Below are 144179 nucleotides of genomic sequence, written 5' to 3' on the forward strand. Positions count from 1 at the left end.
TGCTGAGGCCATTCAACAAGGATCGTGGACCATGAGCCAGGCCTTGAGTGAGAATCCTCCGTGAGGGTACAAAGAGGAGCAAAGCAGCTTCTACTTTCAAGGAATTCCCGGCCAAGCAATGAGCCAGGGTAATAGGGAAAGCCATTGTCAACACGTAGGAAATTTTTTGGAATATAAAGAGGATGCTCTCTGTCCTCCAGGTGCATACACTCTAGTACCAGGAAGCACAGCTTGGTAAGTGGGTCTGGGAGAATTTCAGCTCATCCAGGAATCTTCGTTAGTGAGTCTTCATGAGCAGACCTAGCCCCCTGAGCACAGAAGGGGAAGGGAAGAGTGGGGAAGGTGAGCAAAGCATCGCTTGCTCCAGGGAGCAGGGAGGCCGCATTAAGGAAGCTCAAAGAGACTGCTTCTCTTCTTGGGTGGTCAGAGAAGTCAGAGAGGCCCCTAGGCTGCCCGAATGGATAAATACACACAGGCCAAGTATCTGCTGTCTTCAGGAAACACATCTAACCCACAAGTAAGTTTTAAGTAAGTGGAGAGACATATATTGTTTATAAATTGGGAGATCAATATCATTAAGATGCCATCTCTCCCCAAATTGATCTTTAGATTCAATGTAATTCCAATAAAAATCCCAGCAAGTTTTTTGATAGAAATTGAAAATCCAAGTCTAAAATTCATATGGAGATGCAAAGTATCTAGAATAGCAAAAATGACTTTGGAAAAGTTGAAAGACTAACACTATCTGACTTCAAGATTTATTATAAAGCTGCAGTAATCTAAACAATGTGGTATTGTTGTAAAGCTAGACAAATAGTTCAATTGGACAAAATAGAGAGTCTAGGAATAGACCTGTACATATATGAACTGACGATTTTTAAAATAAAGTTACAAAGTCAATTCTGTAGCAAAAGAATAATCTTGTCAATACATAGTGCTGGAACATTTGAATGTTCATGTGCAGGAAAACAAACTTGGATCCATACCTCTTTTCATATTAACAAATTAAGTCAAAATGGATCATAAATCTAAATATAGACCCTAAAAATGTTGAACTTCTGGGAGAAAACCTTGGGAAAGTCTTTGTGACTTAGGGTTAAGCAAATGATATCTTAGGTATGACACCAGAAGCTTTATCTATAAAATAACAAATTAATAAATTGGACTTCATCAAAATTAAAAACTTATGTTATTTGCAAGACTCAATTAAGAGAATACAAAGGCAAGCCAGCAACTGGGAGAAAATATTTACAAAGTATATATCTGATAAAGGACTTGTATTCCAAATATATAAAGTACTCCTCAGACTTAATAATAAGAAAACAAATAGACAAATTTTTAAAAATTGTTAAGAGATTTGAATAGACACTTTACCAAAGAGATATACAGATAGGAAGAAAAAGCAACTGCCAAGTTGCTGAATGATTTTAATCATTAGGAAAATGCAAATTAAAAACACAATGAAAATCCATTATACTTCTACCAACACTACATATTAACTACAAGTTAAAACCAAAATAAAATATCACGACACATCCATTACAATAGCTTAAACAGACAACTCTCGCCAAATGTTGAGGAGCAGGTGGGGAAACTGGAGCTCTCACACGTTGCTGTTGGAAATATATAAAATGGCAAAATCTCTTTGGAAAACAGTGGGCAGTTTAACAAAAAAAAAGCAGACACATGTCGTATGATCTGGCCATTGTGCTCTTAGATATTTACTCATAAGAAAGGAAAATATATGTCCATACAAAGACTTATGCACAAATGTTCATAGCAACTCTATTTGTAATAGTCCTGAAAATGACAACTGTCTACGCGTCCATCAGCAGGTGCAGGAATAATCCAATTGCAGCATATCACATAGTGGAATATTGCTCAGCCACATGCTAATGAAAACACCAGACCAAAAAACAGCATGTAATGTGTGATCCCATCTATATAAAATATAGATTGAGATGTAGAATCTAATCTATGACAGTAGAAAGCAGATCATGTGTTCCTTGGGGATGGTGGGAGGGGTGGAGTGAGGAGGAGCTAGGAGGAGAAAAAGTGGCACGAGAAAAATCTGGGGGTGTGATGTTTATGTTCATTATCTCCATGGCAGTGACTGTTTCACGGGTGTACCCCATACCAATCTCAACAGACACTTAAGGATGTTGTGCAGTTTATTGTGTGTCAATTACATCTCAATAAATGTGTTGAAGAAATTAAATATAAAATAATAGCTGGGTTTTGATTAATTGATAGCAAAGGCAGGAGGCTAATTATAATGGGCGTCTAGAGAGAGACTCTCTTTAGGGAAATCTGTGCCTGATTCGCTCCACATGATATTTATATAAGACACTGATGCTAGAAAACTGTTCATTGATTGGTACTATTAGAGTGGCTGCATTTATTGGACATAAATTAAACCTCTTATGGGGGGGAAAAAGCCCAACCAGTTGTGAGATGCCAGAGTAACAGGAGCTACCGATGATCATTATCAAGACTGAGTCAGATTTCCAGGCAAATTGGGAAGTGTTGAAAAGGGTAATTAATATTAGTGTTTGCAAAGACATCAAAGACCTGTCCCAAATAGCTCTCTGCATTGGGCATGGGCTGAGCCTTGCCTTGCTCTCGCGACTGGCCTGTCACACACAAGATAGATGCAGGACGCTACGCCTACTGAAAGGGCTACGCAGCCCCCCTGGAAGACCATCCTCGTACTTAACACTTTTCTGCAGGCTGGGGAAACCACGTGGAGCTCTAGCTCTCTCCTCCGCATGCCCACTTCATCTTCCTTCTCTGCCCACGGCAACCGAGTCCCTTCTCGGGGTCAAACCCTGGTCTCCCCTTGCTCCAGCGTGACCCCTTTTCTCTCCGCTCTCAGCCCCCACCCAGTCTGGAGTCTGAGCTGCTCTTTAAATCTCCCCTAAGGAAACTTCCCTTCCTCCTGGCATCTGTGATTGACTCTCCCGGGAAAGGCGGCAGTGCTGATGTGTATGAAGGGCGCTCTGGAGAAATAAATTGTGCGGAGGATGAGTGAGAGCTTGGGGAAGAAATGCTGGCTCTGGCAAGAGACATACGGACCCTGGAGGCTGGGCCCACCCCCTGTGAGTGATGGACCTGCTCTGTCTGAGTTACTGCCGCTTGCCGGGGGAGGATCATTTTGAATGGTTCAATATGGCTACAGGGGGAGCGGGCAGGCGCTGGCCACAGCCATGGTCATGATCACCCCGCACTGATTTAGGCATGGGGTGCTTGCTGGCATAGAGATACCAGAGGAGAATTTTTTCTTTTTTAACCTGGATGCCAGATGTCCACAAGGATTAGTAAAAGTAATCATATCTTGAGCATGTTTGAGATCTTGGCAATTGAGAGGCCAGCGAGTGGACCAGGAAGTGGGTCCCCAGGTCCTTAAGTCCCCAGGGATCTCCTGTAGGTCCTCCTACTTGGGGATCATTGTAAAACTCCAGTTGTGTGCTACATTTGAGGATAAATTTCCTGGGAGGCAGCTTGTCACTGAAAGGACACTTCAGACACACAGAGGAGAGGTACTAAGACCATTCAACCAGAGGTCAGAAGACTGGGTTGAAGCCCTAGATTAGCCTCTGACTAACTCTCTGACTCCAAGTGAGTCTCCAGACCTCACCAAGCCTCAGTTTCTCCATCTGTGAAATGAAGACACATTATATCTCCTCTCTCTAACCCATAGCGCTGTTGTGGGGATCAAAAGATTGATAATACATTAAAAATCAGTTTACAAGCTGTGGAAGGTTTTTACAGACATGGGGCCCCATCAGCGTCTGTACAGATCTCCTCCCATTCTTTTCTCCTTTCCTCTCTGCCCCACCCTTCCTCGGGCATGCTTGCCACCCCCAGCTTGCTCCCAGGGTGCCCACGGAGGAGTCCTCTGCACTCTGTCACAGGCCCCATGTCCAAGCTCAAACACTTTGTCTTCTATGCATTTCCCTAGGGGTGGTGGAGTCCTCCTGCAACTGGGGTAAAGAGTTCTTTCCAAGGAAGGCAGTCATGACAATGACATAATTGTCACTTGGGGTATGTGCTACTTCATAGCATGTGCTCTGATGAAGCATGGAGCTTTAAGTGTGGGGATTTGGGGCTGGGGCCTAAGGTTTGATTCCCTCGAGACCTCTAAGCCTGCAGGCCAGGTTAGGTAGGAGAGAACAGGTAGCCCAGGGATTCATGAAGCTCACTCTGTGCTGGAACATCTCCCTGCACCTGCCCACTACGGATAGCCAAGGGAGTTGCCAGGTGCATTAAGCATTTTGGTCCAGGAGTCGCCTTCTAAATATTGCATTCAGGCTTGGTCTGCCTTTGAACTTGCTAGTGTTGCCTGGTACCTGGAATGTCAAGCTGAGGCCTCAGAGCACAGCGCTGAAGCCCAACCTAGAGTTGATCTTACATGCCCTGAGCCAAAGTGCCTGCAACAAAAACTAGTCCAATCCTAAATTTAACTGGCGCATCATTCATACTTTAGTAGATGTTGTGGATCGATCAGAACAGGCAGGCTCTGGGGAAGCTCAGCCCGGGTGAGAAGAGATGGTTTGGAATGCAAGAGGATACCTCAAAGACAGGCCAGCAACCCATCTTTTATTAATCTCTTTATTCATTGATTGGTTGAATCATTCATTCCCTCGCCAAAATGCATCGTGGTTTACTGTGTTTTAGGTATATTCCGGCTGGGGTGATCCAGTGTGGTTTCAAAGAGGAGGATGCGATGTTTGAACTGAACTTGGAAGGAAAAGAACTATCTTGGTGGGAACAGTGATGGAAGAGTTACAGGTCACACAGCGTGGCTGATGGAACACCATCAGCAAAGGCAAAGGAAACAGATGAAGTGGTGCGTTTGTCCTTAAACAGGAAAATGACGGGGAGGAGTGAGGGGTGAGGACAAAACTGTGGACAGAGGCAGAATTCAGAGGACGCGATGGAGCAGACTAAGAAATCGGGACATGTGGCCGCAGGCCGTGGGGATCCACGTAGGGTTTTAAAGCTGAGATGAGACATGATCAGGCTGTGGCATCAGAAGGGCAACCCCAGCCACAGCACCAAGGAAGGGGTGAGGGGCTTAGGGGAGAGGGTGACGGCAGAGAGAACCGTTAGAAGGCGGCTGCCAGGGAGGTGACACGGGGCAGAAATGGGCAATGACAATGGGAGTGAACAGGAGGGAATAGCATCGAGAGAGGCTCTGGAGGTGGATTTGCCATAACCGCCAGCCGCTTGGATGTGGGGTGTGGGGGAGAAGCAGTGGACCACGATGGACGACCGGGGACGGTGGTGGGAAGACATACACAAGAGCAGGAGCAGGTGACGAGGAGGAGGATGGGCTCCACTTTGGCCACGTGAGCTTGACACTGAATCCTGTGAGACATTCAGGGAAGCTGAGTGCAGGCAGTTTGACAGGCAAGCTAGAGCCCGGGAGAGCCACCGGGCTTCAGGACGGATGGCTGTGTCCCCACCCGGCACTGTCTGGTGATGCCACAGTCTTCTGTCAACTGGAGGCTCCCAGCTACAGGGAAAAGGTTGGAGAAAAGAGAAGAGCTTATTTCTTCTTTTCTTTCCGCTCTGCGGGGCTTCCTTTCTGGGACCAGACATGTCCATGCTGTCGCTGTCCACTCCAGCACCCCCCTTCTTTGTGGGGTAACATTGGGAGGCCAGGAACTGGCACAGTGGCCACGAGACGGAAAGAGGCCCTCGGGCAGGAGAAGAAGGGGAGAGGATGACCCCTTCCAGAAAACGACCTGTGGCCCAGTGCAGGTACGTTTTTCTGCATTCTTACTAAAATCATAGTCCCACGCAGGACTACGTGCACGAGTTCACGATTTTCTCTTGCTTTGCCTGTTGAACACACCTTTTCTGTTCTCCCCGCAGTCATGTGGTTTCCATTCCCGGATCCTGAACCTGACAAGTTCAAGCCCATCTTTACGCCTTGTTAATGGCATTTCTCACTGGGGAAGCCCTTCCTCCTTTCTCCCTTCATCCAAGTAAGTCTTACCATCTTTTGGGGCTGAGTATATGCCCCAGCCTCTCTAGGCTGCTTTCCCCAACTAATTCAGCCCACTCGAGAAACCACCCTCTTCGCCGAGCAAACAGCATACTCCTTTGAACACTTCGTTAGAGACTTCGTGTATTATTTCTTAGTGATTTTCATGAATTGCCATCTCCTTCAGAGAAATCATAGTCATAGCTAAAATTTAGAGCTGGAAGAACACTTGGAGACTCTCGGCTCTTATTTCTGAGAGTTCACAATTCTCCTCTTTCCTCTGCACTAACAGAGGATCCAGGTAATTGGTAAACAGAAGAATTGCAAGTTCTAGAAAGCCCAAGACGTGTTCATTAGAACAGGTAAAGTGCTTGCTTAGGACAGAGTGAGAAGAAGTTAGCAGCTCCAGAAAAGTTGGAGAAAGGGATGGGAGAAACCAGAGCTGCCAGGGCTAAGTCTGATCGGAGGTTCTGAGAATTTAAGGGACCAGGTTGGGCATAGCCGCTTTCTGTGCCGAGGAGGACCGAGATGAAAAAGTGGATTGAGATGATTTAGATATTGCAGTTTGTCATCACATGCAAAGCTTTGGGGCCCCTGCACACTATCTAAACTGCTTTTTCTTTTGTTATTACAAAGAGATTCCATTGTATTTCTACTGCAATTAATAAAGTATAAAATAAATTACAAACAACTTTGTGTCAAGAATATTTTAAACTTTCATTGTCATTGAGAACAGTGAACAATCCCTGGGACATTTTAGGAAAAAAAAATCAATAAAATTTTTAATGAACATGGATTATGTGCCATGTTTATGCTAGGTATTGTGGACAATTTCAAAGAAAACAAATCAATAAAAACATTATTTAAAGTATTCTTTAAGAGACATTTTAAAATATACAAAGGAGGAAGGTGACCACCATTCAAAAAAATAACATCTTAGCATATTTGCCTTGAGTCTTCTTTTTGAAGAAAAATTACCCTTTATTTGTTAAAAAAATGAATGATTTCAGTTTTAAACAATATAGGGAAATACAGAGATGACAGTAAAAATCACCCAGTAATAATCATGATTATAACTAGGTGAAAATCACTCCAGACAACTTTCTATACAATATTCAGATAAAGAGGTAGTCTAGGCTGTATTGTTAGGGAAACAGAGTTATATAACAGATACTATTTTAAAATAAATTTAATTTGATTTTATTAGAATTTAACGGAAGAAAAAGAATCTCTGATGTTAAACAGGAAGAATCTCTGAACTTCAAATAGTTTTGTTGTCACCACAGGCGAGAGCTTGTCCTAAAAGATTCTGCTAAGTTGAAAAAAGGAGATTAAAACCCATTAAGGGGTGAGAGTTGTTAGTTTAAGTGACATCTGCCCATTCAATCTCTGTCTCTCTTTTAAAAATTTAATTTAATTTTTTGGTCATCTGCATTCACAATGATTATCTAAACTACTTTTCTACGGCAGTAATTTGGTTTCCAGACAGGGCTGTTGTGTTCCTAGCTTTTCAAATGTATTTATTGGTTACAAATAATGTTTTTGTTCCAAGTTTTTTTTTCTTCCTTTAGGGCTTCAATCTCACTTTCTATGTCATTTTGTTGTTTTATTATATTATCTGGGAGTTCTTGTTTTACTGGCAATTTCTTCTCAGTTTAATCTATAACAAGGGTTGATAAACTCTTTATGTAAATGGCCAAATATTACAATATTTTAGGCTTTGTGGGCCATAGTTGCAGCTCCTCAACTCAGCCAGTATAGCATGAAAGCAGCAGCAGAGGATACATCAACAAATGGGTGTGTCTGTGTTCCAATAAAATTTATTTACAAAAACAGATGGTGGATGTCTTTTCTGTCTGAGCCTTGTTTGGTGTGTACTAGTGATTTTGTGTGTTGGGGGTGGGAAAGGAGGATATTTTTCTTTTAAACAGTCATTTTGTTGGATTGTAGGAGATAGAATTTCTCAGATGCAGCTTCTAGTGATTGTTTTAACTTAGAAATATTATGTTAATACTAACGTGTTGATCAGTTCTCGTGGGCTGTCAGGCTGGTGGTGTTTGCAGATATGACATGGTGCTAAGACTGGCCACAGGGCACGTCAGCTTTACCTGGGTTACATACACGTAAGTGGAAAAACGTAGGCCCAGAGAGGTAAAGCAACTTGCTCGAAGACACATGGAAGATTAATCTTAGAGCTGGGACTTGAATATAGATCTTTTTTAAAAACGTTTTAAAATGGAGGTGACGTTTACAAAATATAAAATTAAGCATTATCAAGTGAACAATTTAGGGACATGTTGTACATTCACCATGTACAACCACAACCTCTACTTAGCTCAAAAACATTTTTATCACCCAGCTCAAAAACATTTTTATCACCCACAAAGGAAGCCACATCCCCATTACGCATTTGCACCTCATTCTCCCCTCACCCTGGCAACCACCAATCTGCTTTCTGATTCTATGGATTTGCCTATTCTGGATATCTTATAGAAATGGAATTATATAATATACAACATTTTATGTCTGGCTTCTTTCACTTAGCATAATGTTTCTGACGTCTATCCACGTTGTAGCATATATTAGTCCTTCATTCTTTTTATGGCTGAAAACGTCTCACTATATATTTCTACCACTGTTTGTTTATCCGTTCATCTGTTGATGAACATTTGGGCTATTTCCACCGTTTATTGCTATTTTGAATAGAGCTGCTATGAAGGTGTGTGTAGATGCATTTGTCTGAGTACCTGTTTTCAATTCTTTTGGTTATACACAACGGGTGGAATTGTTGAACCATATGGTAATTCTATGTTTAACTTCTTGAGGAAACGCCAAACTTTTCCCCAGAGGCTGAACCATTTTACATTTAATGTATGTGGTTTCCAATGTCTCCACATCCTTGCCAACACTTATTATTATCTGGTGTGTGTTTGTGTGTGTGTGTGTGTGAACACAGATTTTGAAATTTCAGTGCTCTTATCTCAGGGGTTTACGGAATTTGTCTTACATTTTTCACTTGCTTGATTTTTTTTTTTGTAATTACAATACTTGGCATATTTCAAGACACACACTTCATGTCATTGAATGCTTTATTGATATATTTTCTCCTAAAAGTATGAAGTCTCACAGAGTGTTCACAGATCTTAATAAAATTTCAAAATATAGTTTAAACAAACATAGTAGAAATTTATTTCAAAGTTGAAGCATCACAGTTGAAATAACATCTGAATCTCTGTACGATTCTCACGCTGAGAGAGAGAGGAAGGTCCCGGTGCCCATCTGCGAGGGTTGATGTGGAGGTGTTTGCTTCCTTGGGTAGGATATTGGGCAAGATGGTTGCTAACGTCTTTTCCAACTACATTTTTAGAATTTGAATATTTATGGAGGACATTATGAGAAAGTACAAAACCCTAGGAATATTGTAATGCATATGGATTTTGCTATCTTGCTACATCAGGGGAGAATGGGAGCTGGTGTCCCAAAATCCAACCAAGATGTGTAGTTGCAAGTCGGAATGCTGAGGGTCACTGCCCCGTGCAGACCCCTGTGATGGGACAGGTAAGTGACTCTCCCAGCTTAACTCCTCTAATTGGTAGCAGCGTTCCAGAGTACCCCCGAGGCTCTGGCTGTGGGTAGCTGGCCCACCTCCTTGGAATCTGCAGCCTCATACATCTGCCAGCAAAAGGGGCCAGGCACATGGTGCCCATACTCGACATGGGCCCCAGCAAGGAGAGGCATAAATGCCTTTGCATCTGGGCCTCCAGCTGTGTGCCACTTGGCCCTATCCTGAAAGCCGCTCCTGGCTCTTTAAGAGGAAACATCATTTCTCCACCATCTTCTCTACCTTTGGCAGACAGACTTACCCAACCCTTCCAGTGGGCACATTTCAGAAAGGAACCTTCTTCTTTGAGGTTGACACTGCCCCAGTGCTCTCCCTGAAGGGGTGACCACAGGAAAGTCCACTTACAATATGGGGCTGCACCTCCCTTTTCCGATGAACAGTGATGCAAATCAAGTGGACCTTTTGGGGTATATACATATGGAATGAGGTTTATTTATGAGTGGGAAGAAACTATAAAGAAGAGTTATTAAGTCCAGGAGGAACTGATTTATGTCATAGTAAAATTCAGACTATAGTTCAGCCACGGGAATGACAGTCTCTGACAGGTGTCTGTGAATAAATCCCCCATCTTCTAAAGCATTCTGTTCTCCTTGCTAGCCACTGGCCAAATTCCTCAGCTGGCTTAACAGTTTGTTCTTCCTGCCTTTCTCCCCCTTTCCCTCCCCTTCATGGGAGGGATGAGAGCCATACTCCCAGCCGGTTTTAAGAAAGCCTTGGGTTTTCATTACCCCGTGCGGCTTTTCAGAGCTTAGAAACTGAGCTGTTTCCCTTCCGGCTGGTGGACACTGGCTAGGAGATCTGAGGAAGCCAGAGTAGGTGTGAGCAGAGATACCTGGCTTCTGTCAATAAACACTCAGAATCACAGCATCCCCCGAGGCGGGAGGCCACAGAGTCCTGCCTTTTAAGATGTTGGCAGGGCCTGTTTAATGAGATCCTGGCCTCCAGCAGCTGTGGCCTCTAAGAAGCTCAGCATGCTCAGATCTTTGGCCAAGAACTCTGCACCCAAGGATGCAACAGTAGCTGTCTGTCCTCTGTGTACACAGACCACTGGGGCTTCTGTAGACTACAGACCTTATCTGCATTCAGGTGGGACACGATGTCTCTTCGGCATCCACTGCAGTGGTTTGTGTCTGCATGTATAATTGCTCAGAAAGCACAGACCAGCTTCTGTTAAACAGAGTTGAGATGCTGAATGCATAACTATGGCTACGAGCCATCTATCTTCCATCTATCTATCTGTCTATTATCTGTATACCAATACCTATTGTCTAACTCTGTATTTGTCTATTAACATACAGAGAAATACAGAGTCCATGACCAAAATCTGATTAAATGAAAACTACGATTAACTAGATTCACTCCTTCCTTATAACCACCTGACACAGCAGTGTTCATTCATAAAAGCAGGGATGAATATCGTATACACAGGCATCCCTTGAGACACCCCTGCAAGCTCACCGTGGTATCAGCTTCTAAAGCTTCCCATCAGCATTCCCAAAGTAAAGGATTAAAAACATTTTCCCCTAGTATCCACTTGTGGAGCTAAGGCTTTTGTGGGTAAGATCAAGAGGTGGCCTTGATGGCCCTGAGTGTCTGATCAAACAATCATGACCCATCCGGGAAGGATGGAAGATCCTGCTTTCTGGAATGGATGGGCAGAGGAGAGCTGACCCCAGGACCTTGTCTTGGCCACAGTAGCTCATCTCTTAGGGTCATTCATACTGCTGTCTCTTCTTCTCTAGCCCAGAAAGCTAACAAACCAACTGCAAATTCTCTTACCCAGAGCTAGAGAAAGATGAGGCTTATCCTGTCCTCTGCTATGTGAAAATGTGTGTGGCTTCAGTGTGAGAGGTTCCTCCCCAGGGAATAAGCGAGACAGAGGACCAGACACCCTGCAGGAAACAAGATGGATAAATCCTCAGATTTCCAGGTCATGATACAGCTTCAGGTCTGCCTTTCTGCTTGGTGCCCTCTCTCCCATCTGTGAAATGGAGCAAATCAAGCAAAATATACCTGATTTCATAAGAACATTCTAGATATTTCTTTACCTCTTGAAATCTCACCCATATTTAATGGATCATCTTCAGTTATTAATCTTCCCTGAATCCCTTCCTGACTTCCCAGGGAAAACTAAACTCTTCTCTTCTTAAGCACTTATATCTCTCATGATCTGTTCTAGAACATGTCACATGCATCTATTTTTCTCTTAAAGCTTCATATGCTTAAGTCTTAATATTCCAGTAAAGCTGAGAGCAGATCCCCTGTCACGAGTACACATCTCAGAGTCCCCCAGGGCTCCTACGTCACAGCTGGAGATAGATGGAATGAATGAAGGTTCCAGAAACACATGCTGGTGGGCATGGATCCTGATACCTTTCCCAGATTGTCAAATGTCTAAAATTCATCAAACAGTCCCCAGTCTTCTCAAGACAGCCCTGGTTCTTCCTGGTGTGAATTCTTCCTGGCCAGAAGCCGTCATGGAAGACGGGGATTAGCACTGTTGTGTTTGCTCTGGTGCATCTCTGCTGTGGTTCCTGAGACAGGCTCTTGCGTGGAGGGTTCTAGTCACATTGAAAAGGCTCACGAGGCTGAAATGCAGTGAATGAGGAGGGGAGAATGGAGGAAGAGGAGGGCAGGGAGTTGCCAGGATCCAAACCATGGTGGGCTTGGGATTGGAGTCTAAGTATTTGAAAGCCACTGGAAGATTTTGAGCAGGTGAGTGATACAATCACACTTAGATTTTGAAAACAACTCTCAGGTCCTGTCTCTTTTGCTCCTTCCCAGTCCTTTTGGCTCTGGCTGGCTCAGGGGGACTGGGGGGCAGGAGGGCAGCAGCCCCTTCTGCCCACCACGCCCCCTCTCACATCCTTCTCCCCACAATGCATGGTCCACCAGGCACAAGAACGACGCTCTGTGGATACGGTCAGTCCCAGCAAAACCATGATGCTAACTCAGTGTGTTTTCTATCTCATTTTTTGTTTGTTTGCATTTTTTTTTTTTTTTTTGGATAGCATTCACTCATCCTCTCCACATATACAAGGTCATTGAACAGTTTTGAATTATTTCCTTTAGAAAGGGAAGCTCTTGATAAATTCATGCGCACTATGTTATCAGAGACAACATGGATAACCAACTAGGTAGATAGAGGGTAGAACGGACTGAGTGTTTGGATTTTAATGCAGGTTGCCTAGAAAGGGCAGCAAGGAAACAGAGAAATGTGTCTTACAAGGAGAAAGTCCCAGCACCACAGGGGGGCTGCAGGGCTACCTTTTGCGTGGTCAGGGTGCCTGTGCCCTCTGCTGGCGAGCGTGCGCCGCTCCGGCAAGGTGGAGTTGGAACAGACCTCCCCACCGGGGCCAACGGAGGCTCCTGCATCCTGAAGACGCGGCTCTCTCGTCACTCAATAACCCAGTGGCCTGGCAATCTCTCCCCTTCAGCACCGGCAGGGACAACATTCTTTAGAGGTGAAAGTACAGTTTAATTTCTAGGCTCACCCAGGCGTGGACCGGGCTGCATACGACCCGATAATGAAATATGGGTGGTGCATATTTGATAACGTGCGGAGCGTGCCTGGCACGTGGCTGGGAGGGGGTGAGTGCATCCCCACGGAGGTCTGCATCCCCGTCTGCGGGGAGCGGGGGTGAGGGCTGGTGGCCGTGTTCAGATAAGCCAGGACTGCGCTTCCCGCGTTCCTCATGTCCTCTTGGCAGCGAGAGACCTTCACTCCTGAACAAATGTGGAGGGAGGGGGAAGAGAGAACAGAAAAGCAGAAAAGAACCACGTCTCCCCCCCACCCCCCACATGCTCTGCTCTAAACTGAGATCCTACAGAGAATGGTATTTCTCCCACTGCGGTTTCCCAGTGACAATGGGGTCAAAGAAAGCATTTTTCAAAAAGAGCTTCTTTTCTCAATTTATGGCAGCGCATCCAGTAGCAAGCAGCAAAATGAAATAGGTCTCTGTTATCTCTCCCCCAAAAAGAGACAGCCCGTACAAGGGAAGGAGATAATTCCCGTCTGGCTTTTATATGTCTCATAAAACGCATTGTGCAGGCATGTAAAATATACGGGCCGGGCAGACATACGAGGTGGAGGAAGGTACAGCCCCTGGCTCCTCGTGCTTTGGGGGCTGACAGACGGCAAAGCAGAGAGCTTTCTTTTTTTTTCCTCTTTCTTTTTGAGAACAAGTATGATAACAACTGAGAATGTAGCCCTTGTGTTGACTTTCCACTGCAGATGAAAGCTGGGAGGTGAAGAGAAATAATGATGATGATGATGATGATGATGTAGGGAAATAATCATTATAAAAATGCTTCTTTTTTCACTTTGTTGATCCACGTTTGGGCTTTTCAACTTGCTGGCATCCAGCTTACAACTTGTTGAGTGCTTGGGAGGTGGAGCCACCTCTTCCTTAGAGCAGTGGTCCCCAACCTTTTTGGCACCAGGGACCGGTTTCACGGAAGACAATTTTTCCACGAACTGGCGGGGTGGTGGTGGGGGGATGGTTTCGGGATGATTCAAAGGCCTTACATTTATCGTGCAATTTATTTCTATGATTAAATTACATTGTAATACATAATGAAATAATTATACAATTCACCACGATGCAGAATCAGTGGGAGCCCTGAGCTTGTTTACCTGCAACTGTTGCCCCCACTGATCTGACAGGAGGTGGCGCTCACGAGTGCTACAATTTCCCTGTGGGGCCTTCCCCAAACTCAAGCTCTTCCCTCTAACATGGAGACAATGGCAGCCCCCAATGTACAGGGTGTGGTGGGAGCAGCTGTGATCCTGTGTGCAAACACGCCTTCCACACGCCAAAGGCCTGTCCCTGCGCCCTCCTTCCTCTGCATCTCAGCGTCTTTCTTCGGGTCTACCGACTTCCGCTCCCCCTGGAGCTCCGAGGAGGAGCTGTCCCTCCATCTGTCGTGCTCCTACCACTGAGCTGTGTCCCGCTTCCCTTTAACACACAGGATCTCCCTGGCTTCTGTCTCTGCCTACGCACACACTCAGATCGCTCCATCCTTAAAGTCTCTTTCCTCAGAACCGCTGTTCTCTTAAGCTATCATTTAAGGTCTCTCCTTTCCTTCACTGACAGACTTGTGAAAATGTAGGATTCTTTTTCTGCATCATTTTCTCTCCAGCCCTCACCCCACCTCCTTAATCATTGCAATGCAATGTCTATACTCTACACTAAGGTGCCGATGGCCACCAACCACTGGCCAAGCAACAGGTCTCCTTCACCCCCTCCGCAGGGTTCAACACCATTGTGCTGTCCTCTCGATGGCAGTCAGTGCAGCATGTTGGCTGTGTCACCTTTCACCACCTGGGGTCTCCAATGACACCTCTACACAGATGTCAGGTCTCTATGTGGCACTAAAAACTGCTCACTGTATATATGCATTTATTTACCATGAGGCACTCTCACACTCAACACACCTGGCTGGAGCCATCACCCCTTTTCCTCCCTTTGTGTAACAGTCAGGATGCTTTTGGCTGCAGGTAATGGAAGGCTGAACTAAAAATAGCTTTCATAGTCATGACATTTTATTACTTTACTCACCAATACATGTGGGAACAAGGTAGTTCTGGGTTTAGTGTATTTAGTGGCGTCAAGGAACCAGGTTCTTCCCATCTGTTTATTTTTCCATCCTGAGGGTATTGACTTGATTTTTTTGACTGGTTCCCCTTTGGGATCTGAGACAACCACAGCCTTTCCAGATGATGTGTGAAGATGCAATATCAAAAGGCAGGAAAAGGGACTGTTCCTCTTTGAACAGCTCTTTTAAAGAGCTGGGGAAATCTATTCCGGTTGACCTCCAGGATAACGCATGTCTCATTGGATAGAATCATATTATATGCCCTGTCGGAACCGCTCATTGGCGAGAGGAATGGAAAAACCGTGATTGCCGAATCTCACCGCAAGCACTATGATGTTGGTGCTCTGTGATGTTGGTGAGAAAGAAGTGGAGGAGTGAGATGACCATTGGGTCACCCAAGAGGGCTCCCCGTCCTTGCCGTCTCCTTAAACCACAACCCCTCTCAGGTTGCCATTCCTGCTGGTGGTGCCCACACCCACCTCCTCTCTTTCTCCTTCTCTGTTCCAGCCACTCAAGGTTACGCCCATTTCCTGATCTCAACACACAGAACTGTGCTGCTGTTCTTACACTGCCCTCCAGACCTGGAAACTGGTACTTGCTTTTATTGTCTGCCAATATTTCATCAGAGATGTAGCCCCGGGGGGAGTAGGGAGAGGCAGGCATCGTGGCTCAGGCCACCTCCTTGGAATCGCCCCTCTATGCCGGGCATCCTTCTTTCATGGCTCCATTGCATTCTTTCTGTTCAATTCTTCCGTGGACTGTGTTTTCTCTGAGGGCAGGAAAACTGCTGATTAACCTCTATACTCCCAGTGCTTAACACAGCGTCAGCACATAACGGTTTCCAATAAGTGTCTGGGGGATGGAGGAATGAGTACACGGGTTGAATATAGACAGCTGTGCCTGATTAGTTACGGCCCCACTGTGCCAGGTCAGCCCACTCCCCACGCCCAACACAGAGACGCAGCCTTCATGGAGGGTTCACAGGCTATTCGGATCGCTGGGCCCAGGAAGACACCCAGCTCCTCCAAACCTGTCTCAGGAAGAACAAAGTAGTATTGGAGAACAAGATCTGTTTGGGATGAAGCTTATAAGTGAAAGACAGGCCGGAAGGTGGCCTAGTAAGGTTATTTTTATCCCCCGTGAAGTTCATTCTCACCAATATTGTCTGAGGTCAGAATCCTTAGGAAAACCCTTCCAACTGCTGTGGTCAATTGGTGTAAGCCATGGAGTATCTTAGCCGTAAGGAAACCTATGAGAGTAAGTGGGTTTTAATCTAAGCAGCATTAACAATACTATGTCGGGTGCTTCAGAAGAGGCAGTGCCTTGATGGAGGGCTGGCCCCTGCCCAAGTTTCTGAGAAAGGTGTGCAATGTCTCTGTGCGTCCTTATGCCCCGAGCTGTCCCCCTGCTGGAACACGGGCCCTGTGCTCCTGGCAGGGGTGGGATGGACTGTGAAGCAGGGGTGGAAGTCATCTGGCAGCTCAGCAGCCACCCTGGGGAGTGGCCCGCCTGTGTTTATTCAGCCACATTGATGAGAGTTTCTGCAGGTTAGGCTGAAGGCACCTGTGAGGCCCCCCCGCCCCCCGCTCCGCCCTTGGTGGCTATCTGCAGTTTGCACGCTGTCCGCTGGCCAGCCAGCCAGCCATGCCTGCTGTGACAGAGCCCAGGGCCGTCAGTACTAACGGCACAGGCACACCGCAGCAGCCTATATGGGAAAGAACTGTGGGGACCACATTGCCTTTAAAGTTTGCTGCCCCCATGGTGGGCACTTAAGGGCTAACGCCACACACTCCAGCTTCCCGGTACACTGTGTTTGGCTAAAGCAGTGCAGAAAATCTAAGAATCACTCAGGTGGCACCGAACAAGTCTACAGGCAGGGAATTTTGCCTTCAGTCCCCTTCCCACACCTACCAGGTCAGTAGTACACTTTATCTCTCCTGAAACTCCATCTCTCCTCCCCATCCCGCAGGCACTCAGCCGTCTCACCTGGCACACTGCTCTCAGCAGAGGACCTGATTTCATCACTACACCTGAGCAGGGTTGAAGCCTCTCTACATATCACACCTCCCAGGAACATGTGCCAATTAAATCTGGTACAACTTGGAGGATGAAAGACATAGCTCCTTATTCCGGTTTCAAACTTCAGTGATAGACGTACTCTACAAGCACACACACACACATGCACACACGTATGTACACACACACACACACAGGAGCAACATTTAAAGTCTGGTGTTTTATAGCCTTTGATCCTCGCAACACCCACACGAGACAGAAGCGATATTCTTAGCACCTTCATTTTTCAGGAAAAGAAACCGAGGTTCAAAGGGGCTCCGTGATTCATCTAAGTCGCAGCGGGAACCCAGACAGGGTTCCTACAATCCCAACCTCGGCATTTCATAGTTTTGTGACTTTGAGTGGGATGACCGCATTGGGAAGAGAGTCCAGTGGCCAATAGTTGGTAAATGTCCCCACTTCTCCATACTATCCTCAAAGTGACAAGTATGGGTGTGGCCTTACCTTCCTCTGATATCTCAATAAGAATACTGCTAGGTGCAGTCAGTGGTCAGCCAATTCCAAAGGATTTTTTCTCCCTAAACCAGCCAAGCTCTTATCAACCTTTTAGGGCAAAGGGATTTTCCTTCCCCCTCTGCATCTACATTTGGTTTCTCAGCATCAGAGCCCAGTGCTCCCACTTGCTCCCAGTTTGCAAGACCCTCTTGCTATCTTTGTCCTCTCTGTGCAGCCTGTCCAAAGACCAGGTGAGAAAGGGCATGGCCACGGCTGGGCATCTCTCATTTTCACTGGGCTTGAGTAATGGTGCTTGCAAATTGCTGGAGGCAAACAGGGAAAAGCAAAGAAAAAGTTCTTTTGGAGGCAGAAACAACCGGAGAAATATTGTGATATTGTGCTCCGTGAGACAGATAAGAAGGGGAGCTGTTTATTCCCCTGGTGGCGAGAGGCCCGGCTTCCAGGCAGATAAATCTTTGCTGGTAATACAGTACTTAAACCAGAACCGACACCTTTTTATATCAACTGCAGAGAATTGCTTTTGCGAGGCTCTGATACAAAGGCTGCAGCAGCTCGTTCTTGCATATCAATTGCTTGGCAGCCTGTTGCTTATCTTAGTCCTGCCCTGGAGGCAGCAGCCCCTGGTCTCCATGTGGCATCGGAGTCTGAAAAGCGCAGGGAAGGAGGGACGACCCCACACCTAAAGGACGAAGCGTGGGTGGAGTTGGGCACAAGCACGGCCATCTTGCCCACAGCCTCTGCCGGGCGCTGGGGCCACTGAGGCAAAAGGGCTAAAATGATTTTCACCTTTGTTTGTTAATCAACCACTGACACATACTCACTGCAGATGAGTTAGATTATACCGAGGAGCAAAAAGAAGAAAAGAAAAACTGCCCATGTTTTGTTGTCTATCCCTCCAAGGGCAAATAGATATAATGTATATAGACATATCCACTTTTAATAAAAATAAAATCATACTGCTACGGCCGGGACGTGTGTGCTCCCCTCCAGCCAAATTTCTATGTTGAAGCCCCAGCCCTCATGTGACTATATTTGGAGAGAGGCACCTTATGGAGGTAATTAAGGTTAAATGAGGTCATAAGGGTGGGGCCCAGATCTGATAGGATTAGTGTCCTTATAGGAAGAGACACCAGAGCTCTCTCTCTCTCTCTCTCTCTCTCTCTCTCTGTCACTCCTTCTCCCCATCCCCATGTGGGGACACAACAAGGAGGTAGCCTCTACAAGCCAGGAAGGGAGCCCTCACCAGCAGCTGAATAGGCTGGCACCATGATCTGGGACTTCCCAGCCTCTAGAACAGTGAGAAATAAATCTGTCCTTTGAGCCACCCAGTTTCTGGTGTTTCATGGCAGCTCAAGCTGACCAACAAATAGACATGACCTGGACTTGGCTGGACCTGGATTCCCCCCCCAACCCTATTTTCTGATGGTCCCTAGGAAAGATCTCCTTGCCCATTGTTCTGGGAATCAATGGCGTCTTTCCCAGCCCAGGTCATGGTCCCCTTATGCCACCCCTGACCTCTCTGCCCTCTTCTGAAGCACCAGCTCTTTCCTGGGATAACACACCACTTGTAGCACAGACCCTGTGGCTGTGGGTACTTGGCTAAGCTGGAAACCTACATTCCCTGCCAATCTATAGCTTCCTTCCCAAGCAGCTGCCACCGCACAATGGAATTAACATAAAACACAACTCGGCAGAGGCACATTTAATTTACAGTGATTATACTATCTATTATACAACAAAGTTTTAAGTACTGTGAGCTCCCCGGAGAACAGGGGGAAAAACACATGTGTAAAAAAGAGCCCAACCCTCTCCAAAAATCACATGACAGAAGAATCTCAGCAACGAAATACAATTCATGGCATAATAAATAGTATATTTCAAAGTAGTTAACATCTCTCAATTTTCTATTTCATTCCCATCAGGAACTCGGTTTATTTCTGGTGGAGGGAAAAAATATATATATACCTCAACAAATTTAGATTCGGAGAGACAATTAGAGCTGAAGGGGGTTCTTACAGGAGAATGTTCCGGGGGGATGTTGGGTGATTTCCAACCAGATGGAGCAGCAGTGCTTTGCTGGTGCACTCTGGCCAGTGCTGGGCACCTCATCCTTGCCCTGAGGGGGACTCTAAGCCTCAACAAGACAGAGATGCACACACTTCCTGCATCCTAACTTTAATTCCCAGGCCAGGGGGCAGCAGCTAATGCTCTCCGGTTTCCCCTCACCCTCTAAGGCGTCCTCCGTGTGAGATGGTCAACGGGGATGGCACAAAGAACAGGAGCTCTGATGCTGCCCAGTCCTGATTCCACTAACCCTAGGACCACTGTGGGGCTCAGTTATCTCATCTGTAGAATGGGCACGACACCAGCCTCCTCAGACTTGCTGTGAGAATTTGATGAGATTTCATATAGTAGCTAGCCGAGTGTCTGGTATATAATAGGAGCTCAGGAACTGCTTATTTCTTTCCTGTTACCTCTCTGCTATCAAACGCTCACCTTCTGGAATAAATGGAGAGGCAATGCCTTTCCCAAAGGAATTGTCATGGAAAACGGGCTGCTAGGGCGTTCTGGGAGATCTTGGAGACAAGAGCATCTCTTGGGCAACCTTCAGTAGCCCCTGAACCTTGAAGGTACACCCCAGCCTGGAGGCATGTGGCGGTCTGAACCCATCTGGAAGCAGGGACCAGACTCCGTGGCTTCTGGGATGGAAAAGTCCCATCCCAAGCCCCACAGGGCCATGGTCTAGTAGGAGGGCTAGGTCTGCAAGCAGAACAGCGTGATGGCTTTAAACTGGAAGGGAGAACAAACTATAGTGATGGCGCCGAAGAAGGAGTCGCCAGCCCTTTGGCTCCCAGAGGAGGTAACGTGTGCGATGTGCTCCATCACACCTGGCACACGTTTTGGGGACAGCACATCGCTCTAGGTTTCAAGGGAAGGAGGACAGGTTTCCATCCTCTTCATAGCTTGTTTAACAAAAATTTCATTGCCAAGATGACGTTTATGGAATTCCGTGCAACACTTGGGCAGACCCCAGACCAGACAAGGAGTCCGTGCCAAGCTGCACAAGCCCCTGTCCCTGTCTTGCAGAGTGTGCATTTCAGACAACGTGCAGAGTGAGGCATGTGCCGGCATGCGGGGGTGCAAAAGCACAAACTCTAGTGCCTCTCTCGGAGCGGAGGGGCGTGTTTCAGCTGAATGAGACAGGTCAATGTGGGAGGGCTGCAGGCAGAGGTGTGCCTGGTCCCAATCCTCATGCTGTCCTCTGCACTGACTCTCCTGGGGTCCCACTTCCTGGGGGATGGAGACCTCTTCATCATTCTCTATGGGCTGTGACTTCCATGAGACTAGAGACAGTTACTTAATCCATAATCATTCTCTTCTACATTACATGAGAGAAGCCGGTATCAGCCAGTCCACATGGAATTGCTGTGCACTTTGTATGTGCCCAGCCCCTGCAGAGCTGACGCTGTAAGGAATGCAACACGATAACCATGTACAGTAATGAACAGTTTACGGAGCATTTTGTTCTATATTTTAATATACAATCTTCACAACAGACCTGTAAGGCAAAATCTAGGTATTAGCAGGAATATAATCTTATGTGTTACTTTCATCTTCATTATTGCAATCCTCCTTATACAGAAGGAATCCACAAGCCGCATTCACTGGTAATGCCATAAAGCCAAGTCTTCCGATTCTAAATCCCGTGCTCTTTTCCCAATTCCATTCTGCCTCTTACAAACAGAAGCCGGCGGAGGTATGGTGTTTGAAGATTATTGCTGAAATATCTAGAAAGGTATGTTATATGAATTCCAAAAATCTTGCTGACCCCTGGGTTGCATATATAAATGAAAGGGGAAATAAATCATCCTTCCTGCTACGAAAGCTCCAAACTCCAAACGTTTACTCATCCTAATGAAGTGCCAACACAGCTGTGTGGGTCAACCTTTATGTTGGCCTGACCTTACTCCTCTTTCTCTCTGTTCCTTCCTTTCCTCCATCCTCTACAAAGTTGTTAGCTTTACATAAAAGTGAAGCCTGGCCCCTTCTCTCTAATTTTTTTTTTCTATTTCTATTTGACCCCTTTCTGCTCCACCAATTGTTACCCTCATGTGCCTAATGAGACTCTCAGGTCCTCAGGGGATGTCGGGGTGTGGGTCCAAAGATGGGTGTAGAGTCTAATCCACACGATCTCTGTTGTCATGGTCAATCAGAATAGATTGTATTTCGAAGTATGCCATTTGGCTTTGTACAATTACAATGATATTTTTCCTGATTCTTCTCCAGAGTGAGGGGAAAAAAATCAACAATTATCATTCAGCTCACCTGCATTGGGCACCGAGAAGTCTCACCCTAGGAGATTCTCAGAACTTGGCCCTTGTCTCTGGCTGGGATTTGGTCCTGGTCTCCAGGAAGCTGTTGGGAGACCATAGGTCTGAAGCGAATGAGACAGGCTTGGATAGCGGAAGTGGGGCTGGAGGTGATGGGAATATTGGGGATTTTAAATGTAGAAAATATATATTGTAGTCCAGCTTGTTGACAAGTTTTATCTAAGAAATAAGGAAGAAGAAAAAGAAGACCTCAACATGTAAAGCCCACTAGGGTGTCAGAACCACTTATCTGAATGATGTGTCTGGGGGGGAAAAAGCCAGTTTGGCAAAAAGATAGTAAGTCCAGAGGTGGAGCAGACCTGCATTGGCCCCGTGGTCTACTGTTTCCATACTTATATGTGCCTGGTACACTTTGGGGATTCAGTAAATGTTGAAAGTAAATAAAAAGGAAGTAAGGAAGAAGGAGGGAAGGAAGGAAAGAAGGAAGGAAAGATTATCTCATGAAGACTTGGACATGTCATGTTAGAATAAGAATGGTAAAGCATTTGCTAAAATGCTGCCCCCTCAAAAAGGAAGCCCCACAGACATGCACATTTTTCTCCGGCACAAATGCTAAAAGGCAGCCAGACACTGCACATTCTCATCTCTGTGCATTTGTTCTGCAGAAAAGAGATTGGTGCAGAAGACCTGTTCAGGTATCTTTCGTTTTCCGAAGCCTGTTCTTCATGTCAAATGTTGCAAAAGACAGAGAGGAGCATGGGGAGGCAGGAGAGAGAAGCTAAAAGAAATGGAGAGAGAAAGAGGGGGTGAGACGAAAGGGGAGATGAGAAAAGCATGGTGCAGAAAAAGAGGTGGGGGGAAAGGGCAAGAGACATGGGGGAAATCAAGAACGGTCAAGGGAGGGGGAAAGAAAGGAAAGCGATTTGGGGGGAGGGAAAATATGGTTACATTCTAAGCATGTTGCCACTGCTGGTCTGTGGGTGTTGCCAGAGGAGAGGAGGGGTCCAGGCCGTTGTGTGACTATTATTATATAATTAAGTCTAATAACAGTAATTCTCTGGGAGAGGTCGCTGCCTGCTTTGCGGATGGAATCTGATTTGATGAGACTGTCCCTCCTCCTATCTGTGCTGCCTGACGGGGGTTGGGGGGTGGGGGAGCCCCGTGAGGAGGAATGAAAGGAACAGAGGATGAGTGGACTTGTCCCCTCCAGCTTTCTTGAATAGAGGCTGCTCCAGACCCAATCACATTCGATTATTCCCGTTTGCGATTCTCCCAGCCACAGCCTTGTCTCTCCATTAATTATGGCGATTAGCTCGAACTATTGTTGACGCTGATGAGACTTTGGGCAACGTGTCTGTGCTGCTCATGGGTCGGTGTTCGGAAGGGGAGGCAGGCTGGGGGAGGTGAGGGGGTGCCAGGGCTTTGTCCAGATTGGGCAAGTGCAGAGGTGAGAGCTGCACTTGCTTGGGCTGGGGAGGAAGGAAGGTCACTGGCCGTGGGCTGCTCTTACGCACCTGTCCAACCTTTGCCCACTGTTGACTCTTCTCCCCTCATTTTTCCCTGTGGACACTGCACATTCCTGTCTCTGTGCATTTGTTTATGGTGTCCCCTCCCTCTGGAATACTCTCCCCCTGTCCTTCCCCCAGTTCAAAGCCAAGAGATCTTTAGGGCCCTGCTGGTGATCCCCCTTCCCCCAAGAAGCCTTCCCTGACTACTCCGATTATCTCTCTCTACTTTGAATTTTGTTATTACTGTTGACTACCTTGGTTAAGGACTTAGGGTTAGTAAAACCTACCTTCAAGCCCCAGTTCTGCGATTTCTAGTTGTTTGACCTTAGACAAGTTACTCTGCAAGCCTGTTTTCTCATCTTTATATCATTGAAATTATAGGATCTCCAAGGGAAATTGTGAGCAAAACTCATGTCTGATGTCTCTTCTATCCAATTTTGCTCAATGCTGAGAACTAGATTACACTTAATAAATCCTCAGAGATTGATCAAAGAACAGAGATTTCAGTAACTAATGGTGAGAAATTTTTGGAGATAATAACTTTGGAGGTGAGAAGAGTTGGGATAGAAAAAAAAAATGTAAGCGATTCAAATGGGAACTGCTATCTCATTGCTGTTAGGAAATCCTGGAATTGTGTTTTCCTCCACTCTGCTTATTTTGAACACCCACCGAGGAGAAAAGGGTGGTGCAGTAGTTAGAATAAGTTGTGTTGGGACAAGAAAGTCTTACTCAGAGTTGGCCTTTGGCTACCACTAAGCTTTGGATTCTTGCTGTTTTTTTGGACTCTGGGTTCATACTTGGAAAGTCAGAAAAGGATAATAAGAGAAATAGAATCTTCCTTAGAGGTATGGTGCAAGAGGAAGATAATAACTAAAAAGATGACATTTAGGAACTATAATTTATTGAACATCTATGTACCTAGCACTGAGAGTGGCTTTCAGAAGCCATTAGAGAGGGAAGTTGGTGTCCAGAAGGATGTGGTCAGTTTTGTCAAATGCTTCATGAATAATTTAACACGGGGACTGAGGAAGTTGTCCCTTGGCCTGGTCTGGTCCCAGGCCAATGAGAGAGTCACAGACAATTCAACTCAGCTGTAGAGTCAGGTTGTTATGGCACAATAACAGAGGGTACCCTCCTGCTTGACAATAAACTTGGGAGCAGAGAAGTCAGGATGCTTCCCGATCCAGGAGCACCTACTGCTCTCGGCCTCCGTGATTTCCCTCTGCTTTCTCTGGCCAGTGCTAGAAGAGATATAGCAAAATCTTGTTTTGAGTTGGGCAGAACACTGGAGCGCTTCACGCACTAAGAAGACTTAGGGTGTGAGAGCAGCATGACTATCAAGTCGTAGCTGTGGGTTCTAGACGACAACAGAAGTTTGAGAAAGGAAAGCCTGACCTTGAATGTATGTGAAAAAGATTTTTGCAAATGGAAAGGCACTCCACTAGTGTTGTCATTCCTGTCAATAGTGTTGACGTTGACGGAGCCGAGACAGCCTGCGCCAAAATAGGAATGCAAGGAACCAATGGAAGTCCAGACCTCTTGCTTCTCGGGACCTCTTCCAACAATCACACTTCTTCCCCATTTTGAGGTCTGGCTGTACCAAACCAAGGTGTTCACTGATATGTCAGTGCCGGAGCCCACACTCCCAGGAGGGGTGAGGAGTGCACGTGAACTGGACAGACGGAGTGGGACCCAAGCAGGGCGTCTTGCCTGTCTGAAATGCTCCCAGCTGCCGAGCAAATCCAAGACACCAGTCCGTCTTCATACAACATCTTTCTTATTAGTAATGTACAGGCTGCTATTGATCTCCGATACCTAAATCTTACCTCTCTATGAATAAAAAATGTAATAAGATCTCAGAAATAAGCTAAAGACCACTGCCTGGATCTAAATGACAAGGATAAATTACAGTACACTGCAAAAGACTGAGAAATGTTAATGGCTGGCGGTCCCAGTCACTCACTAGCTGGCTTGGGGCAACTCAGAACTAGAGTGGCCGGGGAGCCGGCAGAGAAGATCGCTGATCCCGGGCCCTCTGTGGCCTGCAGGACAGCACCAGATCCATCACTGTCAAAGGCCCTGTGATGACAGTAGTCAGACTCCTTTGGCTTGACGTTGTTTCTTATTTCCACTTTTATTGGTGTGAGTGTGTTAGGGGCGGGGGGGGGAGGGATTATAGCTTTTCCACTTTCAGTGGGATTTAAGATGTCATATAAAATTAAGTGTGATATAAAATGGGAAAATTAAACAGTAAAATATCAAAGAGAATGGTGAAATAGACATTGGCAAGCACCTAAGATAAGTTACCTGCTCTATCTGGAAGTGAGTTGAGCTCTGTGTTTCATTGCATCTAAAACATATATATATAGTGGGCCGAAGGTTGTGTCTCTATGTTCTGGTCTTATTTTCAGTAGTACTTTACTCTCTTTTCTTCATATGTCCCACTGTGGTCCAACCCAGAATTTAGGTGCATGGCTTGGCTTTGATGGTGGGAGTGGGGCTTTCAGGATGTTTGCCACGTGCAAGTGACCATGCAATGAATGTCACCAAGACACTCTCGGTCAGCTCAGCACATGCTGAAATTCAGTGTTACCACTGCTTCCAGAGGAGAGGGTACACATTTAAAGGATTAAGTGACCTTTTCCAGGTACAGCCTGTTTTCACGTTCCCTTCCTGATTTCCACTCCCAGGAAAGCAATTCTTAGCCGCCATTTTGACCCTGGAATTTTGAGGGCATTTCCATTTTGGTAGACATGCTCAGTGGCCCAGATTCCATCTGTCTCTCTCCTCTCTCTCACCCTCCACCCCTCTCTGTCTCACTCATTTTTGGGTCCCCCATCCCCTTCAAAGACCCACATATTCCAGCTGTTCTTTTTCACTGCCCCCTTCCCTGCACCAGACCACTGTGCCTCCCTTCTGAATTTCTGGTGTTGTCACAGGTAAAGGGAGCACTGAACCAGGAGTGTCTATTACTCTGTACCCACAGCATCTGTTGCTGGTATCGTTAACTCGCTTTATGACCTTGGACAGCTCTCTCCTCTTACGTTCTGGACAGGAAGGTGAAGACTTCGGACTGGATAATCGCTAAGGCCCTTCCCAGCTCTAAGACACAGGCTCTCACCTTCTCCATTTCCTTGAAATTGCTCTTTCAAAGGTTACAATTATTTTCTAATTGCAAATCCAATAACTTTTCTCAGTGATCAACCTACTTGACCTTTGGGGCAACATTTAATTATTGATTTAGTTTTCCTTCTTGAATCTCTGTGCTTCCTTTCATTTCTTGGCACCCGGTTCTCTTGCTTACTTAAGAATTCTCATCTGACGCTCTTCCCAAATCCTCCGTTTTCTCTTCCACATCACCAAATATCAGAAAATCATAGACTGTCTACAGAATATTAAAACCAAGAACAAAGCAAAAGAAAAAAATAGAGAACTAAGAATTCCGTATCTCCAAGAGTTAGCATTCATATGTGAGGGTCACAAAAAGTTATTTTTAGATGTGGTGCAGAAATTTTACCACCAATTTATCTCTTATGAATTAAAATTACCCAGCGAATTGAGGAAATAATGAATAATGATAAATGGAAATGAATGAAATGATTAAAATCATAGTTGTTTTAAAATAGAATTACCAATGAGCAATAAAACTAAGTAAATATAGAATTATATAATTAATTGCTATAGCTATGAGATGTAATACAAATGTCAAAAAGTCTGTTCTTATAAGAGAAGATACACTATATGAATAATAATTTAGTGGAGAGTGAAAAAAATAAGAGCAGGCTAAGTTTTACATAGAACAAAGTTAATAGATTTAGTTTTATTATTAATATTGATAATAAAGACAATTCATTTAATTATTTTAAACATTAAAATTATATAGCCCAAATGTATTATGCATATCAGCAAAATCATAAGAATGGGGAAAAGAGGAAAAATAATCAAAAGGAACCTTAAGGAAGTAAATTCAATGATGCATAAAACAAGATAATGGAAGATAGATAAAATATATTAGTCTGCAAAATCATTGTTAGGAAGTATGAATTTATATGTAAAACATACAGACGTAAAACTATTATAATTAAACATAAGAGAAAACCATCAAGACCTGGGAGTTCTTGGATATGAAGAGTTCTTAGATATGATGCCAAAAGAATGATCCATAAAACATTGATAAATTCGACCTCTTCACATTAGAAACATTTGCTCTGTGAAATGCCCTATGAAGGGGATAACAAAAGAAGCTGCAGACGGACAGAAAATATTACCAGGCCACTCATCTTGCAACGGCCTTATATTTGGAATACACATAAGAGGCTCCAAATGCAACAGTAAAAGACACAAACACTGAAGAGGAGATCTGGATGGAAAATAAGCACATGAAAAGATGTTCAATGTCATTCATCAGTAGGGAAACACAAATTAAAACCAAAAGATATCACTACATACCTATCAGAATGGCTAAAGTTAAAAAAGAAAAAAAGATAAGATCAAATACTAGAAAGGATGCAGAGAAGGTGGATCTGGTGGGAATTGCTGGTGGGAACGTAAAATGGTCTAGCCACTCTGGAATACAGTTTGGCAGTTGTTTATAAAACTAAGCATGCACTTATAATACAACCCAGCAATTGCACTCTCAGGCATTTTTCCCAGAGACATTAAAACTTATGCTCACACAAAAGAACTGTGCATGAACATGAATAGCCACTTTATTTGTATCAGCTAAAAACTGGAAACATACTAATGTCCTTCAATGAGTGAATGGTTGAACAAACTCTGGTATATCTACACCATGGAAAACTACTCAGCATTAAAAAGGAACAAACTGGGCCAGGTGTGGTGGTTCACGCCTGTAATCCCAGTACTTTGGGACGCTGAGGTAGAAGGACAACTTGAGGCCAAGAGCTCGAGACCAGCCTAAGCAACATAGCAAGACACCAGTTCTGCAAAAAATTAAAAAAATAAAATTAGCTGGGTGCAGTGGTGTGCACCTGTAGTCCTAGCTACTTGGGAGGCTGAGGCGGGGGATAGGTTGAGCCCAGGAGTTTGAGCTTGCAGTCAGCTATGATCATGCCACTGCACTCCAGCCTGGGTGAGAGAGCAAAACCTTGACTCTTAAAAAAATAAAATGAAAAGGAACAAACTAGAATGGATCTTAAAGGTATTATGCTCAGTGGGAAAAAAAAGCCAATTTTAAAAGGTTACATAGTATATTATTCTAATTCTTTAACATTCTTAAGATGACAAAACTATAAAAATGGAGAGCAGATTAGTGGTTGCCAGAGACAAGGGTGGGGTTGGGGAATGAGTCTGACTATGAAGGGTAGCACGAGGAAGTTCCTTTGTGTTGATGGGACAGCTCTGCATCCTGACTGTGGTGGTGGCTCACAAATCTATCCATGGGTCAAATTGCATAGGACTGTGTAACACATGCACACACACACCACACACACACACACACACACACACACACACACAAATGAATGCATGTAAAATCTCATAAAATTTTAAAAAGGTTTGGAATCTAGTATTGTACCAACACCAATTTCCTAGATTTGGTTGTCCTACCATTGTAGAAGTTGTCACCGTTGGAGCAAGCTGGGTGAAAAATTTAAGGGACTTCCTGTAAGTCCATAATTATTTCAGAATTTTTAAAAAGTTAGAAATAAAAATGTACGTGCATTTCCTTGCTCTTTCAGCTGAGAGTGCACAGAAGCAATGATACCTCAGAGCAGCAAGCACACCCAGTATCCATATCTTGGTTTCCAATATCATTCTTCAGAAAAAAGAACCAGAGCTTCTGGAGAAATGGTTGATTTTAGGATCGAGGCATAAAATATACACAAGATGAGTCTGTAGCACCTTATAATGCCAGAAAAGAAATGCTAAAGTAACCATCAAATAAAACAATGAAAAGTTTATGTCAAAGGGACGTGGGAGCCAACTGAAAGAGCTCTAAATGGACAAAACTGTAAAACTCGGAGCAACAAAATAAATAAAATAATATTGGATTCAACCCAAAGTATAAAATAAATAACCCATGAATAAATAAATAAATGGAGGAGAATAGACAAATGGCACGCGTAGAAGAATTCCAATTAATTTATGTAGATACTCCACCCTCAGGGTGGTGAACCATACCTCCCCGATCCTTGCGTATGGGCTGCACATGGAGACTTAATTCCAAAGAATATGGGGTGGAAAAAGGGACAAAAGAGTGACTTCGTGGTGGAGAAGCCTGACAAACACTACTTCAGCCAGGTGACCCAGGTTAGTATCAATAGTGACAAGTCATGCTGATAGTATGCATCCTTGATGTGATGTGACGACAGTGGCACTTTGCCTCTGAGGTCTTCCTCCCTTAAACCCATAGTCTAAGTTTAAGAAACACATCACACAACGCCAATCGAGGAACACTCTACAAACTACCCGACCAGTACTCTTCAGACTGTTGATGTCATCAAAAACAAGGAAAGTTGGAGACACATTACAGCCAAGAAGACCCTAAGGAGACTAGACAGCTTAATGTGATGTGGTATCCTGGATGGGATGTGGAACACAAAAAGGATATTCGGTAAAATCTAAGGAAATCTGAAAAAATGTTCAACTTTAGTTAACAGTAATATAGCCACATTGGCTCATTAGTTGTGACAGATGTACTGTACTAAAGTAAGATGTTATTAATAGAGGAAACTGAGCATGGGGGAAGTGGAATCTGAACTAGTTTTGCAACTTTTCTGAAAATCTAGAACTATGTTAAAAAGTTTATGTAAAAGTATGACAAGATAAATATCCATATTAAAATAAAAAGGATTCTTAGGTGTGTTAAAATACCACACAACACAAAACCATAGAGCCCATACATAAGATATAACTGCAACAAAATTACATGTAAAATTTAAAAACAAAAGTATGTGTAATGATACATCGAGTAGATACAGATGCTATTAGTAGATAGAGATGAAGATACATCGAGTAGATACAGATGCTGTTAGTAACAGGCAAAGGAGAATTCAAGACAAGAATCAGTTAACAGGTTAATGAGGTCATTCTTCACGATACAGATATAATGGTCATTAATGTTTCTGCTGCAAATATCATAGTACTGAAAATTTAAAAACGACTTGGGAATACATGAACAATTCCATCACACACAAAGGGAAGCTTTAACACAGCACTCTCACTTTTTGCTGGATCCAATTGAATCAGATACATGAAGACAGTGATGATCAAATGATATAAGAAGCAAGGTTAATTTTGCGTACGTATATCAAAATGTGTAACCTAAGGAGGTACATCTTTTTCAAATATTCAGGATATGTTTATAAAAAATAGGTCATACCCAGGTCACAAAGAAAACTACAATAAATTCCTAAAAGTAGATTTTTACGATCATATTTTCAAATTGCCAAATAGTAAAGATAAATTCAGATCTCAGTTGTTTTTATAAAATAAGAAAGAATAGGCCAGGCATAGTGGCTCACACCTGTAAATCTTTGCACTTTGGGATGCCGAGGTGGGAGAATTGCTTGAGGCCAGGAGTTCGAGACTAGCCTGAGCAACATAGTGAGACTCTGTCTCTACAAAAAATAGAAAAATTAGCTAGGTGTGGTATTGCACACCTGCAGTCCCAGCTACTAGAGAGGCTGAGGCAGGAAGATCGCTTGAGCCCAGGAGCTAGATGTTGCAATGACCTATGATGATGCCACTGCATTCTTGCATTCTAGTTAGGGCAGCAGAACGAGATCCCATCCAAAAAAAAAAAAAGAAAGAAAGAAAGAAAGAAAGAAAGAAAGAAAGAAAGAAAGAAAGGAAAAAAAAGAGGAAGAATAAAAATTTAAATATTAAGAATCCGAGAACTAAGAAAGTAGACAAAATAAGAAAATCAATGGAAAAACAAGGAGTTCGAAACAATGATGATAGAACAGGAATTAATGAATTAGAAAATGAAAATGGAATGGAAATTGGAAACAAAAATCCAAGAGCCAATTGAAAAATACCTGATAAATATCCTTCAAGTATAGTAAACAACAAGAAAAAAATGGGATTAAATGCAAACACACTCAAGATGTGTCATAAAATTCTAAGAATAATTTTGCAAACTCAAAAAGATATAATTTTCAATCTATATTATTTAATTGGAAAATCTCAATGAATTGGATGACTATCTAGTAAAAAGCACTAATCAAAGTGAACTCAGAAAGAAAAGACACCCTTCATAGTCTGATTACAGGAATGAATGAAACTTAAATTACTTTCCAAAATGATTTTAATGTCTCATTATCCGTGAACCCGATTCTCTCACTGCTTTTGTTTCTTCTTATTTATCTCAATGTGAGTCAGTTGGGTTGAGTCCATTCTTCAGCAGCTGGGGCCAAGGCAATCTGCTGGAACTAACCTAGCTCTTTCTGCACTTCCAAATCTAGATTATTCTAAGACCAAGTCTTAAATGTGCTCCATCTGCCCAAGTTTTAGGGTCATTGTAACACTATGTTATAACTTGAGAGTATTTAAAAGACACAAGTGGAGATGGATCTCCAATTTTCTCAGGAGCCAAAACCATATTTTTATTCAATGGGCAAATCTGATGATCCCCAATCTGAAATTTATTCAAGTTTATAAGACTTTTTCTATTCTTGATGTATGAGGTAGGTAGAGTATGTGTGTTAGGTGTATATTACTAAGTTCCTAATCATGTATGCATGATTAGGAACCAGAAGAAACAGGCAGAGGGTACCCAAACATGGAAAGGCAGAAAACGATATGAGCAGATGAAGTCACCATCAGGTAATAAGCAAAGCAAAACAAAACGAGACAGATGGAAAGCATCTTGGTAGTACCAAATAATATAATTTCACTTGATTATTTAATACTCAAACATTGAGCAATCAAGAACAGAAACTGAGATATATCTGAAATTAGCAAAAAGGTATCTGATAAAAACCATTAAATTTAGGGGCTCAGACCAATCAATGAAGACAACAGGGAGGTCACAGAAACATCTGAAGAAATAGGAAGGATAAAAAAATCTTATAGTGTAGAGGTTTTTCTCTTAGGTACATATTGATAAAAATTTTGGATGATACCTTCGTAGATAAATGATTTAAAATATATCAGAACATCTGTAACATCAGAATATTCAGAAATCTCCTACAGAATATATGCAGTTTGTTTTATGTAATTTTATTAAATAAATGGTAGGGTAATGTATTCATAGATCTTATCACAAAGTATGGGTTTAATCATCTTCTAATCATCACCTTATTAACTTTTTAGGATCCAGGGCATAAAACAAAGCCCTCCAGATATTGTTATCAATTAGGATCTTGACCAAGTTTGCCTCCCTGAGAACTGCAATCATAATATAGGCTTATTTCAGAATGGGACCTAAATCAAGGTTCACCTGTCTGGCAGTGCCACAGACTCAGATACAGTCTGACTTCTTGTCTTCTGTACCAAAGTCAATGCTATGTGTACTAGGTCCCTTTGCTTATCTTTTTCCTTCATACACAAAAAGACTGCATTTCTCAGCACCCCTTATGGTTAGGTTACAACATGTGACTAGTTCTGGCCAATGAGCTTTAACATAAGTGATATGAATCACTTTGGGCCAAAACATGAAAACAATGTGAGTTTTCCATGGACTCTCTCCTCCTCATCTTGCTAATCAAGATAGCAGAGCCACAAGATGGAAATGGCTGGGTTCTCTCACCTGTTTTTTAAAAGGAGCTGTCCTGGAGAGATAGACACATATGCCCTGCATGAAGAAGAAATATATTTTTGTATGTGAAGCCACTGAGATGTCTGGGTTTGTTTGTTACTGAAGCCTTACTTAACCTACTCTGACCTTTTCCCTCTCAGCTGGGCATCATAGGCAATATTATTCTTCATTGAACATGCACAGTTCTACATTTTAAACAGCTCATTGTTATTCTTGAGAGTATAGAAATTTTTATTATTTCACATTTGCTTTTTAGTATGCCTTGTACTTTTGTGCACACTATCATTTCTAACACTAGTCCCAATAAATCGTAATTATTTGGGGGTTAAGGAAGTTTTAATATGTCTCTATATATATATGTATATATTGTCTTGGAGCCTTAATTGTTTCCTCTGGCTAAAATATTCTTTCCCCAGATATCTGCTTGGCTAACTTCTTTATCTTCTTTAACTCCTTACTTAAGTGTCACATTCTCAATACTACCACTTACACCACACACACACACACACTACAAATCCCTCTTATCTTACTGTATTTTTATAGTAAATGTTGCCTTCTCATATACTATATATTTTACTTATTTATTACAGTTATCTGTATCATATCCATCTCTGATCTGATTGCAAATTCCATTGAGAGTAAAGATATTTATCTGTTTTGTTCATTGCTAAAAAAGTGTCTAGCAACTAGTAGGCATTCACTAAATACATGTTGAATGAAAAAAACATTCAAAGAGAGAGCAAGCTCTATACCTGGCCTTGATGAAATTGAAATCTGGAGGGAGAAAGCAATGAAATACAATACTGTGTATTGTACAATACACATTGCTACAATACTGTGTACAAAATGTAGCAGGTGCAGGAGATGACAAGATTGTTTCCATCTTTGTCCGTGTGTGTGTGTGTGTGTGTGTGTGTGTGTGTGTGGTGTATTTGTTTATAGCCTGCAAAGTTCTAGGAGCAGTTCCCCCTCTTAAATTTGTCCTCCTCTCTTTTACCTTATTAAATGTATAGATTCAGGCCACAGTTTAATGGAGCAGTTGTCCCAATATTGACAAAATAGGAATAGTCCTAGACAATGGAAAATATGTACAGAACAAACAGCAGTGTGAATCTCAGAGTTGCATCTACTCCAGGAAGCTCCTTGAGGACGTTGCACATTTCATCACAACATGTCTCCCTCAGGAGGACCCTGGGGAGAAATTCATGTAAGCTTAAGCATCTAGAGTAGCTTCATATCTACTGAACAATTGGTCTGTTTTTGTCATACGGACAGCACGAATTGCATAATTAATCGGGTTTTTCTTTTCAAGCAGTCCATTCAAAAGCTTAGAGCCAAATTTGTGGTTTATCTATTGCAAAGACATGGTCTTTCCTAGCTTGTATTTTAACACACTATTTTCTGTACTCCTAGTTCCATTTTCTGTCTCTGGCCTCGTTTTGCTTTTTTCTTTGCTGCTTTCTTTCAAAGTGTGTTTATTTATTTATTTTATATCCCTATAAGCCACTTCAAATCCTTTTTGAAAGAAGTTAGGGAACATATAAAGAAAGCAGTTCTTATACACCTATTATGGGCACATCACTGTACTGGGTCTATGGAAGGGAAGATAGAGACAGACACGAGACAAGGAAGTTAGCAGGCAAGGAAGAAAGAAAAAGAAATAGAAAGAAAAGAAGAAGATGACATAGTCCCTGCCCTCAAGGAACTTGAGGACTGATGACTAGAGCTCTGCACGGCTTCGGTGCACATTGATTTCTCCCCTCTCTGAACCCTAACAGCACTTAGAGTCAATAACACCCAATTTAGCACTCGATGATGTACTGCCTGGTACTGTCTGCTTATTGCTGTATGTGGCTAAGTGTTGCCTTTTGGGCAGGGACCCTGTGTTAACTTCTCCTGTCTTCTCATAGTGAGCAGCACAGTCACTTGGCAGATTGATTGATGGAGAAGCCACCCTTCCACAAGGCTTGGAAGATACCGTCAGGTACAGCGACCCCCTTAGACCTGCTGGTCAGACAGTAGCACGGACTGCCCGCTTCATGCTCTCTGCGAGCCAGGAAATGGACTCCTGCATTTAGTTCTAGGTGTCAGGTTTAGCTTCAAATGTGTCCCTGTGAGGGGAATGGAAATTGTTTAAGAAGAACTAATTCTCGCATTCAGCAGAAAGTTGCTGATTGCTTACTCTGTGCCAGACACTGTTTTATGCTTTTGTAATATAGCGGTAAACAAAACAAAGACCCCAGCCCTGGTGGCGTTTATGTGCAGGCAGCGTGGGGTGGGGGAGGCAGACATTAAACAAGCTATAAAAAAAAAGGTAAATTAGATAGTATGTTAGAAAGAGGTGAAGTGTTGCGAAAAAATAAAGGTAGACAAGAGAAACGGGGATGGGAAGGGCTGCCTGAGTGCAGGGCGTCGCAATTGCAGACATAGACCAGCAGGGGGTGCTATAAAAGTAATGACAAGTGGCCAGATTCTAGAACTGTATCTTAAATATATTTAAATATTCTAGAAAATACCATGGAAAAGATGGTATTTAATGATGGTTTGGACATAAGATGCGAATGAATGGAGTCAAGAATGACTACCAGGTTTTTGGTCCACGTGGAAGAAAGGACGGAGCCACTGTTTACCGAGCTGAGGATGTCTCCGAGCTGTGCAGATTTGGGAGGGAAGGTGGGGGTTTAGTCTTGAACATGCTGTTTTTTTTTTACACATTAGACATCCAAATGGAGACTATGGATACACTAGTCTGCTGGTGGAATGCTGGTTTGAGAGAGGCCTGGAATGGAGACGATAACTTGGGGACCACTGGAATACAGATGCTATTTAAAGCCATAAGACTGCAGGTCACCAGTGATGACAGCAGATACAGGGGTGAAGAGAATGAAGAGGGGCCCTGCGATCTCCCATGATTAATAGGTGGAGGTAAAGGAAGGGAAGGGACAAGCAAGGGAGCCAGAGAAGGTGCCACCAGTGGGACAGAAAGAAAATCAGAAGCCGGTGATACCCTGAAAGCCAAGTAAAGAAAATGTATGCATGAAGCTGGTGTTATCAACGGGCTCAGAGCCTACTGAAGGACCGATTTAAGGAGGACAGAGAACAGATTTAGCAATGCAGAGGTCACCGGCCACTTTGATAAGAGCAGTTTCAATGGATCGGTGTGGCCAAAGGATTGACTGGAGTGAGTTTCAGAGAGAATGGCAGAGCAGGGACTGAAGACAGCGAGTAGAGACAACTATTGCAAGGATTTTGCTGCAAAGGGGAGGAAAGAAATAGAAATAGGTTAGTAACTGGCAGGGAAGTCAGAATCACAAGAAGTTTTTTTTTTTTTTTTTTTTTGAGGAGAGAAATTGCAATATAGGAATATTTTTGTATGCTGATAGAACTGTTTCAGTAGAAAATGAAAAAATCGATGATGCAAGAGAGGGTGGGGGACGGCAGGACTGCTGAAGTGATGTCCTTGGATGTGTAAGAGGAAAACGGAAGTGAGCGCAGACACGGGCGTGAGACGGGGCAGAGATGTCGGCAGGCGCAGGAAGGCAGAGCACGCGGAGGCAGATGAGCGCTGCGGGCGGTCAGCATGTCGTGGTGTAAGAGCAACTGCTTTTTATTACACACGTGGGATGTGCTGAGCCCTTGATATCAAACATCCCAACGAGGTGGTCGCATTATCCATATTTTACTTACAAGGAAACTGAGGCTGAGAGAGTGGAAATAATTTGACTCAAACCATGGCTGGCCACTGGTAGAGTCATGATGCCAAGATCCAAGCCCATGTCTTTCGGACCCCAAAACCCACAATAGTGACCGTGGCTCCCTGCTGCTTCTATAGGGGATGGGTCTGCGGTCCCCCAGGCTGGGGTCTCCGGGAGAAAAACTGGGTACCTCACCAAAGAGTCTTTCGATTCCAGGATGATTTGTCACCTTTGCTCTCTTTCTGTCTAGATATTGGATTCAAGTAACCACAAAAAAGAGGGTCATAGGAGAAGCCTCCCTCAAGAGTGTCATCAGCATTTAATGTTCCCCTCCAAGCACGGAGGAGAGAGAAACTTATCCAGAAGTAACTGAATAAATCAGAGAAGGAGGCAGGGGACGTGGAGGGAAGCCCGATGCAGACGCAGAGCTCCTGACTTTGAGCTCTGTGCCATCTGCGTGCAGACCCCAGTACAGGACAGGAGAGAGTCCGGTCCACTCCAGCCCCTGTGTCACCTTCCCTGGGTGGTCTGACCTTCCCACAGAATATAAGAGTCAGAAGATGCCTGAGATGTGAGATCAGTTGGTCTAATCTCCCAACAGGGGAGAATGCTCTCAGGAATGACCCTGCCAGACTCTCTTGGACACCTCCATGATGGGGACCTCACCGCCTTACTAGACAGTTGGCTGCATTATCAGGCAGTGCAATCATTAGGACTTTGCCTTAAATGTTGCTGAAATCTACTTGCTTTTTCCCCCAGCACCTGGCTGTAGTGCTGTGGTCACACCTGCTGGGGACGTCACGCTTTTGAACATTCTAAGCAGCTGCCGTGGAGGCAGAGAAGAGAATATTTCTTTCCATAAACTTCTAATCTCATGTGATGTCATAAGAGCAGGGACAGGCGACAGCCAGGGTGTCACTGCTTTCCAGAGTGCTGGGCAGTGATGCTTTTGGCCTTGTGACGAGGCAGAAGGCAACTAGATTTGGTGTGAGCTCTGACTCTGCCCCGGTCTCTGTGCCTTGGGCCACTCCGGCTCCTTCATCCTCCGGGCCTGCTCCGCCATGAGCCTCCCAGCAATGCTTTTCCAGAAGACGGTGACCAAGTGCTCCCTGATCCCTTCCCACCACACCTCCCTGATTTGTCCTGAGCCGTCCTTGCTCATAATGCCCCGTCCTTGGGGGAGCCCTGACTTTGTCACCTATCAAAGCAAGCACACAGCTCGAGAGAGAAGCTGTTAACTCCGAAATGCCATCTTTCTTGCAGAAAGAAGAAAATCTGTGAGGTGCCAGGGGCAGTGACGACAAATGGTCCAGGTGGGGCTTGTGCTGCTCCTGCCTTGTCGCAGAGAGAGGGGAGAAGCCATTTTATAAAGCTCCCCACAAGCGAGAGCCCACACCGGGGCCCAGGCAGTTCCACGAAGACCCTTTGCTGCACGGAGGTGAACAAGTAACACATTTTCTCCTCTTTTTCTCCCCCTGGAATCTCTAAACTGCCTCTGTCCACTATAATTTTTTCTCCCTGGGAACAACTCTATGAACAAGCCATGATTAACAGGACATTCTGTTCAAGGCACGTCCGTTGTGGGAATGGCGTTCTGCCTTCAAAAGGGCACGGGGTGGGGAGGGAAGTTCAAGTGTTCTGCCCACCCGGCTGCCCTCCTGCCACTCCCGTGCCCTGCCCCAGACTCTGCAGCAGAGGGAGGACCACAGGTCGTGGGGCTGCCAGGCACCAAAGGATGGTCAACTGGAGAGCGGAAAGTAGAGGAGAGGGCAGGCTGTGTGGGTGCGGAGACAGGGAGCTGGCATTTTCATTAGGGCCCACCTGTGCTGCCTCAACTTCCGGGCTGGTGAACTCTTCTGTCTCTCTGAAAAGACTCAGGTACTTACTCATCACCCTTGACCCTACCACACAATGGGGAGCTATTTCCTTGGTGCTTCCTGCTGGGTGGCCGGGCACAGGGAAGAAACCAAATGTGTCCCGAACACCTGCTACCTATTATAGCCCAGGTATCATGCTAAGGACTTTCACCTGTGCTGGCACACTTAATTCTCCTCCCTGTTAAAAGTAAGATATTATTAAATCTTACAGATAAGGAAACCAAGGCTTAGAAATGTTGTATAATTTATGACAAGGGTGAGCTCTGTTGTATAATTTATTATAAGGGCAGCTTCAGGCTGCCATAACAAAATGTCAGAGACCATGGAGCACTACTCAGCCATGAAAAACAACGGTGAACTAGCACCCCTTGTATTATCCTGGATGGAGCTGGAGCCCATTCTTCGAAGGGAAGTATCACGAGACTGGAAAAACAAACATCACAAGTACTCACCATTAAATCGGCGTTAATTGATCAACTCTTATGTGCACGTATGAAAGTAATATTCCTCAGGTGTTGGGGGGGCGGGGATGGGTAAATTCACACCTAATGGGTGCTGTGTGCACTTTCTGGGGGATGGGCACGCTTGTAGCTCTGACTTGGGCCTTGCAAAGGCAATATATGTAACCAAAGTGTTTATACTCCTGTAATATTATGAAATAAAAAAATAAATAATAAAATAAATGAAATCACTGAAAAAGGGTACTTTGCCACCCTTGTAATTAATTAAGCTTTTCTCCTAATCCTCTGCCTTTCCTGCCTCCCGCTGCAGGAGAGAAAAGTCTCTTCATGTGCTGCTAAGGAGGCCCCTAACTTTCACACTTTGTTTTAACTTGGCATTAATCACCCTCAGCCTTTGCTGTTTTCCGCTAATGCGTCAATAGCACTCAGCTGCAGCCATTCAGTTCCACAGGTGTGAAACTTACTGTTTACTGATGCTCCTCAAATGCCTGCGGTATCGCACCTGTCCTTGCACTCGTATCTCATCCCAGCTCAGCACCGAGACAAATTTTATACACTAACAACTGAGCCAGTACAGCATGGCGGGGACTATCAGGACTCCAGCAATGTCCCTAGATGGAGACCTCATTTCCAGCTGGCTCTAGAGAGAGAGAGAGAGATGCAGCTGCAAAATCCCATTTAAAAATCTGCTTCTCTGTATCAACTGTCTTAGGTCAAGTTCTCTGAGAACAGACGTGGACGTGGAGATTTGCATGGAGGAGGTTTACTGAGTAGCACTCACAGGGGGCCAGGCCCGTAAGGAGCGAGAGATGCAGGACTGGGCTAAGAGGGAAGTTGAACTTCGATACAGCTGCCGCAGAAGCCTCAGCCAACCCCGCAGGGAGCGTGGAGCTGGGACAGCCCTGCAGAGTTGTCCCAAATTAATTTTAACGTAGTAACATCCACCAGCCTTTCACCTTCTGGTTTTTGTGCCTTTGGGACTACAGGTAAGAAATTATTCCAAACCCAAGGTTGCAGATTTGTTTTCTAATATTTTCTTTATTTGTTCATATATTTATGTCTTTCAGCCCTTGATGGGTAAATTCATTATCAATCAATCAATCAATCAAGACAAGATGTCTGATTGAACTAAATGTATTTAAGCCTCTTGGACTCAGCACCTTATATATCACAGTTGTTCCACTTGCATCCCCCCAGGTTGCTGTTGTTACCTTTGAGGAATCTTGGAGGATGGACAATTGTCAGGAGACCAGAGGGCTAGTGTCAGGCCAATTTTCAACAAGGAAATAAGAAATAAAATAAAATTCCAAAATGGATTATGCAAAAAGATAGTTTGAGACTATCCAGAAAAGGAAGCAGAAAATCCTAAGACCTAAAGTGAGAAATGTAAGAACATTCCATGACAGACTTGTCTATTATTTTCTTCTGTAAGTAAGGATTTTAGATCGGTAGATTAGGAAAATGTGTTCCTGGTTTTCATTAAGGCATTCTGAAAAAAATCCTATCATATCATATCCTAAGATGTATTAAGAAAGGATAATAGGATTCTTAGGGAGATAATAACTTACTGAAGGATCCAAAGATTCAAATCGATGATAAACTGGAGAGAAGTTTCTGGTGAACTTCTCCAGAGCTCTGACTTCAGCTGGATGCTAGTCAAAATTTTAATCGATGACTTCTATAAAGAGAGATGCCATAGTCATCATATTTGTGGATGACATGGATTTGGGATGGTTAGCAAATATTCTGGATGACAGAATCAGGTCCCCAAAAGTTCTTGACAAGCTGAAGAAATGGGATGAATGCAAGGTGATGAAGTTCAACCAAGGAGAAGGTACATCCGTGATTGGGTTTAGAAAAATAATCTCACAATCATATAATAATCAATGTATATTGATAAACTATATATATGTGTGCGGTGTGTGTGTGTGTGTGTGTGTGTGTGTAGGATTTAGTTGACAGTAAATTTGTAATGCTCACCCAAAAGCAAATAGACTCTTGGCAACATGAATAAAGCTATAGTGTCTAAAGTGGTGGAAGTGATCATTTTGCTACATCCTGTGCAAGTGAAGTCATGTATGGAGGAATGTGCTCCTGACCCCACACTGGGCCAGACCAAGTTCAGAGGCGAGGAACTAGAATGGTGAAGATACACAAAACCTCACATATAGGTGATTATGTGGGAAGTTGGTGATATCTAGCCTGCATAAGACAAAACAGCAAGGAATACGTAGTTCCTGGCTACAGATATTGGAAAGAATGCCATGGGGAAAAATGATTAGCCTTTTCTCTCCCTCTCAGTGTTAGAAATGGGATAATAAGTTGAAAGCTACAGAGAGATAGATCTAGGTTTGCTATAAGAAAGAACTTCTACCCAGAGTTAACCGTTTGAGTGCCCCGAGATGGCATGAGTTGTCCTACGATGTAAGAGCTCCTGGCAACCTAAGATGATCGAGTTTAGACCAGATAATGACATGGCAGGCAAGTCGAAGGGGAGATTCAAATGTCCATCACATTGGAGATTGGGCTGGATGAGGACTGAGGTTACTTTCAACCCTCCGATTCTGTTGATTTTAAGCAGGTCACGATTGGAATGTGGTCTCCCGCTCAGGGCACAGCAAAGCTCCACAGAAGGGTGACTGGAAGGTCACTGAAGGATGACCTTTTAAAGGAGGGCTCTTTTGAAGGGATTTAAACCGCTCATGTGCTATGCTTATGACTATAAATATTTCTGAGATGGAAGTAACAGAACAGAATACTCTACCTCAACCCATGCCTCTTGGTCTTCTCTAAGCTGTCAAAACCTCCTCTCATGTCCTTTATTCAAAGTCAAGCATGCAAGACTAAAAATAACTCAAAATGTTATTGCTCCAAGGAATAAGTTTGTTCAGGGGTTAATAATAATTCCTATTTGCTAAATACTTACTATATAACAACCATTGCGCTAAGTGCTTTATTACATTTAGTTATTTCGTCTTCAAAACAATCCTGTAAGTGGATGTTGTCATTACTATCAATTTCCAGATGGGGAAACTGAGGCACAGAAAGTCTATCATCATAGTAAGAGTGGCAGAGATGAAACTCGACTCCAAATTGTCAATCTAGTAATCAAATACTCCACACTGTTAACCACTGTGCAACACTGCCTCTCCATGGCAAAGAGAAGATTCTAGCCACGTGCAAGAATTCTGATGGCAACACTGTCCATCGTGCCTTCAGGAATGCCGCGCAGACGCCCGAGCAAGTCGCACTGGAGAAGACAGTGCCTTTTAGACAAGCGAAGGAACCATTGCTGAGTGCTGACACCATTTTTCGGACTACCAACAGCCACAGCCTGCTCACATAAATTGAGTCTTATTTCAACTGGCTCACTTGCTGAGAATAACAAGTACATATGCCAATGTGGATAAAAACAGAAAGGAGAGAGAGGGAGGGAGGGAAGGAGGATGGAAGGGGCATTTCCCTTGTATATCAAGAAAAAAAAAAAAACACGCACACTTATTCTGTTTTTTTTTTTTTCTTATTCCCAAAGTAATATTTCCTCATTGTAAAACAAATTAGAAAATCCAGAAAGCACAAAGAAGAAGAGATCATTTACATGCTGACACTGCCCGGATGCCCAGATGACCACAGAGGACATGCAGGCTCATATACTCCCAGGCACGTAGGAATAAATTCACACATGTTGTTTATCAAAATGCAAGTGTTCCGTACACACTGTTTCATAGCCTCTTTTTCTCGCTGAATATATTGTTGTGAACATTTTTCCACCTCATTAAATTTTCTTCTGCCCTATCATTTTAAATGCTATGGCTACATAGCACTCCGCTGTATGGATATGCCATAATTGGAACCTCATCGTTCACAAATAAATAAATAAATTACAGGGATGCCCTCCCTGCAGGTCAAACGCAAATGCTCTGCAGGAACGGTGCTGCGGTCTGGAGGGAGGGAAGGAGGAGAGCCGGGAGCGGGGACTTTGATTTAGGGATCTGCCAGGGGCTTTAAGAAATGAGAGGTAGCGGGGACATTTAAACGGGAAAAATTGCCCAAGACGGAGGCAGAGGAGGGGAGGTGAGGGAGTGGATAAAGTTGCAGAGATGAGAGAAGAGGGACAGGCTTTGGGGACTCTCGTGGGGAGAGGACGGTGATTTGGGAGGAGAACAAGAACCCTGGTCCGGGTGAAGAGCAGATTTAGGGGCTAATGAGGACAGTGACCAAGAGGGAGAAGCTTAAAGGCTCAGCTCTGTGTCTGGTCTGTGTCTGTGTGACATCCTGTGCCCCATCCTGTGCCCATAGGCACTGTTAACGGGTCCCTTGACCCCTTGGGAAGCCTGGACTTTGGGTGTGGTCCTGATGGGGTGATCATCCCAGAGAAGGGCTGCAGAGACTGTGAAAAGGTGCAACTCTATGGCTATATCTCCCCGGGAGATTCCCCAGGGGGTGTCCCTCAGCCAGCGGAAAGTAGGAGAAGGGCAGAGCCGGTCCTCAGACCACCTCCCAGTGCCTGGAAGCCATTGGCTGTCCCCTCCTTTTCCTCATCGTCCTCCACTGTGGTCCAGGGCCCACTCTGTGCACTGTTCACCACCCGTGGGGCTCCGGGTCTGCAGGTGACAATGTGTGCCTGGGCGGGGCAACTCAAAGGAGGCTGACCGAGGCCTTGGTAGGAGGAACCCAATGCCAAGGGTCTCAGGAGTGAACCTGAGGACCCAGAAAGGTGACGAGAGGCCACAGCTGCAAGTAGATGGAACAGGCGGCAGCAGGGGTGTCTTAAAAGAACCTCCTTCTCGCTCTTTGCAAAGACAGTCTGATCGAGGAGCTTGCCCTCGGTTCCCCCGTTCTGGGTCAGCCCTTTTGCAGAGAACCAAGAGGGGCATTTGCCAATCTCTTTACACTGGCGGGGATCTTTGGAAATATCCTGTGGTTCTTTCTATGGTGTACACAGCTGTCTGTATCAAGGGGCTTCAGAGTTGTGTAAAGTCAAAACACCATGTGCTATGAGCATCTAGGCTTAGTTTCTTCATTGATAAATAGGAGAGGTAATTTTAAAAAAGCCAAAACAGCCTATGCCATACATGTGGGGACACCTGAATGCTGCCTTTCTGAAAGAAGAGGTCGATTCAACACCTGTCTGTCCTGGGAGTGCGGTCCCTGAAAGCCAGGTCTCAGTCCCCTGGCTGCCAGATTCCTAGAAAAATTCCCCTCTTTCTGCATCCTGGACCTCAGCACTGAGCACACATCACTCCTGTCCTGTCAGCTGAACTCAGGGCACCTCATTCGCAAGAACAAAAGCCTCAAGAGGCACATGTACAAACAGTGTCACAAGATGGACTAGATGTGAGTCGCCCTGGCCACTCCAGATCATTCTTTCTCTGCAAGCAGCTATTCTGGCCCTGAACTTACAAGAATGATGTTTGAAGATCACAGAATCAGAACCAGAGAAAATAATTCTGTGACTCAAGTGTTTACTGGCCGTGACAGCCTGACACACGGCCCCCGGCAACAGGTGCCTGCCTGCCAGGTGGGTGGACACTCTCTCGGGGGGGGGGGGGGGGGGGGGGGGCGGCCTCGGGAGGGGTCTTTCTCTCAGGAAGGCACAATGCGATTGATTAGGTCTCTGCTTACCAAATTGCAATCTCATGCTCATTTTCTCTCTCTGCGAAGGCTCCCAGATCATCTTGACTGGAGTCTTGGGTGTTCCCAAACACTTGAGCCACACAATTACAGGTAATCTCTGCGTTTACTTTCATAGTCTCTTCTAATCACTTCCATTGTGCATGGATTTTACTAGCTTTAACTCTCAGAGGACAATTGTATTTCCCATCACCAAGAGTTCTTGGGGCTCTCACCTTTCACTGTCACCCCCCTTATAGGCTGCAAATTGTATATCAAGAACCTGTTGGGATATGTCATCATCATGCGTTGTTAATAACAAAGCCAAATCTCAGATCTTGGCTTCCAGCCTGGGGCCTTCCTCACTGGAAAGACCACTCTTCTCCCTCCTGGGTCCAAGGACAGTAAATGATTTTGGGAAGTGCAGGGAATGCCCACCTGATTATCAGTGTCCAATATTCCCTTTCTGGATTTCGTTTAGGCTCACATGGGCCCCTTATGTAGCCGATGGTCTCTTGACATCTGTTAACTGCTAGTTGCTTCCCGTGTTATTGCAACGGGCTTGTTTCAGCTGTCTTCTCAGTGGGTACAGAACAGCAGTCAGTGAATTGAATAAATATTTCTTTGATGCCTACTAATTCAGGTAAACACAGAAGGCCACAGACCTGAGGTCATAGTCTTCGGAGGCAAAACCCCCTGAGTGTTTGGTGGGCAGAAATTACAAGTGATGGCAGGCCGTAGAGTCTTTCTAGGAGGCTGTGGAGCAGGCTTGGTTGGTGGGGAACCTCTGCAATTTCATTCTACTCAGTAGGTTCCTTGTTTCTGGTAACAGATTAGCACTGGCAAAAGCCCCAAGGCAGATTCTCTTCCAGGCGGATCTCCTGGTTTGGAGGCAGTTCAGGCTGAGCATTGATTACAAGAGCCCTGCAGTGGGTCTAGACATCATTTATCATTCATTCTCCATGCCTGCCCGGGTTGGTGTAGGGTTCCCAGCTGATGGCTGTCTGCAGACTTCTAGAAGAGGGTGTGTTGGCTCTTCCTTTCCAAATCCCTACAGGGGACTGGGATTTCCCTTCTCTAGTCCCTCCCACTCTTGGGTCTCCATGGTCCATGACTCGGCATTTTCTCTGACCCTGGAGGCTCCCAGGACCCAGTCTGCCTGGAGGAATATCCCTCCATCCAGTGCGGGACCCTCCTCTGCCATATCCCCCTCAATGCTTCTGCCTGGACACTTAACACAAGGGGGGTGTGGTTTTCCATTGCCTAGGTCCAGCGCAGGGTGGGTGTGCGGAGGGAGAGCTCAGTGTTGTTTGTTTCCAACACACACATTAAAATCGATGGTGTTTGCTCATCTGGCGGAATGACAACTCATTCCTCTGGACAGGCTGGCTTCACAATTGCTCGTTCAAGGGGAAATCTGATAAGAAACAATAGTCCGGGCTTCAGGAGCATTAAACCGTTGTATTCTAATTTAAACTTCAGGTGCACTGACTGGTTTGTCTTCTCCTTTAGTGTTTTTTTGTTGTTTTTTTTTGGGGGGGGAGGGGGTTACATTATTGATTTTTGATTCTTTCTTTTTTAAAAAAGAAAAAGATCCTCAAAACCACCTGGCCGGATGAGAAAATTCAGTAAGGTCATCACAGACTGTCTGGAAAGGCAAAGTCTGATGCACTTGGCTCAGGCAATATTCAGATGTCAGGAGAGGAAAAATGGTCACACATTCCCCAAGGCCTTTGTGACAAAGGAGAAAGGAGAGGGCAGACCTGGTGGTGCCCTTTGCAGTGTCGCCGTTGACTTGCGGGGTGGTCTTGGCCAAGGCCAGTCTTTCGGCTGTAGAAGGAAGGTTGAATCTATTCCAGGGAGCGAGGAGGGAGGCACAGCTCAGAAAAACCATGCGGAATAATAATAGTAACGTTAAACACAATCCTTATGTTGGTTAAAGTGCTACAGTTTTCCATGTTCTTTCAACGCATTACCTTATTTAGAATCACAGAATTACAGATTATTGTGCAGGGAAGAATGGTAGAGAACAGCTAGTTCAAACCGTGCTTTCTGCAGAGGAGGAAATTGAAGCCAGGAGACATGAAGTGGCTTACAGAAGGACCCACTCTCCCTCCCCGTCGCAGCCCCCTGAAGGTGGCAGGATGGGCAGGAGTATTTTGTGCGTTTCTCCACCTCCTGTATATCAGCCTCTCTGCTGGGCTCTGAGCATACAAGGAGGGGCAAGGAGAGGTGGCATCAGCCCTCCCAGAGCTTAGAGGTTGGCAGATGAGATGGCAGAGATGCAATCGTGCCATGGGTGCTGGTTAGGGTGGGATGCTGTGTGAACCCTCAAGGAGGGCGCCTAACCCAGAGCAGGTGTGAGCATGGAGGTTTCCCAGGGAAAGTGACATCTATAGCGGGACCGGAATATGAAGAGTATGAGTGGACGCCAGGAGAAGGGTGGAGATGGGGCACAGCGGGGCCAACGAGGCAGGGAAAACTGAAGTGACCGACTGACTCCCCTTCAGACTTAGAGTTTGAGGGATGGTGGGGAGTCTAACCCCAAGTGCCTCTCCCAGCACAGTGACCACAACAGCAAGGACGGTGGGGCTCACTGAGGGGCATCTTTAATGTCATTGTCACAACAGCTGTGGGAAGGACATGTGGCAGTTATCACCAAGAGGAAACTGAGTCACAGAGAAGGCTCAGTGATGTGCTCCAAGTCAGACGGTTGAATGGCAGCAGAACTAAGAAGACAGCTTGCTCTCTTTTTAGGGACCCTTGGACAGAAAAGTAAGAGAACAAATGAGCCCTGAAATCTGGGTTAGGAGAAGAATGTTGGGCAGGAAAATGGTCACGTTCTGGGTTTTGTCCTGAGTGTTAAGTAACTGTGGCTTTGGGCCTCCGAGCTGTTCCTGAAGTTCACAAGAGGAGAACCAAGACTTGACAGAATGCAGAATTCCGGAGTTGGGAAGAGCACCCTCTGTCAGCTAGAAGGAGTTGCACGTGAGCGCAATGCCGGCCCTCGAGTCTGCTTGTGAGCACACACGGAGGCCGCGGTTATCCTGGGAGGCATTGTGAAACTTTTAAAATAAAAGAAAATTTAAATAGAATCAATTTAAATCCATTTTACTTTTAAAAATTCCTGTGCAGTACTTTTAAGGAATGGGAAGAATGCAAAAAATGAGCCATCTGTAGCTTCCCGGAGAGACTATGAATCTCAATTGTTGTGTGTGCAGTGTGGGGTCCAGGTGACGTCCAGATCGGCAGGTAAGACAGGGGCTTTGGCTGGTCTGCAGGGGTGTGAGGTACCCGCCCTTCTCGCATCCTCATCGTCAAAGCTCAGGAAAAGTGTCCCAGATCCACACTTCCAGGATACAGTCTTTGCCCTGGTATGTCGAAAAGCAGAACTAAGAAGAAACACGTGTATCACTGGGCCTATCTCCAAATGCTGGGCTCCGTCTCTTTCGTTTTTATATCGTCTGATTTTTTAGGCTATGTTCTCTTACTTGTCATCGTGGTGAAATGGGGACGCTGAGGTTTGCATCCCAGCTCTACCGCTGATTTACTGCCTGGTAAGCATCCTGCTTAACTACTCTACGTTTTGGTTTAGTGGCTATTTAAGTCGAGGAAATGCCTCCCGCACAGCACTGCTGTGAACCTTCAATGAGTTACGAGATCAGAAGTGCCCAACACAGTGTGAGGCGCATATTAGGTGCTTGGTGCGTGCCAGGTATTATGTTTACTGATCCTCTCATCAACCTTGTGATTTTGACACAGAGAGTAGGATGACGGGAAAACCATGCCCCAAAGAGGTGGAGTGCATCGCGCATTGTCATACTGCTCCTGTGACGAGAGCGGGGACTCTATAAAAAAGGTCTTCTGACACCCAGCCAGGAGCTTTTCAACTCCCCACAAGCTCACAGTAATATACAGCTTTAGCGTCTCTAGAAATCCTTCCTGATTTCACTTGGAAGCAGTCGTGTAGGCATTTACTGGTGCTCGGCTTTATTCTAAATTTTGGTTCTAAAATTGGTTTTTAAGATAACATCAAGAACTATTTCTGGAAGCCAGGAAGAGAGGTCATTTTCCAGATAATCTCTCCAAGCAGACACCCCCGCAGCCCTTGCAGGAAATCAGCAGCGTGTGTGCAGCTAGCAGGGCTCGAGTGGGGTCAGCTTGTGCTACTGAGGAGGCAGAACCCCAAACCAAGGCACAGCCCAGGCCCCAGGACATCACTGAGCTTCATGTCCTGTTTCCACAGATGGGAAAACACTGAGGCAGAGGGACATGGCTCGTGTGAGAACAACGCAGCTTTTCCCTGCATTTCAGATTGGCAATTGCAGGCAGTAGGGACTTACAGAGAGAAGTACGTATGTCAAGCACTCGGAAAGAGAAAGAATGAGACCTAGGAAAGTACTGAGTTCCCTTGAGCTTGGAATGATCCATTATTAAAGGATGGCAGGAGGCCTCTGCTGATACCCTGGGCGGAGTTCGGGCCTCCTTCCTACCTCTGTCTGAAACTTGCCAGGTTGCGTTATAGTTAGGCGCCTCTGCCGCCCACACCAGATGTGAGCTGCTTCCAGTAGGGCCTGTTCATTCCTCCATCAGCCCTGGCTCCCTGGCACCTGGCCCAGGGCTGGCACAGGGGAGGAGCTCGGGGACGCTGGATGGGTGACACTCAAGGCCCAACTCCAGGGTCGGGCGAGATGACCTCTAGGGCTCATCCCACAGCACAGAAGATTCTAGACTGCCGTGAGGGAGGCAGCTCGACTGAGACAGAGTGAGGATGGACAATGAGCTCGGCAAGAGATGCTGGCTGTGGTAAGGGAAGGGACGATCCGAATAGGACCTCAGAGTCCATTTTTAGAACTTTTCATTGCATTCCTACCCTGACTTCTCATTAAGGAGAAATTATCGTTCTAGGATATCAATCAATATTACGGTGCCAGGAGGAAGAAAGGGCAGCGTGCGGGGATGAGGCGGAGCACAGGGAGAGTGCTCCGGGGGGACTGCTGACCAGGCGTGGGTCCCTGTGCGCGTGGGGACGGGGTGGCAGGCACGAGTCAGCCCTCGGCTGCAGCGACCCGCACCACCCTGGTGGCAGAGAGTGAGGTGCCCCCTGGCCCTGGGACTCAGACCGAGGCCGGAAGAGCCAGTGACAACTATGGGATCAGGCAGGAGGCAGCTAATATGTATGTTAAACACATGGAAATGAGAGCAAACAGCGAGCCGGGAAACAAATATTGAATAGGGTCTGGCCTGAGACTAAACCAACATGGGGATATGAGAGGCTGCAGAAAGCAAATGAGCTGCCCAGGGGAAGGGGGCAAGGGCAGAGGGGGAGAGAGGCAGGACCTCCGACACCTTGCACCCCAAGCCACGGCCAGGCTGGCTGCGAGTGGCCGAGTTTGTCGCCTCCGCCAGAGTTTCCCTTTCTTTGTAAGTTTCATCCTTCCTTAGCTGCTCATCCCCAGTTTCAGGCAACCGTCTGTGTCCCCCACCCCTGCACCTGTCTCAGACAGGACATCTCCACCCTGCCCATTTTCCCCGGTCAGAGCCCTGGGGTTTGCCATTTGGTGACAGTGGCTGGAGGGCCAGCTCCAGAATGTCCCTATAGCAGAGGTTTGGGGACAGCAGTCGGCATGGAAGGATGAGGGGGTGGCCAGGGGACTCGTCTGTCTTGAGGCCCCGTTTGCATAGCAGACACGTTCTTCATACTTAGGGATGATGTTCGGGCTGTCACTGTCGAGGACAGGTGGGTGGGAGTCGCAGCCAGCTTTCTTCTCTTCTAGAAAATCTGTGGGAGAGATGGCGGTGGAAACGGCAGTCCCACCCGATCCATGGAGGGGCCAGTGCTCCAGCCGGGGTAGGGGGAGTCAGCCACAGGCCAAGTGCTGGACTCTGCCTCAGCTGCTTGCAGGGACACTGGGGGACAGAGACGTCTGTGTCACAGTCAGGACGGCAAAGCCCCGACCTGGACACGTGGAGAGGTGTTGCTGTCCAGATGGAGGGTTGGTTCCTCTTGTTCTTCCAGTGTGGCCGTCACTGTGACCCCTCGAGGAGAGCTTGGGGATGAGGGGAGTTCGCAGGAGGGAGCCAAGTTCCCTCCGAGGTTTTCTTTGCACATCCTCCGAGCAGGAGTGTGACATCGAGAGCTTAGATGCCACCTGACTGGCCGTCTCTGCCAGCTCCAGTTCTGTATAAACTAAAGCTCTCAGGAGATGCAGCTCGGGGCAGATGAGTTTTCAGCAGGTCGTGGGATCAGAGCAGACAGCCAGTGCCAGAGCAAACCCTGGGGTGGTGGGGGGGCCTCCGGGGGCAGAAACGTGGGCTTAGAAAGGAGGGTGGAGTCTCCCGAGGATGTACCCACTTCACGGGTGACCCAGAGCTGCCTGCGAAAGAGCATCTTTGGTTCTTACCCCCCAGAAAAGGCAGGACCTGTACAGCCTCGCAAACCTTGCTGAGAATGCCAAGGCCACCCAGGCCCTGCCCCTCCAGTCCTGGGCCTTGCAAAGTGTTCCCTTCCTCCAGCTCCAAGGGCTCTGTGACAAGTCAGGAGACATCTCAACTCAATTGACCGCACGACATTCGACATTCGTTGTATCCTCCCACAGGCTCTGTTCTTAGGGGAGGAGGCAAGATAAGAGGATAAATAAATAAGACACTGCTTCTCCCAGCCATGGGAGCCGGGTGGAGCGCAGGAAGCAGATTCATGCACGAATGGCTGAGATAAGATCAACATGGGTAAGGACTGAAACACAAGGCTAAAATGGCTCAAGAGAGCAGGAGAGGAAGGGGTTAACTGGGATCTGGCCAGGGAAAGCCCCATGAAGGGCACATGATTTAAGCAAGACCTGTTGAGGGAGATTTCCAGAGAGATAAACGAAAGGGTCTTCAGGCTTAGTGAACAATAGGAGCGGAGTGACCAAGAGGGACAAGGCAGTGCACACTCATCCCCGGGGCTTGGTAGGAGATAGGAATAAAAAGACAATTGAGCCAGGCCACAGTCATCTTGGTCTGGTGGGATCGGGGATTTGGTACATGTTAGGAAGTGGTGCAGTCAGCTGTTTCTGAAACTCAGATTAAGACCTTCCCTCTGCTTGCCCAGCCTCTCTGGCCCCGTGAACCCAACCAGATTGGCCAGACCAATGGTGTCGCTATCACCTGGTGAGCCCAGGTGCCTACTTACGCCCCATGCAGGCAAAGGAACCTAACGGGACTGGAATGAAGCCTAAACTCTTTGGATGAGATAATTTATATAAGCCACACAACACAGTGCCTGGAACACAGTAGGCGCTCAGTAAATGTTGTTATTACTGACCCTTCCTTAAACTCAATGAAATAGGTTTTATTATCCCCATTCCATAATATACCGAAGCCCAGAGAGGTTACATCATGATTCCAGGATGTGACAGCTGGTTGGTGGAGAGCTAGCACTTGAACCCGCCTCTGATTCTGCCCCACCACGCCTGTTGCCAGAGCAGCTCGGCTGCCAGGTGAGGACAAGTGTTCTTGGATCTTGGCCAAGGGACACCAGAATGGTTGAGGTGCCAGGGCTGGGGAGGCGGGAGGAGCTAAGGGAAGCAGCATCAAGGTAGTCTCACTGCAGGTGCTCGGACCTTCCGCCCTGGTTCAGGACTGGTTTTTATTCCGATTTCTAAGGCCATGCTTCTACTGGATGCTGAATCTCTAGTACCTGTGGCTGGATGCTTTACCTGGATTACTTGTGCTGTTAGGACTCCATCACCTCCAAGATGGGCTCTGTCCTCACCTTGCTTCTTTTAACAATCTTTGGGGTTGACAGTGATCACCTATGTGCATCCCCACCTTTCCATATCCCAGCCTCTGAGTCCCACAGGCCTTCCACCTTCTTTGCAGGTCCCTGCCCTTTGACCCTGGCAGTGCCTTCCTGCTACCCACCCTGTCTATCTCCTCCTGCCGTACCCTCAGGACCAAACCCTCTCTCCTTGCCAGCTGCACCTGGGTGCACCCTGGAGCTTCCCAGCATGTCTGCAGCTCCCTGATCCTCCTGTTCTCCACCTGAGCCGACAGCAGAAGCTTTTATACCACTACCAGATGTGGCTCCCTGGACTGGTGGGCATTGACTGATTTGAAACCTTATTAAGAATTTAAATTTCAAATCCCGGGTGATCCAAACACACATTTTAGGGAAACTTGAGCAAACTTCATATTCCACCAATATTTGCAAAGTAAGAAAGTCAAGTCATTATGAAGTGATATCTTATTAGCTTATATTAATGAAAGTGGCATGGCACAAAGCCATTCTTCTTGGTCCAGACATTGCTCCAGCCTGCCTGGCGGAGCTGCCTGCTACCCGAGTCCATCTCTAGCTCCTGCTCCGTGCTGGCAGGGGTGCAGAGGAGACAAGGCGCAGGTTCTAGGTGGCGTCAGCTGAAGAGTCCAAGGAGGCTGGAGGCAGGAGGAGGTGGGATGGTGGAAGGTGGGCTGTCTTGCTGTGACATTCAATCACTGGGCTTCTGCCAGTGCCTAGGGAGGCAGCGACGATGCAGGTGAAGGATATAATTTTGCCAGCCAGTGCCAAATATATCTGAGACTCTTAGACTTGTTCCCAACCCCTAACATCCTGGTTGCTACAATACAAAGCAGATGGAAGCATCCTTTCCTTCCACGCCCACTTCTTACACCCTTAAACTGCCTTTGGTGTTAATTTATGACAGCACCCTCTTTTCTTCCTCGCCGGGGATAAAGATGATGGCTATTTCAACCTGATCTGATCTCAGAACAGACACATTGGCAACAAGAGCCAACTGGGATAAAGGAGTGAGATTCCCCTCCCTCTCGCCAGGCATAGTACAGCATTTGTATTCCCCAAGAAGGCCTGGGCCAATTTTGTAGCACTTTCTGGAAGTTCTACAGAGCACCCTGCAACTATCTTTAGCAATCTAGCTCCAGACAGCCCTGGCTTGGGTCACGTGAGACTGACATGCTGTTGAAATGACATTCTGCTGACATGACCCATGGGTTACTGAGTCTGGGGGGCCTCCTGTGCCTGCACTCGCCAGAGTCCCCTGTGGCCAGTCCTTTTCCTTGGTATTTTAACCACATGGACCTGTCATCAGGTGAGAGGCGGGGAGGCTCAGGGATGCTAGTGATCACCTGAGACCGCGACTCTATCCACAGCTGGACCTAAAGCATCACCCACCTAAACGTTATGGTTTGGTTGGCCATGACCCAGAAATTCCTTCGTTAGAGCGTCACTCGTCTGTCTCAGAATGTTAGAGCTGGAAGCCAGCTGGAGGTCATCGGGTACTGTCATCACCAGACTCTCTGTTCACAGACCCCTTTGAGAGTCCATTGGAAATCACCGATTATTATCCCAGGCAAATCACATGTATGTAGCGCCCACACACATGAGCCTCACATGCAGTCTGTAGGGGATCTGTGAGTCCCCCAAGCTCATTCCTGGGCCCCAGGTAAGACTCCTTGATCCATCGCTCTCTCTACATTTCCTGGACAATAGAGGCCCAGAGAGGAACAAGCGACTTTCCTGGGGTCCCACAGTTCAGTAATGGCCAAGCGGGGCCAGGACCAATGTTTCCTTCCAGCCACCCAGTGTTTCTCCAGCGCTTACGGGTCTTGAACCTTTTACAGGGAGGAGAACGCCCTGGAGGGGTAACACCTTTGCTCTGCGCTCCCCACTAGCAGGGGTGCTGGGGGTTGGCTGAGGTCCAGCCGGCCAGGAGGGTGCCTGGGGACATCACCCACAAGGCAGCAGGGTGTGTGGCTGAGCAGGGAGTGTGCGGTCAGCCAGCTCTAAATCAAGTCCTTTCTCTGCCATGTGACTTTGGGCAGATTAATTGACCTGAGACTCAGTTTTCTCTTCTTCAAAATGGAGATGACAGCACCGCCTGCAACGGTTGTGGAGGGAAAAGAGGTAGAGCACGCAGGAAGTGGGGAATGGTGGCGGCATCTTTCCCAGGGCACCATTGTTCTGGGAGGCCCCAGCAGCCCGGCCGCACCTGCCACCTGCCGCTGCAGCCAGAGCCAGGCGGTGCTAATTCCGTGCGTCCCCTTTAATGGCTCTCCACCAGCTCAGCCTCCTTCCTGGCCGGCCCTGAGTCCTAGGGCTCCGGCTCAGGAAATACGATGCAGCGGCAGAGAAGTTTGGGCCTTAAATAACTGCCTCCCCCTGCGAGGTTAGCCGCGCCCTCCCTGCCCCTCCACCGCCGGGCGGCTCGGCTGCCAGCTGCGAGCCCAGCCTGCCCCCTGCCGGCCGGCCCGACCTGCTGGCCGGAGACCGGAGAGTCAGAAGTCGCCTCTGGCCAGGCTGCAGTGGGGGCGGGTCCAGGCCAGCGGGGACAGAGCTACGACGCTTTGCCAGGCAGTGCGTGAGGGCCGAGGCGGAGCCCCGGCGGTCACCCTGCAGATCCCCACCGCGGTGTCCGGCTGGGAAGGAACCCAAGGCAGCCGTGCTCTGGGGACGGAGAAGGCGCAGGGGTGGGGGCCAGGGCCAGGTGGGGAGCAGAGGAGGGGACAAGGAATATGGCAGGAACTCAGGCTCACAGGCTCCCGTGCTTGTGTGTGCGCATGAGAAAGAGACAGAGACAGAGACAGAGACAGAGAGAGCCAGACAGGGAGACATAGGGACAGAGACAGAGAAACAGACAGAGACAGAGAGACAGAGAGAGACACAGACACAGAGACAGAGACAGAGAGAGAGCCAGAGAGGGAGACATAGAGACAGAGATAGAGAAACAGACAGACAGAGACATAGGCACAGAGAGAGACATAGACACAGAGAGACAGAGACACAAAGACTGAGACACTGAGAGACAGAAAAAGACAGAGACAGATAGAGACAGAAACAGACACAGAGACAGAGACACGGAGACAGAGACAGAGAGAGACCAAGGGAGAGACAGAGGGAGAGGGAATAGTGAGAGACACAGAGAAGCAGAAACAGAGACAGAAATAGAGAGACAGAGAAAGGCAGAGAGACAGAAACAGACATAGAGACAGAGAGAGACGGGGGTGGGGGAACGAATATCTGTACTTGTTCAGCACAAGCCAGTCTCTCTCCCCTGGGCGCAGAGACCACATCTGGGATGTGGCCTGAGGCTGTGGCAGTCACTCTCGGGTGCCCACTGCAGGACCCAGGTGGCCCAGCTGAGGCAGGAAGCTGGGCGAGGAAGCTACCGAGACGGAGACACCCAGGGCGGTGGCCCCTCCAAGTCAGAGCTCCGCGGAAGGGACTGAAGCCGGTGCATCTCTTATCTTTCCCAAACAGTTAAATTCCCCCCCATCGAGCACAAATAGAATCCCTCCCTGCAGGGCTGGGCTGGCCATTCCCCTTTTAGAGCTGCTGCTCCCCTTTCAGTGTGGCCTTAAGATGCGATGGGTACAATTTGCAAAGGTTTGGTCAGCTTTTGAGCAAAAAAGCAAATTTTACAGCAGGGAGTGGGGAGGTGGGAGGTGGCAGAGGGAAAAAAGCTGAAATAGAAAAATTGCTGAAAAGCTCCTGCAGCCTGTCAGGAGTATTAACTTAGGATGATGTAGGAGAAACGACTAAGTGGTTTCTGTGTCAGCTACACTGAATCAAACTTGTTCAAATATATGCGTGTGAGTGTGTGCGCGGCAGCGAGCAGAGCCCACCTCAGAAATGGAAAACAGCCTCTTAGTTTTAAGGGTTTCTTGTGTTTTGCAAATATGAGAAAAGCTATGCATAAATTAGATTAGAACGAGGAAGATGTATGGGGGGAGGTGGGTTTCTTAGGTTTCTGTTGGAGAGATGGCAAGGGCTGAGAGGCCAGGGACACCCCGTCTTCCTCAGAAAGAAAAGGGGAGCAGGGGTGCAGGGTGGAGGCTGCTGCAGGGTCCAGTGTGCAGGGGGAGGTGAGGCCTTGAGTGAGAGGGAGAGCTCAGGCTGAAAAGAAATGGGAACGTGGTGATACCTGCATAGAGGAAAAAGACCACGCACGTTTCTCACCCTGGAATTCCAGATGTCCACACCTGGAGCATAAGCCGCCATCTCTCTGTGCCCCAAGGGAGGTAGCAGCACAGAGGGAAGGAGCACGCCCAGGTCCAAGGGCACGGGTGCCTGGCCTGCCTTTGGCATTAACCAGCTGACCTCAGACACTCACTCCTTTATTCGGTGCTTGCTGCATGGCTGGTATTTTAAAAATTCATTACTTTATTTGAGGACATTTAAGGAACCCACATAATACATACTAGGGACCAGGCATTATTTTAAGTGCTTTATGGTTATTCATTCATTTAACCAGCATAACTGCCATCATGGTTAGGTGCTGTTGCAAATCATCCTTTTGCAGAGAAGGAAAATGAGAACCAAGGAGTCAACTTAACTGCGGACACACCCCAAGGAGTCAAGCCCTTGTGTGATCCTCTCTCCTGAGTGCAGAGGAACCTGTGACTTGATTCTAAGCAATAAAATACAGCACGGGTCAGGGGCTGTCCCTCCATCGTGGTGTCACGTTATGTGTGGCAGTGTCTGAGCCAGCTGGAGAGAGAGACGCTGTCCTGCAAAGGGCTACACCATGTGGCAGGGGACAGTGGCTGGCCTCTAGGAGCTGAGAGCCTCAGTCTTGCAACCACCCTGAGCTAAATTCTGCCAACACCCCGTGAGCTTGGAAGAGGACCCCAGGCCTCAGATGAGACCGTGGACCCAGCTGTCACCTTGATTGTAACCCAGTGAGTCCCTGATCAGGGAACCCAGCTAGGCAGTGCCTGGACTTCTGACCCACAGGAACCGTGCGGTAATAGATGAGGGTTGCCTCCATCCACCAAGTGTGTAGTCGTGTGTTACGTGGCCCCAGAAATCTAATGCAATGGCCAACCGGAGTTTTGATGCCATCTTTAACGTTGCCCTGTGAGACCACTTGTATGGCCATTATGTCTCTCAATCCTCGAAGCAACTCTAAAAAACTGGGTCCTTGGAGTTCCATCTTATGGCTGAGGAAGCTGAAGCTCAGGGGGTTTAGGAGATTGGGGTCCCCCATCTATGAAGGGCCCCCCAGTGGCAATTCCAACGCACACGGTTCATCTGTTCACGGCTTTGGGCAGAGCCAGTCTCTTCTGTAAGACTAAAGGGTGGATCCACTCACCTCTGAAGTCTGCCCACAATCCTTTCCTCCATCCCTTCCCTTGCTTTTCCTTCAACATTTTCTACATATCCCTTCCTTTCTCCTTTCTCCGTCTTCCTCCCTTTGGGTCCCGCAGCCTCCCTCCTGCGGTTTTCCCTATGTACAAATAATGACCACCTATTCTGACATTGAGTGCCCAATAAAGGCCAGATAGTGAGATGGGCTGGAAGGTCCAAGATGGTCCTTCAACCCCACATGTCTCTTTATTTCTCCGCGTCCTTCCTTTTCCTGTGGCTCAGGCCAAATCTTGCTGATTGCATCCTCACTGCTGGTCCTGAAGTTGAGCAGTCTGGCATCACAAAGTTCCAGCTCACCCTGGGACTGCTCTGGGTGTCACCCTCTCTGCTGGCTTGTCTCTCCCGGAAGCATCCTCCCTTCCCTCCTCCCCTCCTTCAGTGGCAGCTAGTACCTCCCAAAGGAGAGCGCAGGCGCCCCCTCCACTCCGCCAGCCCTGGACAGCTACTCTCCGTTCCAGCACATGACATCACCGGGCTAGACTGCTCTCCACGAGCTGATCACCAGGGCTGACGGCCTGGAGGAGAGCCCGGGGAGTGCGTGCCCCTCCACCGACCTCCTCCATCTGGCCCTGCGCTCGGACAGAAACTGGGAAGATGGTCAGTGAAGAAACGGTTCCTGGCACCTTCACCAGAAGGTGGGTAAACTGTGCCAGGATTGCTTGTCCCCGGGCCAGAGGATGGGTGGCACAGTGCCCAGGAGTTTTCGAGGGCCCTTGTTATGATACGAGACAATGAAACCACTCTCAGCCCTGGATTCTTTGCAATTTACCTTCTCCCTTCCCAGCCAGGACCTTCAAGAGCACATTTCAGCCTGTCCTCAGTGCCTGTGCTTGTGCACACACACTCGCACAGCAACATACATGCATGTGTGCCTACACACACACAAATACATATCACACATGCACACACACAAACACACAAGCACACGCATGCATACACACAGACGGCACACACATGCATACACAAGCACATGCAGAAGCATACAAACACACATACACACATGTGTGCATACACACACTCACATGCACATGTGTGCACCTGTGTGTCAGGCCCAGGATCCAAACACTTTGCTCCCTTGCTAATATTTCCGCAAAAGCTCTAGACGCTGCCAGCTCCCATCTGAGAACTTTCCTCTGTACCTGAAGCCGAAACCTCCTTAATTTGATACTCTCCTCTGTGCTCTGAGCAATGCACACAGGATAAAAACTCTGACTTCAATGCAAAGTTCTTATAAGAATCAATTGAGACAATATATAAGAGTGTGTTTTCTGGCGTGGAAACGGCCAAGCAAATTAAATGCAGCCAAGTGTCCTGGTCCAGCCCCGGTTCATTTGCTCTTTGTGTGAGTTGCAAGACGAGGATCCAGGGAGCTGCCATTTGCATTCTTGTTCTGTTTTAGAGATTTTTATAAAATATTGACATTTTTTTCCTCTTTTAGATGCCAGGAGGTTGGTTTGTTTGCATGTCATGTTGCTGTTGTGGCTGGGCTGTGAACTGGAAGAGACAGGCAGCCATGGTGAGCAGAGCGGTGGGGACAGGTGGCGTTTCCCTCCCGGCCACACCACGTGGCTGATTTCCAGCAAGAGGGGAAGAAGCAGTCAGATTCAGACGCTGAAGAGCTGGACTTTGTCTAGCTGGGTCCAAGTATTTCTGCTTAGGGGCGGGGAGGGAGGTGGTGGTGTGAGGCATTCCTGCCCCTTTCCTGCCACATGTCTGGTCCCCTCGGACCCAGAGCTGCTTTGGCAGCCAAGGGCTCGGTGCAGATGCTGTGGACAGAGAAACAGGCTGGGCCTGGCCGCTACCCCCAGGGCCTCTGGGTCAGCTCTGTCACGGTGGAGACTCTCAAGCAGTGGCTCTTTCAGGTGGCCTGGCTGGGCTCCTGTGCACATGGGTGGTGGCCATAGAGATTCTCCAATGTGATACGAAAGATTTTCAGGGGACTCTAAGATGGAGTGGTGGTGTCCCCACTCAAGGTCCAATCTACATGGCCATTTGGGGATTACAGTTAACAGGACTCAGTTGCTTATACCCATAGGTGGTGACACCACAGACGTTCAGATGCAGATTATTGTCATTCACAGTGATCATCCGCAAAGGGGTACATGCTGAAGATGTGGGCTCTGCTCCCTCCCCGTCAGCTCAGAAGGCTCTGGATCATTACACCTTTGGTTTCTCCTGATGCTAAGGGAACCCAAACCTCAGACTCAGAACTGATGAAACCCATCTTCAAACATTTATTAAGCACCACTGGTGTTCCCAGCACTATCCATACTGGAAGGAAGCACAAGAGCTTGTCCCTTTTGTAGGTGCCGCTGATAGGTAGAGTGTTCGAGGCAAATTAAAAGAAGGTGCACTGTTGGGCCAGAAAAATGGCAAAATGGTGCCCTCTGTTGCAAAAACACTCTTTATTTGGACTGACTCATTAGAACAAGAGCTCATGGCTGGAATTTCAGTCCCTGTGCTGCATTTTGTTAGGCTCGAATTGCACAACATAGGTGGGAATTCTATTCCTTGCATAGGGAGCTCACAGTCTAATTGGAGAAGCAAAGCAGATAGAAGGGAAGTGCACCTGGCCACACACTGCTTGTATGTGACGGGGGATGGAGTCACACTGTCAGCCTTCCTGAGGGAGGATGGACACCTTGAACATGGGACAGATAAGGACTAAGGATATGTCTTTGTATCAGAGTGAAAACAGCAATCCTTGTAACAATTTCAGAAATACCAAATTGGTTCAAATCTACACCTCAGAGAGCCCAGTATTCTGTCTTCTGTAGATACCTGTTTAGAAAACAGGTGAAATACTAAGGAACTTGAAATCTATGAAACTGACATCAGCAGATTAAGGTTGTAAGTTGAACTTCTCATAGGAACTGTGTCATGATGCTATAGCAATGATGCTGATATGGCAACTGGAATAACTAACATTATGTGTGGTATGTGTGGAGGACTCGCTACCTTCCAGGCATGGTGTTGTGTGCTTTGTATATAATATCTCATTTAATGCTCATGATGTTCTTACAAGGTATACATTAGTTTTTCAATTTTACAAATAAGCAAACAGGTTCAGAGTAAATAATGATAAAAGAAGAACCCTTATATATTAATAATGTTTCCTGTGTGCCAGGCACCATTACAAACACTTAATGTATATTACTTATTTAATCCTCACAGCAACTGTATAAAGTAAGTGTGCTATTTTTTCTCCTATTTTATAGATTAGGAAAATGATGCCCAGAGATGTTAAATCACTTGCCTAAGGAAAAAACAAAAATACTCAAAGTCCCATGGCTGCCAATTGAGAACCAGAAATGAAACCTAGGCTGGTGGATCTCCAAAGCCCAAGATTCATGCCCTAATATAGGTCAGCCTAGCGCAGAATTTTCCATGGAAGGAACCCTAACTGCAGAAGCATGAACACATACCCACAGGGGTCTGGGAGTGTTGCCTAAGGCATCTAGCTGTCAGTGTGAGATTTCTTTGAAGCTGTGTGTTTTATCTTAGAATTTTTTGTGAATTTTACATTCTACTCCATAATGTATATTTTTAACATAAAACGTAATGTTTTGATTTGGGCTGTTGTTCTCAAAACTTTGAGGAAAAAAGATGCCCCCCAGAAGTCATAGTATTCTTGCCCTGTGGCTTTGCCTACCCTGCACCCCACAGCTACGTGCTTCTGGGTTTATGGGCACCCCACGGGGAGAATAGTTGAAGTTGAAAGAATGTGGGTTTTGGAACCAGACAGATTTTCACAGCTCAGATCCTGACTCCATTTGCTAACAAGTGCTGCGACCTCGTCTCTGAGCTGCAGGTTCTCCTCATTTGTCATCAGAGAGGATAACATATGCCTGGAAGAATGGGGTGAGGCATCTGACACTTAGTGGGACTTGGGTTAGTGGTGCCATTGCAACTGGTTCCTTGCGACTTGCTATGACTTTATCATCCAGCAACTGCTATGGGTCCACTACTGTGCTGAGCTGATTGTCTACATGACCCTCCACACTGGTTTGGTTTTGGGTGGATGTGGAGGCTGCTGCTCATTCTCCTGGGGGAGAAGCTCTGTATGTATCTGATGCTCTGGATAAGCCTAGAGCATTCGTGGGGCTTAGGTGGGAGTTGGGGGGCTTTCTCTTTCTCTTTCCCACATTTGGATCATTCCTTGGCTGAGAAAAGAGCTTATTTCCTGTCGACTGGCAGCTTTGCCCAGAAGAAAGACCAGCTTGAAATGTATGAGTAATATACATGTTATATTCATATCATATTGCCATATATTCATGTCACATACATATTATATTCAAATCTCTGCTTTAACACTTTCCAAGACCCTCTAAGTCTCAGCTTAAACAGAGAGTAGATGTAACTGATCCAGTAGGGTCTGATACGGGTCCAAACGAACTCCTGCTGTCCTTTTCACAATTTTACATCTGCAGAAAAGCCAGTCAACCTTGTTGAGCCTTTATTTTGACAAATAAAGCTAACGCGGCCAAATATGATCATTGGGGACACTTTATCACACTCATCACAATGGCTATTACTAAAAAAAAGAAAAAAAAAACAGGAAATAACAAGTGCTGATGAGGACGTGGAGAAATCGGAACCCTTGTGCATTGCTGGAGAGATCGTAAAAGGTGCAGCCCGCGAAGACTGGGAAGGGTAAGGACTTAGGGTACGTCTTGCCGGACGTTCCTCCTTTGCATCAGAGTGGAAACAGCACTCGTAACAATTTCAAAAATAGCCAATTGGTTAGAATCTATGGCTCAAAGAGCCCAGGATTCTGTCTTCTGTAGATACTTGTTTAGAGAATGGGTGAAATACCAAGGACATGTAAATCCATGAAACTGACATCAGTAGATTAAGGTTGTGAGTTGAACTTGCCCTAGGAATGGTGTCATGATGCTACACCAACAGTGCTGGTGTAATAACTGGAATAACTGACATTATTTGTGGTATTTGTGGAGGACTTGGTGGAAAACAGTATGGTGATTCCTAAAAAAGCTAAACATAGAATTACCGTATGGTCCAGCAGATCTACTAAGCATATACCAAAATTAATTGGAAACAGACTCAACAGATACTTGGACACCAATGTTCACAGCAGTGTTATTCACAATAGCCAAAGTGGAAGCAACTCAAGTGTCCATTAACAGATTAATGGATGAGCAAAATGTGATCTATATGTACAATGGAATAGTATTGAGCCCTAAAAAGAAATGCAATTCTAATGAATTCTACAACATGGATGAACCCTGAAAAATTATGCTAAGTGAAACAGGCCAGGCATAAAAGGACAAATATATGATTTCACTTATATGAAGTACCCAGAGTAGTCAAATTCATTGATCCAGAAAGAGAATAGTAGTGCCCAGGGCCTGGGAAAAGGAGGAACAGGCAGGGAGTTACAGTTTAATGGGGACAGAGTTTCAGTTTGGGATGATGAAAAAGTTCTAATGGACAGTGGTGATGGTTAGACAACAATGTGAATGTGTTATACTCAATGCCACTGAATTGCATACACTTAAAATGGCAAGTTGTATGTTATGTTTATTTTACTAGAATAAAAAATGTTTTTAAAATGCTTTAACAATAAAACATTATTTCACTTTTATCCCTTTTCTGGTCATCAGTAGGAGACTTGGGAGTTAAATTCCCGCTTGCCTTTGTAGAAAAAGCAAAAGTAGCTTTAGGCTTAGTAGGGCCCTGGGCTTCACAGGCCATCGGAGTGTGGGAAAGCCCAAGCCAGGGTCTGCTCAGAGTGACAGCAGCCTGGAAAGTGACCTTGGACAAGTGGCCTTTGCCTGCCCAGTCTCCCTGCTGGTGCCCAGGAATGTGGGGGTGTTTCTAGTTGCTCATCCCTAGTGAGCGGTCAGGCAGGTTGGCTGAGTCTGCAGGAGCGTGGCCAAGGCCAGCAGGGGACAAACAGCTCTGATGAAAGAAGCAGCTTTGTCTCAGCGCTGCTGCTGTCTTCACTTGATGCCCATGGAACTGACAGCGGCAGTGAGACTTTGTGGAAACCTGAAGGCCAGGCAGGTGTCATGACCACCGGCAGGTGTCATGACCAAGAATCGCCCCTGAGAAAACCTCTCTGATGTGTAACAAGCAGACTTTGGGGCATTCTTTCCTCCATCTTTCGATGCCTTTGCTCAATTGCCATCGCCATGGAGACGCCCCAGCGAAGGTCTACGGATCATGAACAAGAAGGGGAAAGGAGGGTTTCTGGAGGGATGATGGAGGTGGCATTGGTGGGTCCAAACCGATATCCTGCTGGGAAGACTAGTCCTGGCGCCCTTCTCCGCTTTCCCAGGTGCAGGGAGGAAGGGTGGACAGAGAGATGTGGCAAGACCCTGGAGTCCAAGGGCTGCATGGCCATTCCCAGGCAGGAGAGGCAGCCTCGAGGACAGACCAGCCCCAAGTCCCTAGCAGGACCCAGGGGCAGCAGAGACCACCATGATGGGCCCATAAGCCACCCAGGAGCCTGCTATCTACCCACAGAAACTGCCTGTCCTTCCCCTTGGGGTCCAGTGTGGATGGTCCTTCTGTGACAGCCAGAGCCTCCTGTACTGGCTCCTCAGGGGAGTGACGCTGATCTGAGCTTAGCCCGAGATTTTGCTCAGTCCCCACATGAATGACCCATGTGGACATCTCCCGCCACCTCACAACGCTGCAGGACACACTCACAGCCCACGTTAAAGGTCAGTGGGACTGAGGACTTCAAGGCAGGTGGGGCAGCACCTGGACTAAACCTGCTGGAGACCCTCTTAGGGAAAAAATGGCTAAGGATGCCCTCGGATGATAATGATACTAACAAAAATGACCTCACCATTGTCGAGAGAATGAAATGAAAGAGAAAAGAGATCTTGGCATATAACTGTCATTCCATAGATGTCAGTTCACCATCCCTCCTCTGCCTCTGGAAAGGCACAACTACAGCGAAACCCTCTCCTCTGCATCCCTCCTCCTTCCCTTGACGCTTTCCTTGTCACCTGCTGCTGCTTTCTCCCTCTTTCCTCTCCCCCTGCTCCCCTGAAGGTCACAGGGACGGTCTGTTCCCCCAGCAATTCCCACTCGCTGTGGGCACAGCCGCCCACTCCTGCCCAGACACTCACATTCCAGCAGCTCCTCTCCCATGTGTAGAGGAGAGAGAGTGGAGTTCATTATCCCCATTCATCTTCTCGAGCTTTCTCTGTTATTAGAAAGATTTTTCTGTGTGGCACAAGGAAATTCATACCCCAGCCCTTAGAAACACGTCCTCCCTGCTCCATTGGCCTCGCGCATTTCCATCTGGATGGATTGCCCGCTACAGCCTGTGAGCTTCTGAACGTCAAATCTCAAAACAGAAACATACAAGAGTGAACATGAAACGGGCAGCCCCATCCTGCCCTCCGTGCGGGGGGACAGGTGCTCTGGAAGTGCCAGAGGGAGGGGCGGGACGTCTCGTCCCTCCCACCTCCATCATCTCCTGGGCTCCCGACACCAGCTTCTCCTGCCGCCCTGACAACAGGTGGAGACTAGCATTTTCTATGACCTAAGGGCACTACGCTGAGCCAGAAGGTGTGCGAAAGTAGAGGATTTGGGGCTTAACCAGATGGCGAACTCTCCAATGAGATTCAACAGGCACATACATATGGGATCAAAACGGAAGGGAAATGTTGAAAAAAATAATACATTGTATCTAAATGCTAACAGAATAGAGATATGACAGTCACCAGAGTGTGGCCTTAAAGTGACAGTCAGAGACTGTGGATTAAGTGGTAGGACGGCTTACAGGCAGGTAAATGCACCTGCAATGTAAGATAGCCAAGACCAACCTCAACTCTTTCCACTCAAACTTTCTCACTATTCTATGACAACCCTTTAACAACCTGTTAAAGGTAATTACCGTTTATTTAGTCACTGTAGCCAGAAACCTCATTTCTCCTTCTACGTCACCCCAAGCCTAGTGCTCACCATGCCCTATTGATTCTCTCTCTTACGTGTCTCTAGAAGTCGCTCCTTCCGTCTCATCCCACAGCCCCTGTGTTGGTCCTGGCTTTGATCACCTCCCTTGGATAACTCAGAAAATCTAGCTGTTTTCTGCCTCTCACTTCACCCTACTTGGCTTCCTTCTTCTCCCTGCTGTCAAAGTAGTCTTTCTGGAAAGCAAATGTGTTTGTGTCACTTTCTTATTTTAAATCTCTTAACGATCCCCATTCTCTTGAAGTTAAGAAGCAAACTCTTCAAAATGACACTGAAGGGCTTTCATGAGCTGGCCCTGCCTACCCCTGGAATGTCACCTCTTGCTCTGTGTCTACACCCACCTTTTGCCCCAACCTTTCTCTTCTACTGGAGGTCCTTAAATAGTCATACTCTCACGTGCCTATCTGCACAACTGTGTCCACTGCTTGGAACAGTATTTTCTCTGCATTCCCTCACTTAGTTATCTCCTACGTGGTCTTTGAGGTGCAGCTCACACCTGGCTGGAGAAGGCTGCCCGATGCCTTCTGCCCCGTCCTTTCCCCAGTAGGTGTTCCCACTCCTGTCATTGCACTGTGTGATGTTGGTGTCCAGCTGGATTGGTGAGCGCTTTCAGAGCAAGGACTGTGTCCTCTGCATCCTTCTTTCTCCAGGATCTGACAGAGGACTTACTGCAGGGCAGGGACTTTGTAAAGATTGAAGATGGGAACTGGACATGAAATCTCCTGCGATTGTGACATCACCACTTTGTGTAAATAGACGCCACCCACTTCCTCTTGATTTCACCATCTCCCACCTTAATGTCTAGGGCCACCTCTTCCCAGTCTAGTGTCTTTATTAATCCTGACCCAGCAGGAGTTGTCACTAGAGGTTCTTCTTCACAAATTGTACCTACTCAGACCCACCAACTCCGTTAAACTAATGGAGAAGGTTTCAACAAGAGGAGAGAGGAGACTCCACTCCTTCTTGCCTTTCTGTAAATGGTCTTCTGATGGTAAGTTATCTTTTAGCTGTTTTTCCCCCTGACATAGAGGGATTCTGGCCAAGTAAGGGGTTTGTAATAAATTTAAAAGCAAAGACCATCCCCTTTTCTTCTTGGTACCACGACGTCTCACGATGCTGGGTACTCATATGGGCGCTTCACAAATGCAATGCGTTGACATAAAGAAGAGAGCAGTGGTCACGTCCTGGGAGAAAGAGATGTTTGAGACAGCTCTGTCCTCTTAAATGACACGATCTGGGCAGCATCTGCTTTCTCATCTGAGCCCTGGAAAAATGGATCAGCTTCTCTGTCCTTCCAGGGCAGCTTTGCCAAGCTTGGAGCAATGTGCACCTGCCAACGTTCAAGACAGAGATTTGGACAGAGACTCCCCGGCTCTGGGCCTTCTTTTTTTTTTCCTTTCTTCAGATCCATATATATATATATATATATATATATTTTTTTTTTTTTTTTTTTTTCCTTTTAGTCTTGTTTATCCTCCTTGCAAGCTGCGCTGTCACAGTCTGATAACTCCCAAGTGTGCCTGTGTGGAACACCATGCCTGCTCCACTTTCCCTAACCTAAACCTTTCCCCAAACGCCCCTATCCAGGGAAGCTGCCCTTCCCTGCCCAGCCTCTCCTGCTGGTGAGACCCCCTACTCTTTCCTTGGCTGTTTTAGTCTTGGCTGTTCACTGCAGGTCACTCCCTAAATTCTTCTCATCAGTTTAACACACGCGTGTTGAATACGTCCAATGCACCAAATACCAGGGTTGCAAAGAAAGATCAGCTTCTGGCCCCTGAGGCTCAACAGTCTGGTGGGGGAGTGGACCTGGGGAAAGACATTCATAAACCTGTGCACTGGGGGTGCTGGTCCAGGCAGGAAGAAGCCCTTTGGGAGCATGGGGTCACTGGGCAGGGGGGCAGCAGCTCACTCTGCCCGGAGTCCGAAAGGTGTCACAGAGGAGGTCATCGTTGAGCTGGGTCTCCAATAATCTAGGTTTCTTTTCTGTATTTGACTTCCAAGCACATCTTGGCCCTGAGAATCTCTAAACATGTTTCTCAACTCCTAGATCCTCCACAAACTCCCCCACAAGACAATCTTGTCTCTTTCTGTCAATTTCAGAGACTTAACACATCTCCCCTCCATCACTGACTTCATTCATCTCTATGATACTTCACTTGCCCCTTGATACACTCAGCCCGGCACTCAAGGGCATATTTATTTTCTCCTGGGTGATCCACTCACTGGCAGGATACGCGGCCATCTCCTCCACACTTCATTTTCTCTGATTATCCTCTCTCGGAGGAGGCGAGCTACAGAGCAGACCTGGAGTGCATCTTGCCAATTGCAGGTGGACAAAATAAAGTTCCAAAGTGTTCAATCACTCTCCCAGTCCTCTTCCTCACTAAGGAGTTCAGGACTCTGGCCCTTGTCTCTCCCTAGACTCCTGGCTGGACATCCTGCTCCATGATGGAACTGAAAAGTAGAGATGATTCCTTCTTGTTGCATGTCCCCACAGAGCAGTGTCCTGGAGTTCGGCAGGAATGGAATAACATCTGCAGTCAAGTTCTGAATGACAGTTTTTAGTGGTGGAAGAGGTAGCAACCGGTATGAGAGATGAAGTTTCTGCTTTCATGAGTTTTCTGTACGAGGTGTTCTTGGAGAAGAATGGCCTCTCCAGGGTGTTCATCTGCACCTTCTGGAGCCTTACCTACAAGGACAAAAGTCAACATGCCATCGTCTTCTGCCCCAGTCAATGAGGGAATAGTAGAGCTAGAAGGAGAGAGCTGACACAGCTGATACAGTGAGCATGGGCAGCATAAAACCAAGGTCACTTTGAGAATTGCACAAGTACCCATCAGAATGGAGCCCAGTTAGAATTTAAATAATTAAGTGTGTGAGGTTCTAGCTCATAAGAAGCTCCTTGAAGCTTGCTGAGAAATCTGTAACTTCCAACAGCACCTTGCCGTGGACAGATGGAGGGACCAAAGACATTGTCTATACTCTTCTCAGAGCATCCAGATGTCCAGGGAGCCAGGAAAATATTTTGATCTTTGACAGAGAGGGTGCTGGCTGCTGGATCCTTGTCTCTTTGTCAGAATGCCCTGGTCAGCTGTGGCAGACAGGTGACCTATGGACCACAGCTGCACGCAGATAAGAATCTCAGTGTATGCACAAAGGTGGCCCAGTTTATCCCTCTTTGGGGTGCATGGGAGAGAGCTTGGGAGAAAGAAAGAGGCCAGAGAGCTTGGGAGTAAGGTGTAGGTATGTTATTAGAACAAGAAAGAAAGAGCTATAATTCTGGGGTGAAGGCACTACCCCTGAGACGTGAGGTGGGCTTCTCTGAAGCCCCTGGACAATGGGGACATTTGATCCTTGCTGAGAGCAGCTTGGAGCTGTGCTCTGCTATGGGATGATTAGAGACAAAGAGAGAGTTAAGAGCAGAACATCTAACAGTGAGACAAATTCTACGTCTGGTGGGAAGAGCACAAGTCTGGGAGTCCGGAGATGAGCACCCCAGTGCAAGTTTCACCTTCAGGGGCTCCGTGGTGTTTAGGAAGCCCTTCAGTGCCTCTGGACTCCAGTTTCCTCTTTCTTTTTTTTTGAAAGCAAGGTCTTTCTCAGGAGTGTAGTGGTGTCATCATAGCTCACTGCAGCCTCCAACTCCTGGGCTCAAGTGATTCTCCTGCCTCGACCTCCTATGTAGCTGGGACTACAGGTGCACACCACTATGCCTGGCTAAATTTTTACAAAATTTTTTCTCACTGCATGTCAGGTGGTCTAGAGCCTCCTGTGGCTATGGCCGCATTGGACAACCCCGGCTCAGGGGACTGGCTTGCAGCTGTTTGGGCAGCTACGCAGTTGGCCAGCTTCCCCTACTGCTGTTGAAGAGGGCTTCCTGGAAGGGGTAGGGCATTGAATGAGCTTTTAAGTCGTAAGCAAGGAGAGGACCTAGGAGGCCAACTCTGGGGGAAAAATGGCAAGGAGAGCCCGGCCAGCCACCTTAGGATACTTCCTACTGACGAAGGAAGCCGTCATGGCTTTCATAGTCTTGGGTCTAATTCCACTCCCCACAGGGTGCGGGGTGGGGGTGGTTCCCAACCAATTTGCACTTGTTTGCATTATGCATTTGTTTTCTTTTTCTCTCCCTAGCCAATGCGTCTGGACCTGTCAAGGACCCCAGTCCCTTCTGTCTGGTTAGCTCCCAGTTGGTTCACTGCTCCCCCAGTTTGTGCCTCAGTCTCTCTCTCTGCAGAATGGACTTAATAATATCCATTCTTGACCCATCCAAGCTCCAAGGAAGAGTGCAAACTCCAACGAGCGCTAACATGTGCAAAAAGAGCATGAAGCGATGCACAGCAAAGAGCTTCACTACGAAGCGTTTAATTATTGATTTGGTTTTTCAAATCTACATACTACCTTAAATGGGTCTCTGGTGTGAGGACTTCTGCGGGCCCTGTAGAACTGACCTTACAAATAATTTGTGATGCCCTCATTCTACGTGCATCTGCTCTGTGGAGCCAGATGTCTCGAGTGTAAACAGGTCAGCACCATGTCTGATTGAGGAGCGGTGCTGGTTCTACCACCGGCGTCTCACGGCCCTGTCGGGCTTGCATTTCACTGTAGCGTCTGAGCTCTACCTTCCCGTGTATCAGGAACAACCTGTGACCTTTAAATTTCAGCCTCCTGGAAGAATAGTGCCTGTTTACCCTTAAAAGCCGTGGTGTGCCAAGCCACGGAAACCTATAGCCGTTGCCTTTTTTAAAAATAGTGTTTCATAGAGTTGACAATTGCATTTCTCACCTTGCAGTTTAATTGGATTTTTGCTTAGTAACTTGTACAGATCTTTTCAATGGAGAACGCCAGCTTTCCTTTCTGGGAAAGGCCGAAGAAGACCTCAGAGGGTGAAAACAGAGATATACAAGGGGCAGGCCTCCCACTGCAGAAAAAAAAAAGCATTTGGGTCCTCAGGCTGGGAAATGGTACCCCATATTTTTTTTATCTCTAGAAAACTGGTGTGAATCTGCTTCTGCATGTCCTCCCCATCCCCACCCAAATATCTTATTGTCCTTGTTAGCATCTTTGCTTGTATCTTCCCTTAGAAGAGAGGTCCCTCTGGGAATAAGGGAGGGGAAGGCCTCCTGGACGTAGTTTTAGAAACAGGACCCCTGGCCCCTCACGGGAAGTCAATGGCTTCAGAAGAGGCCAACTCTCTGATCTAGAAGGCTCCTAAAGACTAAGCTACCTCAGGAAGGAGTGGTGATCCCTCGTGAGTACCTGACGCTGCAGTTATAATTTGCGGGACATCATTGAGAAATCACTGTGTCTCCCTGGGAGATGTGCGTGAATACGTATGGGGAGTTCAGGCTGCACTTTCTCTCGTGATGTATAATTAACGAGCAAAGCGCATTTGTGTCCACTTTATTCATCACTAGGGTCCTGCAGGGTAAATAGTCTCAGCCCCATTTACAGATAAGGTCACAGAAGTTACAGAAAATTAGTGACATGGCCCAGACTCATGGTTACCTGGGGATTCCACTAGAATAAAAGACACCTCCCCAAAACTTGAAGGTGGTGTTTTGGGGATTAATACAAGGAGAGCTAACTTTACAAGGCGGAAAGTCAACAGAGGGAAGAACAATGTACAGAACTGGAATCTGGATCCTGCCATTCAGAACCCAGTGAGTTTTCCATTCTTACACACACGTGCATGTGTATGTTCTCACACACACACATACACGCACATGCACACGGAGAGTTTATCCATGAACACAAATGTATGTCTGACATCTCGGTGCTAATGCCGTTCAGGATGTCTTTACACAGAGCTGCGAGAAGGAGGCCCTAGTTCCACAGGACAGTTCGAGGTGGTTCTAACACATCTTAGGCTGTGCTCCGGGTGTCTTCCCTTGGGTAGATCCATACACCGTCCTGAGGTCTCTGGGTGGGCTTCCATGAAGCTCCTTTTACTCTATCAAGATTCAAGCTGCAGGTGGAGGTGATCTGAGCTCCCCAAACAGTAAGAGCATGAACAGAGTGAACTTGGCCTCTGCCAGGCATATGCCACTAAGTTGAAGGACACGTCTCAGTCACCTGAAGGCTGCAGCTTTGCAACTAATGAAAGAAGAGTTCACTTCATAAGTTAGGAAATGGCATAAGGAGATAATTGCCGTATGGAAGACCATATTCAGATGCATGTGAGAGGTTTAGGCAGGGATGAGATGAATGAAGGGAAGGGAGATCCCGAAAGGGGTCCAAGGGTGCACCCCTAGCCCTCTGACCGTGACCATGGGGCCAGCGCCACACCCATCCAGACACCTACTGGGATGGCTGCTGTGAACCTTGGGAATCTTATGCCCTTAGGCTATGCTTGTAGATTGTGGCATTAAAATTTGCTTCCAGTGTTTCTTTGGGTCATCTATTGTACCTGAAAGAGAATTGTGGGATCCCAGGGGACCCATTTTCTGGGCTGACACTAAAGGGCTGAAGAATGGCCTCGGTGCTCCCATCCACCGCACATGGTGGGTACAGGAGTCCTGGGAGCAGCTTCTGGCCTCGACACCCGGCGGCTTCATTTTTCCTCGCAAGACCCTGGAGGGCATCCCTGAAGCACCGAACAAGCTTCGTTAGTTTCTGACGCTGCTGGTAATGGAAGCGTGAGAGGCCGGGGGATTTTCTCTAGACGTGTAATTCAGTAATCGGGACGGCATCCTGAGCCTGTCTACACCCCAGCAGAAGAGAGAGGAGGAACCGTGGCTGCCCTGGACAAGGACCCCAGCTCTCTGGGTCGCCAGCTCGCTGGAAATGTACTGTCGCTGCACAGCGCGACCCCCAACCCCAAAGCACAGGGGGGAGCCGGGGCAGGTGAGAGTCTCCTGAGAGATCCAGGAGACAAGGACATTGCTCCGTACACCCCGCTGTCCCCCGACACCTCATTTACCTGGCACTAAATTCACTGTCTTCAGAACAAAATTGTCTTGTCTTTTCAATATCTTTTCAACCACGGCGGAAACGGCGGCAGGATTTAAACCCGAGTGCCTAATCCGTTTTCCCACAGGTGGTCTTAGCGAGGGAAGGGGCACGCGAGGACTTGTTAACACAGAGAACCATCACCGCCGCCACACGGATGTGAGCTGTTGAAGGAGCCACTGACGGCTCCTAGACAAGTTACAGAAACGTCCTAGTTTGACACAACTGTGCCAATTTGTCATATATTTCCTCTACTTCGCCCTCCCTCATTACTGAGACTAGCAAGGGGAAGGGAGAGAGAGACGGAGAGAGGGAGGGTCAGGGAGAGACGGGGAGGGAGGGAGAGAGAGAGAGACTGCACTATGTCTGGCTGCCCCGGTGCTGGCCCCATGTGCCCAGGGCCACGCTTTCCATCTTTCCATTCCCCCCTTGGAGTGTCACAGAAGATCCTCTCTGGACTCTGACCTCCAGGCTCTGGAGCCAGATTGCTTGGTTTTGTTCCCAGGCAAGACCACCACTTCCTGCCTCTATGACCTTAGGCAAACTACGTCACCTCTCTGTGCTCAGCTCCTCACCTGTGACAAGGAGGTGGCAATAGAACACACCCAGTAGGACTGCTGCACCCAAGGGAGCTCACGTGCAGGGTCCTCCTTGCAGAGCCTGGTATCGTAGTCCGGGCTGTGGAAGTGACCAATACATAACCCTCTGTATTGAGGCATCTTGCCCTGCGGGATCTGCACCCCACCCCTGGCTGGGGTTTCCTGCTCTGGACACTTGATGTCACACTCCTTTTGGTCAGAGGCAACCGAAGTTTGCCTTCCCGTTCGAGGTCTTTGAAAAGCCATGCTCTGGTCCTTTGGGGGGCTCCCCTACGGGATGTGTAAAGAATTCTTTGGCTGGCACAGTGTTTGTCCCAGGCTCAAGTCCCTTTGGCCCCCTGGGTCATCTTCTGCCTTCCTGCCTTCCCCTGCTGGCCAGGCTTCACCTCCCTGCCTTCCTCTGAGCTTTTAGACTCTGGGGCTCTTTGCACAGAAGTTTCTGCCTCTGTGACTCTTAACAAATTGCTCATCTGAACCTCATTTATCCTGTGTACAACGATTTCTCTCCAGCTCCCTGAATCCTGATCTATTTGTTCTGACCTGGATGTATTTTCTCCCTGGAGGTGCAGACCCCTGGCACCTGAAGACCCACTGGCCGGCTGGTCCAACATCTTCCTGGCCACAGAGTTTTAGCCTTTGCTGTGCCACCGTGGCCCCACCCTGACCCACTGCAAACACAGTCGTCACAAATGCACACAGACGCGGCATTGTAAGAGACTCTTAGTCGAACCCAATGCAGGATTTATTCAGGAGGCATCATTATCCTTTTAAGGATCCTACAAGAAGGCTGGATTTCAGAGGGTGGGCTGTTTGCTGCCTGCTTTTAATAAAATTTTCCGTTAATTAAGTAGAGCCGTATGGGCTGCAGCCCCGGCCACATTGTTTGTCTTTTTATTTTGTAGTTACATGGCAGTATCTTCAGTACGGGAGCCCTGGAATTATACACTGGGCCCTAATATTTCAAGACTCAACAGGAACAAATATGCAATTATATAGTTCAGTGGTGCAGCGCCACCGCAGAGCAGGGAGGGAGGACAGGCACCTCTCCAGCTCTGGGGAAGTTCCTTTGGAAGGAAACTTTCGGCCCTGGACTTGACGCTCTTCCAAGCCAACACTCCTGCCCTGTAGCTGGCAGGAGCCTCCACCTGTCTCTGGCCTGAGTGCAGAGCATCTTTCCAGATACTTCAGGATCAAAGTGGGGACGGGAAGGGTGGGGCTCACCTGTATGTGTCACTCACATCTTCTAGTGCCCTCATGGTGATCCCACAGGCAGGGAGAGGGGAGTGCAGAAAAGTGGCCTCTGGTAGGAAACCATGTGGGTTCATTTAGGGGAGTTCCTCGGCCTTTCTGAACCAGGGCTTCCTCACCACCTAACAAATGAAGATAGAAATAACTCCTGCTTCAAGGTTGCTCGTAGGACTAAACGAGATCATCCGAATAGAAAGGCCTTGCTGCTGTTCTGATCGTCATTTGACAATGAGGAAATTACAGCTCAGAGAGGCTAAGGAACTTGTTCAAGGTCACACAGCCAGCAAGGGCCGTTGGTCATCTGGAGTTGGACCCAGCAGTCCCTAGTGTGTCTGGTCCACTTTCCCTTCCCTTGAACTTCGTGGCAGACTCTGAGCAAAGTCAGCTAGTGGCACAGCCTATTAGTAATGGCACTTGACTGTGGTTTAGAAACGGAGGCATGCAGTGCCCCGTTCTATGTGCGAAGGACAGCCTGCTTGGAAGCAAAGGGGCTGGAAGGGACATCCCAGGACATTCTGCAAAGGCCCTGGGATTCCTCCTCTCTCCTGGGGTGGCCTCTGAGTACTTCATGGAAAATGACAGCAGGAAGACACAGCACCTCCAGCGACCTTCCCTGAGGGCTTTGACAGAACCCCTTGAGTGAATGTGAGTGAATGTGTGTGTAAATGCACACATTTACATGAGTGTCTATGTGAATGGGTGTGTGTGGATGTGTGAATGTGTGTTTGTGTGTGTGAATGTGTGTGAGTACATGTGAGTGGGTGTGAACATTTGTGTGTATGTCTGTGTGTTTGTGAATGTGTGTGAGTGTGAGTATATGTAAGTATGTGTGTGGCCGTTTACATGAGTGAATATTCTCTGTGAGTGTGTGCAAATGCGTGTGAGTGTGTGAATGTGTGTGTGGGTGTTGCAGGGGGGCATCTGAGGGTTCCAGGAAGGAATCACAGAGCCAGAGGTTTCCATGGCAGCTGAGATACCCGCTGGTCCTTAAATAATTAACCAGCCAGAGCTTTTAAATACATTTCAAAACAAATACTCATTTCCCTTTAATGCAGTACTGAGCCCCCTTTTACGTGCTGCCTGAGGCTACGCAAGCCCGCTGTGATTCCTCCTCTGGTGCTGTGGCAGCATCTTAGGTTGTCATGGAAGGCAGCTCCTGGTTGTCAGGGGCCAGCCCATGACCTCATCTTGTCCCAGGAAGGAAGGGGGAGGGGAGTGGGAGGCGCCTCCACTCCCCATCGGAAGGTGATGTCTGAGGTCAGCAGTGACTTCGTCCTTGTCCGCACCTTCATTTGCTAAGGGTCCGTCCCACAGGCAGGTTCCTCTGAGGGATTTCCTCCTGCCTACACCTTCTAAAAGGGGAGTCCCCCCCGGTGCACAGCCTTTCTGATCACTCTACTGAATGCTGACAGGTACCCCCCTGGCCAGGGCAGGTGACCTCGTTTCCCTCCCTCCCTTGTGTCATCTGTTCCTGCGCAACTCACATGAGATGACATGCGTCCTCTGGGCTGTGCAGCCTGTACCTAGAATCCCTGCTCCCATCTGCCTCCCGACAAGAGAATCAGCCAGTCGGTCCATGTGGCCATTGTGTCATTCTCTGTTCTCGCTCATCTGATCTCTTTACACCCCTGCCCCACTAGCCTAGAGCTCTGTAGAGCTGCGTGTGTGTGTGTGTGTGTGTGTGTGTGTGTGTGTGTATGGGGAGAGGGTGTGTTATCTGTTCTGAGCTTTGCTTTGTCTGGGCCTGATGTCTGACCTTTTCGGCCGCACTGTAATTTGGTCAGTGAGCGACATTTGTGGAATCTCAAAACCACAGCATCAGTGAGGAGGCTGATACGCCAGAGTCCTCACCACGGGGGAGGCTGTCCTGGTGTGACACCCCCTCCTGGGTGACAGCTGGGTCATCAACCCATCCATGCTCGGTCACCATCCCAACAGGACCCCAACCAAGGGAGGAGGTGGTGATGGCTCTGGACTGTATGTCTGTTAATAACAGCGATGAAAATTACGCAGCCAGAATGTGCTGAGCACTCACTAGGTCAAAAGCTCTGGATTAGGCATTTTACCTGCATTACCCGCATAATCTCCTTACTCTAGGTTTTTTGATCAGCCCCTACAGCAGGGGAGGAAGCAGGCCCAGAGAGGTTACTTAATTTGCCTGAGGTCACAAAGACCTAAATGGTAGAGTCAGGATTTGAACCCAGAACTGTGTGGCCAGTGGCTTCTAGCCACTGACCAAATCTCCAGCTTGGAGAAAAAGGAACTTGACCCATTCCCTAAAGAAGTTGAGATGAGGTGGGTGAGGCCTGAATGTCCCCTGGAGGAGGACCATGAGGCTCAGCCATGGAGAGGACATAGAGTGACAGTTACAGATGCAGTGAGAGGAGACCCGAGGGGCCAGGCTGGAGGCTGAGCCCACAGCACAGCAGGACAGGCAGGGAGGGCACAGGACTCCAGGTATGCCTCTCAGCAAAGGGCACCTGGGCAGAAGGGAGGGGGCATTCAGGGCTCGTGAGTGGCTGCTCTTCAATCCCCAGATGTGGGGAGTGGGCTGGGATTGGACCTACACCACTGCTTTCCTGAGGTTCAGCTTGCACATGGCAGATCATGGAACTTCTCAGCCTCCATAATCACGTGAGTCAACCCCTTATAATAAATCTCTTTCTATTGATCTATACATATTGTATTGGTTCTGTTTCTCTGGAGACCGCAACTAATACAGGGGGTAAAGTGTCCAAGAAATGTCTCCCGAGTCTTGTTCCTTCCCATTGCCTATGTCCAGGGCATAAACAGGCCTTCTGCTAAAGACTAATTCCCCAAGTATCTCTCCAAACACACACCATCCCTCCTGAGAGCATCTCTTTCTTCCTAGCTTTGCCTACTGACTACACACCTCATGTCGGGCACTCTCCGTTCATGCGGGGAAGTCCTGAGGTCCCTGGAAGATCAGCGCCCATTTCTCACAGGCTGACCCGGTCTGGAATCCCTCTTTTAACCTCATATCATGGCTCCAAAGCAGAAAGTTGCCCCAAAGCAGAAGACACAGCTCTTTCTCTCTGGAGAATATGCTGTAGTTGGGGAAACAAGCATATGGCGGCCACCAAATGGTCCGAAGTTCAATAAATACTGCTCAAGCAATCTGTGTGTCCTAAGGGAATCAGAGCTGAAGAGCTTTCTGGAATAGTCAGGAGAAGGATCTAATAATAACCACAATCTGCATTTGCATGGCGCACTATAGCTGATAAATCCTTTAACACGCCTTCTCATCAGTTCCTCAAGGCAACCTTGTGTGATGGCTATACAGTGGCCCTCAGTTAACAGGCAAGGAAACTGGGACTTTCAGAGGGCCTGTGACCTGCCCAGATCTGGACTCAGCCATCAGGCTTGGTGCAGAGTCTATGCCTTTGGGCTCCGAATTCTGAGGCTCTTCCCCTGATACTCAAAGGGATTGGTGAGAGGAGAAGGGAAACAAATCCAAGGAAGAAAACCACTGTGAGAACAGCCCCAAATGGGAGTGATTACAGTCATGGGAGCTTCCCAAGCAAGTCACCGTCCAACCTGAGCCTACTTAGGCAGCAGGTCCCCTGCCCAGGCTTAGGGTCCCTTGAGGCTTACAATGTGACCAAGTCAGACTTCAGACTGAAATATCAAAATGACAGAGATACCAGAGGGTAAATACACAAAGTCCCAAGCTAAATATCTTAATGCAGTGTCTATAATACCAAACAAATGGGGAAAACATAAATAAGAATGTGTAAAAAAAAAAAAATCAGAATTTATTCTAACTTCCCATCAATTTTCAAAATGTTTTACTATGGAAAATTTCAAAAATATACAAAAGTAAGAAGAATTCCTTCCATTTTTCTCAACTTTTTATTTTGAGATAATTGTAGGCTCACACACAGCTATAAGAAATAATATAGAGAAGTCCTGAATAGTCTTCACCCAGTTCCTCCCAATGGTAACATTTTGCAAAGCTTTAGAATAATATTAAAACCAGAAAACAAACTTTGATAGAACCCATCAAACTTAGATTTCACCAGTCTGATGTACACTCATTTTTGTGTGTGTATACATATTTTGTTCTATGCAATTTATAGTGTGCATAAATGTCACAAGTGCAGATTTATGTGACCACACCACAGTCAAGACACAGAACAGGTCTATCCCAAGGATTTCTCATGCTATCCTTTTACTGCTACGGCCACCTTTGTCCTTTCCCCTTCTCTCTAGTCACTGACCACCACTGGTCCATTATCCATTTCTATAATTACGTCATTTCAAGAATGTTATGTAAAGTAATATTTCATATAAATATATGTTATGTAACTATATTGGAATGTTATATAAACATCTTAATATTAGGTAAAGTAGACTTCAGAGCAAAGAAAATTGCTAGAGACAAAAAGGGATATTATATAAGGATAAAAGGATCAATCCACCAGGAAGATATAAAAATCCTAAATGTATATGCACCAAAAAACAGATCCTCATCATACATGAAGCAAAAACTTGATAGAAAGGAAAAGAGAAATAAAAAATCTGCAATTACAGTTGGGGACTTCTCCACCCGACCATCAGTAATGGGTAGAATTACTAGACAGAATATCAGCAAGGATGTAGAAGAAATTCACAATATAACAAATCAACATGATCGAATTGACATATGTAGAACACTATCCAACAATGGAAGAATATAAATTTTTTCAAAGTGCTCATGGAATGTTCAACAGGATAGATTACATCCTAGGCTCACCCCCAGAAAGAAAAAAAAAGTCAACAAGTTTGAAAGAATCGAACTCATAAAAGATGTTTAATTTGCATTAGGAAGATACAAGTTAAAACTGCAATGAGATCGCTACGTACCTATCAGAACAACTAAAATAAAATACAATGACAACATCAAATGCTGGCAATGATTCAGAGGAACTAGACTGCTCACACACTGTTGGTGGGGATGTGAAATGGCACAGCCACTCTGGAAAACAGTGTGGCAATTTCTTGCAAAGGTAAATGTGCACTTGTATGATCTATAAACTGCACTCCTGGGCATTTATTTCCCCAAATATAAAACTTCATGCAAATACCTGTACATGAATGTTTGTAGCAGCTTTGTTCATAACAGTCAACACTTGGAACCAATCCCAAATTTTTGTAATGGATGAATGGTTAAACATACTGTGTATATTCCTACCATGGAATACTACTCAGCAATAAAAAGGAACTAACTATTGATACGTGCAGTAACTTGGATGGATCTCAAGCAAGTGATGCTGAGTGAATACAACCAATCTCAAAAGGCTACATATATGCAATTCCATTTACATAACATCTCAACCACTTTTAAGAGAAAATACTGGAAAAAAAATGTTTCTGTAAATGTACCAACTATCATGTCTAGCTTTTTATAGGGACCATAGCACTGAAGCAGATGGAATCCACCATTCTAGCATCTGGCTGCCTCTTCTGACACCTTCCCATTGTTATTTGGGGGACATTTCCCCTTAAAGTAGGAAGGACTCTGGATCAAAGCCAGTGTGTCTCAAGCAATTATAAAACAAATTATAGAGTCACAGAATGTTAGAGGGAAAGAAACCTTAGAGATCATCTCGTTCAGCGGTTCACAACTCTGGCTGCATAACAGAATCACCTGAGGAGCTTTAAAATAGACTGATGTCTGGACCCCATCCCCAGAGGTGCTACTTTAATTGGTTTGAGGAGGTATCCAGGCATCACTATTTTTTAAAAGCTCCCCAAGTGCTTCTAAAGTGCAGGCAGGTTTGAAAACCACTGATGAATCCAAGCTCCTCATTTTATAGATGAGGAAACTTTTGGCCCCAGAGGTGACACCAAGAGCCCACGCACAGTAAGTCACACGGCTGGATTGTGTGAGAGCTGCCTCTGTTGAATCCTTTTTCCCTATGTCAATGGTGCTTTCACATTCATTACCACATTCGTTCTCCTTACGAGGGTGGAGGCAAGAAGCATGGTTATAATTATTCCCATTGTAGGGATAACACAACTGAGGCCCATGGAGAGAAAACAGTGTGCTTAAGATTTCGCAGATTCCAACAGAGGAAAACCACACACTTGGCCTCTTAACTTCTAGTCCAGTGTGAGCTCCCAAAAGGAACGCTGAGTATTCATTGAGTAAAACCATGTTATTGGGAGACACACTAGAAACCCAAGCATAGGCGAGGCCTCCCTCCCAGGCCAGTTTCTCTTGCATCTGTTCAACATAACTCATTAATGCACACCCAATTTTCATAGATCTTAATTTGTTACTGTCAGCACCTATTGGATCTCGATTTGCACCCAATTTATCTCTGCCTCTTACCAGGAATGAGAACAAACAGTCCCTGCCCGTCTTGCTTCTGAGGTTGCTTATTTACAATTGCGTTTTAGTGCAAATTGGCCCATTTATTCATTAGTTTTAATGTGTCCCTTTCAATGTCTAGTTACCATAAGAGATGTTATCATCATTCACAATAGCATTCTAGGTGTCTACATTTTATTAAATATAGTTTGTGACAGAGTGGGAGTCGGGGTGTGGATGTGGAGAGAAGGGGTGGGCATGGAGAGGGCAAAATTAGAAGCTAAACCAGCAACAGAGACCTTGATCTCTCGGGGCTCTTGGCATGTCAGGACTTCCCATGTAGTGACTGGTAGAGGGCTAGCTAGTTCAGGGGCTGTCTCTCAGTGATTCTCCAAGGGACAGAGAGAAATGCCCTGAATGTCCACAGAGGAATGAAAACCAACTCTCGTCTTCATGCCGAATACACTCATTGCCATCTGTCTTGGTGCCATCACTGCTTGGAAGGTAAATGTCTCCATTGTTGTTTTTCAGCTATATCATTTTATAAGGGGGGGGTCTATGAATTTTAAGATATGTATCAGAAAATATTAGTGGTGTGATTTTTGGTTTATGTGTTGTCATTGCTTTGCCTTTTTTTTTTTTAACCTTTCTTTTTAAGTTAAAACTTGTTCTTGTCTTTAAGCCAAGTGATATGTGTGTAGTATTAAGGGCAGAACACTTTAGGAGGGGATGTCTCCCAAAAGGCATCCCACAGTTCTTGAAAGACGTGGAACTTGAGCCAGAAGCCCTGGGTTTGGACCTGGCACCTACTTGTCTTAGGGCCAAATCTCTCCGTTTGAGCTACTATGATACACACAACTAGGTTAAATGGTCGAATGAGACTCATATGTGAGCTGTAAATATCAACCTCAGAGTGAGATTTTTAAAGAGCAGCTCCATATCTGATTGAGAAGGATGAAATAAGACTCATGGGATAATTTCTAGCTGGGCCTAGGCAGAACACAAGATCACCTCTCCCTCCTCTAAATTTACAGGGCACTAAATATCCTCTACTTATAGTTCTGATAGTTTATTATTTTTATCTTTGCACCTTCATAAATATTTGTTTGCTATTTTATTGATCCATCCACACATCCATCCATCCATCCAACCATCCGATCATTCTACAGCCTCCATGCCCCTTCCATTTTCAGGATGCCTGGAATTGGAGATTTTAACTACTTGCTCCTGCAGCTAGACACTCTGCTAACCACATAGTAGCGCAGAGCCCCTGCTCTGAGATGAAAGTGGCTCGGGGCTATATTGACTTTCATGGGTCTTAGACATTTGGCCTTCATAGACACTTTTCCTCCTTTAAAAAATTATATATAATTTGTCATATATATATAAATTTTATAACTTTGATGGTATAAAGACAAATATTTTCCAGGATGGATTATATTCATTTTTTTCTTCTGATTAAAATAAAATTAAAACATATTTGTGGGCCCCAAAAGTATTGTGGGCCACTGTCTTTGCGCTTACAGTCACGGCAGCTGAAAATACACCCCTAAAGCTGATCTCTGCCCCCAGATCAGAACAATACTCTCACCCATCCTTCCAGAAGGGTTGTCTTCATCTGACTAGGAGACACTCTGAACCCAAAAGTAATTTCAGCTTGAAAATCAAAGTCCAATGTATTTTGGGTGCATAGAAGAATGTCTAGCCTAGGAAAATCACATTGGGAGCAGGAAGCCCAATAAAATACTCATAGTGAATGAATGAATGCTTTAAATAGGAACGTGCATCTCACCTGTGCTTCAAGAGAAGATAATTCGTAAATTACAATCAAAGGCTATATTTACTTGAGAAATACCAACTGATGCTTACCCAATCAACCAAGTGCAGAAAATACTAGAACATTAACATCCAAAGAAAGCATGGGTTAGCACGTAAGGCTAAATGCCAGGTATTTTTTACAGAAACACATAGCAATTTTGTTGGGTTAAAAACAACAATGAGCTAGTACCACCATTTATTGGATCGCCTACAAAATTTAACTTTTACTCTTGCCAAAGTAGGTATTTTAACTCCATTTTAGAGTTGAGGAAATGGAAGAAGAGTGATTAGGTTACCAGCTCAAGACTGGGGACCCCTGAGATTTTTCTGCTATGTGGATTTGGAAAACTTGCCTAACCTTGCAGAGGTTTTCCAAGTATTAAATGTAGCTCATTAAGTGTAGCACTGTGCAACTGCAAAGGATCTTAGCATTATATGCAACTGTAGCTTAGGAATAAATTGATGACAATAATTATAATTTCGAAACTTTCTTACCCAGAGCTTTGTGAAATTTCCAAGCAAGTGATGAGCAAGTAGAAAGTGGAGTTTGGAACTGAGATTCTACCTCACATGTGGAGTGCCTACCTGATTTTACCTTCCTTACTTGTGGAGTATCATGAGGAGACCTGAGAGAGGAGACACACTTAGGGTGACCAGCTTTTTCCAGTTCACCCAGGACTTTCCAACTTTTAGCACGGAAAGTCTTGTGTCCCTGGAAACCCCTCAGTCGTGGAAAAACTGGGAGAACGGCCTATCCTAGAGACGTCTTCCCAACCTGCTTCTGTTCCCACTGAAAACAGAAGAGGGCTTGGTAGGAGTCAGATGCTTTATCCTCACAACATCCTGCAAGGTGTATGCAATTGTTCTCTTATTACAGGAGAGGAAAGTGAGAATCAGACAGCCGCCCAAGGTGACCCATCCATGAAACAGGGCTCTCAACCCATGTCTCTTGTGCTTTGGGAAACATCTCCTGGCCTGAGTGGCCTCTGTGTTCACGTGGCTTCTGTCCCACAAGACCCTGGATTGGGTCTCCTCTGAAGGCATCCCCAGCCTTGATTACGATGCAATCAGGAGATGGTTAATTTGGTACAGACAGGACATGGTTAATGTGGCAAAGGGATCCCAGCTGCAGGATGAAACCATCATGGACTTTTATTTGGGGGGAGGAGGGTGGGAAGCTTGCCTGGAAGTGGGTGGGAGGAGAAGATTCTTCGGGAGCCTGCCTGCCCCGCTTTATTATTAGGTTAATTGAAACCATAAAAGTAAACTCAGATTTGCATTAAAGCCCTGCATAGCAGATGGTGACAAGTTCCGAGGATCATAAAAAGAGGATTGAAAGTTATAAAGCGTCTTGGGCTCATCTGTGACAAAGCACTGGAGGAAAGGCATTGTGGGGGTGAGCCTGCACCCCTCTCCCCCCCGGCAAGTCAGCTCCTGGGACTACAGGACCTCAATCCTGCACCCTGCATCCCTCCCCGGCGTGGCACACGACTTCCCCACCTGGGGAGGGGTGTTCTCCCCAGAGGTCACAAGCCCCAGAAATGTCAAACATCTCTCCCTTTGCTCTCTCGAGGCATGTTTTCCCATTAACTTTCTTTGGGGAAAATGAGGTTTGCCTTTAGCCCTCTTCACGTCTGCTCGTGCCATCTGGGTGTGAATCGGTTGGGGTTACTATAACCAATGCCAGGGACTGGGTGGCTTCCACAACAGAAATTTATTTCTCGCAGTTCTAGAGACAGGAAAGCCTAAGATCAAGGTGGCGGCTGATTCTATTCCTGGTTGAGGGTGGTCTTCCTTGTTTGCATTTACCTGCCTTCCTGCTGTGTCTTCACGTGGTAGAAGGAGGGAAGGACCTCTCTGGAGTCTCTCTTAGAAAGGCACTAACCCCACTCATGAAGGCCCCACCCTCCTGGCCTAATGACCTCCCATGCAAATACCATCACTTTGGGAGTTAGGCCTTCAACAAATGAATATGAATATTTAAACACATAAATACGAACATGAAAATTCAGCATATGACGTTTGTTTGGGAAACAAACGTTCGGTCCTTCCAGGGGCCCTGACCACTCACTCATGGTTTCCAGTAGCGAGCTCGCCTCCCGGGCATCTCTTCCACCCTGGGACCCAGCTCCAGGCACTGCTGCCATGGCCAGCAGAGGGCTTCTCACCAGGGTTTGCAAAGTGTGTGTCTCACAGCCCTGGGATGTGTGGAGGTGCCCCAGGGGTGCCTGAGAATGTGTGTGGGGCTGGGTGGGGGGATTGAGAGACAGGTCTGAGGGCTCCCAATTTCTGCTTCCACAGGGGCATGGTTCAGTACATTAGTTGAGAGCATGGGAACACCTGGCCTCAAATTTCAGCTCTATTACTAAGCGGCTGTGTGACTTCAGTCAAGTGACCTAACCTCTCTGTGCCTCAGTTCCTGGTCTATAAAGGAGGTATGGTAGTGGTATATATCGTTTAGGCTTTTGTGTATATTAAATGAGTTAATTCATGTACAACAGAATTATTCCTGTAAGCACTCAACAAATGTTGGCCAGAACAACAACACATTATGATGATGATGATGATTATATAGGTGCTCTGCTGTCTCGGGAGGTGTCTTACCTGGAGACTGGCACGAGCATCTCATCTCCTCCCAGCGCAGCTTCAGGAAACCCTCCCCATGCAGAGGGCCCGGGAAGGGCCACTTTCTGCTTTCATCTCAGAGAGGGGAGAGGCAGGCGCACTTCCAATTCCAGGAGGTGCTGGGGCTGGGCAGGGGGGGATGGATTTCTTCTTGTTTTTGTTGTTGTTTTAATTTCTGAACTCATTTCTCCAAGGGCTGGGGGAGGCTGCGGAGCGCGGGGAATGCTGAGCGCCCGGGAGCCTGTGCGGCTGTGATTAGATGGCGCAGGCCCAGCAGCAGCAGCAGCTGTTAATCCTGACTATTAATTAGAAGATACGGGGAGAGAAAACCAGCCTGCGAGCTCAGTTAAGCCTGAGCAGCACTCGGCCTTCTGCGGCGTAATCCCCCTCGGAGACCGGGGTGAGCGCGGCCCCTGGAGGAAGCCCCAGGAGGGTCGGCACCGGCAGACACCTGCCATCAAAGCCGCAGATGTCTCTGCTCCCGGAAGTTGCCATCTCTTCCGCTGGGACAGCACTTTCAGTTTCCCAAGCCCATTCAAACGCACTGGGAAGGCACGTGCCTTTGGTCCTATTGGGAAGGCGAGGGAAGAAGGGAGTCTTGCCTTGTGCTCCTTGGTGACTCAGCGTGGGTCTCAGCTTGCCGGGAAATCAAAGCCCACAGGACCTGCCGCTGACATCGCAGGTCATCCTGTTAGACCTGACGCCACGGCCCCTGCTGGCAGGAATTGAGCAGGCCATGCCCAGAGGCAGCCTTTTCCTCTCCCAGTTCTAGAAGTTCCCACCCAAACGCCACACTTGGTCCTGAAGCTGTTGATTCTCTCGTCTGAACGTGCATTTCCACTTCCACACTTCCCGTCCATTGCTCCTGTCCCTGCACGGTGACCCAGGTTGTGACTTGTACTTCTGACTCGCAGGCTATAAATCAGGGTTCCTAAGATGCCCACCTCCCAGTCTGATTAATTTGCAAGGATGACTGACAGAACTCAGGGAAACACCTTACTTATGTTTATCCATTTACTATAAAGGATGTTACAAAGGACACAGATGAACAGCTGGATGGAAGAGATGCACAGGGCAAGGTATGGGAAAAGGGACACAGAGCTTCCATGCCTTCTCCAAGGTATGCCACCTGCCAGGACCTTCCACACCTTCTGAACTCTGTCCTTTTGGGTTTCTATGGAGGCACAATTACATAGGCATAATTACTGAAATCATTGGCCATTGGTGATCAACTCCACCTTCAGCCCTTCTTCCCTCCCCAGAGGTCAAGGGGTGGGGCCGAAAGGTCCAACCCTCTGCTCACAGGGTTGGTTCCCCAGGAAACCAGCCCCTATCCTGAGGGTTTCCAGGAGCCTAATTAGAACAAAAGGTCTTCCTATCACCCAGGAAATTCCAAGGGATTTAGGAGCTCTGTGTCAGGAACTGGTGGGCACAGACTACACACACCCCCCTACCCTACCCCCACATATATATTTCTTACTATTTCACACCAAGGGACTCGGGTGAGGCAGGCAAGTCATTATAAATAGCAGGGCCCCAGCTCTCAGCCTGACATCAAGCACTGAAACTTTAGGACCCAGGGAAGCTGGAGGTGCTGGAGCAGGTGGGAGCATCAGGGAAGGAGAGCCCAGAGCCTGGGTCTCGCAGGGTGGCTGACACCGAGACCACCAGGTGGGGATACACACCAGGTTGAAAGTGCCTGTCTCATGTTAGAGTTTCCCTAAAATCCTCCAAGATCGGGGATCTAAAATGAACATGTCTCCAGGATCAAGGCAAGTAACAAAAATGATGCCCAGGACATGGTCACATAAAGCAGACCAGGTTTTTAAAAGAAAATCTGCAAGAGTACTCTGGAAATGAAACAGAAACATTGCTTTACTTCCTTCAAAAAATATACTCCTGCCCCTGGATTGAGATGTTTGCTCTGCAGGTCTATTTTTGTTTTCCCACTTTTAATAGAGATGGTGGAAACAAAAGCATGCATATGCTTTTAAAAAATGGCAAATCCTGTTGGGCCTCCAACCACAAGTGGTGAGAGGCATGGAAACTGTGAAGTGTTATATATCCCCTGACATTGCTGACTGTTGTTAGTCAACACCCCTAAATTATTATCATGTTGTCTATGCTGTCAGACCTTCAGACTTTTTGATGAAAATCAAAATCTGGATTTGTTAAAAAATGAAATCTCCACATATTTAAATGTTTGCTTTTAAGACAAAAAATTTCATGAAATACAAACCAAAGAGATCATCAGTTGGCTGCAAGTTTGTGTCTAGGCTGCAGGAAGTCTATTACAGACAGAAATAGTGGCTCTGGCTTTCAGGAACTGGGGTAGGACCAGGGTGGGGGCTGAGGCTGGGCACTGATTTGCCCTAAAATAATAGATTGCATAAAAATATCTAGATCCTACAGCATCCATCAGTTGATACGTTCAGGAGGCATAGCTTCCTGCAGGCACCCTCACTGCAGCAGGCAGTATCGACAGCTGCCTGCAGACATCGGCTGCCTGGCGTCCACAAGAATTTCCCAAGTGTATGTAAGGCTTGGGTGGGAGAAAGTAAAACATTTTGACATTAGAGTGAGCTTCTCTATTTTCCAATATACTATGCATACTATTCCCCCTAGGAATCAATGCTCATGAATTCATTAAGTCCCAGAGACTGTGATATTTGCCGGAATACAAAAAAAACAATAGGCTCCAACCAGAACATAAATTGCAATGTAGGAAAACTTTTGTAATTTAATTTTCCAGTGAATATAAAAAGGTTGTACGTGACTATAGCTTCAATGCACTAATAATAAGATACAAATGAGATAGGAACATAGTCATTCTCAGGAGGTGGGTGGGGAGGGGTGGCATGGGGGAGACAGCTTGCTAACTGGAAGAAAGGATACTCTTGTCCATTCTGTAGCTATGGCCAATAAAAGGAAAGTGAACCAAGCATCTTGGCTATTAATTACTGATTTGATATTAAAATGCAGATTTCCACAGTTGAGATCTAACTTGGCTAATTTAATAATAAGAGACCGCATGCACGCTGTGGTTTGCAGAGACGTCCAGCCACCTCTGCAGGCAGCTGAGCAAACCGTCCTGTGCTGGCTCAGCCTGTGTCTACATGGGCAACCCACTTGCACGTTGGTATGGAAGACTCATTATAGCAGTCAAACAACTCTGGATTTGTTTTCCCTGAGCAATTGAATTGGGCAGATAAATTAAATCTGTATTTTGGCTCAATGTAGGATTAACCACGGCTTCTCTTAAGGACCGTCTTTGAGTTTATTCCCAGGAGGACAGAGCATTGTGGGGTCATTTGAGAAACTGCTGAGTGTCCCACCATGCCAGGAAGGTCGTGCTGACCACCTGATGCCCAGGACACTATCCTCCTGCCTTGCTCTCTCTCAGGCACCTCTGCACTCTGGGGTCCAGGCTGCTGGTGGGGGTCGGGGCCCACTTTGTCCTTGTAAGGAAAGATCCATGTCACAGGAACACAGGCTTGGCAGAGGACTTCAGGACCATATTCTTGTTTTATGATGCAATAACTGAGGTCTAGAGAGAGAGCGCTTGTCCAGCATCACCTCCTGAACCCCAGGGCCTCTGATTTCATGCTAGCTCTATTTCCTATGCCGTCCCTTAAGGATTCTGTCCCTGTCATGCCCCACCTTGGCTCTTAGAGTGGGCAAGTCGACTCTAGGTTGAAATTTGGGACTTTTTCTTAGGACTTTTTAGTCTCCTCTGGTCTTTGGGAAGCCTAAGCTTCCAACCTTTCCTACCAACAGCTATCCATGAGGTCACCTTCTGAGCAGCTGGAGGTGGCAAGTGGAGCCACCTGGGAAGAGTGAGGGCAGGCTTCATCCCACCATGGGGCCCACTGGGGTGACACGTGAGGTCCCCCAAAATCTTTTAGGGGAGACAGACCGTTGCAGAGGAAAGTGAGAGTTTCTTGCTTCTCTGTCTAATCACCCCTTCTTTACCCAGGCACACCCTCATTGCCGCCAGCTCCCCTTCTCTCTGGAAGAGCCAGGTGCTTTCTTCTTTGCAGACAAACCCAGACTCCCCTGATTAATACATCAGGAGTCTACCAGGAGGATATATATAATATAAGATAAGACGCAGGTGCTGGTGTCAGTACTGGTTCGAGTCCCAGCTCCAGCACTTCTTAGCTGTGTGACCTCAGGCAAGTTACTTAGCATCTCTGAATCTCTGTTTTTCTAGACATAAAATCAGAATTAATAATGTTCTCGGTTGCTGCAAGGATTAACTGAGATAATACGTGTAAGGCACTTAGAATGGTGCCTGGCACATAGTGAGCGCTTTGTAAACGTTCTTTGCTAATACTGGTGGCATATTGTCCCCGCCAGAGGCATCTGCGTTTTCTAAGTGACCTGGCTGAGGGGGAAGTACTTAACCCAACAGGATGTAAAACCTGACCATGAACATTTGGATATCGGACACCATCAGGAGGTCTTTATTTCTGAGGACAGACCTATTGGAGCATTCTCAACGTTCTCGCATACTGGACCCCAGCCACCCCACCACGCATAAAGCCAGCAAGCCAAGGCAGCAGATGCCTGGTGAACGGGCCAGATTTGGCTGTCTTTGTGAACCGCAAACAAAGCAGCCCAAGAGGGAGAATTCACAACAACTGATAGCTTGGCTGGGAGTTCTCGGGAAGCTGGAAGCAGCCAAGGTCCTCATGCTCCTAGAACTTTCTGCGTCTCCTCCTCAGACTTTTTCCAGCCCTAAGCAGTTCTATTTTTCAGCTTTGGCTTTTGCCTGACATTTGAAGGATGAGCTATTAACGATGCTAAATTAATAACGGTTATAGAGTATATTTGAGAAGAGCATAAAAAAATCAGTAATGTCATCATGTCAAGCATAGTTTCTGATGGTTTTTTTTAAATTATGCATGTCTTTTATTTTTTTTTCCCCCTTCCAACATTGATCCGGAGCTTTCAGAGGGACATTAATCTACCTGACCACATCAGAATCCTTAATTATTCACATCCAGCAATATATCTAATTCTACAGAAATTCTCCACGGACCTGCCATCACTGAAGAGGAATCTGGCAGCTCAGCTGTGTCCACCTGCTCAGCCCAGACCACTCCAGCCCGACACACACCTCAAAGACCCACAGCTTCCTCCCTAACCTCCATTCTGTTTTGATGCCCAGATGCCCAAGCTTCTGGGAAATGTAATTTCTGCCAGTGTGAAAAGAGAATTGAGACTCACAAGTAATAACAGCAGAGAAGGTTCCTCCTCGGGGAAGGACAAGAGGAGGCTTGGGAAAGGACAGTAAACTCAGGGGGTGTGAGACCTCATCTGCAGGACCCTGGAGCTGGGTGAACCCAAGCCAATCATTCGAACTTGGCCTCCACTTGTGCCTTGGTTAAGTGAGCTCTGTGACTGCCTTTCTGAGCTAATTACGGAAGATGACCAATTAAAGTCACAAAAAGCCCATTTCAGACCAGCAGAGCTAGGGAAGTGCAAAGGGACAAAGACAATCCTAATGATGGTCATTCAGTGACTGGGGAGCCCTTTGCAGGAGAAAGAGCGGGAAACCCTCCCGAGTGCTGAGAGGGGCTGGAGAGATCACAGTGTTTCACTGCATAGGGGATTTTTAGCAGAGAAAACAGCTATGATGTTGTTGCTTTGAATGAAGCAAAGCCTTCCTAGGGGGAAACTCCTCAGTGTTCTCAAGTGCAGTGCAGAGGGAGGGAGGCTGGGGTGGGACAGTTGAAATGGACAGTGTACGTGAGCTCCAAGGCCCGTTCCTCTGTCCTCCCTAATGAGATGCACAGGGAAACTAAGATCTCAAATCAGTTCCATTCTGTCTCTCAATCCTCTTCTCTCCACTTGGCTTAGCTCCCATCACTTCCCTTTTCCTCTCCTCCCCATCTCTTCCTTTCCTCCTTCCTCCCTTTCTCCAACCAACACACAATGGGTTAAACTTCATTCAATGGGCATCTGATGGAATTTTCGACCTTGTCATTTAAGGAGTGGAAATTGCTGCCCTTAGGGCACATGGAGTCTAGCTGGGGTAGACCAGACTCATTCAGGGCTACTGGGGCTGAAGCATCTACACCCCCATTTCAGGAACCCTGACTCATCGGTGCATCTGCCTAGAATTATTGTTGCCTGAAACTTCAGAGGGACGCCCTGTGAAAGAAATGGACAAGAGATTTTGCAAATTAATAGTTAACTTTACAATAGTTGAGTTTGAACCCCCCAATAGGATAGGAAGGCACACAGGGAACCAACTATAAACAAGGAAACAGTGGGAACCCCTGGGCTCTGCCTGGGCCAATAAGCTCGCTGATTGGAAGGAAGGAGGGAGGGATGATTTTGGTGTGGGTAGCACCATAATGAAGCACTCAACCTTCTCACCCTTGCCCAGGGGCAACAACTCATTGCTAGTTCCAGAATGCTCACTCAATATATTCTTGTAAGTGAATGAATGCACAAATGCATAAATCCGTGCGTGAAAGACTGCTTTGAATAAAAAGGTTAGAACAGTGGAAGTGTGGGAATGCAAAAGGCAAGGCTACCCATGAGCCTAAAAGGATTGTAGCACTAAGTAGAGGTCAAACGGGGTGGGGGGGAGTGGCGGGGAGAGATGGCAAAGCCAACCGCACAGTCCTACTAATATCAACCTGCATCACAGGAGAAACTGGCAACAGCAGTTGAGATTCCAATTCCACCTGGGGAGCTTAAAAATTATCAGTGCCTGTATCCCAGCCTCAGTGACTGATTTAGTTGATCTGGGGTGTGGCCCAGACTTTGGGCATTTTAAGAGGTCTCCCGGTGATTCTAATGTGCAGATAAATTTGGAAACCATCAGTTTAGGAGGCACTAAAAGAAGACTAATTGAAACTAGGGTTTGCACTGGGAAGTCATGGTAGGATGTTTTATCGAGTTACCTGTAAAAAAACCCTACTTTCTCAAGAAAATTAGAGGCCTGGGAATTTAGGTTTGTTCTGAAAGGAAATGAGAGGCTGTGGCAAACACGCTGGTTCTGGATGCTCAGCTATAGCTCCCTGTGGCCTCCTCTGAGATCACTCAGGTCCTTACATGATCCTGGGCTCAAGTCACAAGGTCAAGTCCCGGCCCTATAACTAAGGAGCCACAGGAACCCAAGCCAGCAGGTGCTAAATTTTACTGCACACCTGCTCCCTTGGGCACAGAGAGCACCAAGTCACACATATGGTGCCATTTAATGTCCCCAGTAATCCTGAGAGGTAGGAGCTCGAGAGTAGGAGCAGGAGAGACAAGAGAGTTCTACTTTAGATGCCTCTTCCTGGGAGGGACTTCCCTGGAGCCCAGAGCAGGCTTTGCACCCAGTCCTCAGTTCTCCATTCTCCCATTGGGAGCAACCTGCTAATTTTTCCTAATGATCATGTTGTAGTTGTCTTTCCTCATTGGAGGCCATGTGAGCACCTTCTGCCCACAGTGGTGACATGCATAGTAATGGGGACTTTATTGGCCTTGCTTCCTTCCCTGACTTCCATTTCCACCCCTTCTCCGTGCACTCTGAGAGCATCTCCTATGCAAATGCCTTTTGCCCAACCGTGTCTGCCTCTGGAGGTATTCAGGCTGGGATACTCAACCTGCTCATCCTTCCGGACCTGTTGAGGCCTCAGCTCTACCCTGGGCTCCCTGTCATTTGCTCATTGACTCCATCATTTGCTCAGTGTGTGACCTGAGGTAGGTCACTTGCCCTTTCTGAGGCTCAGTCCCCTCATTCATAAAATGGCAGAAGCATAATAAGGCTTACGCTTGGTATACAGTTGGTTCTTGATACATATTTGTTGAATGAATGAATGACTTGCAGTGCTGTTAAGAAGACTAAATGAGATAAATGTAGGGGAGATGCTGTAGACAGGTGGCTCATCCATGTTTCTCTTTCAGTCTGGTTTAGAAGGCTAAACGCAGGTGGGTACCACTGCAGGAGAGGAAGGATGTGGGCTGGGGACCGGGTGGAGAGATATTGCTGCAAGCGCTACGGTTCAGAGGAAGAAGCCAAGTGAGCAATCACCTCTCGAAGCCTTCCATGGCCTCCCCAGGCAATGTCCCCAGCTCTGGCTGCCACTTCCTGCCAGCCCAAGCAATCCCAGGGGGAAAAGTTGTTTCCATGGCAACGCTCCATCCCAAGTAAGAGATACAGGAAGTCATCTTCTCTCTTTCCCTCCCTTTTCAAACATCAAATAGGGAGACAATAGCTTTTTGTGCTCTCTCTCCCGGGAGGTAGCTGGGTGATGCAGGAAGGAGAGAAAAGGGACTCAGAGACTCTGAGCAGAGGTTCTGCTTGGTGCTGTTGACATCTGCTTCTGCTACACAGGAGGCACAGCCAGAATGTCCCTGCCTGCAGGTCAGTCCCCTGGGCTGGGTCTGAAGGCAGCCATGGACACCCTGTCTTCTCTATCTTTCACCCAAATGGCAGCTGCTTCTGGGGACAAAATGTCAGCCCATCTCATCTACTTGGTCTCATCCCAAATGTCACTTCCTCGAGGAAGCCTTCCCTGATAGCCCCTCCCCAGCAGACTGAGTCAGGGGCTCTGCTCATGGGCTCTCGTAGCTTCTGCCAGCCTCCCTTCAGTGATGCATAAGGCCTGTCACGTGCTTTGGCTGCATCTTTATACAGTAGCCTTGCCTGCCTCATTTACGGCAATGATCCCTGCATCCAGCACAATGCCTGGTACTAATACATAGTAGGTTCTTAAGGCATGTTTGCAGAACAAGATGCATGAATGAATGCCAGCCATTCCTTCCCTGGCCGTTCCCATGACACGGGCATGAATCAAGGAAGGGACCATGTATTAGGAGTTAATGACAGTCTGCAAATGACCCTACACTCACTCACTTGTACAAATTACTTCCATTCTTGATGATCTCGCAAGAATGTTAGGAGAATAAAATGGTGCAATGCTTGTAAAACATGCATGTGGAGGGGATTATGGGTGCAGAAGAAAAGTTTCCTTATGGTAATTCTTCCAATTCACTCCTTAAGATCAATCAGTAGCTAATAGCAATTAACACTTACTGAGCATGTAGAATGGACCGGGCAGTGTGCTAAATGCTTTCTCTGTATCTTCCTCATTGTGTCGTCACCGTGACCACCAACGAGAGATAGGTGCTACACTATTTTCCCAATTTACAGATGAAGCCCCTGGGGCTTAGAGAGGTTAAATAATGTGCCCAACTGTCCTTCTCTCCAGCTGTCTCCTGCCAGACTTTAAATTCGTCAAGCTTTCCCCTGTTTAGAGGCACGGTGACCCAGATTGCCTTTTGAGTATCTTCAGTGGCTCTACCTCAATTCAAAGCAAGATTTATTGGTGGAGCTAATCAATTAAGCAATCGTTATTTATTGAGTTCCTCTTGAATTATTCAATATTTATTGAGCTCGCCATGTAGCCAGCGCTTGTTCAATGAGCCGTGGAGGATACGAAGGAGGTATGAGATTCAGCCTTCATCTTCAGGGAGCTTGAAATCTAGCGGGGGATTGGAGCAGGCGGGGAGGTGACAATATTAAACCACATGGAGAAATAAGTACTCAAATCTTACATTGATCAGCACAAACACATATTATATTCAAAGGCAGGGAGGAGACAGAGCTTCTCTGTTATTCAATATAGATTAAGATTCATGAAGACGGTGGGACTTAATACCCTTCAAAAGCAGGTAGAAATAGGCCGACAAAAGGATAGAGAAAAAGGTATTCCAAGTAGAGGAAATAGCACAGGAAAAACCACAGCATGAGCATGGATGTTTCAGTATCCAGTGCAAAGGGATCCAACCAGAATGGAGGGTGCTGGCTGGGTGCTCATCCTTATGGAAAACATTTAAATGCAAGAACCCCAGGCTTGCTCCCTGGCAGCGAGTATGGTGCCTTGCAGAGTTTGCATTCATTATCCTTTTGTTGAACTTGTGCAAAAATAAATGAGACAGTCCCTGACCCGCACCAGGAACTTAGCATCTAGTAAAATGGAAAACACATGTATGTACCTAATTATAGCACAAAATCAAATGTACAAAGTGCTATGGGTACTATGACAAAGAATTTTGTTTCTGGACTAGATAATATAACTCCTTCCTTTTTATAAAACACCTAGGATTGCTGATGAAATTGAGAAAATTCACCCTATTTTTTAAAGGCATGCACCTAATTAAGAAAGTAAGAGAAGTAAAAAATGAAGTGAAAGCACAAATCTGGACATGTGAGCTGTGCCAAAGTCTTTGGCTTCTACCAATCCCCAGTGACTTGGGACTTCTATTTCCACAGTTGTACAGAGGCAAGAGGTGCAATCTGGATCCATGCAGGGGGCTGGGGGAGGTGAGTTATGGACGTCTATGCAAAGCCAAGGTCATGAGGGATCTCACCCTCAGCTAAAAATGAGTTAGACTCAATGCTATGTGGGATGCCCTCTGATCTCCATAAAGTCTCCCTTTAACTAGTGGACCATAGAGATGTTTGGGATCCTCAGGGATTAGTGTCAACTCTCGGTTAATATCTAGTAATCTCCCCAAAGTCTGGGTAGTTAGTTCCTTTTCTTCTGTGTACAGGCACCCTGGTAAATGCCTATATGTCTCTTTGGGTAACATTTAGGAAAAAAGATATGCAGCACATACTTGTAGCAGGGACACAGAGTCCTTTCTTAGGGACACCTGTTCTTTCCTTTGATGGAGTGGCTCTGAGTTGGTGAACTAGCTCTGGCCTTGGAATTGGGTGAACGGCCATAACTTTGGGTTCCCGGATTTGGTTCCTCAGACTTGGAACTTTTTCAATTGTCCATATCAAGTAAAGCAAGTAAAGCGTCCCTTTCAGTCCTAGAGACTAAATTAGTAATAAATTAGTTTCATTACTAATCATTCCACAGATGAATTCGTTTCTACCAAAGACCACTGTGGGTCTAGCCATATGGTTACCATTGTGATCTTATATGTGTTTTCTTTCAGTAAATGTGTCCATTGTTGCTTTGTTGGTTAAGGGCAACCCCTTGGTCTCTACCCCTCCAGGGTACGGTGATCTCCATTGCAACTAGAGAGGCATCTACCGCCATCAATTCTTTCTACAGAGGACAGGCCCTATAGAGTTTTTCAAGATTGGCTTCCCCTTCACTAATCTATTTCTCAGGGTTTCTTTGCTTTATTTTGTTGCATTTTTGTTTTTATTTGTTTGTTTGTTTGTTTCTTGGTGAAGGAAGTGTCCTCTGAGCCCTCCAGGGAGATATTAGAGTGAGGATGATGGGTGTCATGTGTGATAAATCCACTCCAATTTATCTAATGTCTTTCCAGATGTTGGACTTCTTTCTCTATATTACACCAAAGAAATTCTGGCTTCATCATTTACTATAGTTTCACTGACTTCAAGTTGCAACCAACTCACCAAGTACACTGTTAGGACCACCCTGGACTGTTCTAGCTGGCACAAATCTAGATTCCAAATCTGGCATCTCCATTAGGTGCACCCATATCAGTAATTTTGATGCAATTCTACATTGTGTTTCTTTTTCTCTGATCTAGCAGTCTTAGAATCTATTGCCACACATGTTCCTCTGTTTTGTTTTGTTTTTCCTGGTATGAATTAGCCCAATCTTGCAATTCATTCATTATGTAAAATAACAATGTGCACCCTCTTCCTGAGTCCTGTAGGTGATGGGGAGTGGTGAGGGCTAGTCTAGAGGGAAATCAGTTACCTCCCTTGCAAGGTAACTGCTGCAGGTGAGATCTTCACCTGGTCTTTAGGCAAGGATAGGTCAGTGTTTGGGAGAGAAGGAGTTGGATTGCTTCTGCTGGGAAGAGGAATTTTTTAGAGAAGGAGCATCATTATACTTAAATTTATCCAAATTGACCAAAATGTCCCTATTCCAATTTTCAAGTCCCTTTCTTTCTCAACCAGTGCCTGTACTTTTACATAAGAAATTTTGGAAAGCCATAAATTCAATTTGTGTTGTAATTCTGCAACCTACAAGATTAAATTTTGCAACTGATTTTTTAGGTCTATCAGTTAGACAGCTATGGTAGATAAAATAATATTTTAGTAAAATTATAAAAAAATCTGGTTTCCTGGCATTACCTTGAGTAAGAATTTGGAGGACAGAGTTTGTCATTTTCTTTCTCTAAGCTTTTCAGGACACTCATAGGTATTCAGCCCACCCCATCATCCTTGAAGTTCTTGATTACAATTAAAGTCTTTTATAGTAGCCAGCAACTTGGCCCTTCTTAGCTTTGCCTAAAATAGTAATTCATCCTAAGAATTGCAGGCATTCATCAAAGAGACTATAAATAAATTAGCAAAAAAGCCCCCAAATGGCGAGAAGATAATTGCCACATAAACTGACAAAGGGTTAATATTCAGAATATATAAAGAACTTTTATAAATCAATAAGAAAAAGACCCAAAAAGTAGAAATAGAAAGTTGGACAAAGACATGACAAGGCATTTAGCATAAAAAATACTGGTACAGCCAAGACAATTATGATAAAAATACTTAACCACAGTAGTCATCAGAGGAATGCAAATCAAAACCATCCACCCTCTGGTGCCATCAAAATTTCACAAAGAAGTTTTTGAGTTTAACAATATTAAGTATCAGCAAGGCAATGGGAATTTTCATATGAGAGTGTAAATTAGTACTAGTCCTTAAAAAATGTAATTTTCTGACAAAGCATAAAATATAATTCTGCAAATATCCTACCAGCCAGCAGTTCTACTTCTGGAGAAGCTCTTACACATCTGCAAGTATGTTTATAAGAGAAATATTTATAATAGCAAAGATTTGGGGGAAGAAAATCTGCTAACTGAAGAAGGTATGAATAAAGTGTGGCAATGTCACATACGTGATAATGGATGAACCAGAGCTTCATCTATTAACATAAATGGCCATCCCAATATACTTTTGAGTGATAAAGAATGCATAAAGCATGACTCAATTTATAAGACATTCATTGATCTGCAAAAGCAAACGATATATAGTTCTTAAATAAATACCTACGGTGCTCAGATCCTGAAAGTCCCCCACTGTGATCATTGTGATGGTTACGACACCTACAGAGTGAACATTGTCATCTTTATTTTTGCAAATGAGAGGCATTAATAACTTAGTGGAGTGCACAGCAGGTGGTAGTGAGGACTAAAACCCAGATGGTCTGTGTCCAAGGTCATGGCTCTGTCCATCTCACCACAGCCAATGCACATGGCACCTGATAACTCACATCTTCCTCATCCCTCCTCTTCTGACAGGAGCCTTCTCTGCATCTCTCCGACTGATTTCTGTGCTTTTACTCTTGTCTCCTCATGTCACGTCTTGTCCCCTATCCCAGATCTTAAGGGCTTTGAGGGTGGGATTATGTCTCAAATATTTGCTATATTTATTGTGGTGTCCAGTACTGGTTGAGACACCAAGGAGGTTCTGATCAATCAATTAATCAACTCATTGGAGGTAAGCCAGGATAGGGGCTCATGGAGGGTCCTTCAGGACCAGGAGAGAATGGGCAGGACATTAAACCTCAGAATGAAGGGGGCCAGGGGCTGGGGGCCAGTGTCCATACGTGGTGAGGGCAGCTGAGTTGCTTAGACAGGAGAAAGCAAAGACCCATTTGACAATCTGATAAAAGCTGTGAAGCGTCTCCCCAGAAGAACCTACATCTGCAAACACACAGACACAAAATTTTATGTACATGTGAACCTCAGGGAAAGAATCTTGGAGTACAAGACTGGCCTGGATTGAGAGTCAAAGTGTCTAGTGACATGATGTCTTTGTGAACCAGCCCGATCCTAAGAGGAGAGTCTCACCAGTGGCATCTGGAGGGAATTCTGCCTGAAACTCCCAGGCCTCTGACAGTCCTGGATCTCTGTAGTCTCTGGTTATCTCACACCCTCTTTGATTTAGCTTTTCAAACTCACCTTCCTTTCCAACCAGGCCTTCTTGTGTACTCTCTGCCCCACCAGCTTTGGTCAGTGCTTCTGACTCTCTTATACTTTCCTGGTCACAGTTTTTTGGACTTAGCCCGCAACTCTGGTCACCCCCTGTAGGTGGACACCTGGCCAGGCCCAGCCTGGCATCCCAGGTTCTGGGCTTCCTCCCCCGACGCTCCCCTGGCCCTGCTCCGATGGGACCTTGGTGGGTCCCGGCATCAGCGCTTTCTCACACTCTCATCATTTAAGCAATCACTTTCATCTCCCTGCGGCTCGGTTGTCTTGCCTGAAAATGGAGAAAATGACAACTGTCTCAGAGCATTATTGAGAAGATTAAATGTGAGCTCTGTGCTTGTGTGTGAGGGGAGTGGGGCTCTGAAGGAAAACAAAACGGGAGGCAGAACCTGTTTCCTGACGGAATGCACTATTTCCGGTTTGCAGCTAGTGCTGGGTGCAAGTGCTGTAAAATTATTATTGTCACCATCATCATGAATAAGAAAACAGCTGTGGGGTGCATGTGGCAATGGATACAGCCTTATTCGTGCTGCTGACACTAGGGAGATGTGTAGATTCTAAGGAGGGCTGACCTGGCACCACCGTCCTCCCCAGCCTCCTCCACCTGGAGGACATGGCCGGCCCAAAGCACACCCTACCTGGGAGGGAAGGAAGAGTCAAAAAGAGAGACTAAGGTCCCTGAGGATTGGCTGGTTCACCTAGAAGTGGCCCCTAAGCTGCTTCGCACCACATCTGGCAAGTGCGAGGATTCCAAAGCTTAGAAGGACCAAGGGGCTGGAAGAGCCCAGTGAGCCCTACATTTGAGCTATCTTGCTTTATCAGATTTTAATAAAGGCACTGCCCTGGATGGCTTGCTTTAGGGATAATTTTCATGCCGCTTTTTTGGGTGTCTTGTGACAGAAATATGAGATGCAGGTCAAAAATGGGGAGTCTTGTCTCACCTCTGCACCCCACATTTCCACCTCCTCACACGTACTCCAGCTCTGGGCAAGGCCCGACTCCACCTTCCACCACTGGGCTAATCACAGGACGTTTCCTCATGTCTGCAAAGGTCTCCCCTGTCTGCTTGGAGGGGAGGCTGTTCCCTCTGTTCTGATCACCTGTTTTACTCTCAACTCCTTCCTTGCCTGGCTAATGTCTTCTTTTCCCTCAACCCCTGCCCAGCTTTTCCAAACATTTCTCTCTCTTATCCTTTAGGTTATCATTACTTACAATTTAATTGTAGCCACCATCGATGAGTTAATATTAGCCATCATTTGTAGAGCAAATGCTAGATGCCAAACCATCTGCTAAGCTTTTAGATGCATTATCTAAACCTTACAACTCACCTATGAGTTAGATCTATTACCTTTCTTTTATAGATGCATCATCTGTAAAAGCATTGTCTGAAACAAACTGCAGCACCAGCATACCAGCTCAAGTCTGCTGACTTCAAAGCCTTTGCCCCTCACCAATGTTTCTCAACACGAGATACATGTGGCCTCTTTGAAGGGAATAACATTTCCTGTGGATCCCCTCCAGTGAGAACTTAAAATAGTTTTAAGACATAGTTTTAAAAACAGAAAACTAGATATTAACTTATTATCCTTGGCCTCTTAAATAAACATAGCATCTGTATCTGTCAGGATAGGCTATAATAACAAAAATTCCCAAATCTTAGTGGCTATAAACATTTATTTTTTCTTACCCTCCATGACATCAAGGAGCAATGAGGGGCTGGTGTCTGATCCAGCAGCTGCCGACACTACACCAGTCAAGGACTAGCAAGAAGCGAAGAGCACACCTGAGCTGAAGACTTTGAGGAGCATTTGGTGTGTCACTTTGTACGAGTTACAAGGCATAGGCACGGGTTAGGGGAACCGATAAGTGACAGGTTAGTACCTGAGGTCTAGTAATGATAAGCCCCCCTTACCTGGGAGGGACGACGTAGGGAAACAGTTGCCAGCACCCAGGAAGTATCTGACAGATGGGTGCAGCCAACCCAGGGTGACCCAGCGGAGTGAGCCAGGAGACTGAATACTTTGACCCACTCTCTTTTTGCCGAAGCTTTCCATTGGCCAAATACAGTCAGAAGTTAGAGTGCAAAGGAGACCACAGACCCAGTTCCTACAAATCTGCTTCCGCAAGGCGCAGAGAAGGCAGGACACAGCCGGAGCAGCACACCGGGGGATGCTCGCCCCAATCTCGAACGTAGCTGGAGGGAAAGACAGCCCTGGGAGGATTCACACTGCTGTGAAATGCTCCGACTCAGCACTCACGACTCATGGGCCAGAACTAACCATGTGTCCTACTCAACAAAAGGGGGCCCGAAGTGCCATTGCGCTCTGTGTCCAGAAAGAGAGAAGAACTGGCTGTCTGTGAGCAGCTCTCATGGCCGCCAGAAAACCAACATGAATTTGCTGATTAAATACTATGAAAATTACAGAATCCAAATGATTCAAATCAACAAAATTAATTCAGTGTTACAGTCGGTGTTACTTTGCTCTGAGTCACCCTCCCAGGACATGAACACGTCCAGCAGGTCCCTTGAGTTTGGCCTGGCTCTGCCTCCATTTACCATGTGACAATTCAATTCTCTCAATGATGCACCAACATCCATAAGGTCATTTGGTCTCACTTGGCAGGAGTGCACCATTTACATTGCAATTTGCCCTCTGTTCTTTTATCCCTGGAACACGTCACTTACTGCGAGTGCTAATTGTTACTGACACGACCACAATGCAAAGGCAGATAGGGGAATAGAATCAGCAGTTGGTTCTAAGATAGTTATCTATAAGATCTGGAAAATGCTCATATTAATTTTGTTTGGATTACTATTGAATTGAAAACAAAGTTAAACAATTCTCACAGAGAAGTCGGATCCCTTGGAAACACAGCTTCTACTTACCCTTTCCACTTCTACCTCCTCACTCCAGCACAGGTGGCAGGACAGGTGGAGGTGGTAATGCCCTCACCCACCTGGGGGGGTATCTCATGCTCCTCCCTCCCTCTCTCGTCTGCTTTCTCACCTTCTCCTTTGTGTGCTGTCACCTGCCTCCACTCAAGAGCTTTTCTGTATCCCAAGCTGCTTTGACCCCAGCTAATCCAGAAGGTTCTGTCTCCATCCCTGCCCATCAGCCCAGCTCTCCACTCTTTCCAGCCCTGGCTCACACATAGGACGTGTTTCTCTCATGTAAAGACACGCTGAGGTTTCCCAAGAACACGCGGTACAACTCTATCAGCTGATGTCACTCTCTCACACCTACGTGACCCAGAAGTCCCGGTTGCCAAGCCCCACATAGTACGTTCCTAACTTAGAGGCCTCTGGATAGGCCTCTGATGGTCCCTTAACCTCCTAAAATTGTGTGTGTGGGTATTCAAGTTCCTCTTGTTCTGAGGAGAGGGTGTTCATAATTTCATCACATTCTCAAAGAGGTCTGGGACCTAAAGAATACTAACGTCTTCTGTCTTACACTATCTATTTAAAACTTTACAATGCTCATTAACATTTTATAGACAACTTATCTCTACTTCTGTTAAAACCTAAAATGCTGAATGTAAGATCTTTCATCTACATGTTTGTTCCAGAGACTACTGTAACATAGGGCTTTGCCATCAAATAGCCTAACCCTTTATTTGTAGAACACAGTCTACGGCAGAAACTGTCTGTGGTCTACCTACAGCCAGGTATCTCATAGTCCTTCCTGGAAGGGCCTGATTTTGATTAGATGTTCATTCTCTAGTGGGCCAGATGCATTACCTTCTTTCTAGTCTCAGTAGTTAATTATGATTTATCTATGCTGTATTAGTGTTTTATTGCTGTGCAACAATTTAGCACAAACTCAGTAGCTTAAAATAACACATTCATGATGTCATTTCTGTGGGTCAGGTGTTCAGGCACAGCTTAGCTGAGTCCTCTGCTCTAGGTCACACAAGGCTGGACTCAAAAGCCAGCCAGGCTGCATTCTCATCTGAGAGCTTCCCTGGAGAAGACTCCACTTCCAAACTCACTCAGACTGTTGGCAGAACTCATTTCCTTGTGACTGTAGTAGAATATAGGGCTTTGGTTCCTTGCTAACTGTTGGCTGAGGACACCCCAACTCCTAGAGGCTGCCAAGTGGCATTCTCAGCATGGTGACTCACTTCATCAAACCAGCAAGGAGAATTCCTGGAGAGACGAGTCTTCTATAATGTCATATAATGTTATCACAAAAGGGACATTCCATCACCTCCACCATATTACAAACCAGAGTCATGGGTGTGACATCACACAATTTGCTATATTCTATTGGTTAGAAAAATCCACACATTTCATTCACACTAAGGGGAGAGGATTATACAAGGGCACAAACACCAGAAGGAGGGGATCATTGGGGTCATCTTAGGGGCTGTGCACCCCATAAGCTAATCTGATCATTTTTATTCCCCTTGACGGTGACTTATTCATTCATGAGCACGTGACCAACTCCTCACCAATGGGGACTGAAAGGATGTCTGATGGTGGCATGGTAGAGACTGATGGTTCTCACCAATATCCACATTCTCCTCTGCTTCCAGGGCACAGAGGGTGATGGCATACCCAGCCCTTTGCATGTGGGTGAGGCCGTGTGACTAGTTTTCACCAAGGCAATGTGGACAGCCGTGAGGTAAGGCACCTTCTGGACCTTCACCATCCCATCTTTTCTTCTACACACAGGGCAGAGGCAGAGTATACAGAAGATTATTCTGAGGCCCTGAAGGATGCTGGAGATGCTAAATGAAGATGCCTGGACCCCGAATGTCTCCATGGAGCAGAGCATTCTCCCGACTCCAGTCAACGTCAACCAGACTATGGCACGAACAAGAAATAAACCTTTGTTGCATTTGACCATCAGAATTTAGGTGACATTTCTTATGACTTTAAGTCCATGTTAATTAATATAAGGGGCTTCTGTAAAGGTTTTTCTCTCTACTGAAAAAGGACAGCATGGGGAATGAGAGGAGAGATCCTTTGTGTAATTTACTTAATGACTGCCGTATTTGCACATTCCACAGAATAGCTCTAGTACCTTGTAATCAAACGGAGTACAGCAGAAAGAGAAATCATTTCCAGCTCTTGAATTTACCAAACTCTGGAGTTCTTGTTATATAATCTAATACAATTTCCTCAATCTTTCAGCCACATTTAGTTGTGAGATCTGTATTTCTGGTTAAAAGCATCCCATTTGATGAGCTCAATTCTTAACTTTCCACATCCCAAATCGTCTAATGCTCAACCACCTGGCTTCTATGATCCGCGTACATCAAACATACTCATGTTTGGGAAATGGAGCCAGAGTCCACTGCCTTATCAGTGGATGCAAAACAACCTGATTTCTCTGCTCTCTGTAATAATGCAAGTCTGCTTGGAAAGATAACACATTAAGGGGTTATCAAACCCTAACACCTTGGTGTAGATGAGTTTATCGGATCCTCTATTTAACCACCTTTTGAATGCTCAGCCAGTTTTCCACATTTTGTAGAGTGTTAGCATAACCGTCCAGGAGATAGTACCTTCAGGATGTGGTCAGGTGCAGAAAAGAAGATAGCTCTGGGCACCTAAAAGACTGAGGATCTCTTTCTGGGGCAAACACTCATGGAATGGGAGACTACAGAAAGGCTACAGAAAATAAAATCACTCCCTCACTAATGTGTTCACAGCCAGTTTTGATTGGAATTACAGGCAAACCCCTTTCAGACAGCTTAGCCCAGGGAGGACTGGGTGACTGTAACTGATCCCACTGGGTGCCTGACACGGTCAATCTCCAGGGCTCGGTGAAAGGGACAAGCTAAGAGAGAAGAGGCTGGTGGGCGAGTGTGACTGACAGGCTCCAGTGCTCATGGGCAGGCTAGTCCGGGAGCTCCTGCCACTGGGGATCCAGTCCAGAGTTCATCCAGGGACAGGAAGGTCCTTTCTGTCATGCAACATGGAACACTGGAGAAGTACCCGTGATGTCTTCACCCACACCCAATACACCTCCACTCCTGGGAGAGGGGAAGAGGGAGAAACAAGAGTGAGGGAGAGGGAAATACATCTCCTTCCCTTCCTCCATCTCCCCCCTTCCTTCCTCTCCCCGCCCCCTTATCTCTCTTCCCATATTATTCAAGTATTTCTAGAAAAAACTGGGGCTAAAATGAGCTTGCATCTGAATTTTTTCTCCTGGCTCTGCAACTGATAAGCTCAAGTAACTTCTCTCTCTCTCTCTCTCCACTCCCCTCCCTTTCTCTCTCATGTCAAATGCTTTCTGGGTTTTCACCCTGACAAGCCAGGCATTGTGCTAGTCATTGTAAATAATCTGAAAAGAAACTAGCTCCTTCTTATAAAGTGGTGACAGACCAGATGATCTCACAGGTACATGTTGCCTACTAGTTCCGTCCTGCTAGCTCTGCCCACGCACCTATCTCCTTCAAATTCTCCATCCTCACCTGCCTTCCCAATGCTGTCCTGCTACTCCTTGTCCTCCTGAAGTCCCCTTTTTGGCTTGATATGAAAAGACATGGCAGCCTTTCCCCCACTTCCTCTCCCTCCTCCACCGCAAAGAAGCAAGTCTGCCCTGAGCGCTGCGCCCGCGTCCCTCCCAGGAGCATGCAGTTACTAATCCCTTAATGTGACCGGAGCAGAAGTATAAATAACTGCTTGATAATCCCCTAGTATTTGATCATCCAGAATAACATTTGCATTTTCATTAGTGTCTTAAATGGTCTGGTAGCTTTGTTTTTTCAAATTACTAAGTAATTTAAGTTTTTAAAATTTCAAATATAGATAGACATAGATATGTTTATGTAGAGCTAGATGGAATCACAGATTTTTACTTTTACAGAAGTATATACATGTGATCATATCATATATAGCTTTTCGTATGAATTATTTTTTCCTTTTCCTTTTTTTCCCCTTTTGCTCAGTTGCTTCTTCCTCTTACCAACCTCTTCCATACTAATAGTCCTCAGCCACAATCCTCCAGGAAACCGTGTAACCCATTGTAACCTTTTGTGTACCCTTCCACGCTTTCCTCTATTTGTCTATACAGATATCAGCGTATAAGGGTATATGTGAAAGGATGTTTGTTGGAGTACAAAGACACTACAAAGTGAGCATTTATTAATGGAGAATGGTTGAGAAAATTCTAATATGTCAACATATTTCAGGTAGGCTAGGCTGTATGTTGCTATGCAATGAAGAACTCCAACATTTTAGTGGCTTCACACAGTAAGAATGGACTGTTTGTTCACACTATACATCCAATTCAAACCAGCAACAAAGTCTGCTTCTCATCATTGACTCAGGAACCTAGCCTGATGGAACAACCACCACATTAAATTTTTCCAGTTGCTGTGCTGGAGGGAAGCAAGAGTTCTGGAGGGTCTTGTACCAGGTGATTAAATGCTTCAACCCTGAAGACATAATTCACTGGCTAAGACTAGTCCCATGATCTCATTCGGTTGAGGGTGAGCAAGGAGGTGCAATCCTGCCGAGTGCCCGGAAGGACAGCTAGTAAAAAGCATTGTTGTATAGCACTAATGACCACTCCAAACCCTATATCCTACCATGTAACTATTAATAATGAAAAAAGAGGTAATGCTATGCCAAGAAACTTGGAGGGATTTCTGCAAGGAATTATTGAGTGAGAAAATATAGATATAGATAAATGCAGATCAATGAGTATTGCATTTTTTTTGGAACAGTGGCTCAAAAATCTCTCCTTATGGATTGCATGTGTTTCTAGGAGTACGTGTGTGCATGCTCACCTAGCTCTTCTCATACGTTCTTAAGCATCGTAATTACCCCAGGGCCTCGTTAAATGTTCGGATTCCTAGTGAATCAGGTCTGGCCTGTGCATTAGTGAAAGGGCCAGCACCTGAGACCCAAGGCTGAGGCTTGCATTTCAGGGCACCTCTCCCTCACCGTAGAGCTTCATTCATCCTGAATGACTTCCTCCCTGAAGAAAAATTATTGATTCATTGATTTATCCATTCATCCATCCTTTTATCTACCAGATATTTATGGAGCCATGACTCTGTGCTAGGGACTTTGCTAGATTCTAGGGATTCAGTGCACAAATGCACATTCATATATATGTAAAAATGCATATGCACACAAATGTATATATCTCTGTATCTACCACTACAATCATGATATAGAATATTTCTCTAATCCCAAAAGGTTTCCTTGAGCCCCTATGCAGTCATTCTCCACCCCTGGCCCTAGTCAGCTCTGACCTGCTTGCTGCCAGTATTACTCAGGCTTTCTAGAGTTTGATACAAACAGAATTTTACCACGAGTACTCTTACATCCTGCTGATTTCACAGAGCAGAATGTGGTGAGAGTCATCCGTATTGTCAAATACATCATGACCTTATATTTTTTATTGCTGAGTAGTACTCGATCACATGGGTATATCACAGTTTGTTTATTCATTCACCTGTTGACCGACATGTTTTTGGAGCTATTGTGAATCTTTACTATGAACATCCATGTACAAGTCTTTGTGTGGACGTTATGTTTTCATTTTACTTTGGCAAATACTTAAGTGTTCAAATGGTATCTCATATGGTAATTATATCTTTAACTGTATAATAAACTATCAAACTGCTTTCCAAAGTAGTTGTACCATTTTACATTCCTACTAGCATCCTAGGAGAGAATATTGATCCAGATTCTCACCAATACTTATTTAATGGTATTATCAGTCTTTTTCATTGTAGCCGTTCTAGTGAGTATGTAATGATAGCTCATAGTGGTTTCGATCATGTTTTCCTGATGAACTAATGATGTTGAGCATCTTTTCACGTACTTATTGGGTATTTGTATATCCTCTTCAGTGAGGTGTCTGTGAAATCTATTGCCAATTTTTTTAATTGAGTTGTCTTATTAGGTTATAAGAGTTCTTTAAATATTTTGGATATAAGTTCTTTGTAAGATATATGTATTGTGAATATTTTTCTTTTGCTCTGTGGCTTTTCTTAATGGTAGTTTTCAAAGAGCAGGAATTTCAAATTTTGAGCAGTGGTAGCAGTTCCTCCCCGGTGTCCCCTCAGGTGATACCGGGTGGCACTCCCCTGGGCAGGGCACATGCTGCTGGCTCCATGTGCCATACAGTTCAAGGCACCCAGATGGGAGCCACTGTGTCCCCCACTCAGCCCCTCCTCGTCCCCTCTGTGGGGTTCCACCACGGACATGGCCTCCTGTGGTGACCACAGCACCCCCTCACATGGAGGCTGGGGACACCCCGGCCACTGGCTTCGAGACCCACGGCCCTCTCTCCCGAGCTGGGAGTCTCTCGGAAGTCAGATTCTCCAGCTGTCTGCCCACCTCCCCCCAGAGACTGTTCAAAGTGCTTAATTAACAAATCTTGAGTATCAGTAAGCTGTTTACTTGGCTTCCTCTGGAACTGTTCTCTAAGGAGCTCAAAGCACTGCTAATAGATTTCTTTTTGCTCTCCCCATCCATCAAACAACCTCCCCTCCTTCCAAACTTAGCTTCATCCCTGCCCCTTAGGGATCCGCCTCTCATTTGGAGCACCCAGGGAGACCTTCTAGCTTCTCTAAGCATCTCTGCCCATCGGCTACTCTGCCCCCACTGGCTCCTGGGCTCCGCGTTAATTAAAGAATGGGGAGGGAGCGGCATCTGCCGATGCAGGTTTGCAGGGAGAATCCGGTCCTTTGGCTCTTGGAGAACGCTCAGCTACAGACACACTTGCACTGAATTCATTTTGGTCACCCCCTGCCACCTCCTGCTGAGAAGCAATCGGGGCACCTAGGAACCTGCGGGCCTCAGGAACAGGACTCTCCTGCGGGTCTCCAGCTCCCCTGCCTGTGGCCACGGCAATACTTGGGGACTGTGGGGGGCCGTAAATGAGGCAGCATCACCCTTCCTATGCTCTCAACTCTGCTGGACCCTGGTCCCTGTGGGCCCCTGCCCCTCCAAACCACATGTCTGCTGTCCCCGCCAATGTCACAGATGAGGAAACTATGACTCAGACATGTCTCTGTAACAGGAGAGCTGAGATTCCAACTCGAGTCTGTCTAACTCCAAAGCTGTGATCTCAGCCCTGCGCTATGTGAAGCCACCACATGGGTGCCAGCCCTGATGACATCCCCTGCCCAGAAGGCTGCCCTACCGTCCACTCAGAAAGAGCTGGGACAGCCCCCTCTATCATGTCCCTCACAGGGAGAGTCCCGTGGTAAGTAGAAGCTTAGAACTAGAGGCTCCTAGAGGCTGAAAGGACCTTAGTCCTATGTGAACACAGTGGTTCTGAACTACTCAAGGATCTGACGAAGGCCACACACAGGCATACACTGTGGTCTGCACTCTGGGGGTTCCTGCAGCACCAGCAGCCCAGCCTTGGTTGCTGGGCCTTGGCTAGCAACCCCCACCCCCATCCCCGAGTGCCACTTTCCCCCACGTGTGTGCATTTCCTGAGTCTGGCTTTCTCAAGCCATCCAGGCTAGGTTAGGGCAAGGGACTGGCTCCTGTCTGGCCCAAATCCCTCCTTGTGCAATGTGGAATCAGGCCCGGAGAAGGGAAGTTCTTTGTTCAACACCACGCAGCTCGTGGGGCTGACAGAGCAGGCCCAGAGCCAGGGCCCATGATGCATTTCAGATCAGTTGGGAAGTGCCCTGGGGGCCTGGGTTCAGTGCTGACCTGGCCCTCTTGGGAAGAGCAGCTGCTCCTCGGGGCCATTGCTCAGCCACTCCCAGGGAGCTCTGTGGTCTCCGTGGGCCACCACTGAGCTCTCTCAAGGTCCCCTCACTGCCCCGTGCTACCGCCTCTCCCACCAGTCCCCTGTCTCCGGCTTTGAGGGCCTCAATGTGGAGCTTCTGGCTCAGGAAAGAGCAGGAGCAGGGCTCAGGGAGACCCTGCAGGGAAGAAGGAGACAGCAGCCCAGGAGAGAGGCTGTGGTCCTGGGAGCCCACTTCCCCTTGGTAAAGAAAGATCACTCTTTTCCTCCAAGCAGAGGCTATTCCACTGGAAACTATATGCTTCTGCTTGGGGAAGGCTTCCCTGGCCCAGGGACCGGGGGGTTGACCGCAGCCTGGACCTCGAGCCCCTGTTGTAGCACTCATTGCCCTGATTACTGGATGGTTTTCTGGGAATCCTTATCCACGCCACATCCTCAGCACTGGATCCATGATCTGTATACAGTAGGTGCTCAGAGGACACGTCTGCTTCTTGCACAGCCTCTGAGATCCAGGCGAGGAAGGTTTTGGATCCTGCTTGGCACACAGCATCCAGCCAACTGGACCACTATGCTCCTTCCTCCTCCTCCCCCTCCCTGCCTCTCCCTCCTCCTCTTTACTTCTGCTGGAAGGTCGGTTGCGGCAACTGGGCTGTCACAGGCTCATTATGGTGTCTCTAGGAGCCTGCCGATGTCAGTTATAAATATTAACAGCCCTTGTAATGAACCCCCCTCTGCGTGGCCGCTCCGGCCCAAGTTTACACAGTAAACAGCGCAGTTAGTTTATTTGATCAAGGGATGCTCTTTAGAGGAGCTAATCGCTTCGCTCCCTGCTGGTGCTGCTCCGGCAGCCGGCGGGCACAGCCCTGCGGGCAGGGGGCTCTGCTGCCACTCAAGGCCAGGCCAGAGGCCAGTCCTTGGGGACAGACAGCCAGGAGGTTCAGGGCTGGGGCAGGGCCTCCTGCCCTGGGAACTGTGGGGCAGCTCTCCCGGGAAGCCATGGCCTCCAGGCTCCTCTGGGGCAGCCAATTACCAACACTCATCGCTCTTGGCTGCTGAATCCAGCTGCTAAAGGATGCGCTGACACGGGACCACCCTGCAGCGAGCCCAGCTGGGCTTGGTCCAAGGTGCTGCGTCAGGGGCGAGGTGTCCAGAGTCGCACAGCCTGACACTGGGGCCCCGCTGAGTGCGGGGAGAAGGAGATCTGGGTGCAGCTGCAGGCGAACAGCAGGGTGCAACTTTGGGAAATTGAAGGAGGAAGGATGTGCGGTCTCAGCCAAGGGCTGAGCAAGAGGAAAAGAAGTGGAGGTAGGACGGTTCTGCAGTGGCCTGGCTGGGGGAACACAGGCAGGAGTGACCAGGTGCCCAACACACAGAAGGGCAGTTTCTACTGTTCCTTTTGACTCCAATCAAATTCTCTTCTTGCTGCTTTCTCCCCCCAATCTCTGTCTTTCTCCGGCTTCCCAGCAGGAATTGCTGTGAGTGTGAGTGTGAGTGTGTGGGGGTTCTGGAATGAGTCTGGTTGTTACTTTCTTCTTCAGTATATCAGGCTGTGCTCTGGGCACCCACTGACAGCCAACCCTTCCCCTCCCACGTGGCCTTTGCCTCAGCTTCTTGCAGATAAGCTGCCCTGGGCCAGTGCTCCCTGGACCCAGCTGGCTTGGCTGGGTCTTGGTGACTGTATCTGGGTCCTATTCATGTGGCTGGACTCCTGCTTTCAACTAAGCGCTTTGCTCAGAACGCGCATCTCCATCAGCCTGATTTCTAGGGTCCCCAGCTGACCTGTCCTTCCCCAAGCCTCACTTGGATCCCAACAGTTACCTGGGCTACGTCTGAACCCAACAGGTGCTCCACATGCTGTGCTCTGTCCCGCCTGGCACCTGCTCGGGGCCCAGGGTGGGTTTCCCCGTATTCTGGGTACCACGGTACAGTGTTAAACGACACACACAGCGCCCTGCCTGAAGATGACATGAAACGACGGATGCACAATACTTTAGTGGACATCTGTTGCTTTATGTTTGTGGGGCTCATGTTCCCCCTTTTCTGAGCAAGATTACCCCCAATTCCCCTTGTGTATGAATCCGCCTCCCCTCTCCTTATTACAGCCTGCAGAGCTGCCCATTACAACACCCCAGCCCCTGTCTGCAGACTGGGGCAGGGACTCACATGCTCGACCCCCCCCCCATCCTGGTTTTCTATCCCTTTGGCCTCAGGATTGGTCCAGGGTAAAGCAAATCAGTCCACATCAGACCACTCAGAGTCCTTCCCCAAGCATCTTCATTCTGAAACTCGGCGGATAGCATAAACTCCCTCCTTCTCCCTCTGTTCACTGCCTCTGAGAGCAGGGCCTCCAGGGCTGCCAGTGGCTCTGGCCCTCCATGTGAAGGAGCCTGGACACAGGTGAGAGGACAGGTGCAGAGCCAAAGGGCCAGACCCGCTGCTGCATCGGCCGTGGGGCCACTGCCAGGGTCTGCAATCCTTCCTGCCTTTTTAAGCTTTGGAAATGAATTTCCTTTTTATGTAGAGCTATTTCCAGTTAGTAAAGATGACAACTAGAGGATGTCTGATTAATATATGCGGTTTTACATAGTAAGCATTCAAAAATGTTATAATAGTAACTCTCTCCTGAGAAGGGAAGGTGTGTCAAGGAGAAAGAGGGATGGAGGAATAAGAAAGACTTGGAAAAGGAGAGGTCTTGGAGGCTTCCAAGTGGCAGGGCTTGTGCAGCCCACACTCCTTACTGTGGCTAGTCTCTGGTTAGGTTGGACTGAGGCACCAGGACACCATCTACTCACTCATTTTCATGTATCTGTAGGCATTGATTCTTTCTTTCTCTCTTTCTCTCTCTCTCTCTCTCTCTCATCATCTCTATCTTCTGTGTTTATTATCTATTATCTATCTATCCATTTATTTATCAACTTATTATCTATCTATATCATCTACCTGCATCTAACATCTATTATCTATTATCAATCTTTATCATCTATCTGTATCTAATATTTATTATCTATCTATTTATCATCTATTGCTTATCAAATGTTCTCATGAGAGTCTCACATCCCAGCTGATTGCTCAAAAGAATGAGGGATGGGCCCCGGTGTGCCTCTGATTTGGGTGGCAGGGACACCAATGGACCATCTCCAAGAGTGGGAAGGGGGCTTTCTGGGGCATAGAACAAACCCCAAAGGGATAGAAACTGGGCCAGATGAAGAAGATGTATGTTCCCTCATGCAGTCCCTGTTCCCTCTCTTTTTCATTCGTCTTCTTCTTCTCCCCAATCTCACTTGAGTCCTTTCCTTCTCTTCCCCGCCCCCACCACCCAGGACCACACGCAGAGGAACACATCATTCTGTTCACCATCATTCTGAACAAACACTGTTCTTATGACTTAATTCTCTTCCCCTCCTGACTGCAGAAACCATTTCCAGTGCAGGGAATTCTAACACCGGCTTTCAGCCCGGGGGTAGCAGGTAAATCCGTTGGAGTGGCTCAGGGTGTCAGGGAACAGGCAGCAGAAGAGCAGAGAACCACTGATGCTCAGTCAGAAGCCTCCTGCTCAAATCTCTCTGGATCTGCGGCCAACTCACAGAGGGAAAACCCCAGGTTGTCAACTGGGGCAGGATCGCAGCCTTTGTTCCAGCCCTGAGTGATGAGTGAGCATCACACTGTCTAAATGGCCTGGTCCCATTGTCCAGGGCTAAAATTGATAGTAATAAGAGAAGAATTAGGCTACAGCCCATAGGGACATGGCCAGTGGATAAGGTATCCACCCAGGAAGAAGCAGAGTGACCCGAAATTCCATGGAATCTATGGTGGGGGGAGGGAAAGGAGGTATGCCACCAAATGTCAAGTCACTTCGCCTCTCTGAGCTTCAGTTCTTTGTCTGAAAAATGGAGGCAATAATATCCACTTCAAGGAATTAGAATTAAATAAAACAGCACATGTCAAAGCACTCAACACAGTGCACACGATGCATGTAAATTGAATCTGGGTATGTCCTATTGACTCGTTACAGACACCCAGGTGCGTTCACGCTTCCAGGTGTGTCCTGGACTCAGTTCAGATCTCCTCCAACTTCCTTTTTTATTGTCTGGAGAAACGGCATGAGCTGCCCCTGAGATGATGATCTGAGCCACCCTTGCCAAGCCCCAGTGGTCAGAGAAAGGCTTTGGTCTATTTACAGTAGCCCAAGCAAGATCTCAGGAAAGTGGACTTGCACAGCCTGAAGTTTTCTGCTCACAGGCCAGAACAACGTGGAGGCTTTTGGCCACTGAGTTGACTGAAAAGTCCAAACATGGCATTCTGTCTTGTTTCTGAGCATTTTATTTAAGGTAAGGTGTTCCTGATACAGGCAAACAGAAAGTACTACAAAAGCAACTGAATTCAAAATGCAGTTACACTGCACACAGAAGAGAAACAAGGGCAGTGAGGATGGAAGTCATGGTGATATAATAGTTTAAGACACATGGGACCTGAAGTCTGAGTTCAAATCCTACAACACAGCAAGAACCCAAGTGACCATGGATGTGCCTCAGTTTCCTCCTCTGCAAGATGAGAATGATCATAACCCCTTCCAGGTCTATTTCATAAGGTGAAGTGAGGACCAAGTGAGATAGCCTAACTGAAATGACTTTGCAAAATATTACAGAGCTAGTAGTTATGGTGGTAGTTGTTAATGTGGAAAGTGGACAAGACATTTGGAAGTCCCAAAGAACCTACCTGTCACCACAGTCAACCCATTTTCTCATGCACGGCTCAGACATAAAAAGTTGGGTGCATAACTTCAGACATCTTGTCCACAGGAAACCATTCTCACGAGAGGAGGAAACTTTGAAGAATTTCCTTTTTTTCATGCCTATTTTACAAATGAAGATGGGAAGAGAGCAAGACCATCTTGCTGGCTCTCTGGGTGGAGGATGCTGGGCTGCGGAGGTGGTTACAACTTTGTTCCTGGTGGGAGTTCAGGAGCCTCTGGTGATGCTTGTATATTTCACGCAAAGTGACAGGGACCTTGTTAGCCGTCCTTGCATTGAGGAGCTTGATGGATTGAACTCCTGGGGAGAATGTGGCGGCCGTGATCTGCCATAAAGATGATGAATAACATTTTTTTTCTTAAATGATTACCGAAAACTTTACAGCTAGCCAAAGCTGGCTTTCTCAGAGCCCCTGGAGGAGAGCTTTTATAAAGTGTCATTTAATTAATAAGGAGGTTATTGATTGCTGTCAAGCATGGAGCACTGCGCAAGGGCTAGGTGAGGAAAAGGAATGGAGGACAACAGGCACAAAGAGGAAGGTGGGGACGGGACCAGGCCTGGCTGCATCCTGCATAAAACTAGGCCCCTCAAAACGTTCTAGAGTGCCAGTGAGGATCAAAGCAGTTGCCATTCACCAGGGATAGTTAGAAGTTAAAGACATGTTCTTAATTATAGCCTGGTTTAGAAAATTCACTCTGTCATTTTGAAATAAAGAAAGAGGCAATGTGCTGTGATGGGAAGTTTTCTTGTCAGAAAGTTAAGGGACAAGTCTCCTCTAGTAGCTTGTGGTACAGGCTTAAGAGAGTTGCTTAACCTCCTGGCCTTTAGCATCCTCATCCCTAAAATGATGGACTTAGACAAAGTGATCTCTCCAGGATTACAATTCAAATATGAAAGGTCTTCAGAAAGTTCGTGGAAAACACTATGCATGGATTTCGAATTTTTTTCTTTTTGGCACCAAAATAAACTTGTACTAACTTGTTATAACATGCCTGAACAGGATCTAATTTCAGGCACTAAGAAGGAGAAAATATCAGCTTGAAAAGAGCCTCTATTAGAGCAACATGAATTCTGCTAAAATGGAAGCAAGAGCAAACGTCCGATTGACAGTGAAGTTTGGTTGGGAGAATGGTGAAATCACTGATACTCTACTGCTGCCTTTGGAGGCTCTGCTGTCGTTGCCAGTCGAACCCAGGAGACAGAGGATTCTCAGCCACGAGAGCATCCCATCCCAATGGCCAAGGCCATCCTAATGAGGAAGTGGGCACCAGGAGCTGAAGTCAATGGACCCTGTATTCCTGCTGCAGCAGCGAGATCAACCCTACCATGAGCCGGGGCACCAGACTGTGGTCACCTGCTACATCGCATGGGCCTCCCTCTGACTAAATTCTTTGCTCTGGTTCTAAGCTCTCAACACAACTTTTTGATTTTGACTTGGTCTACCAACAGGGCAGTTTCTGAAATAATTATGTTTCGGACTGCAAATTAATAAAATTTCAGTCTCGCTGTCATTTGATGTTCCCTGAAACTTGACTGTTCTATTGATACAAGTTGATAATTTGGGATTCTGGTTATAGATATCTGCTTATTAAATACAATTTATTTTCAAATGAGGGTTAAGTAAAGGTGTATTAAAAGGAGTCTCCTTCTGTGACTCACACCTGATTCATGCACTTTGAGGTGGGAAGTGGGCGGCACCTGCTTGCTCAGGAGGCCAAGGGTGACAACAGCTCCGTGCATGCTGGGAAAGGGATGGCATCTGAAATGTCTTCCCCAGCAGGCTGCTTTTGTCTTCTTTGCATTCTTCTGTTACCCTGCAAACCCCTAACAATTAGCAGTGTGATCCTTCACCGACTAGAGTTAGGTACCCTCTCTTGACTTAAACTTCATTTCTTTTCTTCCCATTCGGTTTCAGTTCTACTCTGAGACATATGATCACGCACTTCATCCTTCAATCAGCGCTGCTTAGCTCAGATTGGAGGTAGAGAAAGTGTCCAGACCTGTAGGCCTCCTGACTTCCGGTTAGAATGTGGCTGTTCTGGTCCCTTCTATTCTCTGAAAGACAACTGAGCCTGTTTAGCAGCCACAGGAAGATGTCCACTCAGTGCCGTGGGGAAAAGCTGCAAAGACTCTGACGACAAGTGAATCCCAGCGGTAAATGCCAGGGGCTTAGGGATTTCCTGGGTAAACCGGCACCGAGTTGGGTCACTGTGTTTACTCCCCAGCGATCCCTGCAACCGCTGCAGGGCGCAAGTAGGGGTAGGAAAATGCAGGAAGCAGTCTTGAACTAGAAAGGGGGGCTCGTCACCCCCCATGGTTTCAAGGATTGAACAGAAGCACTCAGCCTGTTGGTACTTACAAAAGATTTATTCATGAGGAAGCATCAGTACCTACCCTGTGAAGATGCTAAACCTTTACAGGGAAGAAAATATTTGCCATCCGAGCTGCCTTCTGAATCTCTGAGGTGGTAGCAGGGAGCAATTTTGGTTCTGAACTTCGCTGATAAGGACCAGAGCAGTTTCAGTGAGGTGTGAGTCCTTGACTCTGGAGAACCACAAGTGCTCCTCGGGCTGTGTAAGCTGGCCCGAGGGCCCTGGCCAGTTTGTGGCTACGGAATTGATGAGGAGGGTCCCGGAAAGAGACCTTTTACGTGCATTCACCAAAGCAGGTAAGGTTCTAGCACATGTCACGGAGGGTCATTCTGGCTCGTCCTTCAGTAAGATCCCAAAGAGTGTTCTAGCAAGAATGACGCCTGTCTAGGTGGGGACCAATAGAGAAAGACACTTTGAGCAAGATGCTTTCACAGTGTTGCTCCTGTTTGGAAAACCACAGCTAGGTGAGACGGTAGACGTACTGAGATAATTAACTAACTGTAGAGAGAGTTCCAGGCCCAACAGCCCCTTCCCACCACTGCATACCTGAAAATCTGGATTAAAAATAGTTGGTTGTCAGGAAAGTAAGGAAATTCCCTGGAGGCCAGAGGTTGACAAGAAAGTGTGACTCCACAACTGTAGGTGTGCCCTGGAGCTGTCCTTCCCCAGGGGTTCATCTGCAGATCCGTGCTTTATGGAGCCCCTATTGTAATAGGCACTTGGGCACCAGGAGACAGGAGACACAGCCTAGGGCCTAGGAAGGGGGGTAGCATTAGATAGACCCCTTATTAAGCCAGGACCCCAGAAAGGACACCTACTGGGGGGTACCAGTAATCTGTTGCCACAGTAGTACTGTGTGAGAAACAACAACAGACCCTCAGTGGAGGATTCCTGCAGGGAGGCTCTGTAGGGAGCACGGCTCTGCCAACACTTTGATCCAGGCTTCCGGCCTCCAGAACTGGGAGAGAACACATTTCTGTTGTTTCCTGCCACCAATATTGTGATAATTTGTTGCTATAGTCCTAAGAAAACTAACACAGGTAGGATCAGGAACTAGGGCCACGAACACAATTGAGAACTAAAACATACTGAGCATCCGCCCCTTGCCAGACCTGCCACGAGCCTTTGATGTGTGTTATCCCAACTATTCACCCGGCAGTCTTAGAGGGTCTGTATCATTTCCTCATTTGAACAGGTCGAATAGCTCGCCTGCACTCCCAGGCCCTAGGGAAGGGCAAGACTTGGATTCCAGCCCAGGTGGGGACAGACTCAATTGCTCTCCCCTGCTTCAGCCTCCCTTCCCTGCTCAGCTCTCCAGCGGCACCTGAAAAGCCAGTTACCACCAGCAAAATCACACACCGCAAGCAAGCTACATCCCCCTCCCCGCCAAGCTGCCTCCTTTAATCTTTCTGCCTGGTTAAAAAATGGGTCTATGTCACATTCCCTCCCACATGTAGACACGTTTGGGTTGGATGTATCTTGTCTTTCATTATTAATCACGATCATTTATAATTCACTTCTACGACTGATCTCTGTTGCTTATTAAATGCCGCGTAACTATTGAGAAGGATCTGGTAGCTGACACAAATAAACACCCCTGTGTGTGAGATCAGGGCGTTGTTGTGTTCTGGCTGGTTAATCACACGTGTGACCTCAACTGATTTCAAATTCAGCCCCGATGTTGGTTCCCTGAAGAGCTGTTTTCTGTAATTGCTCTTGTACTGAAGCTGCATCATTTGAGATTGATATTTTTCCAAGTGAATAATTTGTACATCTTCTAGGTGCAACGTCTAGTTGGAACCATTCTCCAGATACTGACTCCAAAACGGAGAGTCTTCCTCTGTAAATGAGCTGGCAACAGGCGCCCATTTCTGTTGAGTTGTATCTGGGAACAGCATTTGTGGGAAAACCATAGACTTTCTAATCTGGACCTCTGGGAAGAGTAGACACAAATCTGAATGTGTACCCAACCCCTGGTCATCCTTGTTTAGCCAGCCTCATGCCAGTCCCTAGAATGGAGTTTAGGAAGCATTAGGCAGAAGGAAGGGAAGAAAGAAGAAAAAGCAGAAAGGAAGGGGGCATACACACACACAGTGAGATGGAAGGAACAAGTTCCAGTGTTCAACAGCACAACAGGGTGACTCCAGTGTACAAAAATGCATTGCATACTTCAACATAGCTAGCAGAGAGGATCTGAAATGTTCCCAATGCAAAGAAATGATATTAATAAATATTTGAGGTGTTGACTATCCTGATTACCCTGATCTGATCCTTACACATCGCATACATGTATCAAAATGTCACATGTCCCCCTTAAAAATGTACCATTATTATATGTATCAGTAAAAAATGATGACATAAAAAAACCAAAAGCAAAAAGAAAACCAAATTTTAAAACAGCGAGGAAAAGAAAATAACAGGAATGGAAAGAAAGAAGGGAAGAGGAAGAGGAAGAGAGGGAGGGAGGGAGGGAGAAAGAGGAACTTGGTTCTAGTCATCAGAGCATCCCAAGCCTTGCTTGGTCAAATACGTATTTTGCCTCTTCTCTGGCCCCAGCACAGTGCAGAGCAAGGAATGCAAGTTTATAAAACTGTGTTAACAGTAGATGCAGATACCATTTACTATTGACAACAGAAGGTGAGTTCACGTGGGGTTCAGCAAAGGACTTGGTGTGGCCCTAGAGGAATAACTAAGCCAGTGGTTCTCAGGGGGTTGGTGCCTTCCTCAGGGGTACGTCTGGGAATTTGAGGAGGTGTTATCGTTTATCACAACGTCGAGGGTAAGTGTTGGCCTTTATGGAGGAGAGCAGGAATTCTAGAAAGCCTGAAATGTGTGGGGAAGTGTTCCCAAGGTAGAATTATTCTGCAACCCTTACGATAACAGAATGTCCTTTAGGTGAAAAAATCTGCTTATAATTAGCCAGGCCCAGAACTTAACTCCATCTAATGACATAAAACCAAATTATATTTTAAAATATGGTTTCAATATAGACTGTATTTTCCAGAAAGGCAACTTCCTTGTAAATCAAGGAAAGCTTCGTGTTGCTCAGAACTTTGCCAAGAGCTATTTACCATTTTGGAAAAACGTGCCATTGACGGCAATGTGGCCCGTGCTACCTGAGTCGTTAACACAATCCCCTGGAACAGTCCACGTTTTCCTCTCTTGAGTTCACCTTGACCTGAATTTATTTTATTTATTTATTTATTTCAGCTTATTATGGGGGTACAAAAGTTCAGGTTATATATATTGCCCATGCCCCCCCCCCCCCGTCCCCCAGAGTCTGAGCTTCAAGCGTGTCCATTCCCCAGACAGTGCATGTTGACCTGAATTTAGACTCCACGTTTCCTAGCTCCTGAGTTGTGGATGCCAAAGTCTCCCGGGTGGTGGAAATGCAGGGTAGAAATCACACAGAATTGGTGGATCTGTGAGTCCACCCAGTTCCACCACTCGTGTCAGAGCCGGGACCAGACCCAGCTTTCTGGTTCAGGAATGGTGCCCTGAGGGGGCTTGTCCCTAAGATGAAGGGAATCCTGCACCCTAATCCCCCACCATTAGCCCTTACGGTACGACAGAGGTGAGGCTCCCATCACCCCGAGATGTGGGCACCAGCCCTTCCCTGGCGAGTCACAGACCCACTGAGGGGTGGAGAAAGGAAGCTTTTGGGGGTCCCCTGGGATTTACAAGATGCAGGAAACCAAGCCAAGCTCTTTCTTGCCCTAGGCTGCCTTTCCCTTCACAGACACCTGTTCCATATTTACATTCCATTTATGTTGCCTCTTGTTTATCTTGTTACCTAAGTACTTGGCACAAAAGTAATTATTTTGTTGCAAAAGCCTCAGCAGACGGCAAAGTTAAAAGAAAAGAAAAGACAAGACTTTGACTCCAGCACAGAACTGTATAAATAACTACCTCAGCGGAGACAGGGGGAATTACGCTCTCACTCTCTGCCACCACCACCGCCACTGTCAGGAGAAGATTCCGAGGGTGACATCTTGCCATTGTGCAGAGGAAAAAGATCATTTCTTAGCAAAGTGATTTTTGCAGATGCTCACAATGTTGAATACTCTCTCCCCACACACTCCCCTCCCCTCCTCCAAATTATCAGTACAATATCAATTCACAGTGCACAGCATGCAAAGCAAAGAGAAGCCAACTCCCCGCTGAGTCTCCATCCAGATAATTCTCTCTCTTTCACGCCAAAGCAAACAGTGGCGAGAAAAGGGACATTTTTCCTCAAGGAAATAAAAGTGACCTTCCTACCCCCACCCCAAAAAGGCATGGCAGGTTCAGACTCTGCACCCCAGGCCTGTGCTACCCAGGTACCCATTTTCCCCCTTCTTGACGCTTACTTACAAAGCTATTTTTAATTAGATAGATCCTATTCGACTAAGAGCAAAATAGCAATTGCGCTGTTTTGGGAGAAGAGGAGAGAGGAAATGGAGTGTGATCGTCTGGGAGTTAAAGGGAAATAAAGATATTTTTCTCCCCCTCCCCTGAGAACTAGATTAAAATGGAACACTATGTCCCTAAATTTTTTTTTGTTTGTTTGTTTTTTTGGTGATTGTACATGGTAAGTCGCCTCTCTGCTCCTGTCATTTAGGAACACATGCAGAAACGCAGGCACCGCTCTTTCCTCTCTGCGTTCTCTCCCCTGTTCTCTTCTTATCCGTTCCCTTTCTGTGTGTCTCTTCCCACTTGTTCATTCCCTCTGTCCTCACTCCTCTGAGCCACCCAGTGCCCCCACCTCATACCCACAGCCCTGGTCACAGGGGATCCCAAATCTCCCTCTTCCCCAGGAACGAACAGTGTGGGCTGAGTGGGGTGGTGAGGGCTGGGACGGAGGTGAGAAGGGCTTTGGACCCAGGCTGCGCGTGGTGGATCCGGGCTGCAGGACACCCCCTCGCAACTCCACGCCTGGCCCGCTGCACCCCGCTCCCCTTTCTCATTAAGAGCAGAAGGCTTGAGCGGGGGCTCCCACAAGCATCATTTGTCACTGTGATGGGGTGCTAGGGTGGTGGCAGAGACTGTATCTGCTAGACAAGAGAACAGTTCTGTCTTTACAAGAGTGTTAAAAGAGAGAAAGGAAAAAGAGGGAAAAACCCCCTTGCAACATGAAATATAGGTAAGAGAATTTCCCCTTCTCGGCCCAGTTTCTTTCTGGGTAACACCCCAGGGGGAGGTGGGAGATGGGGGAGGATGGTGACCACCATGGTTTCTCTCCATGTTCTCGTTCTCTTGGTGTCCTCAGAGGTTCTGCATGCAGGAGTGGGCTGCTTGCCGCCAACATCTCCTCCCTGGAAATGTCCCTCCCAGCAAGTGCATTTGTGGACCCATCCTTGGTCCAGGAAAGAGACAAGCTCAGATGGAGAGACAGGAGGCACCTTTCCTGCTCTGTCATTTCATACCCAGAGAGGGCTTCAAGCCTCCAGGAAGACACCAGGCACCAGCTGCCTGACTTGGACATCTACCTGGACTGTCTCGGGGCTCTAAGTTTATCCTGACCTTGTCCATAGCTGCCCACTCCTTCATTATCTTTGATCCTCTTAGTCCTGCAATATCCCTGGTGGCCCCACCCAGAGACACCAGAGTCCATGCAACCACACTGGTTTCCTAACACTGCCGGGCCAGAGCCCAGGGTGAGTACGTCTCTGGGTTTAGACGTAGGGGACCTGCATTATTATTTGTCACCTTGAACAAGCCACAGCCTTCCCGAGATACCATGTCGTCTTGTTTAAGATGGGACAATACGTGACCTCTCCTCCCTCAAGGTGTGGACTAGATCAACTATCCCCAAGCCCACCAAGTTTCATGGACCCTGTGAACACAGGCTCTTTGGAATAAATGATTCCATCACTGAGGACAAAAGGCATGAATGGATAGAAAAGCTTGCTTTGGGGAAGTTGAGTGTGTTTGTATGTAGTGTTCTCATGAAAAGAATTAAGGACAAATGGAAAGGGAAGAAAAAGAATAGGAAAAAAAAAAAAAACCAGCAAAACCAAGGCATAAAAACTTCAAAGTGAGAAATCTAAAAGAATTCCAAGAGCATGGTTTGGCGTATAACTCATGGAGAATCCATAAAACGAAAGTGAACAGGGTCCCGGGGGACATGTGGAGATGATAATGCTCTCAAGCTATCTGTGTGCCATTCTGCAGTCTGTTGCCATGGAAAACGATTAAGGATACCTTGGGATGGAAAAAGAAAAAAAAAAAAACCTACAAAATCTTATTGCCCTGCCTCTCCACCAAGAAACTTCACTGCCAAGAGCCGTACCTTTCCACCAATGAGGCAATATTGAGCAAAAATAGTTGTAAGCATTTATGTGAGCTTCATTGCAAGCATAGAAACAGTGCATTTATTTGGAAAAATGAAAACAGGTAAAAATTTTAGGGCGCTGTAATTTTGATCTGGGGTGCAGGTGAGTGATTACTACTATTTGTGGAAATTTTTCAAGTTTCAAAAAGCATGCCTCACCTTCCCCACGCCGAGTTCCGGCCCCCAGCCCCCTTCTCCCAGGAAGCTTGAGGTGCACTGTGGTCAGCTTGGGTGCTGTCTGAGACGGAAGAACAGACCCGTCCAAAAACGAGCTGTGAAAACAACGACAAAACCGGCCTTTGAAATTAATGTCTAGTGAGGATGGACGAGGAAAGAAAAACTCCAGCTTCACACGCCGAAATGCGTTTCCCAGACCGGCTAAATGAAGCTCAAGGTATTAAAGGCGTAAATCAACCACGCGGATGTCTGGGTTCTACGTGGGCAGGTCTGCTTATGAGGCAGCAACCATCTGAGAGCCGGATTTCCAAAGGAGGGTCATAAACGTCCCGTCTCCAGGCTGGGTCCCTGGAGGCTGCCTGATTTGTGTCCCCACTGGTGGATTTAAAGAGCTCGGGATGGCGTGGTTTTTGTCAGGGACATCCTGCTACTTCGCTGCTCCCCTTTGGAAGGTGAGACAGCCCTTGCAAAACAGAGAAAGGTGCAGTCAGTCTGGATTCTGCATGGAGGCCAGGGTGGTCCTCTCCTCCACTTCCAGCAAGGGTCACACGTCACCCGCCCTTCCTCCCATGTCTACTGCACCTGCATTCTCCGGGACTAGCCTGTCCCTGACATTCTGGGCACCCCCATATGGGTTCAGTGAGTCCCACACACGGAGCACTGGGCAAGAGCACAGCTCCTCACTTGGGAATGGCCCGCAGGAAAGGCCAACCACTCATCTCTCTTTGCTGTGCTGAGGCCACCAAAAGCACCCCTAGGTGTCAGTGCACAGCACAGACAATGGAAGCCACGAGTTCTAGGTGCCATTTCACTCATTCATCATTATTTCTGCAAATCTGGATGCAACCATTTCCCTCTTCGGCCTCAATTTTCTCATCTATTTAGTGGGTGGGTTGAGTCCTATAGGATGGCTCAGGCTCTTTTCCATTTCAAGGGTCTTGGGAGTCACATCTGTGCCATTTCGGCCAGACTGTCATATCCAAACCAATGGAACTTCCAAAGTTTCCACACCACAAGTCACACTCAAAACAGGCATTAGGATAGAAGATCTCAATAGTCTATTCTGTCCCTTCGAATGCCATTTTCCAGGTGGGCTCCACAGAGCAGCCAGCACTAAGCATGCCCATGAGATTAGGGGTGAACGGACACAGATCCAAAGTGGGGAGTGGGTCCCCCAGCCCTGGCCGTGGGCATCCGATGGAATCTTTCTTCCCTCGATCTGGTGGCCTGGGGACCTTACGAGGAAGCCCCCAGAGTTACAAGACATGCCCCCACCAGTTAATTACCTGCAGCACGAATGAGGAAGGACTCTATCTATAAGCACTGGAATTTATAGGTCTTCGGTGGCTATAGGTCACCTCTGATGCAATAACTGTACCGTTCCTGGAGGAGACTGGCTTCATTTTATTGGCTCTGCACAAAATTTACACTCCTCCCTACCTGCAGCAAGACAGGTTTACTTCTAAGTGTCTCTTGGTATTGTAACTTACTCGTTCCTTTCGGAAGGGGTGTGAGAGAGAGAGAGAGAGAGAGAGAGAAGGTGTGTGTGGGCGTGTGCATCCTGGAGGCTACATTAAACATGGAAGGTTGCTCTCTGGTTGGTTGACTGAGAGTTTGTTTCATTTCCCAGCCAATGGCTCGAGACCATCCTGTCTTCCTCTGGATTGACTCTGCTGCCTGCGGTTATCAGAGCTGACCCAGGGGGATCTGCAGCTGTGAATGAAATGGGTGGGCCAAACGTCCTTTTTAGTTTTGTGTTACTTTTTCTCAATTTTCCTTTCTCATGCACTGTCCCAGTGAGGGGCATCTGACCTGGCTATGTTATTATCAGCAACTGTCCTCGTCCCACTGGCTGTCTCCTTCTCCCTGTTTCGGGGCCTTTGCGGCAAGTGCCACCTCGACCCATTCATCAGCCCGGCTCTGTGTCTCCATATATCTATAGCAACAAACCTATTCCGGCAGTTTCCTCCTTTCGTTCCCTTTGTTTTACGGCTGCTACTTGTCGTCGAGTTCCTTTTCCCCTTCATTTAACAGAAAGGCTTTCACATTAAAGGAACATTTTAACAGAACCAACAAGAAATAGAAACCCAGTTTACTTCTCTCCAAGCATCTCTTCAATCTCCCAGCTGTCTCAGCTCAGCCTGCGCATTATCTAGCTGGCTTTGTTCCACGCCCAGCCCCGGCCCTCCACTCAGCGCTGGGGACCAGGAGGCTCAGACAGCAGAGGAGGCAGGACAAGGGGAAGAGCTGGTGACATGGCACTGCTCCCACCAGCAGCCCCCAGGTTGCCTGGCACCATCACCTTGTCCCCCACATTTTACTCTCTCCCTCCCATAATCCACAATCTCAGTGGAAAACATTATCCAATGACCACGTTGTTCCTTGCAAAGGTGCTACAAGACACAGACCAATTAGTCATGGCTTCCTGTTGTGGGACAGAAGTGACTTACCTCTCTTGAAGCTGCCATTTTTCTTTGTATCAGAAAAAAAGTTACCCCAATCCACCATATTTCCCTATTTGCTTTGGCTGAAAGGAAGCTTATAGACACAAATAATTATAATTCCTGATCTATGTGAGCTAATGGGCTTAGGTTATTTGTCCCACCTTTCTTTTAACAGCTTTACTTTTTTTTTAATGTTTAGTTTAAAAATAGTTTATAGATAATTAAAGAGACACACATTGCCAGTGGGGCTGGGAGGCAGGCAGAGGGGGATTGTGAGGGTGCTGCGTCCAGCCACGCTTTGCTTCTTCATTTAGTGCTTGGTTTCCTGCTGGGTAACATGGAGAGATTTTCTTTCTCTTCCTTAGGTACCATGAATAGAGAACAATGATCTCCTGACCAGTCCCTTGCTCCGTGCCTGCCCTAGCGACTTGCTGGGGTGACCTACAGTGAGCTGATGGGCACAGGAGCTGGTGTATGGCGAGGCCACGTGGCACCATGCCTTGGCTGTGTTCCTGCGTAACACCCCACACAAGGAGCGCTTCCCTACAGAGGCCGACCCTGCGTGCTGTAAGAAAACGACGGTGGGATGACACAGTAATTCAAAAGCTGTTTATCAGGATGAAGGTGTAGACCAGCAAGCACACTGGCTCCCGGGCCCACAGGGTCCTCCCAGGACTAACTGGAACCCTGTCATGGAGTCAGAGGAGGGACACTTTATTCCTGGAAAGCCCTGGCCAACAAAACCCCTTTTCTGCAAGAAATGGAAGAGTTTTAAGTTTCCAGGATCATCGGCACTTAGTTCATATGATTTCCAGTTCCCGTTCTAGAACTTTGAAGAAAGAAAATGGAAGTCGTCAAATTCTTAGATGTCAGAGCAAAAAGGTCCTGCTGAGAAGCTCCAGTCCATGTTCTTTATCTTACAGGTAGGTGTGGGAGGAGCAGAGAGGGAAGGTGGCTTTCCCCAGGTCGCACAGAGTGAGTGCAGGAGCAGGTGCTACAGAGAGAGCGCGTGCTTTTGGGAAGCTGAGAAAGTAGCTGGCAAAAGATGGAAGTAAGAAGAGAGAGGGAGAGACAAAGACAGAGACAGAGAGAGACAGAGATAGAGATGGGGGAGAGAGAGAGAGGGAGAGAGGAGGTACGGGGAGGTAGACACCGGCTCGCAGCACATTGTCACACACCCATTGCTGTCCTGGATGGGCAGTGTCTCAGCCACCAAACACCCTGTACCCCCACACTGCCCTGCTGCCCAGATGTGTGACCCTCAGGACCTGCATTCTGCGGTCAGGGACCCAAAACCAAAGCTACCCCCCATTCCACCCTGCATCGGCCTTCTGACGGGAAGCTTGGCTAAGTCTGAAAGGCTGAAAGGGGAGAAGTTCTGTGCTGTCAGCCTGGCTAGGGTGTGTCTGACGGCACAGGACAGCAGCAGCAGCAGCGTGTTGAGAGCTGGAGCAATGGCCTCCCAGCGGCCACCGAGTCACCCGAGGGATGAGAAAGCATGCATACCACACAGGACCCTCGGGAAGGGAAAACAGCAATGTTAGTCTCTTCACAGTCCCTGGCCAGGCTGAGAGCTACAGCTCCTTCCTCGCTACTCAGCTCTTGAACGTCCGCAAAGGCAGCTGGGCCGCGGGTACCAGCTTCCCAGGTGCAGGGCACTCGGAGAGAGATGGAGGGAGCCTGCTGTGTGCTCCTGCCCTCTTGACTACGGGAGGAATTGGAAAGTGCTTTTCCTTAATGACTTCAGATGTTCCCAGTTTATCTAGACACATCCGTGAACACAGTGTCTGAAATGAGCTGTCTCAGATGGAGAATGATTTGGCTCCCTGACACTGACAAGCAAAGCTACCTTAGCAGATGGTCATGGCTCCTTGGTCAGGGTCGTAGCCCCCTGTTCCTCTGCCCAGAGCCCACCCGAATGCCTGACACTGAGTAGGCGCCGTGGGACACTGGTTCAGTGGACCTCGGGATGCGTCACATGTGCCGTGACTGCCCTGTTTCCGACAGCTTCCAGCGCAGTTGCGTGTGCTTCCGCAGGCGGGCCGATTTGCATCCCAGGGTAATTCGTGCTCGTGCGTAAGTTGGGGAGAGGGCATGAAATTGGGAGAGCAAAGGCATTCCTGTTTTCCAATAAAGCCCTCGTCGCTAGGGTAGCAGCCAGCTTCTGCACAAGGTGGGATGGGCCATCGCCTTTGAGATGAATGGAGATCCCACTAGCACCACGGGGGGCGGGGGAGGGAAGGAAGCAGCGCATCTTCAGGCAGGGCTTCCTGCAGCTCAGAGTGCGGAGCCCTCACAGTCTGGTCTCTGTGCCGAAGGCCTGGGCTCCCTGTTGGCTCCCCCTGAACACAGTGAGTGCGGTGGGGCTGGGGCCAGGGCAGGGGCAGGGAAGTTGATGGAGAGATTGCCTTTGCCAGTGGGAGCTGCGTCAGCCTTTTCTGGCTTCCCTCCAATGCCTGCGTCTAATAACTGAGTTCTAGTTTTTCATTTTGATGAATTTATCTGTTCCCGGGGTTTGGTTTTGTTTTGTTTAGCCTTTGAGGAGCCGTAGAATTTTAAAGCTGGAAGGGCCCTTGGAGAGCATCTCATCAACCCCTGGTGTGACAGGTGGAGAAAGTGAGACTTAGGGAGCCTGGGGACCCTCACCCTTTGGGACAGGGCTGCTGAGTGCCAGAGCTGGCGCTGAGAGCCCTGCTTCCCGAAGCCAAGCTTTCCTCGATGCCAATGCATGGAGATGCGGGGAGGAAGAGGCAACACTGCCTTAAGAGGTGCTGCCTGAAACCAGGCACACGACCATCATGACAGGCTCAGGAATGGAGCCAGGACGTCCCTTTCTTTATAGGAAGAGAAACCTGGCAGTTACGGGTCTGCCTAGAGGAAGACGGGAATTCCCAGGTAGCAGGAGCTGGGCAGCCACGAAGCACCTTCACGGCAGGAATCGTGATTTCATTCCCTCCTCCTCCTCCCCTGCCCTCTGTGCCTGTGATGGTGGGTGGCCATAGGAGGAGCACAAAATAGTTGTTATATCTTCTCCCATTTAATTCCCTACAACAGTCCTGATAGGTTGGTGTTGTTACCTCCCCATTCTACAGATGGAATAAACAAGCTTAGCCATGTGATTCGAGGTGTCCACAGTGATACAGTCATGCATCTTACAAGCAGCAAAGCTGGAGTGTGGTCTCTCTGAGTCAGGCCTTGCCCCAGGGTCCCTCAGGCAAACAGCTGGTCTAAACAGTCTTTTAGCTTCCTGCTCACTCTGTGTAACTATTGGACATCTTTTGCTTTCTTTTCCCTCTCATCAAAACTTATCTAGAAAAAGCAATCTGATAAGGCTTTATCGTGTTCACTTCCGGGGGGGGGGGGGGAGGGTCTTTGCTTCCCACAGAGGTACTAAGTCTTAACAATCCAAGGATTAAAGTTCTTGGTGGAATGTCAGTTTCCGCCTTTAAGATTGAGAATTGTCGCCAATCTTAAAGGACAGCTTTCTCCAAAGGCTGCCCCATAGCCAGCTCATTATCTTCAATTTGTCAGTGGCACCGGGCGCCCCCGGCTGGCCATAGGCGCTGAGTCAGCTCCTTGGGAACATCTTTGCAAATGACGTCTTGTGCAAGAACAATAATTATCCTGTCTGTTGCCAGAGAGCTTCAGCATGTACAAAGTGGCTCCATATACTGAGACTTAGAAACGATTATGCCTGTGATAGTGAATGAGGAAACTGAGACTTAGTGAGGCTGAGTTCCTTGCTGAAAGCCACACAGTGTGATAAGGCTGGGATGCAAATCTTTTCCTGCCTGGCCTTTTGGTGCCAGGCAGTCTCCACTGTACTGCAGAAACCTCACAGGTAACCTCTGGTTAGGAATGCCTGGGCACTAGTTAACAGGTTGGATTGGCCCAACAGGTGCAAGGCTCCTAGCGGAAAGGAGACAGAACTGTTAGGGTTTGCTGGGGGTTGAGAGGGAAAAAGGCCAATAGGGAAAGAGAGGCATGATTCCTTAAGGAATGCACAGTGGGGGGTCCTAGCAGCTTGGGGACAGAGGTTTGGCAGGATGCTGGACTCAGGAGCCTGCGATGAGGAGCTCTCTCTAATTTCCCAGCGGCCAACATATAATAGGTGTGGTTTCTCCTTCATTTTCTTTAACCCAACCCCTTTAGAAAATAAACCACCCTAGTCTATATATTAGGAAAGAGAATCCCAGAGAGATAAAGTGACAGCAGGACGGGTCCATGATAGAGCTCACACAACCATACCCCTCTGTGCTCAGGAACACTTTCCAATTCTTCATCTGGTCCAAGGGCTCATAATGGATGTGAACAAGCCCAACACTACACCAGCACTGCATCCCCCCACCCCACCCCCTGCCACGAAACTGTATAGACAACTGAATTATAAGTATGAAAATTATATGCACTGAGAAAATATGGATGAAAGATATCAAAATACTACTACTAATAAGACACAAGATCAGGAGAGTAGGCTGCATGGGAGGTTGGGGTCTGGGTTTAGCTCCAGTGTTGCCATAAACTTGCTCTTATAGATCCTTAAGCTTTTTGAGCCTCAGTTTCCCTTTCTGCTCTCTAGAAATGACACCTATTCTAGTCCTGAGAATACCTACTTCCCAGGTCAACTGAGTATTAAATGAAATCAACTATGAAAAAACTAAGAACTTACTAATATTTAAACATAAGCCTGGCTGCTTCCAAATTCCATGTCATTTATAAAAGAAAACAGTTGCCTCCATTTCCTTATCTGTTGCATGAAAACATTTATTTATCCTGCCTAAGTCATAGGGCGTTTGTGGAATGAAATGAGAAAAAGCTTGTGAATGCATTTGCTTAACTATGAAGTGTCTAGAACTCTGCCTAGAATAGAATTTGCTCCACAAGCAGCCACTATTATCAGGATCATTAATAAGAATAAAGTAGCATAAAAATATCCACTTTATTGCTTATTCTTCAGAAAGAGGATTAGCTTTTCTTGCAAACATGCTGGGGTTGCTGGGAATATCCCTTGAGCGCTGACCTGTGGCACTGACGCCCCTCGAAAATGACCTGTTTCAGCAGATCCTCATCTTCTATAATTCTGGATGGAGTCTCCTAGACTAACAACCCTTGGGAACAGTTTTAAGCCTCTTTCTTTTCTCAATCTCTATTCTCAACAAACACAATCCATCCATCAATGGACAAATGTTTATCAAGCCCTAGCTTCTGTTAAAGTGCCTACAAACCCACATCCGGGGCAGGTTTTCAAGAACTTGACTAACCAGCAGGAAAATGCATATTCTGACCTCCGAAAAGAAGTAATATGGTGGGCTCTGATGACCCACTGATGGGCAGAGACCCCGATGTCCAAACCTGCCATGGCTTTCCCTAGATCATCACAGCTGGTCACAGTCAGAGCTCTGTGATGATGTTTACACTTGGAAACAAACTCCTTCCATTGTTCTTAAATCATTCTGTGGGAGGGTGTTACCGTCTCATCCAACTGAAAGCTCCTTGAACACAGGACTGTATATTGCATTCCTCTGATAAATACCATAATTGTCCACGAGGGTGCTAAGCACAGGCCACATTTTCTCACTTTTCACAGTCCAAGTACCTTACGTCAGTCTTTAGAAGACAAACCTGATGGTGTGACATGGGGCAGCTCTTCATTGCTCTGGATTTTCAATTTGTCATCTGCAAAAGGAGAAGGTTGGGCACAGACTATGTCCAGGATTCTCAGAGTTCTGGAATTCAAAGTTCTATGCTAGGTTTGTGAAATGGCACACACTTCACCACTCTGAGGCCAATGACAGATTTTATGAATCAATTGCAGTACTAATTCCCATTAAGTCCAAATTCACCCATAATCTCAGTATAAGCAGTCACTGCCAATCGCATGTGAGTTGAAGCATTTTGCCGTAATGACTCCCAAAGTCTTTCCCTCTGTAGATCATATTTTCTTTTCTCTCTATTCCTCTAGCCAGATCTGCTCTTCTTCCTTCCCCCTCCTTCACTGCTCGATAAATCCTATCCAATTCCTCCACTAAGAGCAGAATTGACCACATACATTAACTTAGGTGGAAGTGGCTTGGTGTGGTCTCTACTTCAGAGGGACTTTCTTTTTTTTTTTTTTTTTTTTTTTTTTTGAGACAGAGTCTCACTCTGTTGCCCAGGCTAGAGTGAGTGCCATGGCGTCAGCCTAGCTCACAGCAACCTCAAACTCCTGAGCTCAAGCGATCCTCCTGTCTCAGCCTCCCGAGTAGCTGGGACTACAGGCATGCACCACCATGCCCGGCTAATTTTTTTTCTATATATATATTTTTAGCTGTCCATATAATTTCTTTCTATTTTTAGTAGAGATGGGGTCTCGCTCTTGCTCAGGCTGGTCTCGAACTCCTGAGCTCAAACAATCCGCCCACCTCGGCCTCCCAGAGTGCTAGGATTACAGGCGTGAGCCACCGCGCCCGGCCAAGAGGGACTTTCTTTTAAAAGAAATCCTAGGGAAAATATTGGTAACATCAAGCTAACAAGGGACAAGTGCCCAAGATATATAAGTAACTCCTAGAATTTAATACATTAAAGGATAGACAAACCCAAATTTAAAAAATGGGAAAAGACATAATACATACTTCACAAAACAGGATATCCAAATGGACACTAAGGACATTACAAAGATACTCAACCTAACTGGGCATCAGGGAAATGCAAAGTAAACCCGCAAGGAGACAGCTGTTTACATCCACTGGAATGTCTAGAATTACAATACCACATGCTGGTGAGGATGTAAAGCAACTGGGATTCCCATACATCTGTGGCAAAATGCCAATGGCAGAAGGGCTTGGGAAAACAATTTTCAGGGTTTTTTTTTTTTTTTATGAGTTATACATGCATGTAACCTAAAACCCAGAAATTCTGCTCTTAGATATGTATCCCAGAAAAATGAAACATAAGTTCACAAAAAGATTTGAAAACAAATGATTATAGCAGCTTTATTTATAATAGCTCCCAAATGAGAAACAACTCAAATGTCTGTCAACAGATGAATGGATAAACCAATTTTGATATATGGACAATGAAATATTCCTCTGCACTAGAAAAGAGCAACCTATGGGTACATATAACAGCAACATGGATGGATTAAAAAATATTATGCCGGCCGAGCGTGGTGGCTCACGCCTGTAATCCTAGCACTCTGGGAGGCCGAGGCGGGTGGATCGTTCAAGGTCAGGAGTTTGAGACCAGCCTGAGCAAGATCGAGACCCCGTCTCTACTAAAAATAGAAAGAAATTATCTGGCCAACTAAAATATATATAGAAAAAATTAGCTGGGCATGGTGGTGCATGCCTGTAGTCCCAGCTACCCAGGACGCTGAGGCAGGAGGATTGCTTAAGCCCAGGAGTTTGAGGTTGCTGTGAGCTAGGCTGATGCCATGGCACTCACTCTAGCCGGGGCAACTAAGCAAGACTCTGTCTCAAAAAAAAAAAAAAAAAAATATTATGCCAAGTCAAATGAGACTGACCCAAGACTGCACAGACTGTCACAATTCCATTTACCTGTGGTCATAGAAATCAGACTCGTGACTGTCTTGGGGTGAGTGGTTGGGGACAAGGATTGGCTGCAAGGGGAAATGACTTTCTGAGATAATGAAATGTTTTACATCTTGATTGCGGTGATGGCTACTGAGAAATATATACTGTATTTGTCAAAAATTGGTTAAATTTTATATTTAAAATGGGTACATAGCTTATGAAAATTATATCTCAAAAAGTTGATTTATAAAAACAACAATTAATACTAGGAGATACCAACACACACCCACGATGGTGGCTAAAATGTAAAAGATTGACAATATCAAGGGTTAACAAAGATGGGAAGCAACTGGAACTCTCGTCCAGTGTCGGGGAAAGGAAAGCGGGAGCAGACCACTTGGGAAAGCTGTCTGGCCCCGTGTCGCAAGCGGATCACATGCTACCTTACAATTCAGCAATTCCACTTCCAGGTATATCCCTATCAGAACTGTATATATGGAAACCAGAAGATTCTTACAAGAATGTTTATAGTGGCATTATTCGTCATATTTGGAAATAAGTCTAAAGTCCATCAATAGTAGAATGGATAAAGATTGTGATATGATCTTACAATGAAACACTATATGGCAACGAAAATAAACAAACTCATGTTACAAGCAGCTGCAAGGAAGAATTTTTAAATATAATGGTGAAGCCGTGAAACCAAACCAAAGGGCATGTACCCTATCGTTACCACGATAGGGATGATCTTTGGAAAGGAAGTGGGGTAATGATCGGGAAGGAGCATAAGGGATTGTACGGAGTGCTGGCAATGTTCTATTGTTTGATGCGAGTGGTACTTAAATGGGCACATAGACTTTGTGATAATTCATCAAAGGTACACTTTGATGTATGCTTTTTCTTTTTGGACATATACTTCAATAAACGTATTTTAGAAAGCAAATAAACAAGCAAACAGAAGCCAAGAGGCCCTACAGGGAAGAGGTAAAGTTAATCTCAAGAATTCAGCAATAACGCAGGATTTGGGGGAACTATGGCACCAGGAGAGGGGGAAGATTTGGGGGCAGAAGACTTTCTCTCTCATCAGCCACCAAACTGTACCTAGTAGACAAGAGTCTACGTAGCCCGAGTGTTGCACCAAGCCTGTGCATCTCCCTACCCTCCTGTTTGAGAAACAGAGAACGTCGGATCTCTACCACCCCGTAGTTCCAGCAAGGGGTTTACAACTGCAAGATAATCCCTAGAGGCCATGCACCCTGGTTCCCACAGAGGAGACTAACCTGAAATCTATTAATCTCTTGTGGCTAGTTCCGGTTGATACATGACCACAAGGCAGTTTTACTTTCAGCAGAGAATTGTGTGAATACACCCTGCGACAACTGTTTCTTTTCCACAGTTAAAAGAAGGGGAGGCAGCTGTCTGTGAGGTGATCCCCACTGACCAACTCTGAGCCCCAGCAACATACTCAGAGAGAAGGCCACCCTGCTATGTTCTAGAAAGTTCCCTTTTCATTTTCCCACAACTCAGGCATAATCTCTTTGGGTGCTCTGGTGAACTAACTCCTTTCAAGCTTAGATTGGAATCCATTGGACTATCAGCTTTATGGTGGACACATCTCTGTGGTTCTTAATATCAACGCTCCAGATTTTAAGTTCCATGAGCACCGCTGCTGTTGCCAATGAATTGCTCACCCGTGCATTTGCAAAACCTGACCCATAGCAGGTATTCAACATTTGTTGAATCAATGAATGAAAGGATGGAGGAGGAAAAGTTTTATGGGGCTATGGACCTAAGAAGTAGCAACGGCCTTTTCCCTGGTTGGGGAGGTTCTTGCCTGCCCTATGGTGGATGGGTGACCCCCTGCCAGACCTTAATCTCTCACTGACTTCATGTCTTCAAGCTACTTAATTAGCTTTCTGGAACTAGAAAGCTAGACTTGGACTCTTCATTCATAATTCTCTCCCTGCCACCAGCAACATGATGCCTTGTCATCTGGATTAAAGACATCAGGATTTAGTGGTAGGAGCAGAAGGTCATGGCCAACTTGGTGCCTAGTTTGCTTGGCTTCGCCTTTGTATCCTTTCGCCCCAAAATAATCTAAGTTCAGAGTGCTGTAACGAGGAACCATGTTCTCTCCATTTCAACCCCTCCCTCAAAGCAATTACATTAATACTTGCCAGTTGCTCCTGAGTTTATAAATCTCTCTGCAAGATGGATGTAACAGACTGGCTGATGGGGTAGCAGCTATATTTTTAGACTTTTTTTCCCCATTTTCTTTTTTCCAAGAGCAGTACTAGCACTATAGTAATGCACCGTTTGATATTTTAGCATTTCAGATATTTTACAGTAAATTACTTCAGTTTATGGCACTTTGCTTCCTTATATAATTGTTATAAATAACCTTCAAATGACATAAAAGCCATAAACATTGCAAAACTGAAAAGTAAATTATAGACATTTCAGCGCATACAAGTAGGAACTCAAACACGTTAAGGCAAGTGAGGAAGGTAAGTTTGTTTGTTCTCTCCTTCCCTAACCATCCATCTCATATTTCCACAATAAATAATCCGCAGTAAATAAATGCTGAGGAGCAGAAGGGATCCAAGGCGTACTTTCTTAAAGACTCGAATGGCCCTGCTGGGGGGGCGGGCTGCAGAGCCAGGGTGCTGGAGATTGGTGCTCGAAGGGGTTGTGTTAAGGGTGCTTTATGGCTGCTGGGAGGATTAAATGGAGAGAAGGATGGAGACTGAGGAAGTGGTCTGCACCAGGCAAACACTCAGTCTACACTGCACTCCCCAGGGTGACTTAGAGGTGTTTGCAAGGGCTTGCTGAACTTCAGACTTGCCCATACATCATCATCAGCGTAATAGCTACTATTTATTGAGTGCCTACTGTCCATGGCGTGCCAGGCTCTTTACAGACATTTTCTCATTGAATCCTTTACCATAAGGAAGACACATGGCCCGGGGAGCAATAGGTAGGTGGGAGTTTAAAGGAGAACAGGGCCATTCGATCCGGCCCTCACTTCCATAAAGGGCCTTGATGTTGCTAAATGATGTTACACCTGTGTGTTTCTATGTAATTAAAATCTTAGTTTATTGCGTGTAAACATTTAAAATATGATCCTGTTATTGGTAAGCTTGTTTCAACATTTTTTTTCATTTGCTTACTAAACCAAGAGACTCAAAAAATGAAAGTCTTTTCTGCTGTCCATTCTACTAAGTGAAGTATCACAAGAATGGAAAAACAAGCACCACATGTACTTACCATCAAACTGGTGTTAATTGACCAACACTCCAATGCACATATAGTAAAAACAGTCATCGGGTGTTGGGCAGATGGGAGGGGGGTGGGGGGATGGTATATACACACCTAATTGGTGCAGTAGGAACCATCCGGATGATGGACACCCCTGAAGCTCTGACTCGGGTGGGGTAAAGGCAATATATGTAACCTAAACATCCGTACCCCCGTAATATGCTGAAATAAAAAAATTAAAAATAATTAAAAATAAAGAAATCAAAACAACAAAAATAAATAAATAAAAAATAAAATGTTTTTGAGTTTCAGATTTCTGACTATACTCTATAGAGGTGGGCAGGTGTAGACTCTATCTCTTTGTTAGATTTGGAGACTAGCACAAAAGCTTTAAACTTCTACTAAGGATTGAGTTACATGATGAGAGAGTCCTATACGCTATCCAAAGTAGTTTAGTTCCATAGGGTTTCAGGGAAACTTCATTGTCTTTAGCCAAAACCAACTGGATGAGTTGACTTCTGATGAAGTCTCCAGCTAAGGTTCAATGTGCCAATTAATCTTACGGGATTGGAGGTAAAACCAACCTATAAAAATGGCCATTACGCTCTCTGGTTATTGGTTGATATTTAAGGGAATAACATGAGTGGTCATGTACTGAGTGGAATTCAAAGATTATTGAGCATTCTATGCTGCTCAAAAATATTCACTCCCTTATTCTTTTTGGTGCCTTTACCAGCTAGCAATTCCTGGGAAGTCATGACAGGGAGATTGTTGATGAGCACAGACAAGAAGCAGTTCTGCATGACCTCTGAGGTTCCTTACAAGGGCAAAGATTGATTTCGCAAGGCAAGGTAATCCCTAAGAGGGTAATATACAGCCTAAAAGCAGAGAAGAGAAAACCTTAATAGACAGGTGGATGGGAGGAAACTGGAGACTGACATTAATATAACAACATAACATAACACAAAGAGTTGTTGGATGGCTGCTCCTTCTGCGTGACCAGATCAGAACTATCTGTTAACGTCTCATGCATGTGATAATTTGGGAGACTTTTCAGGAGGAAGAATTATTGGTTCCAGACTTTTCTGCTGGTTATGAACTGCTCCCTTGACATCTCCCAGCCCTATAAAAACGCTTTGATATGGAGAGGTAGCTATGAGTGAGACACTATTTGAAAATATCTTCTACAGCAAGTGGACCTATCAAGCTTCGATGATGATAATGTTGATGACAATGACAATGATGATTTTAAATGAGAGAGCTGTGTGTCCTCCGTAATGCAAGGTTTGACTCTACATAAATGACAGTGGTGCTAGAGCCCTTGCAGGAGGGCTGGGGGCGTAAGACAAGTAGGAGCTACACTGAGGTAGGAAACCTTCTCCACAGGCTCCTGCCTGGGTGAAGATGAGTAAGACGGGAAGTTGTGCTCACTAAGGCATGATAGGATTTGAGATATGGAATCAGCCCCATCTCTTTCTTGGTTTCCTTTACTTTTGCTGAAACTTTAGCAAAATCTTAAAAATTGAGCTCTGAGATTTCTGCATCACTCCCTTTGGTTCGTTTATCTCAGATTGTGTCTGGGGACAATCTTTCGCTTCCAGAATGAAAGAAGACTTCAATGGCAGCCATGCCTCTCCCAAGTACCTCTAGGGAGGCTGTGAGTACGGATGGAGCCTGGGCAGAGGCTAAACAAGGGATCGCCTACACCGTATCCAGACTGACCTTAAACTAGAGATGTCCTTCTCACTCAAGCTTGTCCCCAAAGACAGCACGATCAAAATTCCCTTCTTTGTTTCTTCCCTGAAACTTCTACATACCTTTGAAAGCTTCAAGATAAAAAACAAAACAAAATTAAAAAAAAAAAAAAACCTATCCTGGCTAATAAGGAAGAGGAACCCCATCTTTGTCTATTTGGAATTGGAGCTCTTTGTGCAACATCTTGTTCAATACTGTCCAGTCTCTACCTAAATACATCCTGGAGTGTAGGTTTCATCGACGTCTTGGGCCGCCTTTTCCATGTTAAAGCAGTTTTATCTGATAGTAAGTTCTTATTTCTGTTGATCTGAAAGCAACTTCCCTTTAACATGTAGTTCCCAGGGAACTTTTAAAAATGATATTTTAAAGAAAATGAGATTTTAAGACAAAGTAATAATCCCAAAGTTCTACCCAATAGACAAACACATAACAAATGTATTTTTTTTTTCAAACAATGACCCTTCAGATATTTATAAATGGCTATATATATTCCATTTAACTCTTACTTTCTCTAAGTTAAACATTCCCATTTTCTTGTTCCAGGCCTCATGATTCTCTGAGGCATCTATTGATCTCTGGTGCTCCTCAAATGCAGCTCCATATAACAACACAGATGTAGCTTGCTCATTTATTGTAGATCTGGACCTTCACCTCCTAACCTCCTTCCTTTCAATGCTATACTTTTATTAATATAAAATTGCCAGTATGGTCAAAATTGAAATCTCTACCAAATAAGTTAGGAATGTTTCTAGTATGTTAAGCAAAGGTGTTTCTTTATATGTATATGGGGGAGTAAATGTTTTACAAATGTTCTCTTTATTGTGTAAAAATGAAGAGAAAAGCAACTTACTTATGGAGAGGGATGGCATGAAGGATGGCTTTGGCCAAACTCTCATGTCTGCGTCTATTCTTCCCCAGTCTTTGATATGAACAGGCAACATTTGCTCTATCTTATGTAAAGCAGTACGAAAACATGGTGTCAAGAACCTCATTCCAGCATGTTGTTTTCTCTAGGCTGCTTCACACAGAGATTCAGGAGCCCCTGCCTCTGGGGGCCATGAGATGGGAAGCAATTATTGCCTTTTATAGGCAAAGGCTTAGGATTTGGTATAATACAAAGTAGGGTCCCTCTTGTTACTGACTGCAGGAATGAGACAAGGTACTGTCTTCTCTCTTCTTGAGGTCTTAGTTTTTCTGTCTGAAAAATGAGAGAAATAATGTCCAGCCTTCCACCAGCACTGTCCAATAGAACTTTCCTCAATGACGGAAACGTTCTGTGTCTGCATTGTCCAATATGGTGGCCACTAGGCCCCTGTGACTATTCACCACTTAAAATGTGATTAGTGTGACTGATGAACTAAATTATTAAATTTAATTAATTTTAATTGAATAGCCACATGTAACCAGTGACTACCATATAGGATAGCATTAATGTAGACCTTCCTATAGAATAAGTAAATGACATGTGTAAAGTCACAGGGGCCATCCGAAGGGTGTTTTATGATAGAATTGGCCCAGAGATGTGGCTGAACTGAGAGGTGGTATGATCTCATCTTGTCCGTTTCATCTCTTGTTTCTAAATGAGGACCTGTGACTGCAGAAGAGCAAGATTCTACTCTGGAATCCATCGCTAATTGGTTCTGAGTGTAGCTTCTCCTCTCTGGGCTTCATTTCTTTCTTCTATAAAACCAGGGCCTTGTTTAGTTTTGCTGAGGCCTTCCAGCCCCAACTAGCTGTGGATGCTCAGAACACAAGGATGCATGAGAGACAGGCCCTTCGGACAAAAGCACAATCCTGATGAAACTCAAGCAGAAGGAAGGCCTAGGGCTGGACATGGATTCTGCAGCTGCCGTGTGTCAGGGAGAACCTGCAACCACAGGCAGGGCAGGGCCAGGGGAAGGGAACAGTAGTGACAGGCCACCTGGACAGGACGGCCTCTGAGGCTGCCTAGAGGGCCAGGCTATTATCCCATGCAGAGGACTTGAGGGGCATTTTGTTTTGCAAACTTGGTGGGTTTCATGGTTGGAGCCTGTGCCCTGTCTGAACCAAGAGGACCCCAAGAGAAATCCAACGTGTCATGTCTGTTGCTTTCCTGGTGGTCCCCTGGGACACCAGCTGGCAGTGCTCCCCTAGGGGGAAAAATAGAACAGATGCTGTCATCTGGAGGAGAACGATATTTTGCCTCTAGAGTTCTTCCTACTTTTAGAAGCCCCTTTGTCCCCAAATGAAATCAAGACCCCACAGCCATCCAATGGGCAGCCAGTAATGCACCCATTGTCAGACAAAACAGTCACGTGTGCTGGGGCAGAGCCTCCGCCAGGGTCTCAGGCTGGCTAATGCAGAGGCAGGTTCAGCTGCCCAGGTGCCCAGACTCCTGGCCCCGTGCACACGGTGCTGCAGTGTGGTGGCAGCTGCAAATCCCCTGCTCTGTCTCAGACGTGGGTGCCAGAAACATTGCTGTTGGGGGCTCTGCAAGGCCTGGAGGCTGAGCTATCCACCGCAGCTTCCCTGGAGGAAGCTAAACCGGGAGTTGGGCAGCAGACCTTCATGATGCTCTAGGTGAGACCTGGGCATGGTTCTGCTTGGGCCAGAGTTTGGAAAGGAACAAACTCCTTGGCCGTGCTTTAGAGAACTTGGCAGAGATTGTACACCAAGACTCTCGTGGAACTGGGGGCAGCAAGGACCCTCTGTGCCCTCTTCCTCCGCCCGTCCTTGCAGGCATCTCCGCATCCTTCCAGGCAGCTGGCAGAATGTGAGCATCCAGTCTCCAGGGCTGCTCTTCCCTGCCTGGCCCCACTAATGGCTGGAGTTTTTGCCCTGTCTGAATCAGCAGGCCCCGCTGCACGCACAGCCGGGGCCTTCTGATAGTAATGGCTTTGGATTCAGTTCCAGGAGCTAGCCCCAGCGGGGATCTCATTCTTGCTGTGCTGGGCCTGGGTGTCTCTCGGGCAAATTAGTTTTTGATGGGGCAGGTACTGCACCATTTCCATTAAGTACCATAATGCAGACATCATTATCGGCAGATGCCCTGACCTCTCCCTCACTAATGAGTGGCCATTGATAGGTAGGCCATGTAAGCTTTTACCCCCCTGCCCCTTCTTCCTCGCTGCACTACCCAACCCCCGTCACTGTCCCCACACATCCTCTTGTGCTGGATGGAGCCAGGACACTAGAGAGCTTGCAAAAAGGATGGCCAAGTCACTTAGGTCCCTAGAGTGATGAAAAAGCACTGACCCAGAGGCCGGGAGTCAAAGGTCCCTTCTCAGGGGACGTGGAGCAAGACACTTGATCTTCCTGGGTGTCTTTTGCTCATTATTCAGATGGGTTTAATAATGCCCACTCTACCTACCTCACAAGGATATTGTGAGGACTGAATGAGATTAAAGGTATGACAATGCTTTGAAGAGTTAAAAGCTGTATAGGGGTTAAAGGGATTGCTTTTAAGCCAAGTGTAAAGGAACTTAGGGTTTAAAAAGGACTCAGGGAAAGGGGATATTGGGGGTAAGAAGGAAATCGAGGGTTTTCCATATTTCGCAGAACAAGGCAGTTCTTCTAAATGACAGCAATGAGATGAGATGGTGTCTACCAGCCTTGTGCTCCTTGGTGGCTCTGAGCAGAGGCAGGGTGGCCACGCAAGAACATGGCCTGGGTTCTCTTGCCCAGGTGAGTAGTTTCATGACAAGGCTTGTCCCGATCTCCCTCTCGGACAAGCAAGGTGTCTGGGGAAAGGATCTGGCAGCAGGGTGAGGGTCACTTGTTTTCGGGCCGGAGCATGAGGAGCCAGAGGAGCCGATGCAAGTACGCAGTGGCACCTTGAGAAATCAGAGCCAGGCAGGGCTTCTGACACAGTGGATGGTTGGAAAGACTCACATAGCACGGGGACTCCAGATCTGAGACATAGCTCAGAAATAAGGAAACCAGAAGAGAGAGCCAAAGGACTTCCTGACCCCGGAAGAGCTTTTGCAGTGGCTTTTTATGGAATACCGAGGGCTTTCAGTTGCGTGGGAAGAGAGGCCCTAAGGCTCTTGAGGATGAGACTTATGACTGTGACCACGCTTGGTTAAAATTATTGCAAAGATGTCAGGAGAGGGCCCTTCCCACTGGCTCACTCTCCAGAGCTGAGACAGAGAGATTAAGGAGAAAAGGAGGAGGATTCTAGGGAGGAGAAACTGAGGCAGGGAGGAAACAAGGAGAAGCAGCCTGCCAGGTTGTGGTCAAGAACAGCAAAGGGCCTTAGCCTTCGGGAGGTGTGGGGAGGATCCTTAATTTGCAGGAGACTTCAATTTCAAGTCAACTTCACAGCCTCAATGTCCCAACATCATGCTAGGAACTGGGGGGACGCAGGGAAAGTCAATGATAAGACCTGCCCTCTAGGAGCTGATAAAAATATTTGTGCAAATTAGGTAACATTTTAATACAAGAGTAAAATACTGTTACAATGATACATGAAATGTCACCCAACGAGACAGTCAGTGAGAGAAATCCTTGGGAGCTGGAGTGGCCCAGGAAAGATTTCTTGAAGGACTTGAGTAAGGTTTAGAGTTAAATCCAGTGAAGAAATGGTGTGAACAGTGAGGTGGAGGCCAGGATGCATTTTAGTGATAGAGGAATAGATGAGAATAGTTGATGACTTCCTTCCTTCCTTCCTTGTTTCTTTCTTCCCTTCCTTCCTTCTTTTCTTTTTCTTTCTCTCTTTTTCGATACACCCAACATCATCTAAGTCTCCTCTAAATCCATTAGGGTTTGATTTCCCATTTCCAGAACTTTCACCATCAAGTCCCATTCAGCATCCCTCTCATTCGGTAACCCTTGTCTCAGCCCCCAGCTTAGCACAGGCCATTACTGTTGCCTGCTCAGCAGTCGGGGGCTGCGTATCCACTCCTCCCACCTGACTGCACTCCCCGCACCGTGTGCACAGCGCAACTGGTACTTAACAAACGCTCAGTGGGGTACGTTACCCTCTTCCACCCCAAAGGATCTCGCAGCAAAGAGCCTAATGCAGGAACTGCCCCTGGAGACACATATTTGCAACTCGCTGCCTATGGACTCAGACCCATTAAAATGCAATCTCCACATTAATTTTTTTTAAACAGGACTCTTACAGCCACATGACGTTAAAACTGTCTCGCCAATAAACCACATTAACCAGCTCATCAATTTTTTTTTCCCCTAGTCCACCCTCCCGACAGGCAGTTATACTGGTAGTTAAATGGGCGTAATCGATGTGTGCTCATTCATTGACTCACTATCATTTGTGGATCACCTGCCCTCCTCAGTGCAGAGGTCTGTGGCCTGCTGGAAGGGCATTTCTGCATTTCTTTAGCACCTCAGCCAGACAGTGGGGCTCAGCGGACACTCAAAATCAAGTGGCCTCGATTAACAAAAGAACGGC

The sequence above is a fragment of the Eulemur rufifrons genome, chromosome 12 (assembly GCF_041146395.1).
Source record: "Eulemur rufifrons isolate Redbay chromosome 12, OSU_ERuf_1, whole genome shotgun sequence".
Classification (NCBI taxonomy): Eukaryota; Metazoa; Chordata; class Mammalia; order Primates; family Lemuridae; genus Eulemur; species Eulemur rufifrons.